General features: G+C 45.2%; 6 protein-coding genes and 2 long non-coding RNA genes across 13 annotated transcripts; 4 read left to right on the top strand and 4 right to left on the bottom strand.

Annotated features, from left to right (window-relative positions):
* Positions 1-292: 292 nt before the first annotated feature.
* On the bottom strand, positions 293-33,176 carry LOC139770809 (homeobox protein Nkx-2.4). Its single transcript, XM_071703029.1, has 4 exons — positions 30,921-33,176; positions 25,362-25,660; positions 14,601-14,687; positions 293-3,637 (listed from the first exon to the last, which is right to left on the bottom strand). The coding sequence occupies exons 1-4, from the start codon at positions 31,681-31,683 to the stop codon at positions 3,290-3,292; spliced, it is 1,497 nt and encodes a 498-aa protein (XP_071559130.1). The 5' UTR covers positions 31,684-33,176; the 3' UTR covers positions 293-3,289.
* Positions 33,177-36,898: 3,722 nt separating this feature from the next.
* Positions 36,899-40,653, top strand: LOC139770811 (luciferin 4-monooxygenase). The gene is made up of 5 exons (XM_071703032.1): positions 36,899-37,269; positions 37,445-38,244; positions 38,780-38,952; positions 39,104-39,511; positions 39,864-40,653. Exons 1-5 carry the CDS (start codon positions 37,153-37,155, stop codon positions 39,983-39,985), a joined length of 1,620 nt encoding a protein of 539 aa, XP_071559133.1. The 5' UTR covers positions 36,899-37,152; the 3' UTR covers positions 39,986-40,653.
* Positions 40,618-44,380, bottom strand: Tbp (TATA binding protein). Its single transcript, XM_071703033.1, has 6 exons — positions 44,144-44,380; positions 43,519-43,931; positions 43,169-43,299; positions 42,856-43,099; positions 42,499-42,697; positions 40,618-42,320 (listed from the first exon to the last, which is right to left on the bottom strand). The coding sequence occupies exons 2-6, from the start codon at positions 43,783-43,785 to the stop codon at positions 42,244-42,246; spliced, it is 918 nt and encodes a 305-aa protein (XP_071559134.1). The 5' UTR covers positions 43,786-43,931; positions 44,144-44,380; the 3' UTR covers positions 40,618-42,243.
* An 88-nt stretch (positions 44,381-44,468) lies between these two features.
* LOC139770810 (tonsoku-like protein) lies at positions 44,469-50,286 on the top strand. 2 transcript variants are annotated; one of them, XM_071703030.1, is made up of 4 exons: positions 44,469-44,560; positions 45,097-45,344; positions 45,473-45,773; positions 45,843-50,286. In XM_071703030.1, exon 4 carries the CDS (start codon positions 45,893-45,895, stop codon positions 49,643-49,645), a length of 3,753 nt encoding a protein of 1,250 aa, XP_071559131.1. In that variant the 5' UTR covers positions 44,469-44,560; positions 45,097-45,344; positions 45,473-45,773; positions 45,843-45,892; the 3' UTR covers positions 49,646-50,286. The 2 variants fall into 2 exon arrangements, with proteins under 2 accessions (XP_071559131.1, XP_071559132.1); XM_071703031.1 differs by having other exon boundaries at positions 45,097-45,340.
* Positions 49,986-51,701, bottom strand: LOC139770814 (U6 snRNA phosphodiesterase 1). 2 transcript variants are annotated; one of them, XM_071703034.1, is made up of 4 exons: positions 51,480-51,701; positions 50,909-51,051; positions 50,446-50,780; positions 49,986-50,255 (listed from the first exon to the last, which is right to left on the bottom strand). In XM_071703034.1, exons 1-4 carry the CDS (start codon positions 51,572-51,574, stop codon positions 50,067-50,069), a joined length of 762 nt encoding a protein of 253 aa, XP_071559135.1. In that variant the 5' UTR covers positions 51,575-51,701; the 3' UTR covers positions 49,986-50,066. The 2 variants fall into 2 exon arrangements, with proteins under 2 accessions (XP_071559135.1, XP_071559136.1); XM_071703035.1 differs by having other exon boundaries at positions 51,488-51,698.
* A 12,083-nt stretch (positions 51,702-63,784) lies between these two features.
* Positions 63,785-80,993, bottom strand: Sidpn (bHLH protein similar to Deadpan). The gene is made up of 3 exons (XM_071703037.1): positions 79,308-80,993; positions 72,533-72,760; positions 63,785-67,102 (listed from the first exon to the last, which is right to left on the bottom strand). The coding sequence occupies exons 1-3, from the start codon at positions 79,470-79,472 to the stop codon at positions 66,086-66,088; spliced, it is 1,410 nt and encodes a 469-aa protein (XP_071559138.1). The 5' UTR covers positions 79,473-80,993; the 3' UTR covers positions 63,785-66,085.
* A 7,604-nt stretch (positions 80,994-88,597) lies between these two features.
* LOC139770816 (uncharacterized) lies at positions 88,598-93,777 on the top strand. Of its 4 annotated transcripts, none has more exons than XR_011717822.1 (4): positions 88,598-90,378; positions 92,359-93,123; positions 93,188-93,309; positions 93,498-93,777. It is a non-coding gene; the product is annotated as an uncharacterized lncRNA (long non-coding RNA). The 4 variants fall into 4 exon arrangements; XR_011717823.1 differs by having other exon boundaries at positions 88,598-90,177; positions 93,030-93,123; XR_011717821.1 differs by lacking the exon at positions 88,598-90,378 and having other exon boundaries at positions 91,794-92,372; positions 93,030-93,123.
* Positions 93,778-137,982: 44,205 nt separating this feature from the next.
* LOC139770817 (uncharacterized) lies at positions 137,983-141,219 on the top strand. The gene is made up of 2 exons (XR_011717824.1): positions 137,983-138,247; positions 139,041-141,219. It is a non-coding gene; the product is annotated as an uncharacterized lncRNA (long non-coding RNA).
* The last annotated feature ends 2,644 nt before the right edge of the window (positions 141,220-143,863 follow it).

Consider the following 143,863-nt stretch of genomic DNA (forward strand, 5'->3'; position numbering starts at 1 on the left):
GGCGTCTTGGCGTAATGCATTTTTTTACGGCACGATAATCGGTAGATAAATGTATGATTTTTGATAAGACAAACATAGAAAAAAAAGGCAATGCTGCTGGAAAATATTTTGATGAGCAAACCAATTATAATTTAATTATAATCCAATATTAATTCTATTCTAAAGGAGAGGGAGGCTACAACAAAAGTATGAAGACAACAAGAGTATAAAGAGTAACGAGAATTTTTGTAATATTAATATAGAAATAGAAATAGCACTTAATGATATCACAAATTATCAAGAACAAAATTCGTTGGTGTTTGAATAAGTATCGTTTTATTAATATCTCTCTTATTATTTACAAAACTTTATAATAATCTCTAGCTGATTTTCTCACCACGACACACTACTCACTATCGTCAATCCTATACTTTTTTTTTGTTTTGCGTAATCGTTATACTGTAATGCTCGATAATGCTCATCCTCTAAATCGTTTATGTATAATGAACGTCGTCGCTCGATTTAGAAATTCGTTGTCGACTTGCGCGCACGACACACCTTTCTTCGCACCGCACAACGTCGCTTATAACAAACGTGTATTTACAATGTAAGTGCCATTTACAATTTGAACGTGCGAAATCGTAAACTTGTTCTAAGATCCTCCCTGGCGAACGCGCGGGACGCTCGTTGAATTTCAAAAGTCACTTCGATTCGTCCCTCGCGTCCGCTCGCATTTTTCACCGTCCCATTTCGTTTCCTTTTCTACGAAAAGAAAAGCTTCGAGAGTTCTCTGTCTCTCTTTTGCGTTACTGATTCGTGGAGGTAAAGTCGTCTCGATGAATCACACGGCATTCGCGAATCTTAACGGAAAAAAGAAAATAGAAAAGAGATTTTACCACTCGTTTAATCCTCTACAAGCGGATTTTCTTGCTTGTGAGAAAAGATTAAATCATTGAGACTTGAAAAATATGAAAAGGTATATAAATACATAACTTCTAAGTCACTTGGAGCCGTAAAGGGTCAACTTATGGTATTGTTGCGCGAATGGAACAAAATTTTGCTCGACGGAAGAGTGAAATCGTTACGCAAGCGTCCAGATTGTCGAGGCTCCGGCATAACTGATAAAAATGTCATATACATATATCACGCGGACGAAATAATACGCGTCGACATGGCGATTTAGATATATATATGAATATATTGTATTTGCGCGCGACAATGCAGCAAAATCTGTCGCGTAAATACGGGACGCGCGCGCGGCGCGCAGGGGATTCCGCCGAACGTTTGACAAACGCGCGCATTGTCTGGAAGCGACTTTTCCGAGCGACATTGTCGCTCGCGAGCTCGTGTGTCTCGGATGTCGCGCTGTCGGTGAAATCGAGTCACAATCACGCGACGCGGTGTACTATTTCGTAATTCGAATCGACGGGTTTCCAATCCATCGAGTGGACACCGGGGGCCAGCGATAATTTCGCGAGCGAACAATCCGTTTCGCTTCCCCGTGCTCGATTGTAGCCCCGGGGCGGCCCGTGTTTTGTTTCCCGGGCGCCGCGGCGCTTTACAATGTCGTTTATTTCGCGCGCGCACAGCGAAGCGCGTACCTCCGCAAATCACCGAAATTCGGATATACGAGCCTCCGCGCCGATCTGCAAAAGCTGCACTTTTTTCCCCCCTCCGCCGAAACATTTTTTTTTTGCATATACGTCCTAAAAATAGGCGTGTACTTTAACGACGGCATTGACGGTAATAATAGTCGATTGCTCTTGCATGAAGAGAGATAGCGTGAATTCGTAACATCTTTAATTCTATTTTCAAACGCTGAAGTTCAAGATGCATAATATTGAAAATTGAAACTAAACAGGACACAAGTCGAGCAAAATTTTGTGGGAAAGAAAGTCGATATCAAACTAGCCAAGCTAATATCGTTGCAATAGCAACAATATTTCTGCATATTTCTTTAATTCTGAAAGTGTTGATTTCGCATGTTCCTTTTTCCGTCAGATAATCTAAAGTTTGCGATTCAGTCTTGCCGTCTGTTCTTTTTAGCTGCGTTTTTGTATTTTCTTTCCATACTGTTTGCTCCTTTTCTTTGATTAAACGTATATATTAATTTCTCTTTGAACGCAAAAACGCAACGCAGTTAAATAGAATAGGTCCAGCGACGACTGTTCGATCGTTACATTTTTTGTCGAGCTCGCCTGTTATCTCTCCGATTTGGCTCTAGCGAGTTGTCACCAGAATACCGTTATTTATTATCGTTCTCTCCTTTTTTTTTACAATCTTCTCTCAGCTCGCGCGTTTGTATATCAATTCGTCGAACGGTAGGAAAATGTATCATCTCGCTCGCAGGCTCGTGTCTGAAATACAGTGATCTCGCACGCGACGGACAAAGTGAGATTATAACGCGTTACTGAGATTCTCGGATGCAGGTGGTTCTTCCTCGAGAGCAACAAACGTCCCAGCACAATGTCCAAAATCGGGACATGAGACGTCTTTGAGACGTCTTGGATTTTTGGGCATTGTGTGCTGTTTGGGATGTCTTTCTCAACTGATTCGTGATTCGGCCGACATGGACTCCGCGCCATTCTGCGTAAAACGGTTCGCCGCGTGAAGCCCGAGGCCGCCGTTCGATCCGACGAGCACTCACGATCGATTTTACGCGATGACAGATGTAAAATCACGGTTACTATAGCACGATGCACGATGATCCCGATTCGAGTGTCCTCATCGTAATATCACCGTCGGTTGGCCCATTTTCAACCACGAGCGCACACTCACTGACCATAGGCGGTCGCTAATTATCACACTAATAGTCCCTGCGGTCACCGAGCGCATACCCGATTGTCGATTGCCGTAACGTCACGTTCCTGGTCGGTCAGCGGTGGTCACCGGTGTGACCATACGGATACGCTCACGAAGCAAAGAAAAAGGAAAGACGTGTCTTTTCTTGGTAGCCATTTGGGCAGCACAGCTCACGGACGTCTTTCCTTAAAGATACATAGAGAGAAAGAGGGAAAAAGCGGTCGCTCGCGCGATACATCTCGAACGAGCCGCGACGGAGACGTGAGGGGCTTCGAGTTCATCCCGAGCCGCCGGCGCCGCCGCCGATCCGTTTCCGCGACGCGGCCCGCGCCCGATTTCGATTCGCGACGCATCGGATCCGCATGTAATTCCCCCCGTTTCTCCTCCCTCCCCTTTAAGGACTGTCGTCGGGTATGGCGTACCAGGCAGCTGGATCCGCGGCGAGGGCCCATGGGCCCGCGACGGAGGGATTGGCGTAGGCCGCGGCCCCCGCCGCGGATGGCGCGCACTACCAGGCACGGCCCTGCAGCGGCAGATACGCGCCGCACTGCGGCTGCTGTTGCTGCTGCATGCCCTGCTGCGCGCCGGACCGCGTGTACGAGCAGTGCTGCAGGCTCTGGCTCGAGCTCATCACGTGGCTGACGCCGGCGACGACCGAGTGATGGGAGACCGAGGAGGTCGCCGCGTGATGGGTGCCGTGGGGACTCGAGGCCGCCGTCATGTGCGGCGCCGGGCTCGCCAGGGCCGCGCTGGGCCCGCCGCGGCTACCCTCGTTCCCGCCGCCGCCGCCGCTCCCGCACGGCTTCCCGTCCTTCACCAGCACCGGCACCGCCACCCGTCGCGGCGAGCTCGCACTCTGGAACAGACGTATCATTTGCCTCTTGATGCGACATGCACAGGGAAACGCGAATTGCGAAAAAAAATACTTGCGGAATATGTCTGATAACTACCGTGCCGTATTATACCTCTCGTTGACAAGTAGAGCTAGTTGAACTGAATAGAAAAGTCCTTTACCGTATTGCGAGTTTCTTAATAATTAGTGAAGAATTAATTAATAAAGTTCCGCGAATCAGCGTGCGTCCGCGCGATTCGGCTAGAAGAGACGCGTCGCTGAATCGCACGAATGCACGCTTATTCTTATTATCTTTATTAATTAATTTCTCATTAATCATTGAGAAACTCGTAAAACAGTATATTATAGAGGACTTTTTCCTATTCGGTTTCCTTAATCCGCTCTACCTGCCCACGAGAGGTGGCACGGTAATTATCACATATCCTGTACATACAACTTACATTTCCATTTGCATATTTTATCTATTTGTATATTTTTAAGATTATAAAGAAGCGTATCGCGTTACCGAACGATTCAAGTAGCGGATATGTCTATGATACATAGGTCATCAATAAGCGTAATTCCAAGATGTTTATTTAACATTTCGCTCATTTGCTACAACGACATAACTGGGAAATTGTTATTTTGGAATTGTTTGCAAAAGAATGACGAGAATTCAAGACACTGAATGAAAGAGCTCTAATATGCAGCTAAGATATTTTTATTTCTCTACAATCAATTATTACGTCAAAATCAGATTTAAAAATGATATTACAAAATTTTTATGATATACAAACATTGAAACTCATATTTTTGGGAAACTTTTTTGAATAAATAGATAATTAACTGAAGAGTACACATGCATACACATACTAGGAACTAATAGGTAATTAACTAAAGAAACTAGTAAATAACAAGGAAAAAATGAGCTTTGAGAGTCAAATAGTTAGCTGTGTGTGAGTTAATGTTATGTACTTGATATTTAATTAACAATTCAATACAAAATCAAAAATTGTACGTTTTGCCTCTACTTTGAACCACCTTTAGCGAACTTCTTTTATTTTTTTAATCATGTCACTGCCGCGAATGAGCAATTTGTTGTACTTTATATTTCTATATTGATCGTATCTTCGGAAGATCGATTGTGTTTCAGAAGATCGATTAGTCGTAACTTGACTCGCGTCGAGTCGCACGATATCAGACTAAAGTTGCTCCTATTTTTGGCGTTTCACGAACGCGGAAACAGATCGAGCCGAGCGACGTCACGATCCCGTTCGATTTGCAAGTATGCAGTCATAATCTGATCCAATATATCTCATAGTTTGTGAAACACGTAGCACGGATTCGTCGCTTTTATACATCGGCGATTTGCTAGAACGCGCATTTCGCGAAATATCGGAACGAAAGACCTCGCGCGACGGTATATAATCGACGAGGCGACGAGATCGCTTTGGGTCATCGCGAATGTACGATACCGCGGATTATTCGTCTTGACTCGTACATTTGCTCGTTTACGACACAGCGCTAGATATCGATTGTCCCAAGACGCCTATATAACACATATTGTTTATTATTTTCCACATGCAAGTGTGCACACGGAAAGTGCAGGGAAGTGCAGCTAGGAGCAACAGGTGTAGCGTCGCCGCGACGGGTAACCGCGTGAAGTTGGCCGCGCGCGCGATTTTCGCGCGTCCCTTCCGCCATTATTAAGGATCTCGCGCATCGCGTTGACGCGTTTAGTTCCGCGAGACGTTGATCGGCGGATATATTCGCGGCTTCGTGCGGATCGTATTTATCCACTGGGATGTAACGAAGCGCGCGTCGCGCGAGATTAACGGTCTCGGGAGTGCTGCGGAAAGTGTCGCGCGATCGTAGATGCCCCGGTGATCGGGGTGCGCGGCCGTAATTAACTTTGCTCTCGCGAGTGCCATGTTGTGCAAGTGCAACGGAAAGAAGGCGCGGGGAAGCTGAGAGGAGGCGGAGGCCTGGGGAGGCGTCGGGCGACGGCGGGACGACCACGGGTAAATAATTTATTCTTTATTTGCTTGCCATTTGCAATATTAATCGTTTATCATTTAGCATCTCGTATATCATTTTGCATAACAATATAAATATTATTAATTTAAATATTACTGTAATAAAATATTATTATTAATTAATATATAAATTATTTGTATTATTTATAATATTATTTACAATAATAATATAAAATGCATGTTAAATATTTCTGACTCTGTGATACTTGAAATATTGAATCTTGAAATAGTGAATCTTGAAATATTCAACAAGATAATATTTTTATTTTAAATATAATATTTTAATATTTTATGTACACACTTACGGTACTTTTGGCATGTTTGAAATTCAGAATTATTCGAGGAAAAAAAATTAGGAAATAAAATTTTGTTTATTGGACTGATAAAAGTTAATATTTAATATTTCGGTAGTCAAGAGGTAATTTCAATATTCAAGAGAAAATCTTTTTCAGAAGTCACGTATAATTATCTTATTAAATATTTATTTAAAACACAAGTAAGATATTCAGAAAATATTCCGCGCAATATAACTCTCTCTTGAGAATCATTAATTATCTCGGACATTGCTCTAATTTGAATATATCCGTTTTCTTTGCAGATTAATGTAAACAACTCCGCTGCTGCGCATCGTGTGCCGGTGAGTACAAATCACTTTACTTCAATTTAAGGTAAATAGGAGGATCCGTAAAAAATTCTATCTCGCAGATCCATCGGCTCGAGAGACGGCTATTTACAGCTATTCGGTTAAAGGTCTTTTTAAATGGACTCATGTGTGTTTGTACATATGTGTGTGTGTACTTGTGCGCGGCTGGCTACCGATTCCCGTGGATTATCGAAACGCCACCGTTTGCCAAAGTTTCTCAGTACAAGTGTACGCACTTTGAGCGCGCGCTCGCACACATGTACCGTGCAATTTCCCGGCTCGACGGACGGCTGCGTGAACAAACGCCGAGATACGTGGGCTGGCGAGGACCTGAGCTAAGCGCTCCTGTGTTCCGAGCAAACATGCGCAGCGCGGTAGGCCCGGTAAGACACTTAACCCGCACAATATCCCGCGATCAGCATTCACTGCTAGACGAAGCGCGGCGGGCACACGATGGACTCTCTCTCGTTACGAATAAACAGTACCGGCTACCGTGGACTCGGCCCGCGTCCTCCCGTAACACGTAAAATCTTCCTAATCTAGAAATATAGAATACCGCCGTATGCGTACAAACTTTTAAAGGCGACGTCCTTTTAAAGACAACTCGTAATTGTGCACGAGCGGCACAACAGTCGGCATAATTAATATACGGAATATTGTGAATATTTAATAGTTGCATAATTAATATGCAGAATATTGTGAATAATTTCCTACACTGAAAACAAAATTTATTAAAATCAAGAAAATAGATTTCCTTGAATTTACTTTCCTTAATTCAAAGAAGTATCAGGTAGATTTGAGAAAATATTTTAAATTCAGAAAAATGTTTTCTTAAATCTACCCAATACTTCTTTTTGAATTAAGGAAACTAAGAAATTTATTTTCTTGATTTTAATTATTTTTTTTCAGTGTACACATAAAAACCCGTGAATTCAATGAATTATATATATGTAGAAATTTTTATATTTGCATCTCTAATTTTATATTGTTTCTTTTTATGAAATTTCATATTTCTTTATATGCGTAAAAAATTTTTCACATTTACATCTCAAATTGGAGACAACTTGTCTCATATTTCTGAAATTTTCATTAATTTGGCAAATTCTTAGATGAATTAATAATCTTTCTTCTATCGATTTACATTTTTCCGCTTCGAACGAGAATATTTCGCGACCATGCGGGGGAATAGGGGAGTTTCAAATCTTTCTGTCGACTGGACTAAAAATTCGAGACCCACGTCCGGTTAATTCGAGGGAGATCACGTTTTCTATTCGCACGAGAGATCCGTGGGCGTAGAGACAGCCCTGTTCTGTACGTCAACCCCACACGGACCTCACGGCATACCAAACAGAAGCCGAAGCAAGCAGACCGAATACCTGCCAGAACGACCACTCAGCTGTATCAACATTCGGTACACGACATTCCTCTTCGATCTCCTCGCCAGTGAGACTTTAATAATACGATCGCGCTGAAAAATAACGTCCTTCGCTCGCCTGACGTTCGTGATTTCTCGGTAATCAGTGTCGTCCGCGCGAGAACTTTTTCGAATTTCACTTATCCAATCATCCCGTTACATCATTCGCCTCTGGTGCGGTCAAATCGAGGCGCAGTCTCTTAGAAATTTACCGATAATCCTAATTTTCTCTCTTTGTCAAAAAGAGAACGCGCTATCAAGCAGAATAGAGTACGATTACAATTTATTTTTTTACAACAAAAAAAAAAGAACAGAATTTATGATATTTCCACGTTTTTTTCCAAAAACTGCCGCGATGAATATACGTGTAGGAGAAAAAAAAAGAGAGACGAGAGAGAGGGAGAGAGATATTAAACCGACCGATGGAACGCGCGGCGAAAAGGTTTATGCGGGCAATGAATTTTTTTTGTCGCGCGGGCAGATACTTTTATGCAAATCCGGGCAGTGTCGAGTGGTCCGGGGAGGTATACGACCGATTTGATTCGAGTGGCCGGTACGAACTTACGTTTCGCGTTGCCGTTTGCGCCCGGCGAGGGCATAAGTGCAGGGCATGCCGTGCACTTCAAGCTGACAAAGTGACGATTACGCTAAACGCATGACGGTCCGCGCGCGCGTCACGCGTCACGCCACTTTAGCCACTTTAACGCGCGTTAAACGATTTCCGGCGAAAATGCCTGCGTTGTTGGGTGCCGAGTGGTATACCTTTACGTAGGCCGGGCCCGGGTTCCGCTTTGCCGGAGTCTGGATGCGGCAAACGATCGTCGGCAACGAGCTCGATTCCCCGCTATATCTTATTGAATGTTTGTATCGATATACCCTGTGGCAGAGATACCCTGCAAATCCAAGTGTATTATTTTGCTAAAACTCTTATTACACATTTCTTGCCGTCATTTAACACGATTGAACGTATTAACTTTTAATTTAATGCGGTTAAACGTGTTAAATGAACGTAACTTAAAACGCCCAAAAATGTGTAAGAAGAACTTCAGTGAAATGTGTCATTTTTATGCGTATAAAACTAACACACTTGGATTTGCAGTGCGCAATCCGTTTTCCCTCACCTCGCGATAATTAATCGTGATAATTCTGAGATAAACAGAGAAACTTATACCTTCGACTCGTCTCGCAGGAAGATAATAACTATCAGCAGGTGTTCCTTTCGATATCGATTTCAATTCGTGTTTAATAGACACATTAACGCGACGCGATTAACAAATCATTAGCAAACAGAGTGGACTAGCCTTCGCTGTCTCGAGTCCACGATGCGACGTGTGATGCAATTACGCGCGCGCAATGACGTAACGGTCGTTATTATATTTAAAAAGCAAGCAGCGCGTTTGCGAGACTCATTGAATTCCATTCCTCGCGGAAACGAGAGGTCCCGACGGAAATCTTTTAATGTCTCGCCTATTGTTCGGCCGGGAGGCCGCCGGGAAGGAAAAGGCGGCGCTATCGCGCAGCGAGAGCGGCTTTCTGGTTAATTACATCGCCTCCCCCTCGCGATACGTTCATCCGCACCCGTCGTCGGCAACGTCCGAATGCCTGACTTCCGATCCTTTCCACCCTTTCTAACGTTAGTCTTGCGAGGCAGGATACACAGGGTGTACGAGGGGAAAAAAAAACGTCAAACTCTCTCCCCGGCGAAAGGCGTGCTTGTTCGGGCGGAGTTTCGCCGCGGATCTTCTTCTTCCGAGAACGGAAACTTACGGCTCGCGGATAACGGCAGGCGATGCCGGGCGATGAAACTGAAAGTTTAAGCAGCAGGTAATCCCGATTTGCGCCCAGGTATTGCGCGTGACTGTACTCACGGCAAGATGGCGACCGGTCCTCGAGAGCCTGTTTCGGTGGCTCCCCTGCAGAATCTCTCACCCTCTCTCCCTTTTCTCTCTCTTTCCTTTCTGCTTTCCTTGTTTTCCTCCCGGTCGCTTTCATCCTTCCGCCTCTCTCTCTCTCTCTCTCTCTCTCTCTCTCTCTCTCCCCTTTCAGCTTCGTATTCTCCTTCGTTCTCCGTTTTTCCCTCTTCGCCCTTCTCGTCCTCCCCTCGCCCGTTCGCTCGCTCACGCCGATACTTGAATTTTTTTTACCTCCACGAAGGGGGGAAATGGAATAAAATGAAAAAAGGGGGAGGGGAAAAATCTGAACGTAGGCTACCCCGGCGCGTCGGAGAAGTCGTCCCTTCGTCGACGTCGTCTTCACGTGCGACGAAGGGACGATTTCTTTCTTTCGGGCGACGATCGAGCTATCCTGGAACATGGTGTTCTGTAGGTATCTCTCAATATTCAATAGATCTGCGTTCTAAACAATTTTGAACCAGACAAATCATATCTACATATTTCTTATATTCCAAGTGTTAGTTTAAAAATCTAAAGGTGTATGTTATTGATTAATTTAATATCATGTCATCCGTGTTTATTTTCAACCGTGCAATGTTTGATCTTTCATGTATATCGACGCAATGAGCTTCTCAGAAGCCAAACTGGTCAACATCATAAAATAAAAAGTATGAAAAATTGATGAGGTTACAAACTAACCATATATTGCTCTGGTACTAAAATTAGAAAAAAAAAATTATAAAAAGTGGAGTTGATCGTTTATTTCTGAGAGACTGACATATATGTTTGCATTGACGCAATTGACAAGGTAACTGCGTTTGAGAAACATCATCCGTGGTATAAATAAACTTTTAGAACGCGTATCATAAAAATTATACGTTAGAAACGCGCGCATATTTCTCGATCTAGAAAAATAATTCAGATAAACGTACCCATTTATGTTTAGAAGTTAATAAATTGTTTCAATTTTTTATTTTGACATCAACATTCATATCTCGTTTATTGGCTTGACTATTTCACGTTGTTTTATACACACGAGCCTGATTCTCTTCTACTTAATAATTCAGATGATTTTACAAACGGAAAGATATACAAATTATAGATTGCTCGCGATTATCTCGTATCGGAGAAACTGAGAGGCGACAGTTCTCAAGTGGCGATCGATCTTCCTCCGAAGTAATGATACTTATAACAAATAAACTGAAATAAAATAGCTAATCGTGTTATTGACGGTAACAACACGGATGGATGGGAAGATCGCGTCGGGGGGAAAAAGAGAGGGTAATGAAAACGTGTCCACGGAAGCAACGGCGAACTAACGAGTAAATTATAGGGCGGCTGATGGCGCGGCTGCCGGGCGGAAGAATCGCTTTGCCTTCGCAGATCGGCCCATCCAGATAACTTTCAGCTTCCATTAATGCTATACGGCTGTTTACCAGGCACCGCGACGCAACGTTGAGTCCATTGTGCCGCAGGACAACCTCGATTTCGACGGCCCCCGCGATACCCATCGATACTTCCGCGGTTCGGCATCGTTCGAATTCAAATCGGCTTTCAGAGAGACACTTTGGTACACTCTTACCTCGACGTCAAGAATTTTTTACACGGGGCAAAAGGGGAACAAAAACATTTCATACTGTGTTATTGTAAAGGAGATAGATTTATCTTGCTTTATCAAAATTGAATTTTCTTTAACGGTACTCTCTAAATCTGAATCAGTGAATAGTCACTGACATCAATGTAAAATACTTTTCATGAATCAGTGGTGACATACTTTACACTGATATCAGTGACTATTAACTGATTCAGATTTAGAGAGATAGTTTTCTTTCTATAACGAATATAAAGTACTGGAGTTACTGAATTTTTCCGTTTCCACCAGTAAAGCAGTTTGGCCGCGATATCGAACGATCGGTCGTGCCGGTGAAATTTTGTCGCATTCACATCGAGTGCACGGCGGTTTCCCCTGCGACAGCAAAATTCCCTTTTTCCCGTTTCCGAATAATCGATAAACGCATGAGGCTCATCGGACGTGCTAATACCGCGAGCGGAAAAAATTGCGCGTATCATTTGGAAGGATGCTTCGTCCTCGCGTAAACTATGTTGTATATTTTCATCGAATTTCAATGAGCGACGTTATACGTGCGTCGTCCGTCGACGTGCAAAAGTGCGCCACGTAAATCCGCTTATGCCGTCGCGCACTGCATCCGTGACACTTGTCCGCGCGATATTTCGCGAAAATATCATCCGCCTAAAGCGATAACGAAGTGGCGAGTTGCATTTTGGCATGTGAAGCGCGCGCGTACGCGCGACACCTTGCCCAAACTCTTACGCCAATTTAATTACATCTTTCCTCTCGTCTGGCGAATTACTCTCGACTTAGGTCTTTGCGATAAATCGACGTTAATTCCTCGCGCAAAGATCGTATTGCAATCTTTTACCCTGACGCTTCTGACGTCATTCCCACAACTTTCGCAGTTTTATTTAGCAGTTTTTTTTTTCTCACACGAATAAATCAGTGTTTGATCGCTCACGTAATGATCCATGACGTAAATACTCTTGAATGAGATGTGAATCGTGTGGTAGAAACTTCAAATTTTTTACAAGGATCCTCTAAATTTAAAAAAAAAGCGAGGATACGGAAGCCTGAATTTAATCGGACTTCTTTCCTTTCTCCTCGATCGTGTTCTCGCGAAGTTTTCATTGCGTGAACGATGTCGTTTAGGAATTATTTTACGCAAATCGCGCGATCGTATTTACCGTCGCGTGGCTGATGGGGAATCGAGCGATCCGTCGCGTTAAAACGTGGTCCCGCGCCTTTCGTGACAGCGCATACGTGTCATCCTAATATATTCGAAAGAATCCGTCGCGTGTATCGCGACGATCGTTCTGACATCTCTTTTGAATAATATCCTTTGAAAGGTACGGGGACACGAGGGGAAGCGGGGAGGAGGGCAGGAGCAATTCGTATTCGGTTATGTGAGTATCTGGTAAAAGATCCGAGAGACACGGCACGTTTCGAAGTAGCAGCTACGATATCTCGGCGATCGCGTCTGTTGCTATTATAAATGCTCGCGATACACTTCAGCGTATTCAAGTACTCGACTACTACCGATGGTAAAGTATCGATTATTTTAATACAGCAACGCAAGCCGGAGTATTCTTTACGGTATGTGTTTGTGTATACAAATGTACCGCTTATTTCAGTGGATAAACTCTACAAATCCGAAGAGCGATGTCGAAAATTATGAAGATTAAAAGAAAACGTTTAACAGATTATTGCAAGCGGATTTTTTTTGATCCGTCGGTGCGTTTATTTTCACGAGAAGGTAACTGCTAACTGCGAAATTCATTGTAATATTGTAAATATAATCGTATAGAATATTGACAAAATGCTATAACAAAAGAATTTATTGTTACACGCATATATTATAATCGATACAGAGACAACTTTTTAACAAAAGTATTAAGATATCAATTGTTTTTTAGTACAAACGATCGAAGGACGACAGGTTTTCCGCGAATTAAACTTCAGAACGATAAAATAAATAATAATATCTTTTATATTTTATTTAATCCCAAATAAATTTTATTTTAATCAAATTTTTCAATGCAAGGTTTATTTATTAGAATATTCGATGTCGAAAAATAGGTTATAAAAAAATGGTGCGCGATTAGATTTTTGCAAATAATTGACAAATTACAGCTAATATATTTTAAATTTTATTTAATAGATAAATCTGGCGTTCAACTTTTGTGAGTTTAAGACTATTCTATAAGTACGTGTTATTCTTCTCACACTGAGTCCACCTCTTCAAAAGTATACTAAAGCATTTCATTTTTATCACGAAGCTGTCCTGATCAATGTTATGTTACCCAACGCATTTTTAACAAATTATAAAAAATTTCAATTTTTCAACACAAATTTCCAATTCCATTTAATGCATAAATCCGCCGTTTAAAAATTTTGCGATTTAAGAATCTCTTATACGAGAACTCATTACGTTCCTCATTAGAGCCTCGCTTCTTTCGAACTGCGGAAGTAATGTATACCAAAGGATTTCATTTCCATCTCCACATGTGAACATTATCCCGATTAGTTATCCCGATCAATGTCCCGCGCTATTTTTAACTCGGATTATAGCGAATATTGAATTTCATCGGGCGCACAAATTCGCTATTTTATCCGACTCTGTAATCTCGCGCTATATTTTTGAGCCACGTGAAACGCCGACGGGCGCGTGATTACGTGCTCAACGCGAGCAATTTTATCGTTCTGTCGAACACGCGCACACGGCGCGATATCCCTCGGAAATCCCAAATGACATAACAAAATAAATGCAAAATCGCTTCGCGCGGTCGAGTGGCACTCTCGAAACGAAATATGATGCGGATGCGAGGATTTATGCGGCTTCCGCGATATTTCTCATTTAAAGCCATTTCATTTCGGATCGGTCGACACTACGTGACGCGACATTTTCGCCGAGTGCGGGGGACTCTGTCATTGTTTTAAAATCGCTGGGAATCGACCCGAAGACGCGACGGCATCTCGATGCCGAATGCAAATAAAATAACACGTTTTGACAACGGATCGCATCGATCGGTGATTATGAGATCCGAATTTTTGGTGTGACTTCTTCTGACCAAAACAGCCCAAACAACTTTTTACTAGATATTATATAATATACTTTATTACCTTCGGTATCACCTATAACAATACATAGCGCATTATTTTTCAACAATTAAATTTCTTCACCGCTTGGGAATCAATTTCTTATTCTATATAATTTCATGACAATAAATAGATTTGAAAATTATATGTATAAACTATGCAATATGCGTGTATCACTTAACGAGTACAAACAAATGGCGTTTATTTAGTTCCTTAGACATAGTAGAAGTCATCGAAATGGTGCGTCTTTGCGAAATTCGTAATATTATATTCAACGAACGTTTCACTTTCGAAGCGGTTCACACAAGACTTCGAAATTTGCGTAATTACCTGATTTTGGGCGTTTTGCTCGGCCATGGCCTTTTCCTTTGCTTGCCTCTTGCATTTATACCGATGATTTTGAAACCATATCTTCACCTGTGAAGCACACATAAAACATATAATTAAGTCTTCATCGAACATAGTGGATATTAATGTTATAATCTATGTTTTTACGTTAAATGTTATTGCATCGGAATTTCGCCAAAAAGAAGGGAAGTTTTCGAATTCTTTTAAATCCACGCACCTTTGATAAAAGTACAGATTAGCAATATGATATATTCGGAGCAGATTATAGCATGATTGGATTAAAATTTTCACTGAAAGAATCAGATTCGGTGTAGAATATAAAATAAAAATGTATATTATCATTCATAGAAATAGAGTGATAAATAAGTCAAAGAATTTCGTTATGTAGAACATATACACGAATCTGTAGGCGTTATACGGTATAGCGGAGAGAAGGGCACGATGTTTGGGGCACTCTACGAACAGTTCTTTGGAGCAAAGCTTAAAATCGACCGCGTTGAGTCGCTCTTTATGTCGGAATAAAACGGACGACATATCTCATACGCGAACTATCGCCAGGTAGGCCCTCGGATGTTTTTTCAGAGAAGGCACGCGCTTTTGTCAGACGCACTTTGAATCGGCCTCTAGCTATTTCCTATCCGATGCTTCTAAGTCCGTAATCCACGGTTAAAGGACTGTGTTATTTCTTCGAGGGGAATTTAACGCCTCGTTCACTTTATGCGGATACTCAATGCCGAGGAGGGAAATAGTACGAATTTTACATATTATTTATTAGAATTATCGGAGAGTCTTGACTCTATTGTGCGCATTTTAGACGAGGATCTCGAAAACAATCTCGTGGAATTACAATATTAACGGCAATAATAGGTGTTTAGAAATTTGTCTTCGAATTCTATCCCAAAATATACCGTGTGTCTTACATTTATCACGCAGTATAGAAAACGTGTCCCGAAATCAACAAATGCTCCTTTAATCATTTTACTCTGTATAATTTTTTTTATGACAAAGTTAATATTCTCTTGGTGAAATAAATAATTATGTGTAAGATCTATTTTCCTACCAACTTTTACTAACGATAACTTATATTTTCGCCTTTTCGGTTATTTAAAAGTGGGAATATTAATGAAATACTACATTTATTATTATTCTTATATTTATATCGATATTATCTGACAGACGTTCCGTGATACCAAGACTCGTTAAAAAGTTCAATCAACCGATAAGATATGTTTTAGACGATAAACGTCGATGCGATTAAGCCGCCTTTGTGAATCACGCATAATGCATACAGCGCGGATTATAACGCGCTTCTATCATAAGCAGATGTCGATCTCGATTCCGTCCAGGCGGCTGCACAACATCCACGATCGCTTAGCTCAATTGCCGTAAAAGCAGTCTCGAGCGATCCTAATCGCACGCGACTGTTCCTACTGAAAACTCAAGCTACGCTTCCTTTCTTTCTCTTTATTCTGGATAGACCAGGCAACAAAATTCACCGACTAACTTTTGTTATATCAATCGAGATTTACAGAATTTTCCTTCGAACTGCGGATTTCTCGGTCAAATCGATTGTCTTACGAAAATGTCGAAACTATTATCATTATTTGTCACAACTTTCCCCTGTTTTCAATATACATTTAGTAAGTAAGCGCCAAATTAACCCTTAAATGCCACCCGGGGTCCAGCGGACCCCAGACTTTTTAGAATGATATATTTTCAAATGTTCCTGCCAAATATGGAGCTCATATTTATTTATTTATTATTTATTATTTTTTTGATTTTGGAGCCAACATTTTAACTGTTGGCGATCTTAATTTTTTATACTATGTTGAAATTGAAATTTTAACAATATAAGCATTTTATTCTCTTTTCTAAGCCTTGAACAACATTGAAAATAATTTTCATAACTAAATATCAAAAAATCAATAAGTAAGGAGACATTTTTCATGCTGGGGTCTTTTAGACCCCATGTGTCATTTACGAGATTCTTGAGAGGTGTGGCATTTAAGGGTTAAGAATCAAGCAAATTGAATATACTTGAAACTAATGGAGAAATATAATTTTATTATATATATTTAATTTTCTATAAAACTTAATTTTAAAGAGCTTTTTGTATTCAAACGGTAAATTGAATCAAAAGAAATAAAAGTCGCCTGCTAAATTAAGTTAAAATTTAAATGAAGAATCTCTCGGATTGTGTTGATTGCTTGAATTCCCCTGTCTTGCGGGGGGTCTCCTAGAAACTAGACTGCCTTTCTGAGACTCATTTTAGCATCCTGAAATTCGTCAGGTGTGTCAGGATCCGTCATCAGTGGAGTGTAAGCTCAACTATTGCGTGTCGTTTTGCAGCAGATGATTTTTATCGTCCCGATCCGTAGAGCGCATATGTTACCGCGTGTAACCTCGTCGAGTGGCTGTTGTACGCTTCAACCTCGTTCCCGAAGCCGATATAACCCCCATTATACATCGGAGTTGCGTTGCGTGTGTCGGGAATGCAACGAAAGCACTTTAAGGGGTCCGTCCAGCCGACCGCGTCTCGAGGACCCGCCACCGTCTGTCTAATTCTTTGAATATTAGCGGGATCGGCCGCCCTCGAAAATTCCTTTCACCCCTCTCGGGTGTCGCCTCGAGCGTGTCCAGAATACCGGTGGTTGTCCCGCGGGTGGTGCACGGACTACTTTTCTCTATTACTCAATTTTTATTTTCCAGGTCGTGTTGCTTTGTACGTCGTTGTCCAACTTTATAAAACGATTACGACGAACGCATTTAGTTATCGGTGACGCAGCGAGGATAGTTTTATATGAAAAAAAAAACACGAAAATTAAAATCACAAATTGACAATTTTTTTATAAGAAGCTTTGTTTTCGAGAAAATCGAACTTAACGATTGGGAAAATATAGTAATATATTTCCTATATTTTAACTTGCATAATTTTCAATGAATTTGTATCATATAAAATCGACTTAACACAGTAGCTTCGTTACGATTGAATAAAAATAAAGCAGTTTATTAAATTAGAAAATACTGAAATGATCTTGATGTTACAAATAGTTATTGACGAACTTTAATTATTCTATATTACTTTTTTAAACAGAACACTAAGTGTGTTTATTCAAACTTTGAATTAATCCTTGACCACCCTTGAAAATGAAACGCAGATCGCACTGTTACACGCGATGTTTGCCTGCTCGAGACAATTTTTCAGGATGGCTCATCATTAAAGTGAGCCGTGTAAATTCATCTTAAGGAGCATTACCGCGAAAGAAAGTAATACTCGCAGCCCTCGCCCGCTGTTCGTTGCGTGAGTTTTTACGTACGCTTTGTGGTGCGCGGCCGGTTTTGCGTAGGGGTGAGAGACCTTATCTAAAAGCCACGAAGAGGCACTAGACGAGGGAAGTACCTCTTTCGCTGCTCCCGTTCGTTAATTCCTTTTCTACCGATAATCCACTCGAAGCTCGTCGAGTTTTCGGCTACGTACGCCGCCGCGCGCGCTGACTTCGAGAGATCTACAAACAGCCATTTACTTCTGCGCGAGCTTACGTAGGATGTATGACGGAACTGTGTGTGTGTGTGTGTGTGTGTGACGTGTGGATCTTCTAGATCCGCGCTCCACGCGGGACTTTAATTCTTCGTTCCAAATAGATCCCTCCGCGATCTCTTTTACTCAACACCCCTAATGTGTCCTACTTCCAAACGAGGGATTTGGAACATCTTTAGAGAATGGCTTTGCTTCTCGGGAAATGACTCCGAACGAAACAGCGAACCGACGCGGTGGCGAAAGATGCAACTTTGCTGAAATCGGAACGACAATTAGTGAATCTTTAGATCGACACGACGTGCGGCGGACGTCCCGTGATCTCGACACCGATTATCGTGTATGTCGTACGATTCGCGCGCGTATACCGTGCTCCGCTGTACCTAAACTCGCCCGAGTAAATCCAGAGGCTGCGCTCTGTGAAAGATCCGACGATGAAAACGGGACGGGCGGCGAGCGGACGCGCGGCGAATTGTTATTTCAAGAGAACTGCCGTCCGTCAGTTCGTTTGTCCATCGCTCCCGCCGCGATGCGATGTGTAAACAGGGAAAGTTAAACAAGATAGGGATATATAACTGGTGTGTACGTAAGAACACGGTGCGCAGGCATGAAATTCAAGGCTAACAATGTCGACCTCGAACGACAAGCGCTTCTGATGTGTGAATTTTGTCCATTGAGTCCTAGCACGTCTTGCTGCATCGAAAAGAGTTTGACGCACTGTTCCCGTGAAATCAATCTTATTTTAAAGCGTGAGACTTCGCAGACTTTTTTTATATGAAATAAAAAATTCGCTTATTTTTACTCCAGCAAATTTGTTAACGAAGAGCTAAATAGAACAAGCTGTGGTACGATTTAATGTATGAAATTCTGATAATTGTCAATGGAAATGTCATCTGCGGAATTTGGTTTTTAATCGTGAGAGAGATTAAATCACGAAGAAGCAGTAACTGCTATCCTCAGGTAACATCTCTCAGGTGAAACGTCGGCCTATATTTATCTTTGAAAGGCATGCCCCTTGCGAAAAGGGCCACAGGGGTCCGGCAAAAATTTACTTTGCCGCGAGAGACTTTAACTTCCGATTAACTTGCAGAGTTTACTCTTGTTCAGACAGGATGAAACGCTTGGCATCCGAACGATTTGGTTTTCTTCGGACCCTGTCAACATTGCCTTTTCAAACTAATTTGTGAAAACAAACCTATATAATCCGCTTAGGATCTTAATTTCCAAGATGCCGCATGTAGAATTACATTGCTTTATTTGTTGATTTTCTTTTGCTGCCAATATTGTGTATTATAACAAACATCATATATAACGATTTTTTAACACGACTTTCCAGTAAGAAAATTAACGTAATAAATTTCACAGTCAGAGAGGTCATCAAGCTTGACTTATATTTCAGTGAAACATTTTAAAATAATTTTGTAGGGTTTTTAATTTAATTTTTGAAGTATATCTCGTTGTGTTTGATCGTTATTGTTACTTTGTTACGAAAACAAAAACAACGTGATGCGTGAACTTTAGACGATACAGCTTGTATGAGTCTCCACCAACTATGCAAAATTTCAAAGTGTTGTTTTCGAACTGTTACATAAAGTAGAACTCGGTATCTCCTTACACGTAGGACAAATGTACGAGAGGGTCAAACGTAATTCGAGCTTCTTTTCGCTCGTTCCACTTTACGAGTCAGACCCCACTCAGCACCATCCTCTCTCTCTCTCTCTCTCTCTCTCTCTCTCTCTCTCTTTCACTCTCACTCACTCGTTGTAACGATCTCTCCTATCCAGGTAACGCGTGTCGCCGTTTGACATTAGTTGGCCCATTAAATGCCGATAAATCTGGTGGGTGGCACGCGAAGTTGAGGGGAGGCGCGATTATATCGCGCGTGTGCTACAAACACGTCGACACGCGTTCGGGAGGCATCGAGTATCTGTTAGCCTCTGCTCGAACAGAGTCAAGCCCGTAGGTAGGTAGGCGGCCAGGACGAGGTCGAGAGAGAGAGAGAGAGAGAGAGAGAGAGAGAGGTAGGGAGAGGAGGCGGATAGAGTGGACGATTGATCAAGTTAGCGTAACGTCATTACGTCGCGAGTACATCGGGGGTTGACGCAAAACGACGGCCACCTCCTGCCCCTCGCTAGGTACAACAGCCTCCTCGGGCAATTTGACTCGACACCAACCTTCGCCCGGATTATCCGGTTGGTGGCCTATACAGCCTCGGGCCGGCGCGGGTGATTCTCTCGGTTGGGGTTCGTTACGGACGTGGCACAAACGAGCCGTACGCTCCCGGCACCCGCCGTACATATACATTTTTCTTTAGACGGACCTTGTGCATTCGCGATAAAACAGCGATATCGATACCGCGCGACGCCGCAAATTCGAACGAAGTCTCGGTGGAATGAGTAACGAAAGAAAAAAAAGCTAGGATAAGGTTTCTCATTCATGAATAAAAATGATACTTTATTGGAATGTAAAGGCGCTCGCTCGCATATATTGTGAATAAATATCGCACAAATGAATAGAATTTTCTTCGGATTAAATCGATTCGGATAACCATCGCGTCATTCAGCTAGTAATATCTGTTTAATGAGAGCGTTATGTCCGTCGATAACAGGGACTCGTGGGTTCGCTTCGATGGAGGATTAAACGCGTGCGAATGTCTGCGTGCAAAAGAGCTCTGCGCCGCACGACGATGAACCTGGCGCGAATACCGGGGATCAACTAACGTCAAATTATGATTAGGGCTGTTAATTGTCCCGTGTTGACCCTGCTGAGTGGTAGCCCGAGGACAAACACGATTCCGCCTCCCTTTTGTTGTTTTAACTCAATACCGTCGGCCGGAGATGACTTACCGATTACCTAGCGTGATGTCTGGAAAACCAGGGGTCTTCCAGCCCCCAAATAGAAATGACTTTCTGGTTACCGCGAAGCGATGCGTGGAGTAATTGCGTGCGGCCGGAAAGGCGCGACGGTATACGTGATTTTATTTTGCTTTATCTTATCCTATCCTATTTTTTATTCGCGAATAAATGGGAAAGTGATCAATTTTATCCTAGTTTGCATAGATCTAAATAGGAACATAAAATTGTAAGATATCTAAGCCTTGAGATCCCTGAAAAAAGCTTAATCCTTAAAAAATCTTTCGATCATCAAGAAATATTTAACTTTAAATTGTCCAAAGATTTCATACGTAAAAAAATATTTTAAGTCACTGTAATTACTCGGAAAAGAACGAAGCGAAGAAACGCTAAAATCTCTATCGACGCATGTAGATCGTGCTTTTTCCTTAGCTTGGGCTTTTAATTTTAGCATCTTTTCAGAATCGGCAGATGAGGGGATTGATGCGATAAACCGGAGAGCATCCCTGTTAAGGGATGTCGATATTTGCAGTCCGAATATATGCACCCTCGGCGCGCGAGTGCCGCGAATGCATTACAAAGAACTGTAGCTCGCGCTACAGGACGGAGCACAAAAAATCGTTTCCGTTCGACTTAACAAATTGACAATCTTGCTTCGTAAACATATTAATATCTACCAATAAATATTTTAACGTTAAACATAATGCCGATTTTGCGAAAAGAAAAACTTGGACTCAAAATTTCAAGTAAAATAATATTTGAATGAAACAGAAATTAGCGTTCTATGTTACATTTCTTTTGGGAAAAACAAACAGTTTAAATGTAAATATAAAAAGATGTAAGTGTAAAAGATAAAAGAAGAAGAATGAAAATGTAATAAATTGTCGAAAGCAGGGCTCAATAACTTTTGCGTTAATCTGTAGATGCGGCGTCGGGGCAACTCGCATGCATCCCTAGGCTGATATCTTCTGCATAAACGACATAGAAGTGCAGAAAGAAGTGTAATTATGACGGCATTCTGTCCGTCTGTAGATATCGCGGCGCAACGCGGACTGCAAAAGCCAGCGACATATTCATGTGTGCGTTATGCGAGGGTGCTGGGAGTGCACTTGAGAGACGCGAGCACGCGTTGCAGGACGTTCGATTAACCGCATTGCATTTGACAACCAAGAAATCGCCAATCTGTGTATAGTTCAAGACGTGTCAAATTCTTGAATTTTCAATTACTCATAAAGTAATTGATGTGCTTAAAAATTTCATTTTCCGTCGGTTATAGAAATCTGCGCGTCGAAGAAATTTCTTATAATGGTGGAATTCTTCGTATAAATCTTTATATCTTTTTGACGAGAATATTTCGTCAATAAAAGAGAAAAAGAAGAGAAAGGAAGGGATATAGATATATATATATAGTGTTTTAATATTAGCGAACTTATCTAAATTAAGTCTCAAAATAAATCCTTAAAGAAAAGTCGACTCGAAAGCTAAAGAATCTGTGGGTGAGATATACACGATAGGATTTCGATGTATTTTAGAAAATTAGAAATGAAGATATATCGAGTATATTCCGAACAGGATTTAAGGGGATTAATGCCAATGTTAAGGGCGAACATCCGTGAGTTAATGGCGCCGTTTCCCCCGTTATCGTGTCAAAGAACCACGCCGGTGCGGTAGCACAGTCGTGCCGTTGCGCTGTCGATCGTTTCGTCTCTCGTCTGTGCCGATAGATCTCGAAAACAGCGGTAGCGACGTGTTTGCACGGCATTGAGCTCGCCCTCTGCTCTACGGGATTCGATCCCTCTCCCGACGCGCACGCCATGGGGTTGCCGACCGCAGTGCAGGGGGATGAGACCGGGGCGAGGAGGCGATGACTCGGTGGTACGCAAACCCATTATTATGATTATTATTCGTGTAGCTGAATCGCGCGCGCAACCGCGATCTTCTTGCCTTCTCTCTCTTTCTCTCTCTCTCTGTCCCTCCTCTCTCGCCGATCTCTCATTCTCTTATCCGACATTATTCTACGATTCAACATTCCTTGCGCTGTTCGTACCTACATTGCCTTCGTAGTCGAAGACACTTCCGGCAATCGCACCTACATATTTTAGTAATACTTCTATAGTTACTTCCACTATTTTTGTAAATAGTTCACGATGCATGTTATTGATGTATCGTGTAGCAACGAAAACGCAATTTTAACAACGATTGTTTCGCGGATAACAAAGATTTGATATCACCGACAGGTTTTCGCGGACGGCCCAATAGATCGAAACTTTTCGGAAAAGCGGAGGGAAAATGAAGAGGTGGGATAAAAGCTACGATAGGCGGATCAAGGGGGAGGGCGGGGAGGGGGGAGAGTGTAATTTGCCTCTAATGCGACACTCGACGTAGCAGCTGGCTCCACTGGCCCTCTGCTTTTCCATTCGCCACTCGGCCGCAACCGGCAACAGTAGCGATAATAATAACAATACTGGTAACAATGCCCAGGAGTGGCTAGGCATTGTAACACCGCACCGCGCGAAGGAGGGGAGGGGGGAGACCGGGTACTTGGAGTAACAATGCGAGCGCAAAATGGAGGGACCCATCTGCGTGTGCCCCGTGCCAAGGGGACAAGGGGGAAGGAGGACGCGCTCCGGAGGGAACGGGACGAGAGAGAGAGAGAGAGAGAGACGCCAGCGAGATAAATGCAATTCGTCGTCACGCGCTCCGATGCCGTCGCCATTTTTTTGCTGGTTGCATCCGCGATAAGAGATTTCCTTTCGAGATGACGAGCAGCCGATTCGTCCGTGATTCCGCGATTTGGCGAGTGCGCTAACATCGCGCGATGAATACGAGCGATTTGAGGCGCGATTGTCGAGAAACGTTGGCGGACAGTAAGGCACGGAGAATAGCTGCTAAATGTGCGGAGCATTGCATTTACATTTTACAAAATATTTATAAGTTATCCGTGTGATCTCTAAAATGTATGCGAAACCACGTAATTTGTATTTTACAAAACGTTACGCGACGCACGACGAAAGATAGAGATATGCACATATGCAGGGAGAAACGTAAATCGTTCGCAATTTCCTTCCCTCCCCTGATCCCGCAATCACTACAATCTACTATGAAACTCGTCGAAACTTATGCACCGATTGTGCCCGTTCGCCCTGGGCGCGCATGAAAATCCCGGCTGATTGCAATCAGGCCTCTTTGCCGACTTCCGTGCTTGACACGGAATCGACTCGTCACCATCGCTCGAAGGGCTTCGCACAGGCGCTCGACTCTTCCGGTTTAAGGAAGCGCTACGTTTCCACTTTGAGAAATCTCTCGCTCGTCATATGCAAAGCTTCTGTTTTAGACCTGACTACCGCTAACTATAGGCATTTTTATTTCGCCTATTCCTTTGCCGTAAACAGTTACGAATGTCCGAACATGACGCGTTCTTTTCGAGGATGCTTATGGAAAAAGCATGTAAACGTTTGCTCTTTTGCAGTCCAAACTATTTCTCGCGAATGAGCGAAGATCAAATATTTTGTTCTCAATTTCCTTTAATTATTTTATTTTATTTCTATGTTGATCTAACACGAATAAAGTAATTTTTATTAAATAATTTATTTATAGAGGAATTTATGGAGGTCCCAAAAATATAATTTGTTAATTATAATCGCGTATGGGTTCATATGCGCTTGAAGAATTATGCGATAAACTATTGCAATGTATATCTTGTCAAGTCCAATTCGACGTAGGACCGCAAAAGATATTTAAGATATTTATGGCGCTTAGCGTAAGTTAAGTTATACATCGATAACTTAACGTCCCCGTGGAGCGTCGCGTTACAAACGTCGCGCGATGACAAACGGTACAATTCGACGCGCTTGTTTTCAAAGGGCTGATAAGTGAATTGAACCAGACGGAGAGACGAACGGTAGACGGAACGATAGACCGAACGAGGGGGAGACCCTGCGCTACGTGCGTGAACGCAGGATGCGGCCAATGAGCCACGTAACAATTATTTATTGTTGCCAGACCGCTGTGCCGCATCTCGAGCCGGCCAGACCTGTCTGCGTCCAATGAAAATGAATACGCTCGTTAAAATCGCGGCGTATGCCGGAACTAGCTATATCTTATCCGCTCGTTAAAGCGACAAACTATACCGTGGATATCTTCGTCAAGATTCATAATAAAAACACTTGCGCGAAGCATCTTACCGGACGAGTTTGCCCTGGCGATTAATTCGGCGGGCCGAATATCGGATAAACGAACCGATTGCTTGGCAGTCCGTTTATACCTTTTGCATAACGTGGGTTGATCCGCGGTTAAAAGGGACATCCAGCGATTCCGCGGGACGCCCGGAATACGAGTAACAAGTAATCAACATACCTGCGTGGGCGTTAGATGAATTAAGGACGCCAGATGCTCCCGTTCGGGCGCGCTGAGGTACTTTTGCTGCTTGAATCGCCTTTCGAGCTCGTAGACCTGGGCCTGGGTGAAGAGCACGCGTCTCTTCCGTCTCTGCGCGAGGGGGAATTGCATCGCGCCGACGCCCATGCCGACGCCGACTCCGACGCCGACGCCCACCCCCATTCCCGACGACTTGGTCATTTCGCCCATCGACTGGCCCACCGAGCAACCGGCCATGTTGGTCCCGCCGGCCGCCGCGGCGCCCATCAGCCGCGAGACTGCAAAACATATTGAAGAAACCGGGAATGATACTTTGCGAGCGTTCTCTTTCCGCATGCAACTTCTTTATGAAAACTTACGGCCTATATAGCTTAGCGACGAGAGATATATCGGTTTCAATGTGGAAACAAGTTTTCCTTGTTTCCACATTCTGATTCTGATATCGTTTCGACTTTTTTTTTTACATTATCCGTTGCGAATAGTTTTAGATTTAATATATTCACGGTCTATATATATAATGTATACGAAGTATTTGTGGTACCCTTTCGTGTTAGACATACACAGTAAAAAATTTTGTGTCAATGGAAGTCCACTCTCAATTTTGTGTTAAAATAACTCATTCATCGTGTTATTTTTGACATTTAGAAATGTTATATCGACATTTATAACATTTCTAAATGTCAAAAATAACACGATGAATGAGTTATTTTAACACAAAATTGAGAGTGGACTTCCATTGACACAAAATTTTTTACTGTGTAGCGACGAGATTTAAATAATTGAGAATTAAGTAAAAAAAATTGTTACCAACGGCTTCGATGTAGTGACAGAGATTATAATAATTATGACATATTCATATTTTCATAAGTATACGTCTAAGGCGTGTATGGTTGAACGATTCCCTCTAAATTTGAGCTACCGAGGGCTACCCAGACGAGCGAGCGAGCGAGCGAGCGAGCGGTCGTCTATCCCTTGTCAGTTGGAGGCTGTCAAAAATGAACGCGCTTGGGCGCGGACAAAGGGAACGATTTAGGCGCTGCGAAGTGCTACGTCACCGCGAGAGCACGGGAGGTCCCGAGATGAAGTCCCGAAATTATTATGCCTCTGAGAACCGTATTCTCGAGCCGTCAGTGAAGTCGAGGGCGAGAAAGAAATACCACTTGAGCGCAGGAACAAACACCGTCAAATTTGTTTACCCCGGCGCGCCCGCGTACGGGAGAAATCGGTGGAGCCCGCAGCTCAAATCCGGAGCGCGCACCGAGCACCGAGCACCGAGCGAGAGAGAGTCGATCGTCGTTATTTTCGCCGCCGGCGGAAGAAGGCGGCGCATATTTTCGTCGGGGGCTCCTCTCATTACGCGGATATCCGGAGCGCTTGTATACTCGATAGCCTATATTTCGATAGCCGATTCGAACACCGGACGAATTCGCGGCTCCGTCTCACCTCCCATCTGGATTGTTGCACTGTGATCACGAGATCACCTGTGTTCGAATTAATCAAACCTAACTCGCGCTTGCCTATTGCGACATGTTCCATCCACAAATTTTCTCAAAACTCACGATCTCTTGAAATCAACTTAACAACTCTTTCTATATAAATTCATAGGAGAGCTCTTTCCGTAATTAATTTACATTGCGCAACTCCGAAAAAAGCCTCTCTCAGGTGTTGATACGCGATTATCTCGCGTTAATATTAATTGGTGCCGCGAGGAATTTCTCGTAAATCACATCAGTGATGTAAATTATTATGTTTCTCGTATACGACGCTATCCCTTTTTTAAGTCGCTCGTCAGCAGTCATCGAGAACAATGCGTACGGGTAGGACTGACGGGACGGGATGTTTCGATGTAACTTCTGCCAATACACGAAGGCAGATCCCGATGATGGGCGAACAACGCGCGTGCAGGAACTCGTTAAGTAAATTGACGTTTTCTTCAACGTCTACCTGACCACCGGCGTTGCACTCTGCCTCACGTCGAACACATCCCCGTATTTCGAAACGTAATTATGCGGCATAGCGACCGACGGGGAGAGAGGAGGGGGAGGGAAACCCTCCTCCGCCTCGGCTCTTCACCTTCCAATTAGGTGACAAAAGCCCAAAGATTTCTCGCTCCGAATCACAGACGCCTTCGCGTACCGCCCACAGTGTGAAAGTCGTCCAATCCAGCGGGATAAAAATATCTCTGTCTGACGGCATGTAGATTTAGGCGTAACATTTAATGTCACGCGTCGATTCTATAATTTTGCTCATTACGTAATTTCGCGCGTCACTTTAATCTTACTTGAATTAGATCTCATTTAGAACGTTAAATCATATGTTACAGGATCTGTGTAACTATTAAATTTGCTACAGAATTCTATTCACCATCTCGTTCCACGTAATGCAGAGGTAAATTATAAATGAAATTGATTGTTGAATAACGCAATGTTTTTCTATTAAATATGTGGTTAGAAAATAACTTGATTAGAATCAATAGAGATTAAAATTCGTAATTAATCTTAAATATTTAATAAGGAAAGATTAGAACGAAAATAATAAGTATTCAGAACAAAATTGATAGTTTATCATCGTCATAATAATAGGGAGTTAACTAAAGCGAATGAGTTAGATATAAAAAAAATATGTATAAAAAGAGAAAGGATACAATAGAACAATACAAAAGAAATAATAAATCTTGCCGAGTTTAGAGTGCAATAAAAACTTAAATTTTTCAAGTGCGAGGAATTTTTAAAATAATTTTGGCACAAAATAACATACAACTTCTGGTTTATAATTTTAGATCAATATATGCATAATTATGCATTTTCCTCAACAATATATTATTTCTATCAAATGATCCATTTTAATCACGCCGCGGTTTGATTATATTACACAAGATTAATAATAAAAGAATGGAGTCTCGCGTTGTCGTTAGTCCACAACACGGTGCTGCATACACGATATATGCAAATATCGTAAAAAGTTACTCGTAAAAAGAAATTCGTTCAAATAACGCTCACGTAGCGATGAGGGCAGACGCTTTTAATAGACCATTATTAAAATGCAAATCACGAACGATAGCACAATCGATGGTGCAATATATCATCAAAAGACGTCAGACTGCGAATAGCGCAGTGATATTAAAATGCTATCGAAGAGCAAGAGATTATAATGAACAGATTCTCCTTGATCTGAAAATTTATTTTTGATAGCACCAGCAAACAGTATGATGTGTATGTAAATTTACAGCTGTCTCTTCATAAAATTATAAAGAAATGCTACGAAAGGATATATCCAATTCAACATTATACATTACTGATTTTTGGCAAAAGTTCTTTCGCGATTTACCCAGCCGTTTCGCGCAACGCGTAATCTACATAATGTTGCCGCATAATCGCCAGTTCCAGAAGACGCGAAACGCATCGAGGAACGACTAGTTTTGCAGGGCTTTCCCTGCGCTCTGTTTATTTTGCAAGGGGCGACGAGATAAGTCCCGCGAAATCGAATTCGTATGGCGCGGACGGGGCATCCGCGCCTCGTCTCGAGGCCTTTAACTCGAGGACCAGTCCCTCTTATTTGTTTAACTAAAATCCTCAGCGCCGTCCACTAGTCGCGCTTTCTCGAATTCTGGATCGATACGAGCGACGAGCGAGATCGGCTCGCTAAAGTGGCGCGTGCGATGGACGAAAATCCACACAGAGGAGGAGACGAGCGCCTTGTTGACACAAGTCGCATGAAAGATGCGCGCATTGTTGGTCGACGGTGGTATGCGCGACGTTCCTTTTGTGGACACTGAAACGCGAAACTTATGCGGCGCCCTGGACATCCAAATGGATCTTCCACCGAAGTGTCAAAGCTCCTACACTTCCCGAAGACGCTTTTACGCCAATCCTTTTAAACTGTTCCACTCGAAGAATATCGCTGACTGCAAATCGCAGACCACTCTACCCGCATTTGTTTACTTCACGGACGATTAAACTTAAAAGTCTTGTTTCAAAATACAAAAATAGATTTAGAATCCCTCTTCTTTGTTGTAGTACCTATCTAGAAAGTCAAACGAGACTTGAGGAAGATCAACTCGAGGAAACCGATTTGTATCCCCATTTTGTACGAAGCTGTATCATTGCAATCCTTTCCAATCCAGCTCCTATCCTGACAATTTGTTAGCTTATTTGTAGAAAGTCCGTACACACGCTTTTGGAGATAAAAATAAAATTCTTCTCTTCCGTAGAACACTTGGAAACGGTTGTAAACTGAGAAATGCCCACGGGTTCTCTTCTTACCAATTAACGATGGCGCATTTTCGTCAACTTTGTAACGCGAGACCGACACTCTCCTCGTCGATCCCTAAATGGAGCTGAGATATCCATGGTCTTGTCGTTACAAGCCCGATAAAAGCCTGACGGACGTGACTCTTGGAAGGCGGAAGGAATAGCTCGTTGTGAGATAGGATTTTTATCCGAGTACAACATACACGTACAACATACAGCGTTCTCTCTTTCCCTTTCTCTCGACCGGCAGTCGCTTCGGTGCCGCGCTTCCGGCATTTATACACAAAACGCGAAACACAAGGATTTTGATGAATATCTGATAACGTTAAACTCTCTCGCGCGCGTGATTCCTCGACGTCCCTACAGATTTCACTCGCTGATTTTTCTATCGGTGATTAAATAACAGGTGTAGATCGTGCGTCCGATGTCGGCATTTTCATGCTAACGATCATCGTCGGCGAGAACACGTCTTTGAAAGTGTGAGCGTCATATTCTATGAGACTACGCCGAGCCTCTCTGATAAATACAGACCCCTCGAAACTCATTTAACAGGCTGACAGAATGACTGTTTGCATTCGATAACTCGGTAACGTTTAGCGGACAGACTAACTGTCCGAGACGTAATTCATCGAACCACAGTCGCTGAATTAATCAATATGTAGACGAAGTCCGCGGAGGCTTTTTGCTCGTCCGACGAGCATGTAAATGTATGTGGATATACCTGACAAAATATTCCCTCCATTAGCGCGAGCGTGAAGTCGTTCCTCTCAAATTTCGATGAAAATGATTTTTATGCTTATCTACCACGACTGACGTAATTGCACTTTTCCACGTCTGTAAAGGCCGCACGGTGGTACTTAACAAGGACTTTGCGAATAAAACCGTGACAAAGCAAAATGGGAAGGAAATAATCCTTTAGAAAATATTTTGTAGGATATAATAGCAGTTCTATAGAAAATTAATCAAATTAACGAAACACGAAAATTTGCTCATTAATTATTATCGACAATTCGTATTAACTCTTTTTTATTCAATACGCGAATACAATATGACATATTTTTCACATCTTCTCTTGCAATCTCTTTCACGAAATTGCTAATATATATATATATATATATATATATATATATATATATATATACATATATATATGTATAATATAATTTACCGCATTGAGAGATACCACAATTTAGCTAAAGTTTCTTTCAGGTTTCGTTTGTTTTCGGCAGAATCGCGCATTCGGGTCTTTCTCATTTGATTTTCTTTGAATAAAAGACAAGCTACTCACTGGCAAATCGCGGATCATTGGTGGCTGGTGGCGCCGGTGCGTACCACGGATGATGGTGCGACGAAACCGCGTGGGACCTCATGGGGTCCGTGGCTGTGGCCGTGGCGCCCACGCCGGGCCCGGCGTGATGGTACGGCGACAATTCCGCGGCGCAATATTGATATTGCGACGTGAGCTGCATAGTCGCGTAAGGATTACCCATGGCACTCATGCCTCCGCCGGCACTACCGCCGCCGCCACCGGGGGCGGCCCCGTTGGCAACGGAAACCGGTCCGGGGGTGCTGCCGCCGGGCGTCGAACCGCCGTGGAGCGGCGGACTGCCGCTGCTCGCGCTCGAGCTACCGGTGTTACCACCCACCCGTGCACCGCATGCGTTCCCGTAAGGCGAACCCTGGGAATGCGTAACGACGCCGACACCAACACCGACGGCGGCGGCAGCGGCGGCGAGCTCGAGCTTCCGGTAGGACTCCTCGATCGGCGACAGAATATCGGTGACGCTGAAGGGCGTAGTGTGGGCACCGCCAGCAGCCTGCACGTGAGACGAGTGCTGCTTGGGCGACAGGCTCATCGCCAGGTCGATGCCATTGAGGTCAGACAGCAGGCCGGCCTGCTCCAGCGATTGCTGATGCTGCTGCTGCTGCTGTTGTTGTTGTTGTTGCTGCTGCTGCTGTTGCTGTTGCTGTTGCTGATGATAAGTCGTGGCGTTGCCATTACCGCCTTGATTGCCGCCGCCGTTTCCGCCGCCGCCGCTGCCACCGCTCATCTCGGCGAGCCCGACGCCGTCGAAGTACTTGAAGCTCGCGCTTCGCGGAATGATGAGGCCGGCGCTAGCCGTAACAACGGCGCATTATGACGTTACCTGCTCCCTTTCTCTCTCTCTCTTGCCCTTTCTCGTCTAGCTCGTGCCGATCGCCGAGATCGCGCCGCCAACGTGTTCCTCGACACGACACCGTCGTACCCCTAAGGGGTCACGAAATCCGAATGTCCCGAATCTTCGCCGTGGAGTTTCGAAAGTACTTGAACCGTCACTTGAACTCGATCGCTCACTCGAGACCGAAAATCAGTACACACGGGTTAGTTAATCTCACAATGCCACAAGTCACTCCCGTACGTCGACGCGCTCACTTATTACTACGATGGATCACGGACGCACAATAAAAAAAAATAATAATTCCGTTTTCACCAACACCGGGGCCGTTTGACCCCGAAATCAATGTAGAGCCCGCAGTCATTCACCGCGAGCCGGTGTTCGTCCCCTTTTCTCTTTCCGTGATCTCGATCACGTTTAAACGCACGCATAGCTCTTGCAATCGCGAGAACAAATTTCCACACCCGCGAGATGCCGCGGACACTGGTCGACTTTCTTCTCGGCGACTATCGAACCCGAGCTGCTTCGTCCTCACTGTATTTTACTTGACGTCGATGATGGACACTTTATCCATTTTCTCTCTCATATATTCGTCGTCCACCGCGTCGTTGCTTTCTGAATAATCTCCTCCGGAAACGGTCTCGCGCCGCAAGATTGACATTAAGGACGAAGGGACGCAGGGTCACGTGGCGCACGGCGAACTGTCACACATAACCGGAAAGAAATCGAGGCCGCGGTCGGCCGGCGGCCGACTCGGATGGCTCTCCCGGAATCGTCGGATCTCTCGACACCGTCGGGCGTGAGCGTACGTAAGCCGTTCGCGTCGTCGTTGCGTCTCGCTCCACGTAAATCCGAAACGGACGAGAAGGATACACGCGGTGACACGGCGACCCTGCACACGTGGTCGAGGATAGTGGCCGGCCAGAGCCGGCCGGCGGCCGACTGAAATCACACGGGGGTCTTCGAGTCCTTGGATTCCGCCGATAGAGAGACGATGGTAGATGTACCACTCTACGCTTCGCCTCCACCTTCGTCGAGGATACACTCTCCGTAGGAGAAGAGCCGCTCTATGGATGGATGGATGGATGGATGGCTGGCTGGGTGGCTGCCTGCCTGCCTGCCTGCCTGGCTGGCTGGCTTGCTGGGCTGGCTTGGCTGGCTGGCTGGATGGATGGATGAATGAATGGAGAGGACTTCTGTCGGGTACTCCTGGAGAGGTCCTCACGGCCGCTTAGACCCACTCGACCAGCGCTCGCCCGCTCGCGCTCGCTCGCTTGCTCGCTCGCCCGCCCGGGCACAGGCCCCACAGCCTCTCGCGGAGAACCCGTACGACGACACGATGAGTGGAGTGCCCACTACGGAGAAGTGCCTGCTACCAAGAGTCGTGATGAGATGTCCCCTTTTGCGTGTGAGAGAAGGGTTTCCATACGCCGCGGAGAGGAGCGGTGAGGTCCGCGACGAGGAGAAGTGGGATGCTGGAGATGCCGCCGTACGGTCATTGGACGAGCGCCGTCGTGCGGGCGGCGCGACCCTTCCGTCTCGTCGTTCATTGGGCCGCGTCGGTCCACGCCGCTACCGTCCCGGGGACGTGCCCACCGCGTCGGCCGACACGCCGTTGGTGCCATGCCCGAGCGTGCCGGAACGCGTCTGCCTATCGCGACGCTCGCGCGAGGCTGCGCCCGACATTGTGGCGGCCGCCACGGCCCCGCCACGCGCAATACCGTGCGATCGCCCGACTCCGGGCGGCCATCCGGCGCCGCCCCCACGGCGACAAAAGGGCGGGGAAAAACCGACGGCGGAAAAATGTTCGCGGGCACACGCGCCGAAATTCACGTCGGGGGCTCAGCGACCGACGGTACTTTTCGATATCTGCGTCGGCTGTCACGCATCGCTTCCAAGCGCATAAATCCGGACTCCCTCGGCGAGAGAAAGCCCCGAATTCCACGTCGCTACTAAGATCTCTCGCACGTTTCTTTCTTTTTTTTTTTTTTTTTTCCCCGGACGGAACGCGCGGTGGTTCCGTCGCCGTGGTCTCCTGTGGCTGCCGGCGCAAGCGTGGAAATCAGGCATTGCGTTCAGTGGTGTTAATCCGATGAATCTCTCTCACGCGGGTGATATATCGGCGAGATTCGCCTCCGTTTTCTTGTGCATCCGATAACGAATCCGATGCGTTAGTGCATGCTGGTGCGAACTACAAAGGCTGTTGTACACAAACTTATATAATTGCATTAAAAAAATATATTAAACGTTTTGATCAAGAAATTTTGACCAAGGAAACGTTTGGCAGATATCCTGCCAAATTACGTGATGTAAACTCGTGCTGAACACTTCTATACATATATCTTTTTGTGTCACTTTGTATATATGACAGCCTTCAGTGAACACACTAATGCGCACTGGTGCATCATATTCGTCATAAAAACGTCATCGGTAGTTTAACTTTCAAAGAAATCGCAGATGTGCAATTATTTTATGTAAAAAGGAAAGGGATATATATTTGGACACTGGGGCATATTTAAATAATTTAAGTATTGTGTGCCGCAATAAAAATATTCTCAAATATTCTTTGCGTTTTTCAAAAGTATAACGAGAGAAGAGTTACTTTTGACAAGTGCAAAAAATACCGGAAGCTTATTTTGACGGATGATATATTTAGATTGTTGAATTTGCTCCTTAAGTTTGAAATGTATTTATTCCCTTTTCCCCTGTAAATATCTGTCGCGAAATGCTTTGTCGGGCATAAAGTTAAATGATTTTAACTTTAATGTTAAAACTAACCAATCGATTATTTTAATCGTTAATTATTTCTTTAACGTCAGCCATCGTGTTATTGACCGCGGCACAATCATAAATTGTTTAATTAATTAAAAAAGAATTCTTGGAATTTAATATTGAAACAACCTATCGCTTACAATGAAAAATTGCGTGGGTGCTTCCATTATTTTTCTTTTACAGAGAAAAGAGAGAAGGAGAACAAATTTCATTGTACAATGGTCAATGAAATAAAATCGATATCGTTGTGTGATTATTCTTATTAAACTTTTTTATAGAATGAAATGAGACATCTAAAAAGGGTGTTCACTTCTCTTTGAAATCCTAAGAATATGTAAATATTTGTTGAAGATGATATTGTAAAGTTTGAAGAGAATGAACTGTATATAGTAACGCAATAAAAGAACATTCGTGTTATCGAGATACCGACATTATTGAAATTTTTTTAAATACTCAAGTGTATCGTTTTAATCACTTCTGAATTTTATGTAGGCACTTATAAAATGTAGGAGGAATCTTTAATTACCTCTTTAATTATTTCTTATATAGAACTTTTTCAAGATAACCAACAAATAAGATAGAAATGTATTATGATTGAGAAAAATTACTGAAACTTATTATTTTATAAGTTTATCATTAATATTTGACAGATATTATAAATTTTATTAAACTTTTAAATATATGTACGTTTTACATATATATTCTATGTATATAAATATATATATACCTATGTATAATATATTTTAATAGATAAAAAAGAAAAAAAAAGAAATAATTTTGATGAAATCATTTACGTATTAAAATACTTTATTTTGTAGATTTTACTTTTAATTGCAATAACGTTTTAAACAGTAATTTAATCAAGATAAAAATTAATGACACCGAGAATGTTGCAAATCCACATAAAAAAAACTATTGTTTAAATGTATAAAAATAAGAAATATTTTTGCAAATAAGAAATACTTTTTAACTTTATTTCAAGCTAAAGATCTTCATCATTTTATTCCAGATCTTCAATGTCTTCAACGTTTTGCAATTGTACCTATTTTTAATTCCTATTCCGTTTTTCTTTACCTTTTTATATTCTATTAATAAAGGGTCTTTTTTTAGAAGGATTTTTTTTTACAATGTACTACTCAAGCGATCTCGTACATCTAAAGAACATAAACACACATAAAAAACACCAAGGATAAAAGTTACTGCCGTCCTTCGAAAATATTCTTTCATCCTTCGAGACTTATTCAAATGGGTTTGCATAAAATTGCGCAGTACGTACCTACGCGCAGAAAAATCAATTAGTCATATGTCAATTAGTCATATGAAAAATGCAGCGACATGGCACTCTTTCCTTATATGTATACATAAGATTTCTCTATCCATATTACGCACGAGGTAAATTCCAGTTTGGAAGGAGAGATTTAAAATGGAGAATAGATTGTATCTCGAGACCTACGTCCATTTATATTTAATTTTTTTATTTATTTATATAAGCTACAAAAAATTATTAGCCTTAGGGTAGGTATAAGGTTTCGATCAAACTCCGATTAACTTATAAATAGCTTATTCTTATTTAAGCGACACTTACACTGTTTTGTTATTATGAATATAATTATTTGCTTTTTTGTTGTTTGATGACATGGAAAGAAAAATTAAATAATTATTATTATCGTCGTCTAATCTATTAGATTAGAGACCAATATAAAAAATTTCCTTTGGACAGTTTAGACAATTCTGCCAGTTGAATTAATCGCCGATCAATTTGTCGCGACACCTATACCGTTTTGTTATTGCGAATAGAATTATTTATTTTTTGTTATTTAGCACGTAGAAAGAAAAATTAAATTGGAGACGACGATAATAGATACGGCCATACAAAAGTTTCTTTAGGCAATTTTGCCGGTTGAATTAATCGTCGATCAACTTACCAAACATCAATCATACTATTTTATTAATGTGAATATATTTATTTATTTTTTATCGTTTGGCACGTCGAAAAAAATATAAAATTGAAAACGACAAATATACATATATAATTATATAAAAATTTTCCTCCAAACAATTCTGTCTTTCGAAACAATTCGATTAAATTAATAGCCGCGATTAAATCGAGCGATGTTTAATCGATTTTTTTTTATTAAAGAAAAAAGAAATACAGCCAGTAGGAGCCTATTTTCGGCGTATTTCGGTCGAACACTCCTTTAGAATCCAACTAGTGTCATCTGGCGAATACCCAGACACAATTATTCGTATTTCGATCGAAAATAGCATGCGTGCTGTCATCTAACGGCGGTCGCGATGAAACTACCGGCTTTTAAAAAAACGCCTGCAATTATCTCGTCTCGGAGTGGCGCCGGGCGCGAGACGCGTGTTTATCGATTAAAGCCCACAATTGAAAGAGATAGAAAATGATAAGAGGCAGAATGTACCAATACTTATCGCGTTTTGCTCCTATCATTACGTAAACACCCCGTTCGAAGTGCACGATATTCGCATTCTCTTTAACGTACCGTTGGAAGAGAACTCTAACGTCCTACGGACCCTACGGTGAGAAAAAGTATAGGTTTCCTCCTCAGTTACCTCCTCGTGTCCAACATGCCGCAACGATCAAATATTTTGCACGGTGAGGGTGAAGTGATTGCCGAACTTGATTTCTCGGTGGGACAATTGTTATTGATGCAACTGGCGACGCACGGTACTCGCGTGGCTCAGGTGAGTTTGATTGATTGACTCAGTAGTTCTTTACAATTAATATACAGTCAGCATAACGCGATAGATTTAGATTAATATACGGTGTAGGGAATAATTAGAATCCCAGATTTGCTACGTAATTTTTACTGTACGTGTATAACTCTCTACTACAGCAATGATAAATTTTTTTCAACAGATAAACCCCCACACCGGCAAGGAGCAAACATTCCAACATATTTTAGACACTAGCCGAAAATTGGCAATTTATCTACAAAGAGAAGGACTGAGGGCAGACGATACTATGGCTGTGTGCAGTGAAAACAATCTGGAATTTTGTATTCCAGTGTGTGCTGGGTTTTACCTGGGCGCTATTGTCTGCCCATTAAATCCATTGTATTCTGAAAGAGAGTTGAAACATGCGCTGGCCATTTCAAAGCCCAAGTTTATTTTTATTTCGCCGGTAGCGCTTAACACCATGAGAAAGGTATTCGAAGAGTTGCATTGGTCGCCGAGAGTGCTGATGCTTACTGAACATGGTAGCAGTAATGTATCATGGGCGAGCATGTACAGAGTGATATCAAACGTTTCCGATGATAATGCAAATGCCCTCCAAGCGGCTCCTGTCGATATAGCTAATCATGTAACAGCAATTTTATGTTCGAGTGGAACTACGGGACTGGCGAAAGGCGTCATGTTAATGGACAAAAATATTACTGCAGTCATACGCATATTTTTGAGCAGCAATACAATTCCCGAAAGCGCTATATCTTTGTCCCTGCTCCCATTCTTTCATGCGTATTCCTTCGTCTTGATGATAATCAATCTGTTACGTGGGAACTGCATTGTTGCGTTGTCACACTTTGAGGAAGAGATGTTCCTACAATATGTGGAAAAATATAAGATTCAATACTTGCCCGTGGTACCGTCGCTTATGACATTCTTGGCTAAACATCCACTTGTGGATAAATATGATTTATCTTCTGTTAAAGCAGTATGGTAAGCTATTACAAGTCAGATATACGAAATATCTGGTAGAAATGTTGGAAGAAAACTGCAGTTTACAAACTCAAAGGTGAAGAGAGTGGACGAAGAAGTCGATGCAAGTTGAGCGTAGATTTTTTTAATCATAAATTCAAAAAAGTGAGATACGAGAGAAGAGATTCTAAAGATTGATAAAAGAAAAGGAACATTAATGGTACTTAATACTTGTGAAATTAATATAATCTATTTCTACGTTATTACAAGTAGTTGTATGAATTGCATAAAAGATCAAAGTAAAAATTTTAAATATTTTTCTGCTTGAATCTTGCAAAATCATCACTTTGATTAAAATCATGACATTTTTATAAATTCAACGAATTTACATAGACACAAAATTTAATAACATGAAACAATTTGTCTTCCCATAGCAGTTTTCTTTTAATATTCCATGCAATGGGCTGTGTTGCTAAAACTTGTAGATACATAAAAAAATTTATATCTATCAGATATCAGGTTTATTTTCCAATTACTAAAGTAATTATTTAATTAGGAGTGGAGCAGCTCCGTTGTCGAAGGAAATTCAGAAGGCTGTCGCTAAGCGATTAAATATTACTGAAGTTAAACAAGGCTACGGATTGACAGAAACTACTTTAGCCGTGCTGCGATCCCCAGATGACAATGTAAAACTAGGCAGCGTTGGCGTGGTAGTTCCAGGCACATCAGGTAGCAATCTCTTGATTACGAAAACGTAGTGTCCATCTTACTTAAAGCGCAATTAATTAATATCTACTATTATACATTTTTGCATTTTTCTATCGATATAGCTAATAGAATGTGCAAATTTTAGCAATATGTAGCTCTGATATTCTTTCAGCGAAGGTAATACCAGTTGGGGAATACGAGACGGATAAAGCTTTAGGGCCAAATTGCACAGGAGAATTATGCTTCAAAGGAGATTTGATAATGAAAGGCTATTATAACGATGAAAAATCCACTAGAGCGACAATTGATAAGGATGGTTGGTTGCATACGGGGGATGTAGGATACTATGACGAAGATGGTTACTTTTACATCGTTGACCGTATAAAGGAACTCATCAAATATAAAGGCTATCAGGTTCCGCCAGCTGAACTCGAAGCGATTTTGTTAACTTATCCTGGTGTACAAGATGCGGCAGTAATTGGCATACCAAATGACAAAACTGGGGAGTTACCAATGGCCTTCGTTGTAAAGGAGGCTAATTCCAACATTTGCGAAAAAGATATAATCCAGTATGTTAATGGTAAGAATGTTCAGTATCATTGTGTATCGTCTATAATAGAACTAATGTAATAACATTATTAGAAGTTAAAATTTTTTGTTTTTTAAAATTCTTGAGACTAAATAAAAAATAAAAATGTCATAGCATTAAATCAGAAAAAATAAACATTAAACTTTAGTTTTTTAAGCTTTCCTTTTGCGATGCTAAATTGAAAGCCCTCTACTTTGTAATTTCTTCACATCGAATGTCTTCATACCTTTTGTATGCAGTATTATAATATCTATTTTGTGTCTGTATTTTTTATATATTCATATGAATATATATTTATATGTATACATATATTACTCTATATGTACTTATATTTTTGTTTCAGACCGTGTATCGAATCCTAAGCGACTTAGAGGCGGTGTAAGATTTATAGATAGCATTCCAAAAACTCCATCTGGTAAAATATTACGTCGATTATTGCGAGATAGATTAAAATCAAAATTATAAACTGTCACTTTTTCGTGATTTGGATCATTTATTACAATCATGTGTGTGTAATTATTTTTGTGGGACTGGTACTTATTATTCTACAATAATTAAGTGTATTGTATATATAAAATAGATAATAATTTACTTATTTATTAGACATATTTTTACATTTTCTATCGAACATTTTATTGTGTCTATCAAAGAACAAAGAATTAGTATTTTTATTGTATATAATTTTATTACAATGAAACATATGCTATGTGCAACAAATTATCTTTAAATATAATACCAAAGATCATACAAATTCTAGCTTATGTATTTGAAAAACTAATTGTGAGTTTTTTTTCTTATATATACATTGGAATCTCATTCAAAATAGATCTACAAAAATATTAAGCCTCTAGTAAGTCAAATATGTTCTGTAAGTATTTAAAAGTAGCAAAAAATGTTACTTTTTTCCAAATATCTTTGTCAAAAATTGAAAGTTTTAATTCGATGAGCCCTTGTATAATTCTACTACACAAGTAAATTATTTATATTTTAATAACTATCCGATAGAACGAAATTTTATGGAAAAATAAATGGATTTTGGTGAGAAAACATTAGAGAGGTATATATTGAGTATAATGCGTTATTTAAAAAAAAGGAAATACTTGTATATTAATTTTAATAAACATTTAACCAGACATTTAAACAGTAGAAAATTATTCGATGGTGTACAATAAATTTTCCAAGTGTACATGTATGATAATAATTAACTCTCACAGGTACTGTACATTTTCTTTAAAGTATCTATTTATAATAATACGCACGATCCTGTGCTATAAAGAAATTCAAATTAAAAGATTTGTTGATTATAAGTTATGAATCATATATCATAATCACATTACGAAATATATAATCAATAAGTCTTTTAACCCTTAAATGCCACACCTCTCAAGAATCTCGTAAATGACACATGGGGTCTAAAAGACCCCAGCATGAAAAATGTCTCCTTACTTATTGATTTTTTGATATTTAGTTATGAAAATTATTTTCAATGTTGTTCAAGGCTTAGAAAAGAGAATAAAATGCTTATATTGTTAAAATTTCAATTTCAACATAGTATAAAAAATTAAGATCGCCAACAGTTAAAATGTTGGCTCCAAAATCAAAAAAATAAAAAATAAATAAATATGAGCTCCATATTTGGCGGGAACATTTGAAAATATATCATTCTAAAGGTCTGGGGTCCGCTGGACCCCGGGTGGCATTTAAGGGTTAATATACATTCCATTTTTCAGATTTTTTTCTATTACATAATTATGGTGATATTTTTAGTGATGTTGTTTAAGAAAATTCATAGTATCTGTTAAGAGTTAAAATTGTGATAAAGCATACACATTGATTACTCACGTAATCTTAATCGAGGCACTGCATCACTAGAAGACACTATTTTATAAATACAGAATTATATGCATTATTATATGCATTATCTTTAAGGAAGGCAAAAAGGGAAGGTTCAGAAACTTCTGGTTACATTTAATTTATATATGTACTTTTAGAATTCCTGTTGTCATCAACTAATCAATTGACTGGTTTAGCAAATGGAAACAAAACCATTGCAAGATTGCACAAGTTGTACCTTCGCACTGTTTGCTTTTTACACATCGAAAAATTTAATAATTTTCTATAAAGAGACGAAAACAGACATTTTATAAATCATATTTAATCTACGAGACAATTGGTTTATGCATTATGTCCTGAAATCACTGGATATTCTTTTAAACACAGTTTCTTTAGTCAATTTGAAGACAATCTCTCTTTAATATTGAAAAATTTATTTCAATATGTATAGTAACCTATATATTCTTAATCTCTAACATTTATTCATATTTGTAACTAAGGTTCATGTAAAAAATATATTTTGAAGTAAAGTCAAGAAAACGTAAATGAAGGACGGAATATTTTTTCATCTATCTTTTCTCTCGAAGTTTGGTTAACAAAAATATCTATTTACGCTCATTACAAAAAAAAAATAATATGCATCAAGTTTCATTGAAAATCGATTTCATGTAGACTGGAACAGATCTGTGGTAGGAATATCCAATCATTGTGAGACATTTTGTACATTGAATAATCAAAGAGACAATCAACAACAACACCATGCAACTCAACGACAGTATTAAACGTAATGGTTTGCTCATCCATGTGATTTTATATTACAAAATATACTCTATTAGAAATAAATTTGGTTGGAAACAAATTATTAAATTATAAAAAAAGACTATGTAGAATCACTGCTTTTTAAAGCTCTTCAGTATTGGATAGATGTTGTCAAAGGCTTCATAAATTTCCTTGCGTACCTTGGCACCTGACGACATATATAAATATGTAATAAGTATTTGAGCACAAACGTGTAATCAAATGTTCAATCTTTTATGCAGATCTGGATTTTTACGTTTGCAAATTGTAAAAAATCAAGACTCTACTATATTCCGGAAATGTTTTGCACACGTACTACTATAAAATTTATAACAGAGCACACTCACCTGTCAATACTACTTTCCCTGAGACGAATATGAGCAGTACAATTCGAGGTTTGACCATCCTATATATTAGACCTGGAAATAGTTCTGGTTCGTACGATGAAAATTGTCCGTGAGAAAGCACTAAACCCTCTAATCTAATTGGAAACTTAACATCACAGCTGCCGACCATATTTTGGATTTTAAAATCTAGGAACTTCGCCTAAATTAAATTAAATCGTAATATCAATAAATAAAGAACAGATTTATATCATTATTAAATATCTTATCGATAAACAGTACTATATTTAAAAGAAAACTGCATTGAGAAAAATAAATTATTTTGTATTTTAATGCGAGAGGCGGATTGACGATACTTACTGGAAAACCCAACTTCTGGATAATCCTTGCGTACTTTCTGGCTGCAAGACGTGAATCTCCTTCACTCTTGGCGCCGGTACAAACCATTTTGCCGCTACTGAATATCAGCGCGGTGGTTCTTGGTTCTCTTATTCGCATGATAACAGCCGCAAACCTTTTTGGATTATACTCAGCGTTTCTGGCATGAAGCGCTATTTTCTTCAGGTCAAGCTTGCAATTTAAATTAACGGTAGACACGATATTCCTGAAATAAAGCAAAAAATATGAATGGGAGACGGACGTGATATTATATCGAATTTCTTTACAAACTTACTGCAACTGTGGCAATATTCCAGGGTCGGCGGAAGCTGGGGTCATTGGTGTCATTGGCCCTGGGGTCGCAGGACCTATCGATGGCGGTGCTATTTGATTATTTTGTGGTACTATCGGAGACATCATATTTTGCTGAAGAATACAAGAAAAAAGTAGTTATTAAAACAATGAAATAAATACGATATAATATATTTAGAACACTATATCTCTTAATTGTATCTTTTTCAGTTACATGTTCCCAAGCTCTCTTTAATGCTCGCCTTTTTTAATTGTGTAAACGACATTCAGAATTTATACTAATAATATTTTGAGTCTCAAATTCTATCGTAAGTAAATTCAACTTTGAATTACCGGCGTTTGTGGCTGCATAAGGCTCTGTGGCGTTGCAAACGCTGGAGTTGGAGCATACGTGTGCATATTCTTTTGCGGCGTTGTTATCATCAGCATACCGCTTTGCATATTGGGACTCATCGAATGCAGTTGCTGCAGCTGGAACTGCTGTGACTGTTGCTGCTGCTGCAGAGCATTCGGCAGGATCTGTTGATCCTCCTCTGGTTGATGCAGAGGTGTACCAATGCTTGGTATGCTGAAGCCAGGACTCGGAAGCATCTGATCCATTTTTAACCCTTAGGAAATATACGCACGACTGACACCGTTTACGACGAATCTTATTTGGAAGTACAAAAGAGACGGAATCCTTGAGGTTATGCTCGCATCTTCATGAAACAATCGCTAATCTATTTTAATCAGCGATGAGTTTCAACCTGAAATCATAATCAATTATTAATTAACAAGAGATTTCTACCTTTCGTACGAGACACAAAATACAATTGTCATAGAAAAAAACCTATTTAAACGAAAAGTTCGACGGATACTCTGATCCTGATATCTGCAGTAACTTTATCCTAAATTTTAAAAAATCTGGCACTGATTGTCCGGTAAGATGTTCGTTTTATTATACTCTGAAAATATTTACCCCTTGCCACGATATCGCCTGGAAGTTTCAACCCGCGAAACTTTGCAAAATCTTGCCCTTCTCCTCGTCGACCCGTGACTTCGCCAAGTTAAGCTAGATACATGGAAATCGATCAAATCGCGAAGAAACGATTCGTTTTCGTGGGAAACTTTGTCTCATAAATCGAACTCAAACTACACGTTAACTAATCTTCATACTCCCGTGCATGCGTGTGCAGTCTTGCAGCGTCTTGTTTACAACCGAGATTTACAACAGACACTTCCCCCATTCCGTTCCCTAAAGCACGAAACTCGCGCACTACAGATGGCTCTATCATCGGCACCGTTTGAAACAATTGAAACGGAGATTGACAGAGATACGATTTGTTTCTTCGAGTTCTTCGTTTCTTCTTCTATACCAGGAAAAACGATATTTGAGGTGAGGCCCCTAAACTGTATAATTACCGAAAATATCTATCTCTAATAAATGGGACAATCCTATGAAGTATATTTTACGGAAAAACACAAGATATAATTCAAAATTATTGCAAAACTTAGGTTAGAATTATCTCTGTTTTTCCGTAAAATATACTGCATTGGGGAACCCAGTCATATAAAAGTGTAACGGAATAAAGGAAATAAAAGAATAGAGGAAAGTACCCTATTACGAGATAGGATCTTAATATGAAATGGCGGGGTTTTTTCATGATGGGATCAACAGATGGGGCCTATATAGGGCCTTTTAGCTTAACATATCTCATATTAGGATCCTGTCTCATAATAGGGGACTTTCCTCTAATATAAATTTAGCAAAAGAAATATTATTTTAGTGTAATTTTGTTGTTTTAATTTTTTGTGAAAATATAAAATTATACTAAATATTTATATGAAAACATGAGATTACACTTTGCATTGTAACATAAATATTTTATTTAGACTAATAAATCTGTTAATAAATATTTTTATTTATTCCAGGAAGTTAACATGAAAAAAATGGAGATGCTATTATGTTTATTAATTTTAAAAGTTAAACAATGGCAAACAACTCCGCAGTTAGGATGGTACAAGGAATTGCGTCGTCGACAATTACTTAAAGCTTTTTTACTTTACACATTATTACAAATGAAAGAGAATGAAAGGAAAGAGAAAAAACTAAGTAAACGAAGATTTCTGGCTCGGCGAAAAATGGTTATTGAAAAGAGAAGACGATAAACGAGGAGCAAGTAATAAATTTAAATCAAAGAAATGTCAAATATTGATCCCGAAAAATAAATCGGGCCGTGTAAACGCAGTCATTTTTAACCGCTGCCGCCAATGCGCAAGTTTATTGGTTTATTCGTCTATGTTCCAGCCTCTCCTAGCACAGAAGTTTCGCCGGTTTCGCGTGGCAAGTCGCTTGTTTTCCGAGAGAGGTCTCGACCAAATCCGATGGGTTTTGGAACGCTCAAAATGGCGCCAAAACATCACGAGGCGATATCGGCATGACAGATCCGGCAGCTTTGTAGAAAACCTCTGAAATATATTTCTTATTCGCAAAAATAGTTTGTTATTCGTAAAAATTTATTATACTCCCTGGAATATCGATAGATTAATTTACTTTTGAGATCTTTCTGCGTACCAAAAGGATAAGTACATCTTCATCGTGGCTACAGGTGACGATATCTCAAATGCTCGTCAGATATTTTTTTTTTCAATGAAATTAACTGTCTTACATTTTGTAGGGCTTTGAGGAAAATAAGACATTTTATATGTACCTAAGAAAATTGTCGAAATGAACATCGATAAGCTCATTAAGAAGAAGCAGCATGCCAAACGCGACAACAATCTTCGTCAGTTGGCCGAGATCACGAATACCCTGGGGGACATGTACTTCGAGAACGAACGGCCGGAGGAAGCTCTGCGGGAGTACAAGGAGCAGCTGAGGGTCTGCGAGGAACTGCGAGACAAGCTGAGATGTGCGATTGCGCACAGAATGATCGGAGAGGTTTACGCGAGTTTGGGAGATTACGAACAGGCCCTGATACACCAGAATCTACACTTGGAAGGCGCCAAGGACATGGGAAACTTGATAGAGGAACAGCGGGCATTCGCTACCCTAGGCAGAACTTACTTCTGTCAGGCCGAAACTTTAATCGGCAAGACGCAGAAGCATAACGAGGCTTTGGCAAACGCGAAGATGGCTTATGTACAGAGTATGGAACTGTGCGACAAATTAACCGCCAGCGAAATCAAGCTGGAAGAGAGAACGTTGATGCGAGCGAGACTGCTGCTTAATTTAGGATTAACGTTGGAAGCGCAGAAAGAGACGCAGGAGGCGATCAATCTGATCGAGCAAGCAACCGCGTTGTGCGTATCCAACAACTTCCAGGAAGATCTGCATCGAACGTGTATCTCTCTAGCGGCTATATACGAGCGGCAGAGCAATTTGGAGCTGGCGTTAAGTTACATCGACACCGCGGCCACCGTAAACGACGCACGTCTGAGAGCCGAAGCGAAAATAATAAAGGCCGAATTGTTCATGCGAACTGGACAGTGGATTGAAACGCGTAAAGTTTTAGTTTCCCTATATACGAGCAGCGGATTGCCGAAAGACATTAATCATCAGGTAGAAAGATATTTAAGGATTATTGTAACTATATGCCGAGCGGAAAACGGTCTTCTTGTCGAGACGGATGTCCAGGCTAAGCAGAAATTGTACGAGACTTTGGGTGATGCGGCGGTTGCCGCGCAATGCTTCCACAAAGGTGTGGAATATTATCGACACATGTTGACCTGCGCGGAGGAAACGGGCGAACAAATAGGTATCTCTTTGATGAGCTTGGCTCAAACGCTCAAAGATGCGGGACATTACGAAGAAGCGTTGCCTTTCGCGCGGAGGGAACTGGAACTCTGCACCAGTCCTCGAGAGAAATGCAGGTCGGCGCTGTTTCTGGCAGATTTATTAACAACGACGAATGCCGCTGACACAGAAGTTCGCGAATGTTACACTACGGCATTGAGCTCGGCGAACGAAAGCGTTAATGTTAAACTACAAAAGTCTGCTATAAGAGAACTCGTCAGTTATCTGGAAAGCGTAGGCCAATTCGATGAGGCAGAGGCTACAAAACGTAAAGCGGGATTAATGTTGGACGTACTGAGCGATACGGAGAGCGAGGTATCGTCCGAGGAAAACGATAGAATTGGCGCGGATATTTGTCTAGAGGATCTGTCCGATTTGGAGCTCGAGGAAAGTGTCAAGAGGCCGGTCGGCACCAGGAGAAGATCGAAGAGAGGAACGTCGTCCGCGATCAAGAGGAACGAGAAGGGTGAAACGCGGCTGCACGTGGCGTGCATCAACGGCGACGTCGATGCCGTCGAGAGGCTCTTGTCGTCCGGTCATCCCACGAACATCCGAGATCACTGCGGTTGGACTCCGCTTCACGAGGCGGCTAATCACGGTTACGTGGACATCGCGGAGCTGCTTCTTAAGCACGGCGCGAGTGTCAACGATCCGGGCGGTACGTCCTGCAAGGGCATAACGCCGCTTCACGACGCCGCGTATTGCGGACACTTCTCGATGATGCAGCTCTTGATGCAACACGGAGCGACCGTAACGCTCAAGACCCACGACGGCGATACGGTGCTGGATTGCCTGGAAGATTGGAGGGATCGCGTGAAAGATTTAAGTCCCAAGGATTTAGTCGAGTACGAAACGATGTATAAAAAGCTTTCGGCTGTTATTCCGGTAAAGAAGAAAAGGAAGAGATCCGACGACGTTCGTATACTGGACAGAAGGTCCGCGTCGTCCGAGACACTCGAGGTTCGAGAAATATCCGCCGGTGAGGATTATAAGAGAACAATAGCGAGCTTGCGATGCTTCAATAAAACCAACACTGGTAGCGCGTTTAAAGGTAGTAACGATGCGGTCGCGCCTTTAGTGAGCGAGGAACAAGTTCTTGTCGACGATTGGCTTGAAGACGATATCGGAGGTACGACGAGAAGAAAGTCTACGCCAAACAATTACACCACCACAATCAAACGGAAGTCTTCTGACGGAAATATGGAGAACGCTCCTAAAAGAATGAAACTGAACGGTTCGTGTCAAAGTAGGGACGATTTTAGTACGAGCGAAGACAGCGACGATGATTCTGTCGTTGATATTTGTCAGTCATTCGAAAAATCTAAAAGAAGCAGGAGGAAACGACAGACGTCCTTGATCTCAAGTGGATTCACCGTGTCGCGCACGCCATCCCCAGTGGCTCATCCGCAATCACCTCCGCATACTGCAACAAGCTCGAAACAGCATGACAAAGAACACGTACATTTACGTATGTCTGTCAAAGAAAGAGTGTTCGATCTAAAAGTAGTGGTTTGCGAGGACGAGACGGAGTTTCTGACATGCATCAAAAGTACTACCGAACGGATGTTCTACGGCGAGACCGGTTGTACAGTTAAATTGCTGTTGCAGCCCACAAATGGGACTGTTGTAACGAAGGAGAGCATTCTGAAAATCGCGAGAGAGAACGGCAAATTGGAATGCGAGATAGCCGAGCTGCAGGTCCCACCCATCGTCGAGCGATACAAGACCATCTGTTCCACTCATAATTCGGCCCCTTGCGAGGTCATGCTGAAGTGCTTGAAATCCTGCGAAAATACGTCGATATTTCGTGTGAAACCTGACGATATCGATAAACAATCACTTGTACCGTTGTTAAAAACCTTAGAGTACGAAAAGAATATCAAGCTGTTACAATTGTCTGGCACTGTGCTACTGACAGCGGGAATACACTTACATCGATGTCTCTCGAATCTGTCGTCTCTGCAGGAGCTCTATTTAAAAGGCTGTGACATCGACTTCGCCTGTTTACGCCAAATAAGCTCGTTGCCTTCTCAGTTAAGAGTTCTAGATCTGAGTTATAATCCGTTGGGCTCCGAGAGCCATGGCATCCTCCGAAAGCTAATTGCGCCCTTGAGATACCTGCAAACCCTTAACTTACGTTACTGTATGCTGGAGGATTTTTATCTTCCGCTCGACAATCCCAATCTGACGAGCTGCGATATCTCGTGGAATAAATTAAATCACGACGCAGCGGCTTCTTTCCTGAGTAGGCAACTGTTTGATTTGAATTTATCTAATATTCTGTCTTCCAATCGCTTTATCCTAAGTTTAGACAACGTAGCTCTGTCGCAGAGCTTAGAATCGCTAGATCTTTCGTTCTGCGATGTAAGAGACTCTGACGTAAAGATCGTCCTAAGACAATTACCTAGACTGTTAAAATTAATACTTAGTGGGAACATAAATGTATCTGTATTATCAATAAACGCGTTGTTGAGTCGTCAGCCCACGTTAAATTACATCGATGTTAGTGGCTGTAAAAATATCGCGAGTAATCCAGAGGCTGGATTGATTATACAAAATCCTGAAGTTTGTACGTTACTGGCTAGCATAGAGCCTAATTTATGTGATTCGTGGATTAAATTGTGGCGAGGTGCAGGTATTGTAACGAAATTGCCTCATAACTTGGCGATTTTTAAACCAATATGATTTTCTATGGAAAATAATATTTTGTATATATGTATAATAGTTATATGCGAGAAATAATTTATTAAAAAAATATATATATATATCTTACAAACGTGTAGATATGCTTCTAAACCAAAATAATTTATCGTCGGTCGAAACGTAGCGTTTTTCGATTAATAAATCTGGCCAGTTGGGTCGATTACAACATCTTTAGTAATTAAAAATAATTTATATTTCGACAATACATACGATATTCATAAGAGCAATACTATTACAATTTGTAAGTTATTAAATAAGTTTCTTTACGATATTTTTAAAGCTCTGTAAAAAATCGATAGGTTCAATTAATTGAGAGGAGCAATTAAGTGACAGTTTTACTTTTTGATAATAAACGCTGTACAATTTCTCAAGATAGATTTTATAGCCTAATTTATACAATTTATTATTTTAGTTCAAAGTTATAACATTTATTTCCAATTTTGCATTGTATCTCATTGACATGCACGTAAGCGTCTTCCATATTTTCTACTAGAAAATCATTTAAACTGCTAGTGAGAGACGGCAGAATTTCTTTTAAATAATCTCGCTTGTCTCCAAGGCACCAGAAGAAACTAATGTGATATGAAGTATCCTGTATATAAGAAATATACATATTATACTTATGTCTCCTGATCTTTCATTGTGATCATATTAAGTCATGATTCATATATTTCATATGTCTGAAGTGATCATGCAACTACTGAAGAATCTTGTACAAATGCAAATTATAAAATCTGTCACCTATTTCATAATACATGTGATGCATTTCATAACGAAAGTACCTTATAAAACGACGGCAACTGATATCCAGCTAATAAATTGTCAAGAGCTTCAGTTAGGCACTTCAACATTCCATTCTCATCCTGACAATAAATTCCGAGGAATGTGCGAGTTTTCTCTTCATTGCAGTATACCCTTACGTCCGTGAGTTGAATGGCGAATTTATTAGATCTACGACACAACAGCTTCATGCCTTCGACGAACGATTCAATCCAATGGAACTTTAAAATCAATGTACGGCTGAGACTAATATGAGGACTAGATATGACATTGCCTTGGACAGGCAGTTTGTCTAACACAGAGTTCATCCAAGTGTGGAGACAATCACTCGGTGTATCTGAAATCAATTTGATCTTTTTATTAATCCTAATATTGATTATTTAATATTAAGCAAAGACTTCTTGATCTGTACCACCTATCACAGGATGCAAATTAATAACTTACGTTTGAAATCAAAATACTTACAGTTTATGTAAATCAGAGTTGCCCAATTACCACGCTCATGTTTAAAGCTTCGTGTCCGTCCGTCGTGATCCAGTGGATCATCGACCACTTCTTCATTATACGTAACTCCTTTCCATGATAAAATACTTTCAGGTAAGACTAGCCTGCAAATTTATCCAAAACATTTAACCAAAAATATATATGTATGCAATATTATTTTTTGTTCTCGCATGTGTATCAATATTTAAAGAAAGCGTAACTTTTACATCATATTCTACATAATCAATTTTGAATTGTCTGTTAATAATTATATCAACAAAGCATATTAGGCCTGTTCTTTTAGCTAAGTTTCTTTGTTGGAAAGAAAAAGAGGAAAGATGAATTGTGCAAGAAGTTCGGCTAGAAGAAAGGTCTGTTATCATTAAATACATGTAAACAAAGTGCTTTAACCTCACCAAACTCAAATTTAAGAATTATAGAACTTTCATGATTATTCCAAGCATTGGTTTTTGTCATGAAAAAAAAGAGCTTTCGGAAAAAAGTAACGATTATTAAATATTGTAATCCAGAATAAGTAATGTAATTCATGTACTTGTTTACAATTTTATGATCATCTTTTCCCTTCTCATCATGCTGGTCTTCGTCTGAGTCGGAAGAGTATGTCTGTATTAAATGCAAACCGGCCATACTTGTTAATAACTTTTATATTCAACATTAAATATCTATTATCACTTCTGTTACAAAATAGAACAGAAATACAATGAAGAAACGGTTTAACGGTTATGCCGAAAGGTTATGTGTACAGTTTACATCGAAGTTTGACAACAAAGGATTGTGTTTTTGTAGATGCGCTACTTCTGCATCAGAAGTCTGGTCATCCTTAGCTTTGTACTGATTGGCTAGCGTCATTAAGACCCAAATATGGCGAAACTACCCGACGTGTTCAAAAAATACAAAATATATTAAGTAGAAATGATTAATTAAACAAGAGATAAGTTTATTATAGATAGATATATATTTTTTAAAGTAATTGGAATATTTTGAATTTCAAAACGTAATTAAAGTATCAATAATTAGCAAAATAAGTATTCAAAACAAAATATATAGTGGGTATCATGATATCTTATTATTTAGATTAGAGAGAATATATTGTAATGTTTTAAAGTTGTTCAAGAGAAATTTTAAAATTGTTAATATCTCTAAAATTATTAGAAGAAATTTTTTTTTAATATGATATCTTCCAGATATCTTCTGTACCAACTTGTGATATTTTTCAAACACTGTTCTATCCTTAAGATGTCTCGCTTGAGATTCCTTTTATGTGCATGTAATTTTGATTGGTAATACAGTTTAGGGAGTTAGGCATTGATACATATATGTAGTACATACAAATATATATTTTTTACATTTTATATATATTTTATATACATATAAAAAAGAGGAACTTAAAATAAATTAATAAAACGATATGTCAATAATTTCATGCACACATAAACTTTGATAATAATAATTTCATATCTGTCTGTCGAAAATTTTATAATTATTGTTAACAGATAAAGGATTTAAACCCGCGTGTTGTCTTAAAGCAAACGGCATACGTATCATCATTATTTAATCGTGGCATAAAAATCTGAGATTTCGTGTCGAAGATCTTTCTATTTTTCTGAAGGTATAATAAATCACCCTGTACACATATAACGAAAACAGTTTATGCTAAATACAAGATTATTATCGCACTAAGCTACGATTATAGGTACAATAATTTTGTATGACGTGTGTGTGTTCCGCTAAATCGCGAAAGATTTTCTCGATGCATTTCATTTCGTAATACAATCTCTGTATTCCGCGTTTCCTCCTGTGTTTTAATGTAGCAATATAATTTCCACGGAGGAGTTAACGTTGAGAAATATAGCGCTTTGCAGAGCGTGTCAGAATTTGTATCTGGTGCAGATATCGGATTGCGCGTCGGACATCGACTTTCGCGATGTCCTTTTGGGTATCGTCAAAGATTCTTCGTCTTCCGGCGTTCTTTTCCGATATTCCTCTCCGCTGGTCGAGTCGCCGTGCACTTTTACGTAACGCTCCTTTCGACTCGCTATTTCTCTCTCTCTCTCTCTCTCTCTCTCTCTCGTGCGCGCGCTCGCTGTCTCTATTTATCTATATATATCTATTTCTTTGCGGGCATCGAGGAACAGTCGTTTCGCCATTTCTGCAACTTCGGCTCTGCCCGCCCGAGGATTTTCAATATCCTCGAAATACGCGGCTCTCTTTGAAATTCAGATATTGCGAGCAGAGGACCCTTTCGACGGTAGTTGCACCTCAAATTTGCACAGGCCAGACCGAACCTGCGAGCAGTCAGTCGACGAAATTATTGCGCCCCGCGACATCCTCGCGACACGGGTGCTATCAATCATGCGTACAAGTTCGACTAACGAGATTGACCTATCCGCGGAAAAGATTCCCATTTAATGAGATCGGCTTTGCGAATTAGTTTTAATTCAGGTTGATTCCGACGTCGATTTAAATAATGCAAGAATTGAGAGGAAGGGAAGCATCGAACTCGGCAGGAATCTCTCTCGTAACGATTAACGATTAACATTATATCGAATTACTATTTACAGCGAATTTTATAGATTTCTCCGTTTTCTGCATGAAACGCGATAATATAGACAACACCGGGGTTTCGTATATCTTTACAATTTTTATAATACCTAATAACACACGAATTTAAGTAAAATTGGGATTGACCCTAAAATATATTTCGGATTTACAAGCGATGCGTTTGTAACAGAAACTATTAATTCCTCCGAGCCTTATTTACTCGCGAAATTTTAGTAATAAACTGGAGAACTAAAGTTGTACGGTGCGCGTGTGTTTCATATTTAGCAAACGCGTTTCTAGCTCCTCGTTGTGCGCCATGTAAAATGTAACTTTGTGGGAAATGTCGAAGAATACATTCCCCGATATGTTTAAGGAAGGGTCAAGAGAGACTCGCGCCCTCGTCGATATAAATACATAATTCGTCACTTTACATTGCGCGAGAAATGTTAACGTATTTCATTTTTGACAAAAGGTATAGGATTCTCTGAAGCCTCGTGAAGCTAAAGACTTTACGAGGGGGATCTCGTTTCGAGCTCGTTCTAAGGGAGCTCAAAGTCCGATACTAATTTTTCGGTATTTCCCACGTCAACGAGCGAGAGCTTTGGTTGACGAGGGTTATCACCGAAGACGTTCCTCGAGCCACGATCAATACTCAATGTACCGCCGGCGCGCTGGCAAAAAGGCGAGGAAGAGACTCGAGGTATTTCTCGAGAATGAAATCCCGTCATCGACAACCCACGGTGGGCGACGGCCGCGGCGGCGGACAGTTCGATGGCGGTGGATCGACAGTAATTGGCGGCTGCCGGAGTCTGCTGCCGTCGGCCGCGAACTTTGAACTTTCGAAAAATAGTTATACGCGACAATCAATAGCGCGACGAGGGACGAGAACACCTGGACACCGCGAAGCGCGGAATCCGGCGCGTTTAACCGCGACATTTCGCGGCGTCGAACCGCGACGAGGGTGCGTCGCGAGAGGGTGATCGCGAGGGGCTCAAATGCTGACGGATTTCACCACGGTGGCGGCGGCGGCGGTGACGACGACGACGACGGTGGGCGAAGGGGGTGGGACAGGCTGATGCTGTGGGTGGTGCTCGCGTGTTTCGCGAAAAAGAAAAGCGCGGAAGTTCAGCGCGAGTCTCTCGGCGTAACAGGTGGTTAAACAGGGGCTGTAAAGCAGCTCGCAAGCGGCGCGAGAAGGGACGGAGGGAACGGGGGGGTGCGCCGGCGGGGGGGAGGCGGGGAGGGGTGGTTGCATCGGGGGAGGAAGTCGAGGGAAGGGTTAAAAAGGTCGGACTTGGCGAGGTGCAGTCGAGAGATCGCGGCCTCTCCGTCCCTCCTCCCCCCCCACCCTTTCCTTACGCTCGCGCAACACGAATTGCGAATTAATTGTCCGGGTTATTTCGCGCTTTCGTAACTTGCGCGCCGTTCGCGGCAAAATCGGACGAGCGAAAAGCGTGTCTCGCCGAAAAGAGAAATAGGATCGTGCGTTATCGGCTAAGTTTGAAATTTATCGCCGTGGAAGATATTTAGGGGATTATCGTGAGCACCGAAACACACATCACCGCAGTTAAAATTAATTAGAGTCGGAACGGGCCGCGCAAAATTGTCCATATTTTTAGGGATTGCCGCGTTAAATCAACGTAATAACGATAACAAATTCCATTCCAAACTATTATAGGTGTCGCATATTCAAGCTAGAGTAAGGAAGGGCTATTTGAGTCAGTTAAAGAAAAAATCGGATAAAAAATGTTCAAGACAAAAAGCTCCTCTCTGTCTTGAAAATTTTTTATCCGACTTTTTTCAACTGACTCAAGTAGCCCCTTTCTTATCCTACGTCAAATTGCTGCACTTAAAGATCGAAATGAGCGTGAAGATCTCGGCATGAAGATTACGATAAAAAGAATTTACAATATTAAGTTGACCCGTTCGTTCCGAAAGGATCCTACTTTCCTCACGTTACCGAGATCTTGCGCGCGCGCGCGCGCGCCTAATTTATCGATCGTCGCGAAACGACGCGACGATCGTAAAAAGCATCTCCAGGAGAGTATCTCGGAGATCCACGAATCTCGCCACGGGCGGGCGCGCAGCGGTCTTAATTAATTCGATCCTGCAGCCCTTCCGTAGCTCGATGCCATTTCCATCGTTGTCGGGAGCACGGTCGCTCGTTCATGGACTACGGGGGAACGAGGGGGGCAGGTTCCGCGCGCCTCGGGCGACGAAAGGAAATTGGCTCGGCTCGGAGACGTCCTGCCTCGGACGGAACATCCTTAATACCGTAAAGTAAGTTTAATGGAGGATGCAGTCGTCCACCGACGCCTACTAGGTGTCTGAGGATATCGCGCGCTCCCTCGGTTCGTATAGTTAAACATTTAAATGGCACAGTAATAAATATCCGTATTAAGTTGCGCTTAAGTGCCCGAATTAGCGCAGACGTTTAAGCAATAACGATCGAGTTGGGATTTAAATGATAAATATTACATTACGCTTTCCTCCAAATATCGAGGAGTCGGGTGCAGGGTCTTATTATTTAATCTTGCTACGTCATTTTTTTAAATACGGAAAATTAATCAGAAATGTAAAAATTATATGTTTTACATACATGTATATAACTAATATATTTAATAATTTTCCGTCGTGATTTGTCAATGTCAATTGCAATTCGGTTATCCAGAACTCTTCGTTAATCTGAACGAAGAGACACGCGAGGCATAGCAAAGCATTCGTCAGCGTTTAACAAATTCGTAATTCGTGCGTAACAATTAAATTCGAAACGATGGAGAGTAAAGGGGACAGACAGAGAGAACGGAGTAACATAGGAAACCGAACAGTGGAGAAGCTGAGGCTCTCGGAACCTGCGAGCAGCAGAAGAGGGATGGCGCACGGAGGGATGGCGCAAAGTGATCGCTGGAGGGTTGAAAGGAAGGTGGTTTAAGTAAGGAAAGAGGGTGAGCAAGAAGCTTGCGGAGAGAGGATGAGAGAAGCTGGATCGGACAGCGGAGGGAGGCGGGGGAGACAGGGAGCTCATCAGACGCGTCAGTTGCCCCTGGCGCCGCGTTTCATCCCCTCGAACTACGCGTTTCCAGTGTCTCCAGAGTCTTTTCCGTCCTCTCTCCTCATCGGCGCCCCGCTTATTTCCCCTTCCCGCGTTTCACCCGACATTTCGTACCGCACTCTGGGGGGATGCGCGCAATTTTGCGTCGTCGCTTAATCCGCGTGCGCTTCCGGTACGCTTTCTAATACTCGGATAAACGTACCTTTAATCGTCTTTGCGAACGAAATATTATACAGAATGAGACTCTCCCAAAACGCGTCATCCTAGCTTAAACGCGGATAAGTGGTTTTTTTTTGCAGCAGCGTTTTGAATTTCAGAGAACAATATGATGTTACATTTGCGTCCCGTGAGACTCGGTTTGTGAAAATTCTCTCCATTACCTGCAACTTAGAAACTTTTAACGTCATTTAGAAGATTAATTCTTATCTTATGCAATCAAATTTAAACGATAGCGTTATTATATGACACTTAATATGTTTTATATTAAGAAATATTATTAGGATATATTCCTTGAGAGCCTTATTTTTCAGAAATTTATTTTTATAACATTTTTATAGCTAGCAGACTAAAACTGTCGCGCCTCCGACACTCTGGAAAATTTCCACACCGAGATGATTTGACTTTGTCGCAGAAATTTCCAATCACAATTAGTAGTTAGTGCTTCAAAGAACATTTTTCTGGTTCTATACTTGACCATCGCGACGAATACCGAAGAGATCGAAGAGACACGACGACAGAATCGACACAAATCTTGTTTTTTCTCGTCGAAGTAGGCGATCCGTAGTTGCTAGGAGATCCGCTTTCCTTCCGAGGAGAGAAAGATCCACTCTCTCGCCATTATCCGCGCCGGAGGATCACCGCGGGCGACGTTGAAACGCGCAGCGCGGCGCAGGATCAAAGTGCAATCTAATCGCATAATGGTCGGAGTATTAGGGCAGCCGCCTGCCGCAGTCGCCTCCCCCTCTCTCCCCCCCCTTCGCCGCCCCGCGCTCATAGACGAGGCGGTAATTAAGGAGCACGGATCGGCCGCGCCGCTCCTTATTACAAGCCGGAACCGACGCGTTCGTGGCGTGAATTGATCTCCCACCGACGTCCTGATGACCTACGGGATGCTAATTACTCTCGGCCACGCGTTCGTTCCTTATTTTCACGCTCCCCTGATTCGACGTTTCTGCCTCTCGTGTGTCAATTGGAGGCCGTAATAAGGGGATACGTAACAAGAGCGTGCCTCTCTTTCTTTTTCCGAGAGGAAAAAGAATATTCCCTTGCCACGAAACGCGAGAACTTCTAATCGCCCCATCAAATCGAGAGATTCCCTTAAATTAAATCCTACCCCGCACGTTTCAGTCAAATAATAAATATAATACAGTAATATAGAATATAATTTAAATCTTGCTTCTCTCGTTGAAGAAAGAATTTTACATTTTTATTACAATATGCAATATACAGAACATGGAGTTCATCGTATTCTTTATATGCAAGAAGATATATCCAAAGATTTCCGGAATGATTTGATAAATATATTATATTTACATGAAACAATTACTGTATTGTGAAATTTCCAGTATCATTGACAACCAATTTGTCAGAATCTCCAAATTCAGGGGAATTTTCGACCCAAGAGGTCGAAACTACTCCTATTCCCCGTAACAAGAACGATCGTGAAGATTGGTCGCCATTGTGCAGACCGCGGTGGAATGATACCCTCGTTTGTTCGGTGAACGATTTCGAAAATTGGGAACCACCGGCCAAGATTCACTAGATCGTTAGATCGTTAGACACGTAGTCAAGCAGGGATAGCTAACTATCGTAATCGCGCCCGGTACCTTTCCACGATCTGGCCGCGCGCGCGCGCCTATTAATTGCGTGTTTCTTTACGATCACACGTACTTCGGAAACCCTTGCCTCTCCCCCGCGCGAGATCACATGCACATGCACCTGCATGCTTGCAGGCCCTCATTATATAAATTTATTACGTGTTTATAGTATCCCAATTTTATTCGACGAGAACCTCCGAAATCCCTTCATCGGAAGGAACACCTATTATTATCATTGTTTCCCAGACAATCTTCCTCATCTGAATTTCATCAAAACAATCGACGATCGTTATATACGGATGATTCGATAAACAACAGACGAAAATACAACTCGGATATAGTAAACCAATCGCGATAAAATTTGAATTAAAACTATTTTTTATTGCGTAACGGCTATCTCGCCCGTTCGTTTCGGAAGAATTTATGAGCGAAATATATTAAAGTCAAGTAGTTGTTGATATTTATTAAGATAAAAATGAGCAAAAGAAAATTGTAAGAGATTACTATTAAGAGAAAAGATTTTTAAGAGAAATAATGTTTCGAAATATTTCCTCAAATTGTAACTTATCTCAAGACAGAGATGGGAAACACACGAACGGACATTATTATATATTTTTAATTTTATTGTTAAATAACTATAAAGATCAAGTTGAAAATGCGATACGGAACGTTGTTACTGCACGTTCCCTTTTAATTGTCCCGTTATTTAACGTTTTCTTAAAAACGTATCTCTTGGCGTCAGTCGCGCGTCGATCTTGCCACGTTGTTCAGGGGAATTCCTCGAATTTTTTCCTTGGACTCTCGTTCTAAACAACTCTCGCGCGATCCACACCTGCTATAATCAATCGAAATTGGCCGTGTGCTACTCACGAGGAGGAGGTGGATAGATAGCTGTTCACAGCGCCCTGTGATCTGGCGTGTTAACCGGCGACGTCAGGACAATGATTAGCTCGGGTGTAGCGCAGGTGCATCCTCCCGTAAACAAGTAGCCCCCTCGTATATCCGATCCCCTCGGGATTTTTTTCGAATTCCCGGACTGCCCTGAGGGAGGGGGCCTCTCTCTCTCTCTCGGTAAGCAGATTCTCGTTATCCGCTCGGAAGTTCTGCACACGCACGTTTCCTCTTCGGAGAACGCGGATGCGACACGCAATTTTCAATTCCACGGTGTAATTAATTTAGCGAAAGCGAGAGGCGGGGGCGAGGGGAGGCGAACCGGGAAGAAGGTGACGGCTTGGTTAATTGCTCGCCAACGTACGTGTCCGAATTTCAACGAAGCCGCCACGCCTCGTATGCGTGTGTGTGTACGTGTGTGTGTGTGTGTGTGTGTGTGTGTGTGTGTGTGTGTGTGTGTGTGTGTGTGTGTGTGTGTGTGTGTGTGTGTGTGTGTGTGTGTGCTTCGTTTCACCATATTGCGTGGTTCCATCCTCCTCCGCTGCTCTTCCGTGAAATTTTCTGCGACCGAGGTCGAAAGACAAAAGCAAGGCAAACTCGTAACTTTCAAGAAAGATTCCAGTTTTGTCCCTAAAATTGTATCGAAATGTATTTAAATATAATCGTAGAAAATGTATTTAAATACACATTAATTGTATCTTAATTGTATTTAAAATGTGTTTGTCTTTCAAATGGACCTCTGAGAATTTATATATTATGTACATGTTCTAGTATTCTCGTACTGAACTTCTCAATTTTAATTAGCTGCGTCTTATGTTCTCGATTTAAACCGTCAAATCTTATGTAACGCTCTCCTTTAATCTCTAAGTCGCAGACGGATTTTTTAAACATATGAGTATCGAACCGCGGTAATAAATCGCGATAGTAGTTGCCGCAGCCGAATGGAACACAAAATAAATAATCGCGCTCGATCAATTGCCGTTTTGCACAGTCAAGATCGTATTTTACATGCGCAACGATCGATTGCTCGAAAGACGCTTGGCGAAAAGCGGATGTCGGTGGCGTAAAGCTACCAAGCCTTACACGTAGGAGCCGCAGGGAGAGAAAGATCCGAAGCAGAGAGACAGGATCAGGGAAAGGGATAAAGAGAGAGGAGAGAAACGGGATAATGTGAGAGTCGCGGTTGTCACGAGAGACGAATCGGTCGGCGGAGAGCTGAAATTACGCGCGCGCCCGCGTAAAACCTCGCAATAATGAGCTTTTAATAGCCGGTCAGATGCCTGACGAGCGGACGGAGAAGCGACAGCGTATGCTAATGATACGGCTCAATTAGTGGCCATACAAAGTCGAGAGAAAGGGGGAAAGAAGGGAAGAGAATAAAACAAAATCGAGAGAGAGAGAGAGAGGGGCAGAGGAAAGCACCCCGCCATGAATCTCGAGACGGATGTGATCTAAAAGCCTCTGATTTAAAAGACTGCCCTCGCCAGTAGTCAACAGCACGCACCTTCTGCTTCGGCTTCCCTTTTTTTTTTCATTCTCCTCGCTGCCCCCTTTAATAAATAGCGTTTCTCGTTCTCTCTTTATGTCTGGCTAATAATAAACCGATGTCTCTCTTTCCGTCTATCCGGCGCGTCTCTCGTCTCCTTCTCCGCATCTGTAAAATTACAACTTTGGACCCGGACCTCCAGGCCCCGAGGTGCTAATAAAATCCAGTCGCTCGATCGTTCATTTACTCGTTCGTTCGATCTTTTTTTCCGGATCTGACTCGCGCGTGTACAAGGTATACATCGACGGCGGTATCGCGCGCTTCTTCGAGAGATGAAGACTCTCTTTGCTGATCGTTGGCCTCGTTGACGCAGATATATTTCAAGTCCGTCTGACTGTTTTATGAACTTGATAATTTTCAACGTCGAATATTTCACGGGATATAAATTCGACAGATCGCCGTCGCGTGACGGCGCGGCGTCTAAACGTGTACCACGCGGATTTCACGCGGCAGATAAGGCGCATCAATAATGCAGAGTATTGCAGTGCCTTCTCCTCGCGGAAGGAGAAGAAGCGCTGCGGCGCTACATATATTATGCATTAGGCAAGGGAAGGAGCCGTGGGCGAATGAGCAAGAAAGAGAGAAAGAGAGAGATTTGCCTTGTTTTCGGATGAAAACCACGCCGACAGTTTCGCTAAATTCCGACGTCGCCGCACGCTTATGAGAACATTGATTTCTCTATTTCCACCGAGAAGCGCTTTTTTTTAAATGTTTCAGAATCTTTTATGCATAACGTTATGTGAGATATAATATCGAACATTGGGGGTGAGACGTCAATAATTAAAAACTATTATCATAAAATAAATTATTATAATATAAATAATTTTAAAAATAATAACATTGATGCGAAATGAAGAAAGATTAGTGGCAGAAAACACCTAAAACTTTTAATTTAAATGAAAAAGATAACGCAAACTGCGTATTAACAAGTATTACTAAAGACCCTAATGAGTTTTCCACGTTCTTTCGTCATGGAAACAATCGAAGCCAAGCGCGGATCGATGTTGCGAATTTCTCTGTCTCTCTCTCTCTCTCTCTTTCCCTCTCACTTCTTTTCTCTCTCTTTACACTTTTTCCATTCGTGCGGGATGATCGCACACGGTATCGATTGATCTCTCGTCCATAATTGCCGTGATTGTTGCGCGATCACGTAACTTGATCTACGCGGCAGGACTGATCCATTATTACGTACATACATACGCGCGCGTGTACGTATATGTATGTGTGTACGAGTATGCACGCGCGCGTACGTGTGCATTAGATTTTATTTGCCAAACGACAAAAAATTGATTGCGTCGCGCTACGCGCCAGTCGGGGATCAGTCGTTGCGTACGTTTGCGGCGCGGCGTCGAGATTGTGCGATAAAGCGCCGATTGTAAGCTCGTCGGATAATGATAATCGCACTTTTCCCAACTTGCACAACGCGGCCTCGATCTGTTCGCTCTAATTTTTCTTTCGATGAGACGGAACATTTTCTACAAACGCACTTTCATGACTTTGAGGAACTAATATAATATGGATTCCATGATTACGTAAAGCGAATTTCCGAAATTAAAAATCGAGGAGAAATCGTGATATTTTTAAACTATCGATATTTTACTCAACATTCTATGTTACATAATGATGCGATGAAAATCGAAAATAAGCGAAAGCGATCTCTCTCAGAAAAATATACGAAATTATTAAGTACAGGCGGGCGTGTCTGTGCGCTCCATTTTTTGTTTTCGATGATGAGGAATATTTTCTACGAACGGTCGGGACACTTTGTGACTTTCTACGAATAAATTTTCAGACGAGGATCTGTGAATCCATGGGTTGTGTTAAAGTGGATAATCCACGAGGTCAAAGATCGAACAGTGAAGATTGAGATATTTTTTAAACTATCGATATCTTACTCAATGTTCGACATTACATTTTACGTAACGTGATGAAAATCGTAGATTCACGGAAGCTCTATTAAAAATATATGAGATTATAAAAAACACGCGGGCGTGTCTACGCTCTAACGCACATTTGCTGCTTAGAGAACGGCGTGACTCTAAATAAGGTGATCCGCGCCACTAAGGTTCTTAGGAAGAGTCTCGCCGAGAACTGCGTCGTCCTTATCCGAAAAAAGCGGCCACTCCGTGAGATGTTCGTTTTATCGTTAATTACGTGTCGGAGGGGCCTCGGCGTTCCGACAAACCGGTTTCCGGTAAACGGGCAGTCGCGGAAACGGATTTGGCTCATTTGCCAAGCGGACTTTACGCCCGTTTTACGTTACGGTTATACGCGCGGCGGGCAGGCAGGAAAGGCGTGCGAACGGTCATTTCGCCGGGCGCAAACAGGCAGACTTTAACGATCGGTAATCGGTTTCTCCGGCAGCGCGCGCCGCCCGGGACGTCCCGGCAAAAAGTTTAATGGCCAGGAAAAAATCGCATTAACGATCCCGCCGCCCGTCGTTGCCGTCGCCTTTTCCTCGCGAAAGGCGCTCGCCGAAGGTCGACCGCGCAAGGCGATGCAAATTATTGACGAAAAAAAAAGAAGGGAACAAGCGAGGGATATGATGATCCCGGCCGATTCGAAACCGATTTCGGGCGGTGCTCCTCGATATTTTAGAACCGCGACAAGAGACAAGAAAAGTATGATGAGAGACTTATACCGCGGAGAATTGAAAAAAAAAACTCCATCTATTTTATTAAAATTTTCGAAGTACGTACATTCACGTATCCTGGGGATACCTTTTTTTTTATTTATATGTTTCACAGATTATTAAAAATTATAATTTAAGTACTTACCTTAGACAATTCTTGATCAATGTCCGACGATCAGCTTCGAAGACTGCTGATACCTATACGTAGACTATAATCGAGATCGAGGAAAGAAAGAATCCTAACTAGGGGGATTAAATCGAAATTCTTGGAAAGCTTAGGAATCGTGGATTGGACAATCGATTTCGTTATTCAATTAGGCAGGGAATAATAATAATAAAAAGACACATGGGCGTAGCGTACAGTTCAATATACATGCCTATATTGACTGCGTGTCTAAGTACATCGAATAAGGAATTCGAATCCCAGGATATTTAGCAATTACAGACGTAAATTAGGTGAGATGGTGACTTCTCGCTACGCTGAGCGCGATTGTTGGTCGCGCCTCCACAAAAGAACGCTCGCTATTCGCGCGATACACGCACACAAACGCATCCTCTTTCTCTCTTTCGCTCTCTCTTTCTCTCTCTCTCTCTCTCTCTCTCTCTCTCTCTCTCGCCGTATACACCTAGATAACATCAAAATAAATCTATATCTCGCAAATAGCAATAATTCCGATCGAGAGGCTATGTACATGAATGGCGGACTAAAACGCACGCATTCTTTCTCTCTCTCTCTCTCTTCCTCATTCTCTCGCATACTCGCTGCCCTTTCTCTCTCTTTCTCTCTCTCTCTCTCTCGCGCGCGCTCTCTTTCTCTCTTAATAATCGTAAACTAATTACTCCATCATTTACATACGTACAATTATCTTGTAGCGCGTTTTCACGCGCAACTACGTCAAAACGATTTCTTTTGTCGCTTTTGCACAATCGCAAACTCGCGGGACCGAGCGGCTCCGCTGTCTCCACAGGGAAAAATCGCAGAAGTTTAGGCGTATAAGTTTTTACAATCCTGGTCTCACACTCGCTCTCTTGTTTTGGCATTCGCAACCGCTCTCCTCGAGACATTCGCGTCGCTGCGCGTCGTCGTCGCCGCTTCTGTTCCTCGCCCCGTCAGTCTTATTCCACGGGGGGAGAAGCACAAATCAATTCGGATCGATCCGATCGATCTCGAGACTGAAGAGGAAATATACGCAAATATTATATAAATCAAAATAAAATAAAGATCGAATACTTTGACTGGCGAGACGTAACGCTTGGAGTGACTTATTTTCGTGTTGAACGTTTTCCGTAACGAAATTAGAATAGGCGTCGGAGATTAATACGTCCTCACCTTTCTGAATGTTTCTAAAAATAGCGCGCGGCAAACCGCGCGGTCTTCGAAATAAAAGGAAGTACACGGCACTCTATCTCTTTTCGAGTCACGCTATAAGATCATTAAATGTTCCGTGTTACGTTATGTCTCGCCTACGGCCTCGCTCGTTACGGTTTCATCCCCTCGGTTGAATCGCCCGTTCCGCAATCGTCTCGCCGATGCGAAAATCTCGGCATTTGCGGGCGACGCAAACGCCGAGGCGTCGAACGCGCTCGTTATTCGAACGGCGCTTCCGCGAGAATAATGCTGGAGCGCTGTGCAGCGGATTTAACGACCGCGGCGCACTTTTGGACGCGATGCAAATTAAAGGCTTCATTAGCGCCGTCGCAAGAAACGCTGACGTCACGCGCGCGCGGAGTTATTAGGCGAGAATGCGCACACGCCTTTTCCGTGTACTCGTTTCCGACAGCCGAGCGCAAGTGGTGCGACGGGAGAGAGGGCGGGGGGAAAAAAGGAAAAAAAAAGTCAGCCGCGGTTTTCCTCGGCTCTCTGCCTCGAGCGCGAAAATCCAAAGATCGGTAGAATAATACGGTATATCATCACTTTCGACGGCGCGGTAAAATTCGTCGACCTTGCGGCTGCGCGAAAGGGGTAATTTCGAGTGCCCCTCCTCTGCCAATTAGCATTCCTCTCGATATTAACGCCAATCGCGTTAATTTCCCGCGCCTGTGAAAACTCGCCGATCGCGCAACCCCGCGATTGCGGATTGCATTATCGCGAAAATTGTGTCATTGCCAATTCTCCCCCTCGTAATAACGTAAATAAATATCGCGCGTTAATTACTTTTGGCTTCGCGTATCGCCACTCTTTTGAGAATCATATTACGCTAATTGAGGAGCACTTTTCGAAATGTACGCGCATTTTCGCCCAGGGACGTATCTCTCGAGCTCGCTACGTGCCGCAATGAATAATTTGCAACGTGCGCCCGAAATAAACGCGACAATTCCTCTCGTATCTTCAATCGCTACTTTGTCAGAAAAATATTAAGTTTCTCGCATCCGGACTTGAAAAATTTCAATGACGCACCTATCTTAAAAGTAATTTTTAAAATCTACGACAATTTTACATCTCCAAAATTATTTCCAATAACGTGCGTCGATTTTACTGACCGAAGAGACCAATCATCCAGATACGTGCTAAGGGTACACGACCTGATCGTAGAGCTATGTAAGGAAGATTTCCGCGGTAGACGACGATCGCAGCTGCGCACCGGCGCGATTTCCGGTTTCGCACACGCGCGCTTCACAAGATACACTTCTATTTACAAAGATAAAGAACATCGGATCTTTACCATGGTCTCCACATGCCCTCCTCATCCTTGACCGGCTGCTGGCCGACTGGCGACGGGGAAGGCATGCCGACGGCGACCTCGCTGTCCGCGTGACTAGACGGTCTATCTTCGTGGACGATGGGACCGCCGGTCTCGGTCGGTAAACGGGCCTGCTGCTGCTGTTGCTGCTGCTGCCGCAGATGATGGTGGTGATCGACGACGCCGGAGTGCGTCGAGTTTCTCGAGCTGGCGGTCTTCATCTTCTTGGACGTGGTGGTGAAGTCGAGCGGCTGCTCCGGCTGTTCCATCCGCGGGCTCTTGCTGGGCTTCAGGCCACCGGTAGGATCCTGCCACTCCTGGCCGATGTCATCGTGCGGTCGCTTCGCCAGCTTATCGGTTGCCTTGAGCAGCGACATGTTGGTCGCCGCCCAGATCGCCGTTGGTGGATTCGGTCCGATGCTGATGCCGTTCGCCGCGGCTGCCGCCGCCAGTTGCACGTAGTGGCTCGGCAGCAGGAAGACCACTTGGCCGTCCGGCAATCGGGAGGGTATCACCTGCACCACGGAGAGCATATTGGGATTCTGCTGCGACGTGGACGCCTGATCGACCGGCAGGCCCGACGGATGATGCGGATGGTGCGGGTCCAACGTCGCCGGGTTCACCTGACTGAAGGCGGAGGTCGGCCGGCTGCTGTTGTTGTTCTCGTCGCCGGCGGTGGTGCTGCTGTCCGGCCGTGCCGCCTCCACCATCTCCGGGATCTCGGACTTGATCAGGCCGGCTGGCGTGAGCGCGGCGCTGCAATGCGGCCCGACCGGCACGTGGTGGTCCAGCGGGCCCGGGCTCGTCGTTCCCGCCACGCGATCCGTCACGCTGCCCGGGCTGCTGCCCAGGCCGCTGTCCGGCCGCGAGCCCAGGTCCAGGTCGAGCTCCGACACGCAGCTGTCGAGGTGGCGAAGCAGCCGCTGCTTCACCGCCGGGTCCATCGGCGTGGTGTTGCCCGTGATGATGTCTGGCGCATCGAGATAGCGACTCACCTGAAACACAACAACGACACCAACGATGTAGATGCCGGTCCATCGGTAAACGCGCGCGCCTCGTGCGGTTGAATAATGCTCGCAATCCCAGAATTTCACGCAAACGCACGCGAGCGGTCGCGAAACCGAGACATTGAGCGGCGCCAGGAACTGACGTCGTTCAGAAGGGAACGATCGAGCTTCTCGCGACAGCCAATCTGCGAACAATACCACGAGTGGTGGAGGGACGATTTTTGCGAGCGGGTAGCGCCAGCGATGAACAAACATTTGCGCGAGTCAACGCCGGGAAAATATATTGTGCGCGCTGGAAATTTCGCTCTCGACCACGGGCGCGGGATCGCGCGCGTCAGTCATTATCGACCGCCAGACGTAATTGAATATTTCGCTCTTTAATCCGCACAGTACGGTCGAGTAACGGGCGCCGCGTGATTATTTGTTGCCCGGTACCCGGTACCCCTCCCAAGCTGCGCGCGACCTGGACAGACCCCCGCGCGCTGGCCCGTAATTTATTTCGTACGTGTCGGCGATAACAACCGGCGCGATAAAACGCTCTTTAACCCCGTTGGTCGGGTGGAGCTGCGACGACGCAACTGCGAACTTTTCGCGGCCAGTTATTATCGCCGCGAATCACTAATTAACGCGCGCTTAGAGCGGTCCGCTGATTAACGTGCTGCGCGCGGAAGATAATCAGGCGGGATTTTATAATAATGCACCGGCGGGGTTCGATATTTCGAGATAATTAAAGAGGAAGATTGAATTGCGCATTAGGCGAAAATTCGCCGCAAGAATTTAAGATAACCCGTGTGCATGCAAGGGCGTATCTTGGACGAATTCGGATAGAGTTTTCTCAACGCCAACGAATATGTCTTCGCATTTTTATTCGAAAGTCGGGAAGAAATTTGAGAAATCGTACGTGGATCTGTGGAATTTCAAAAACTGGGAAATTATATCCGTGAATTATATCGCAATTTAATCGATGTACGGTGCGCGCGAAAAACGATGAATCGTTGAAAAAGTCAGTAGCGCGCGACCGTTACGACACGAGGTCGCGGTAGACCGGAAGAGGGCCGAATTGCGAGTGGAAGCGGCGGCGATTCGGGCGGAAGCGGCGCGATTGATCTCTAATCGCGTAGCGTATCGCGCGCTATATTTCACACGGCGGCGTATCGAGCGCGCGTTGCTTCGCCGGTGAAACTATCGTCGCCGCCGCCGCCGCGCCGCCGCTGGCGGCGGACAATAATTCTGCGGCGAGCCGCGAACGCGCGCGAGAGAGCTTTTATGGGTCGCTGCTTCAAAATAAAGCAACCGAATCCCGCCGCTACCACCACCGCCTCCCGCTGGAAAGAGACGACTTCGGGGAGAAAGATCGCGTATCGAGCAGATATCCGCGAATGTGGGTTAATCGCACACGTCAGCAATTAGGAGAAACGAAATTCGCACTTTCGATCTTGTTATGCATGTGTATGTTTCTAAAGAGTCATAAATTAACCCTCCGTCTGTATACGCGGGTCTACGGCGTCCAAGCCAAAATGACATCTGCTTGTAACTGCAAAACTTGCAAGCCTGCTAGAAAATATTAAATAAATGATGTTTATCAAAATGACTCCAAAATCGTAAACTACAATGTAGACAGACGTACGTTTTGTGATTTTTTTCAGATTTTTTTTGAACACTTTAAAGTAGGGAAAAATAGCGTCAAATGTGAGACCCACACGTGTACACTCCGAGAGTGCAAATAAACTGTATAGGTACAGACGGAGAGTTAAATTAATATCAAAGAAAAGATGATAACGATCGATACTCTTTAATGTACGTAACTATATTTTAAGAATCGGTTTCTTTACAGAATATTTATATGTGTTCCACGTAAAAGAGAAATCATCTCTATGCGTGGGTGGTTTTTGACCTGGTTTTCGCGTATCTCTCCCTCTCAAAGTGCATCGTGTCGTTCTTGTATTTCAGGAATATATACATATATACATACACACACACGCGATCCTCAGACCCTTTGACAAATTCGTAGTCTGTCTCAAAGAAAATTCGACGACAATTCATCGAGCGTGTCTGGGCTAACTTTTAGCTTCAGAATTAAAATTCCGTTAAAGTAAGATCCGCTTCGAAGAAACCGAAGAGTTTATTATATGATTGCATATGCGCTTTAGAATTCCTCGGGGAACCCATTAATTTTCATGCGCATACCGATCTCCCGGACTTTCCGGAAAATGTCGATGTTTCGAGGTTTCGCCGCGCCCGTTTCCCGTTTTACTTTTCGACATTGAGAGGCAGGAACGAACGACGAATAGCGCGTTTCGCGCTCGCAGAGACGAGCAGAAATGTACAATACTTTCGACGGGCGAAACGAGATCCCGAGGGGAGGATGGGAAGGACCGCGGGCAATGGCAGGACATGTCGCCTTGGTCGACCGTCGGTTTTATAAGACCATAAAGTTTGCCCCGCAAGGGACACTCGCTCCTTCGTTCTCACTCTCTTTCTTTCTCTCTTTTCTTCTTTCCTTCCTACCTTCCTCGTATATCACACGCGCCGTGATTTCGCCCGGGCGGCGTTCAACTCGTCACCCGAAATTTTAGACACGCTCTCTCGACTCCCCGAAACACAGGGAGCGTCGCGAAATTCGATCCCCCCCCCCTCCCCTCCCACCCCGGATCTATTCTGCAATTGAAATTAAAAGATTTTACATTCTGAGAGAGGAGTTTCCAAACCCGGGAATCTCCGCACGAAGTTGGCGAATTGACTCCAGGCTTGTTTTTGCATACAGACTATTAATGAACGAAAGCGCGAAAATATAATAAATAGGAGACATAATTTTGAATATATTAAGTTTTGAGTTTCGTGTTACATATGCTCTGTATTAAATAACAATTTTCTTATTAATATACGAGGGCTCGTCGAAAACTTTCGGGGCTATATTATTCTAAACTTGATGCCGTATGGTGACACTGGAACAATACTACCTTCATATATCAATAATCTAATGCATACCAATCCTTTTTACCGCGCTCCAAAACGACTGGAGAACGTGTAACGGCGAATTTTGTGACATCCTCTTTAAGAAACGGCCGCGGCTTCTCCTCTTTATCAATGGGAGACTTCTTTTCACGTAAGTTTCTCGAGATTTGAAAGTGATCAAGAATGATAAGCGACTAAGTGAGAACTGTAAGCAAGTCCGACGTTGCTATTCCGATTTATTCTATTGTCGCAAGAATGGAAAGTACTGCCGCTTTTCCTTAAAGAGGATGTCACAGAATTCGCGTTGTATGTTTTTGAGCTCCCGGAGCTGCTGCCTGTCCAACTGCACAATTGATTCAGCATTTCGAAAGACTCTTAATTACTTTTCTCAAGTTTGACGTGAAATTCCGATAGCGCGCTTTTATCGCGCAGTTAAAGAAATATCTACCCGTGCCGTATCCTAGCTAGAGTACATATGAAATTATAGAGCGTGAGAACGTTTACAGAGAACGCTACTGGTCCATATCGGTGTGTGTACGCAGGAGACCTTGGCCTTGGACGGCTGTCATCGTTGCGTTGCGCAGTTGCGCGCGGAATACACATGTAATGCAATCTCAGAATTCTTCAATCAGCACTCGTATGTGTGTGCCCATGTGTACCATATATATATGAAACGTTTATTTGATAAAATAATTACGCGCGTGTACGGGGTAAATACGATTTTGTAAGAGTTGCGATAAAATTTGAAAAGCAATTTCGTAAGAATTAAACAACAGCTATATTACAGTGATTACTCTTCGACGTAAGACCACAGAAGATTAAAACTCCTCGAGTATACGTCCTGCTCTCACACGTGTGATTTTTCAACGAGAATAACTTTCCAATTTGTGTGTTCTCCCTCTTTGACGCATAGTTACTCCTAGCACGCGCGCCTCGTGTGGGCTGCATCTTTCGAGCGGTGGTATCCTAGCGCCGGGAAGTCGGCGACTTTATCGGTGAGCATTCTGATAAGGCGGTCGCGCGACAGGTACAGCGCGCACGGCCGGGCTTTGTATCGTGACAAGTGCGCTTTGTCGAGGCGAGCGAGCCGACAATCGACTCGACGCGACGCCTCGAGTTCTGCGGCACGCTTGTGCCGCGCCGCGCCGTACCGATGAAGATATACGACGTGCTGCGGCGCGGCGTATCGCGCCGCGTACCGTATAGACGAGGCCAAAGTTGGAAAAAAAAATTTGTTCCGAGTAACAGATTTTTCTAGGGATACCCGTAAGTTGGATTATTGCATAATGCTGTGATTATTTAATGCATTGCATTGCGAAATACATAAGTTATGTAATGGCTCATGAACAATAAAATGCTACGGATTTGATAAATAAATGTTAAATTTATGTGTAACAATAGGTTTTTGCAAAATTGTAATGCTTCTCTCTTTAACCGTACGATATTTTCGGTAAAAATTTTTCCATTCTTGAATTTCTTTAAAATCTAATGCCTTTTTGAATACGTTCTGAAGAGAAACTTGTACATTTAATGATGTACAATAACTTTTAAATTATTATTAAAAGATAAGTAGATCTATATCGTATCAAGTCGGGTTATAATCATCGAAATACGTCAATGTACCATTTGCTATATGCAGAGATTGATTTTGGTCACAATTCCACTATGCGCCCGGGTCTTCGCGCGCAGAAACCGAAAACTAAAGACTCTTTCCCCCTCTTCGCCGATCGGGCGACTACCTGACTCGACCAGAGATCCGACCACAAGGTTTCATCCGGCAAATTCTGGGCGATGGGCACTTACGGGGTGTCCGCTTTCAACGAGTTTCCCCTGATTTCGCGACTGGACGTTCCTTAACGAACGAGCGATTGAGCTTCGCTGGAGTCACGCGAGACTCCCCGGCGACAACCCGATACGTTAGATACCTATCGTCGTGGAGATAGGGCGGGCGGGGAAAGGAGGGGACGGAGGGCAGGGTGGTTTCGGGTGGGTTCTTCTTCCACCGGGTAGAAATCCCTCTCCGCCGTGTAACACGAACCAGTTCCGCCGAGTTCTCCGATTACACGCTCCTCGGTGTACGCCGGGGACGCGTTGGAATTTTTTCACCACCCTCTCCCTCCGCTCCCTCAACCCCGTCCGCGTTCCTTTCTCGTGCTAACCCGTGACGAAACGTGCGGAGTATAATGGTAAACGTGACGCAAAACTCGCGTTTTTCCGCATCGGAGTCGGCCTCGCCGACGTGGTCCTCGTTTTATTTTCTCGAAGGTACGGGCGTATCGATCGGGATTTTCAAACGAGAAAGATATGTTCTTTTGAAGCAGATTTTCTCTTTCACATTAGTAAAACTAAAATTTCAACGGCTGTGATGATTCATAAAAGTTGTAACATTTTCCCCTTCGTGGATTATTAAAAATATAATATCGCGTCGCGCTCTCCTATATAAGGTATAAAAGCGTCCCTTACCTCTCTGGAGCAGTCCTGGTATCCTGCCTTGTACCTGGACAGACCGGGCTGAGCGAGCGATCTCTGCCGCTGCAGATGCCTGACCGTAAGCTCCAAGATATCGGCTTTCTCGAGCTTGCTGTGCTTGGTGTTCTCCAGGCGGGCGCTGTCAAGGATGAGCGCCTTCAGCGCCGCCAAGGACTGGTTGATCCTTGCTCTTCGTCGTTTTTCCATTAGTGGTTTGTTAGCCTGAAAAAGAGAGGGCAAGAAAACGATCTTTCTTTAATACGTCTATCAACAACGTGACCGGTAATACGCGGATTAGAACACACAGCAATTACCCGTCGGACATTCGCATGATCCGAAGTACGCGTCGCTATTCCCGAAACTAGAGATATAAGTATGTTCTTGATGTTCTTTATGTTAAAAAAAAAGTAGTAATAACTTGAAACAGCTTTCGTCCGAGCTCCTAGCGCGCGAACGTTCGCGGTTTAACGACAGTAGGTCAACGTGTTGCCTGGATGGAACACGCTCCTCTATCCTAGCCGGAGCACACTATTTCTTCTTTTTTTTGCGCGCGTGCTTCGCGGAAGAGGTGATTTACGAGGAGCCGCCGGCGATGAGCGTGACGAGCGAGCGGGCGAAACAACGGCGGGAGAATGACACGGAGCATTCGAGAGGGAAGAGAGAGAGAGAGAGAGAGACAGAGAGAGAGAAAGGTGGACGCGTCGAGTGCCGAGGTCCAGACAAAACTATCGAGGAGTATCAACCTATTTCGCGCGCTTCCGCGTCTCTCTTTTTCCCTTAGCTGGGGATCCAGGGTACGCGCGGAGCTCGGGTGGTCGATTTTACGGGGACACTACCGGTTCTGGATCGAGCGTAAGCAGGTTTTAAGTCCGGATAAGGTATACGAGAGCCCGGCTTCTCGTTTTCCTCCTCCGTTTCTTTTAGTCGACTTCCATCCCTTCAGGAACGCGGTACTACCCTTTCGCGCGTTCTCGCCTCGTTTCCCATTTCAGTCTCAGGAAAGTTCAAACGTAGCTGTGGCAGCAACGATGGATGTCACATCATCCGAGCCTGAAATATCGAAGTTCTTGCCGCTGTAGGAAGAAACGGGAGGTACGGCCTCTCTCGCAGGCCGGTTCTTTACGAGCGTCTCAACGTTCCGAATAATCTTCCACTTCTTTTTTGTGGCTCTTTCGAGTCTCTCGACTCGCTGGCGGTGTGCCGACACTGCCGACGTCGGTCGCGTCGCTCAGTGAGCTACGCGGGTCGAGGAGCGAGGGGCAATCTCCGACGACGCGAGATGCGCGACAGCCGCAGATGAGCGGAGATAGAGCCGGATAAAGTGGATCAGACTGAAACGGATGACGGAGGAGGTTGAAGGCGCACACGCACCGGGTGTCTCGGAAGCTCACGTCAGCGGCAAATTTACTTCTCGCGCAGGTGCTACGCGCGATAATTTTGACGGCCGCGCTAATCGTTAATCTATCGAGACGAGGAACGTGGAGGAGAGGCGAGAGCGAGATCGCGAAGCGACGTTTAGAGGAGAAAGAGAGACGGAAAGGGAGACGCAGGAACACAAAAAGCAAAACGCCGACGTTCCACGTGGGAAGAGGATAGCGTGCGAAATGGCGAGGCCGGACCGGCAAAGGCACGTCCGCCGCCGAGGCGGGAGACGACAGATATTCACGGCGTGGAACGAGAGAAGACTGCGTGCCAGAGAGAAGAGAGAGAGAAAGAGAGACGGCGAGGTCGGATGAAAAGGAGACAGCGGGTATCCCCCTGTGAGAGACGAAGGTAGCGAGCTACAGAGCGCCACGCGGAGAGAGAAAGAGAGAGAGGAGAGACACGGCGAGACACGGGGCGGACGAGAGAGCGACGGAGACGGAAGTCGCGAGCAGAAGCGACGCGCGGAACGACGAAGACGGGCAAAGTCGGGCTCTAACGAGAAAGGGGAAGGGGGGGAGAATTGCGACTACCGCGCGCGAGAGAGCGACGGAGGAGAGAGACGGTCGGCGAGAGGGATAAGAGGCGAGGACGCGTGCGGAGCGAGCGGGGCACCGCAGATACGTCGAGGGCGACGAAGAGTAAACCGAGAAGGTGGGATCGGGGGAGGAGGTCTGCGAGGGGGGAGAAGAGGAGGAGGACGACGAGGCGAAGTCGGCGCGGTGCGTTCACACGGGAGCGCCGCGACGGGTAAACAAACGAGCGAGCCGCCGCGCGGTCATGCGTATTCGTGTGCGTGCGTACGTGTGTCCGCGCGCGCGCATGTACGTGTGTGTGTGTTCGTGTGCACGCGCGTGTCATCGCCGCCGACCGGCACGGCACTCTTGCTCTGTCGCGTCCTTCTATTATTACGAGAGGCGCGCATGAAGGGCGGGCGATGGACGCGCGGAGGGAGAAGGGGGGAGACGCGCGTCTGTCGACGGTGGACTCTCGTGCGGGCCTCGTTCGCTCATCTAGAAGTCTAGATGTATCTCTCTCTCTCTCTCTGTGTGTGCACGTGTGCATGCGTGCCTGCGGGTGAAACGGGAGAGGAATTTTGTAATAGAGGCGTTTAAATTACGCCTCGGCGATTCGGAGGCTGAAACTGGGTTAGTCGTGGACCATTTGCTCCCTCTTCCTTTTCCTTTCGCTTCGATTCGCACTCCTTGAACGAAACCTGACGACGCTCGCAATCGGTAGAAGATTTAAAAGGTATCGTTGGCGCTTGAAGAATCTGTTCTTTCGATAAAAAATAATTCTCGCTAATAAAAGACTGTGACAAATATTTTAATCGTTGGAAGAAGCGCGAATTATCAGTAACGTCGAGTTTCGCCCTCTTCGCTCTATCATTGTTTTTTTTTAGAACGTTAATTACTGCTCGTCGCAGACCTTTCTTTCGAAGAAAAGGGATTTTTCCGCTTCAATTCCACCGCTCCTCCGATAGCCACCGAAAAATTGTAACCCCTAAGATAATTCCCGCGCACTATCGTGACGCTCTTTCAGTTGGCGTGACTTAGAAAGATAGGCGCGCGCGGAAAAAGAGAAGGGAGATAAAGGGGGGACAAGCTGTGAGCGCGGCGCGGCGCGGCGTGACGGCGTGACTTTGACGGTGCCGCCGATTAGCGCGTTACGCGCGATAAATCACATTCTCGTTGTTTGCGACTTCGCGTCACGTACGGCGACAGCATTGTGAATCAGCATCGACGTGCGAACCTCGCCGGAATTTTTTTTTTTTTCAACCAGACTGTTTTAACACCAGTCATCGCTAATAGTGGGTCGGTCACGGCCATTTTTTCGGTGCATTGTGCACATCAAAGCTAAGGCCATACGATTCATAGATGCTAACGCTTTTTAAATACAGACTTATCGTAAATTGCTTTCATATGCAACACGTGAGGATTACACAGCGTTATTTTTAACAAGAATAAATCTATGTTAATCGCTAATCGCAACACCGCCAGAAAATATCGAGGCTGACGCTTAATAGTGTTCCTAATTAAAAAAATTTATTCTACAGTTTTATTTTTCTTTTTCATTATTGATGCATAGATGTTTCATAAAGAGCGTTAAAATTATTTCGCTACTTTGGACTAGTTTTTAAAAGATACGGTTAAAGTTAACTTTCAAGGAAATTCGGTAAGTCGCTTCTTTTTGAATTCTGGAGACGTAATCGTCGCATGTCCGTCCATTCCATTGTCATATTCGGGCACGTCGTCGCCTTCGCTTCGCATATGATAAATCGATTAAAATGCGCGAACTAGCGGCAACGAGCGACAGGTAATTAAGCCAGGCATAACGACGATCCGTTAAGTGCCGTCAATTAAGCCGTCGCCCGACGACGACCGGCGTCCACCGCGTGTCCCTCCTTCCTCTTTCGTTCTTTTCCTCCTTTCCCTTCTCCTCTCCCACCAGTTTCGAAATCCTGCGAGGCTTTATTGACCTCGGTAGATCAACAGCGTCCTTTTGAAATTCCTTTAACCGCCGCTCCGATAACGCGATAAAAATTACGAATTTCTTATCACGAGAAGAGAGAGAGAGGAAGTTTTCTGAATGAACCTAGGAAATTCTCTCACGTTTATATAAAAGCCATTGTTCAATCCTCGGACCTCGCACTTCGATCTACTAGGCGCTCCAACTAATGTCTTTAAGTATAGTTCGATTACAAGATTTAAAAGTGTTGGTGGAATCTTTTGTATTTTCATTCATAGCATCGCTATCCGTGAGGTTAATTATTTTGCTTCCTTCCCCGGTTGTTTATCCGGACTACGTGAATGAGCGAAGAAAAATTCCTCAACGCAAGAGAAAAGATAATCGAAAACAAGACGTGACAGAGTAGGAAGTTAACATTTAAATCTTATAATTTATATTATTCACCTTTGTGTGTGTTTGAGATGAAGCGGATTAAGATGTAAAATATATCTTGTAGCCAAAAATTAACAAAGAAATATACAACTACACTACATACAAGAATAATAGCCATAAACATCAATTATTGACATGTAATCTATCATAATTTCTGATTTAATATGCGTACAATTTGTCTCCTTTTAATTTTTTGTCATATTTTCCATTTAAAACGAAAAGACTCCGAGATTTCAGATTGTAAAAAAAAGTTTTGGTTACAAAAAAGATTGTGTTAAAAAGTTTTTCACCTAAAATTCCTGCGTTATTAAGTACGCATTCGCGACGCGCGTGTCTTCCGCCGCGAATCCACTCCGCTAATAAAGACGAGTGCACGAAGTTACGCCCTTTCGTCACCGTGGAAACTTTCCTAATAGGATACCGCCGCTCGCGCTCCAGGCGCGCTCGAGCGAACGTACTCTCACACGCAACGTGAATCGCCTTAAAAGGGCACCTAGCCGCATTTGACGCACGTGTACACCGCGGGATTCACGCGCGAGTACTCTCGGTACTCGGAATTTCGCGAAGCGAGCGCGAAACCGTGAATTCGCGCGTTAATCTCCGATTACTTTTATTGAAGAATTCATGAATATTTCGGTGAATATTTCGCGCAATTTGGGCAAGGAGCGCGGGAGTTAAAGTTATCCAAATGTTACGTCGTAGTTACCGATGAAAAATTCTATACGCGCGGCAAATACAGCGTGGTCTTTAGATGACGCGTGATCCCGCCACATTTCCGAACCGGCGAATTAATTGGATAAACTGAATTACAGCTACTTTTTGAACGGCGCCGACCACGCGGGCGGGGGCGTCCGGACGATCTGTATGATAACCGCTCGTAAATACGTCCAATTACTGCAAATTGGCGTCACAAGGCTCTCCGACACGCATCGTTCGTGCCGCGACGTGCCCTTGCGACCTGCTGCGTTTTGCCGCACGGCAAGGAGAAACAAGGAAATGCATTTGTCACGTGCTCTCCTAGCTACAATTTCGCCATATAATTCGAGAAGGATTGAGGGAACGATTGCTACTTTTAGATTTGTTATCTCGACGTAGACAATGTCAATTATGCAAAGAATTATGCCACCAAGTGCGACGACGATACGATCTGTTTTAACGTGTCGAATTTTATCTCCTCTGACGGTACATTTTAATCTCGCCTGTGTCGGCACGCGTATCTCGCCGCTTAATAGCTCAACGGTTCGTGTATGTAGCGCGTTTCGCTGCGATTTTAACGGCGCGTCCACGTGAAGAGCGATATCAGTTTTATGCCTCGCGCGGCGTATCTATTGCCTCCGCAGCCGCGCGCGCTTTTTTTTTTTTTTACGATCCGGAAACGAGCGAAGGTCGGACCTTCGAAATCCGCGATCCTGCAGATTCTGCCGCGTTGCGAAACTGACACACTTCGCAGAGATTAGAGAGAGGATAACAGAGTTGTTAGAAGTAACGCCGAGCTGGCGCTCCTTTTTGCCGCAAGTTTTTAATCGCCAACTTTTCCTGGAGTCATGCTGAACGCCGCGACTCGCAAGTCGCAACGTTGTCTCTTCCTTTAGATTCTTTATAATTCGACGTATAAAAAGTATAAGAAGTATCTTGGAAACTTGATCTATTTTTGTAATATAAATGCAATATTATATTAAATATAATTTATTAGATATTTTCTTTGCAAAATATCAAGTTTGGAAAATACGGGTAAAAAATAAAACTATTTCAGCTAAAATAAAAATTATTATAATACGTAGATATGCATTTGGTAAATCAAATTAAAGCTAAGAGAAAAAGTGAGAGTTAATTTTCCAGAGAAATAGTCTATCTACTTTTTTTGGAACAATGCATTTCATGTTTATCTAACGCGAATATTGTACTGCCGTGCTTTCCGTATATTTGGAGGCCCAACTGACAAATCAGCGAATTCTCACGTATAGGGTTTGGACGACAAGCGGTTGTGTAAACGACGCACGTGTCCAGGATCGGGTTCGCGTCACAACAGCGAACTCACCATCGCAGATTAAGTGCGCAGGAGGCAGAGATCGGGAGGTAGGGTGAGTTGCGTTCTGGGACGCGTGGTCGCGTGCGCTGCGTTGCAAGGGGTGAGAGTGTCGCACCCCCGCACGCTCGACTTCTCCTTTTTCTTTTATTCTTAAAATCTGTGATTGAATGATCTTTACGTGCTTGCGCTGCAATTTCCATTCTAAATTCTACTCTCGCTCGCGGCCCACCCACACATCTACATACATTTTCCCTAATTAATTTCAGGGACATTAACGCTAATATTTGAGATCCTATGTATGAGGAAATAATATCCTTTCTTGAAAATTTGTTACTCGGTTTCAGAGGTTGAGACAGCTTTTTAAATCAAAATTCATTTTTCGGCGCTCGTTTAAAATACACCGCTACTTATACTCACTCTTCGTCCGTCCGAATGTTTCGGGCTCGGGCTGAGGCTGGGGCTGGGGCTCGGTGCCGGGCTCGGACCCTGATGCACGGCCTGCTGATGCTGGTGGTGCTGTCTGTGGCTGTTGCCGGCTGATTTCTTCTCCTGGTGCCTCAGCGAGTGTAGACGCGCGGTCATCCTTAGCAGGCCGCGACGGCCCTCGGCACAGATCGCAGCACCCTACGTGATTGGCTGGACTGGACGGCCGAGGCTCTCAGCATCTCGCGGCGGCCTGCGACGGCGAGACCAGACTACCACCACCGGACCCCCCGCGCTACCCTTGCGACTCTGCTGTTGGCACCGGCGATGATATACGGCGGGACTAATCACTGTTGCACCATGCCCTCGCGAATGCCTCGAGAGAGACCGACAGGCGCGAGGATCGATCGTTAACGTTAGGATCGTTTGACGAAGCCGCGAAACGTCCGCTCGCTCGTGAGATCAATCACCAACGACTACTGTCACCTCGTGTCCGTCGTGTGCACGCGCGATTCTCCGGCACACGCGCGCCCGGAAGAGGGAAAGAGTCCCGCGAAAGTTCACGCCACCCAGGCGGCCGTACACCGGCGCAACACGCCGCGCCACGTGGTTAACCACGCGTCGCCGACCACTTGTCACTCGCGGAGCGAAACGGCCGTCGTGGCTCGTCCGCTTCCCGCTGGATTCTCGTCGAACTCCTTGTCCGTTTCAGGGACTGTCTCACGAGGTGCAGCAAGTGGTCGATAAACAATCGAAGCGCACACGTTCACAAGTTCTCGCGCGACTGACGAATAACGTTCAGCGTCCCGCTTTCACTGAAAGCTTTGACAACGCGCGCTAAAGGGCGCCTTTGTCAAGTTGAGATCGCGATCGAGTCGGGACCACTCGATCTTCCTCGGGAAAAAAAAGTCCTTTCCGCAATATACGGGATATACCGAATGTTTTGTGTTAATTTCCTGAATTGCGGATTTACGAGCGTCGAATTCGAGCGCAACGTGAGAATCCACCCTCGTGCATGCTATCGCAACACGGGGGTCAAACTCGATCCGTCACTGTGTCAACGGTACGACGACAAAAACACACGCAGTGCGTGCAGCCTGACTGCGGAGACGTCCGCGTGTTGCTCGCACGACGAGCTACGGTGACGGACTGTGAGGCGGCGAGCGCCGAGCGGTAGCTGGCGGCTGTACGCGGCGAACTTGGCGCGCCGAGGCCGCGCGTCGGCTGCGGGGGGTGACGGCGGGGTGACGAGGGGCCCGCGTCGTGGTTGGTCGTGCGTGGGGCGGGGGGATACTGGAGCACGGATGGCTCGCCGCTCCGGCGTGGCGCGGCACGGCGCGGCACGGCACGGCGTGGCAAGGCGAAGCGAGGCGAGACGGGGCGAGGCGAAGCGAGGCGAGGGCGAGGTTTGGCTCGGCACAGCGTGGCGCGGCGCGGCGTAGCGGCGGAGGATCGGTCGGAAGGCTCGCTTGCCTGCTCACGCGCGCCCTTGCCTGCGGCTACGTGCGGTCGTCTCCTATTCCTGTCTTCCTCCTCTCTCGTTCTCTCTCTCACTTGCACGCTCGTTCGTTCGCTCGCGGCCGCGTCCTCGTCGCGCGCCACGTCGTGCCTCCGTCTCTCTCAGGGCCGTTTTATTGCCTAGCCACCGTGAAGCGGCGTCGAAGCAGGAACCGATTTGGATATCAGTGGATCTTTTTCTCCACTCTCTCTCTCTCTCTCTCTCTCTCTCTCTCTCTCTCTCTCTCTCTCTCTCTCTCTCTCTCTCCTCTCTCTCTCTCTCTCTCTCTCTCTCTCTCTCTCTCTCTCTCTCTCTCTCTCTCTCTCTCTGCTTTTTTCTATTTCTCTTTCTATCGCTTCCTTTTTTTTAATCGATGCCTGGTTCGGCTGCACCCCCGCCCCTCTGGTTTCGGGGTAAATGAGAATTAAAACTCGCTGCGCGCGGTGAGCACCAGCTAAATGCGTTTATGCTCACGGAGATGGATGCCGCGCGAAAGACAGAGTCGTCCTCTCTTTTTCTCGTCTACACGAGATTCCGCAGGATATATGCAGTTGATCGCGTAACTTGGCAAAAAAAACTTTCGATATTTGTTCATTAGTTGCCAAAAATACAACATATATACGCATAACGATACAATTTAATGTATATATAAAAATAATTGTAGCGGGAATAGATAGGGACAGAAGTAATCATCAGCTAGATATTTAAAATTTTGAATTGGAAAATTAAATAATTTAAAGTGTCAACTCTCTCTTATATAATTTACGAAAGTTACGTAGTAATAAAAGATGAATGAATTTTTGCTTCAAGCGCGATTCCCGCGTTTTTCCGTTTGCCGAGCGACTATCCGCGGAATATATGTATCGCTGACATTTAACGGATCGCCGATATCGATCTACGTATCAACGTAAATGGTAAGTCGCGTGCGATTCACGTTAGTAACGGCCACCAGGCTATGAGAAAGAAGACGAGTCGCGCGCGCTTCTACGCATCACGCGGCGCGGCACGCGATAAGGATCGTCGAGGTTCCGCGCGCGCGTCGGCCTTTAATCTCCCCCGTCTCGTAACGCGCGCGAAAAGTCAGCGGCGACGGTGACGGCGACGGCGACGGGCGACGGCGGCACGTCGTGTGCGACGAAACGACCGCAAGAGTAGGAGGTGAAGTGGAGGAAGAGGAGCAAAAAGCGCCGAGGCGACGGGCCGTGGTCGGTAGGTAGGCGAAAGGGGGACAAAGAGAGGGAGAGAGAACGGGAGAGGCGGCGTGGCGGTGGGAGCTCAAACCGTGCCGCCGTTCGGCTCGCCGAAGCGATGAGCCCTCGGGACGCGGGCCGCTCCGGCGGGGACCGGGGCACGAGGGAAGCGAACCGAGCGTAGCGAGAGAGACGCGCGCGGGTGGCGACGAGGCATGCGACGGAAAGCCGTGAGGGAGCGAGACGGCCTCGTCGTCGTCGGCACGCGCGCCACGAAGCGCGTTACTCACACGCGCGCGCGGCTGGCTCGCCGAGAGGCGTGCGCGCGAACGAGACTGAACGCGAGGCCGCGCGTACGCTGCTCGCGAAGGTATGGATGAGCGAATGTGCGAGCGAGTGAACGAGCGTGCGTGCATGCACGCGAGGAGAGTGGCGGCGGGCCTCGGTCGAGCCGGCCCTCCGACGCGTGCTCCCGCTAAAATCGCGGAGTTTCGAATGAAACGGTCATTATTTCGACCCGCGTACTTTTTGATTGCGCCGAAGGGTAGGTAAGAGGAGGAAGGGAGAGACAACGCGCGCGTCGCGACGCGCGAGGACGATTAGTGCGGCGCGTTCATGGCAGGTGCTTCGTATAACGTAATGAAGCCGCGCGCCAAATATCGGGTCTCTCCTGCCCTTTCGAAAAATAAAGGGATAATTAAATCGTTTAATTAAATGCTTTTATATTTGCGTCATATTGTACCTACATAGGGAGCCGCGAAATGTGCGGATCCTCTTTGACCGCATTGATTTCGCGTCATTCGGGCTTTCTGTATTTTGAATCTTACTTCTTAATTTGATGGAACAGAATAATTTTATAAACGGATCCTCTTGCTGGTGTATATGTTACGTGACAAAGAGAAGTCTCGATATTTGCCGCTAAAAAATGCAGCAGATATTTATATATGCTGCATACAAAAAGAAGAGTTTAGCATATATAAAATAGTCGTAGCAAAAATTCTGAAAGCGAGACAGAGGAATCTTCCTCATATACATATAGTCTTTATTTAGAATTCCGAATTGAGAGAAGGAAATAATTTAGCGGCAAACTTTTATACAAAAACTTTTAAGTGCCAATCAGGCGCGTTCGCGCATCGATACAACTAACGCACCTACAATTAAAGGAAAAACAGCGCCGTGTCAAACGGAATCATATCCTGAATCACATGTGCGCGTGAATTTTTTCCTCTACATCGGTATATCACAATATGATATATCTCGTGATAGTTTTCCGCGTTCTCGTAGGAAAATGTCAGTTTTTTTCCCCTCGGGTCCCTCTCGCCTATGCGCGGCTAGCCGCGAGTTTCAGCCGGAGCCGGACGCGAAACGGGCGGAATTAGCGAGCGAGTTTTTAATTTAAAAACCCGATTCGCCGTGCGCGCGCGACGTTGTTACCGCCGCCTCGTATCGACCCGGGGCATCGATAAGCAACGGCTCCACCGTGCATCGCGGAGTCACGGCCGAGCGAGGGAGCGAGGTATTTTTCATCGTGCTCTCCGCCGCGCCGTGCGCGCGTCAGGAATAATAGCATCCGCGTAGTACGTAGCCCGTACTCGGGGCTCTCCTAGTTAGGTACGCCTTCGAATAAGGAGGCCGTCTCTTCTTGCTCGTCGAGCGCTCTCCTTCTCTCCCTTCTTCCCTCCTCGACATCCCTTTTTCCCGCCCGGAGTGACCGAGCGAGCCTGCTCGCGTACTGCCCGGCGTGTTCGCACGCGGGAGGAGAGTCGATGGAATCGCGCGAGATTCCATGAACGCGAAAGGTCGCTCTGATGCGTGAGAAGTAGCCGGACGAGAGGAGAAAGATGAGGTTGACGAGGGGGACAGGCGATCCAACTCCTTGCGCGTGCTGGTACTTATCCGCCGATTCGTACGCGCTCGTTGCGGCGACTTTCTCGGCACGGTGCAGCCAGCGAGAGAAGGAAACTTCTTTCCAAGTAATCTCGCCTACGTCCGCTTCAAGTAGCGGTCGGACGACGTCCTTGTCGGAAGACGGTGTCGTCGAGGAAGACGTGGCGTTGCGGAGTGGATTCCGTACTCGTCGGCGGAAAGTCACTTGAATCGCCTCTGTCACGCATCGTTTTGCAGTTATCGTGCGCTTTCCGCGAGGCTCAAGAACAACGTCGCATATTTAAGATATTATTATAAATATACTGTTTAAAATAGATTAGAGCAGGATAGATTAGAAGGATTTTTAAAGCAGTTGGTTTAAAACAGTTAATTTGCTGTCGATTATTAGAATCTGATAATTTAAACTAACGTTTCTATGAAGCTGCGTCAAAAGTGCGTAACGTGAATGAATAACGCAAGTTTCGCGCTTCCGCGAGATGGAAAATTCGTCGGAAACTCGTCGTTAGGTCTTACGTCGACGGAATTTAACGCAAGATTTAATCGCGCGGTACGTTCAGCTAGTTAATCTTTTGTTAATCTTATCTAATTGTCATCTTTCCGTTCGTACCTCCTTCACCTTCATCCTAGCTACGTAACGGCGAACGATAGCTCGCCGGATCGAATCGAAGTCGCAGCGGGCGATCGCGAGCGCGCTGCAAAGCCCGCCGGCGCGCACCGCACCGCGACCGGCTTGATTTACGACGAAAACTTTCGGGACACGCCGTAGGCGGCCGGCGCGGCGGCCGCGCGATGACGCGGAGAGTCCATCCTACTGTGGGAATCCCACACAAGGCAAGGCTCGCACGCCGCTGGGTAGATAGATGGACATATATATATATATATATACCTACATACCGCGCCTCGAGCCGGGCTCGCCGCTGCGAAACGTGCCGTCTGGAACTCGCTTGACCGCACCTACCGGGTGTCGTCGGAAGAACAGAAGGTATACCGTATATTCGGGAGGGAAAAACGCGGCGCCGGCGTTTATCTCGTCCCTCGTGCTCTAATCTCTCTCGATGCAGGCACGTATGAATTTTGAGATTAAGTTTCTCGAGCGTTTTTTTTTCCATGAATGACATCTCGGCAACGATATATATCTCGATAATTCATTCGCTTGCTCGCAAGTTTCCCTCGCAGCTCGGCGTGTTACTCGATTTTAAGTGATATTAATATTGCGGATATGCGTTACACCTACGCGCGCGAATGACGTCAACGTTAATTTTCACCGATCGAGAATTTCCTGCCGTCAACGTCCTAGGCCAGGCTGTACGAATTCCAGGGAGATATATCGAACTAATCCGCAAACATATAAATCTCTTGGAAAAAATATATATTTCCATACGTATCGCGTCGTAATCAAGAGAAATACGTTTTATTCTGCCAGTGATTAGAATTCATGTCGGAGTCTGACATTGTAAATCATAAGCTGAACACCGTAAAGAGATCGATTTTAGAAAATCTCTTTCGATTTAATCCGCGCGGCATCAGTTGATTGACTTATCCGCTTCGCACATTGTTTCATTCCCAATTTTCGTTTTTATTTAAACTTGGAAGTGTTTTGCTTAAAAAAAATGAAAATCGACGTAAAAATCGTTCTAATCTACTCTACTCTAATCTATTTTAAACAGTATTTATAATATTATCTTAAATATACGATATTAATATAAAAAGAAAGAAAATCCGGCGGCTCGTCGCGGGAAAACGCTCGTCCCGTTGTGTGTGCGCGCGTATCCATCCACCTATATATAAACCACCTACGAAGTGCGGGCACACCGCCACATGTAAGCGTACACATATCCGGATCGCCGAGGAACCCACTCACGAACGTCAAGCCCATTATTCTCGCAGACGCCGGGCGGTCGGTTGGCTCATTGGCTGGTCGGTCGGTCGGTCGCTCGGTCGGTCGGTCGCTCGGCCGCTCTCCTCGCTCTCAGAAAGCGCGGAACCGACACCCGAGCGCCGCGACGGCGGCGAGACGTATGAGGAGAAGGAGGATGGAAACACGACGGAGACGCCGCGCCGGAGGAGTTAGCAGCCGCGGGGCAAAAGCGGCCGAGAAAGGCGAGACTATTTTGTCCCACGGCGAAGACCCGCAAGAGCTCTTCGGCGACGAGGCGGACGGAGAAAAAGGAGAAAGAGAAAGAGAAGGAGGAGGAGGAGAGACGGCGAGCGAAGACGGCGGTAGCGGACGCGCCGGAGCGGAGAAAGAGGGAAAGGCGTTCCGAAGCTTTTTGCGTGCGCGTCGCGTCGTACCGCGTCGCCGTCACGCCGAGCCACGCCGAGCCACGCCGAGTCGGGCCACGCCGCGGTTAGATCGACCGCGGTGGCTAGGCCGAGACGCGCCCAGGCGGAACTGCCAAGGCCGCGTGTCGCCTCGCGTGTGCGTGTTTGTTGCGTGCGCGTGTTTGCGCGCGGCTCGGCGCGGCGCGGCGCGACGACACGCTCCCGGGCGTGTCGTTGACGGTGGCGGTGCACGACCTGCGAGGTGACGGAGCGAATTCACGACGGCGCGGCGGCGGCGGCGGCGAGACATTACGCACCGCAACGAGAGACGAGGCTCATTAGTGCCGCGCGCTCTCTACTTCCTCTCCGTCTCCCTTTCCCACCCTTACTACTCTTACTAGGCACGATAACGATAGGGGAATGGGAAATGTAAGTCGTGCAAGTGCGTGACATCGTTTCTTTATATTTAATACGTGAGAATTCGACCGGCGGCGTCTTTTACGTAATTACATCACGACGATGCGTCTCTTGATTACCGATTTTAAGCGGATTTAAGCAGACTTAAGACTAGCAACTACCGCTCCAATAATAAAGCTTACTGTCTTTGTCGCTGTGTATCTGGAAGATTTTTTTTCTCACATCCAATTAATTGAACGTTCGCAATAATTCACATTGCCTTTCCGCCCCATTTATCGTGTCATCGAAAGCTGGGTGTATACGCGCGACCCAGAACCGTGTAGACGTCCGTCCCGTCTATCACGTGCGCATATACGTATACATGTATCGCGCAGCGTATCATCGTCTCGCCGCGCCGCTTTTTCCCCGTCGCGCGCGTCGTGTGTGTGTGTGTGTGTGTGTGTGTGTGTGTGTGTGTGTGTGTGTGTGTGTGTAAGCGATAATCGGCAAACGCGCGCGGCTGGCTGCCGAGCGAGACGAAGCGCGCGTTTGCCGGCGGCGACGGACGCGACGCAGAAAATACAGGCGTGTATTTTTAATGAATCCCGCCTCGTCGCGCGCGTGCGAGTATGCGGACGCGTCGCGTTTCGCACGTACGCCCCGCGCCGCTTTCCGCGCTTTCGCGACGTCAATATCAAGCGCACGCGGCCCTGACTCATATCTCTCTCTCTCTCTTTTTTTATCCTCACGCTCGAGTCGCGCGCGATCCGGGACCCCCTCGGCGAAATAATAAGCAATTGTAACGAGAGAGAGAGCGTACGGGTGTCACCTGCGTTTTCAGAAAGCACTCGGTTTTATTAACTAAAATGTTAATGAAAATTCTCGCTTAGCATCGGACTCGCTCGTTCCGTAATGTATCTTGAAACGAAAGAAATTAATTATAACGAAAAAAAAAAAAAAGATAGAAGCTCGCGAGTTTTCGAGGATCATTCTCCTTAATTGAGAAAGGATAACGTCGGTAACGAGAGATTACGCCTGTCACACAGATAATTATTGAGAAACTTGTTCAAATGTGACGGCGCGTCGATACGGGTTTACGATAAATTCCGGTCGCCGCACGAAGTGTCTGTAAAGTATAATGTGAAACGGACGCGAGATAAGATACGGATAAGATATAGGATAACGCACTTTGAGCGTCTAGCTGTTTCGATCAGGATTCACTCGGTGTCGAGAGCCGCGCGACGCATCTGCAATTTTACGACAACAATTCCGCGATGGCTTTAATTCTACAATTATCTTCCGTATATCCTAGATATCCCTCGGTATTTTTCCGTATACGCTATGTGCTAGATCTACCATTTCTAATGGGTAATACGGATCCGACGAGAGAAAGAGAGGAAGATAGGTAAGGTGCGAGCGAGATAGAGGAGGCTCTGCTCGATGGCTTCGGCATCGATCGTTCTCGGGGGGCGGGGGGAAAGGGGGGCAGAGAGGAGAATAAACGCGCGAGAGAGCGAGAAGCGCGCACGAGAAATTCGAGACGCCCGGTGTCGAAATGCTATCCGGCATGCGAGAAAGGACAATCCTCATTAAGGAGAGCCTGCGGCGCGGCTCGACTCGGCTCAACCTGGTGTCGCGTCGTGGCACAGCCGCGTCCAACGCGCGCGAGCAATTTCCACGCGAGTTCCAGCGTGCCGCGCGATGCGCGGAATGCGCAGCAGACAGGCAGGCAATGCCGATAAGGAGGCTATCGCCGCTCGATCGACTCTTTTGCCATCTCGCGCGTCGCCCGGCTTCCGTTCACCGCGCGTCCTGTTAGTTAACTCACCGACGCGTAGCTCCGCGTAAATTAAAGCGCACAGCTCTCCGCGCGCTCGTGTAAGTCGATTCGATGCGACGACGCGCTCGCGGCGCCGGCGGCCTCGTCGCGCGGTATCTATTCTTATCTCCGGTATGTACTCATCCCGCGCGAGCGTTATCGCGATCGGCGCTGGCAGATGAGTTAAGTAGATGGCTTCTCCTCGGCGTCGCGGCACTCCATCTCGGTCGCAGCCACGTTGCATTTGAGAAGCCGATCCGCGTTCGTCGTTCTCGACGAAGGAAATATCGAAATCTCGAAAAATATCACATCGGGTATCTTTGATGACACACGTGTAACTCCGTCTCTATCATGAAAGATTAAATATCTATCTTCAGCAAACGTCCCTAATTTTTTTTAAAAGCAAAAGACTAAAGGGACAAAGTTCGTCTAAAAAAAACACACATTTACTGCTACCAGAGAGTGCGCGCTCCAACACTCTTGCACAAGGGAAAGGGGCACGGAGCTAAAAATTTCCAATTTTCCTAAAGCTGGGGAAAAATCGGAGAACGCGCGACGCGCGCCAGAAAGACGGCGAGCGCCAGCAACCTCCGAATCTGGCAGCTCGTAAACACGGCTTTATGCGCGCGCTTCCACCTTCTTCCGGAATATTTATTTCAGCGGTCTCACACGGCGGTATCCTTGCGTCGCGCTGCTCTCCGCTCGCCTCCGGCGACGACGGCGGTAACGGCGGCTTCCACAACGCAAAAAGCCATGACGATGGTATAAGAAGGTCGCGCGCCAGCGCTGTAAAGCGGTCCACGATGCGTCGGGGAGAACGAGAGGGGAGAACTCGAAAGTAAGGATAATGACAGAAGAGGAGACGGGCGGGAGCACCATTTACAAACGGTAGCCGAAAAAAATACATATATATATAGTCCGTATGTATGTATGTACATATGCGCGCTTGGCTCGTATAGCCGTTGAACGACGCACCCGTGTTTCAACACGAGCACGCCGAGGCAGCGAGCCAGCCGACCGACCAACCGACCAACCGACCGACCGACCGACCGACCAGGCAGCAGCCAACCGTCCAGTCGACCTGGTCATTATGACTGCCAGGCTAACGCCAACGGGCTATGCATCATTAATGGTCCTCGTGCCACTGCCGGCCGCGGCTCCCACGATACACGGCCGCGTATATATTCGCCGTCGCCGCGGCCGCCGGGTCGTTCCGCGACGCGCATTTTCATAATTTTCCACTGGGTGTTCGCAAAACGCGCACACCGGCGTTGTCCGTTATTCGCTTCGTGGCACAGAAATTTGCATAGCAGAGGCATCCGATCGAATTGCTCAATAGATCGACTTCGATCGCAGCTTCTCCGAATTTGGAATTAATCTTCTCTTTACATTTTCGTTATTTTAACGAAATGTATATTCACGCGTTTTACTGCAACGCAGTGTCCAATTAATCCGTCTGATTAATTTATTTGTCCGAAAGATAAATTAAGGACGCGCGTGCGGCTCCCCGAGGAATCTCTGGCGGCGCCAATGCGCGGGGCGTCGTCACGCGGCGCGTTCCCGACGCGTCCAATATTTATTGCGAGTTATTACGCGCGCTCGCGCTGCGGACACGCACAGCACGTCCGTTCTGGTAGCTCCCGCGTCGCGCATCGACGACGCGTCTCGGCTTTTACGGCCGGGAGATATCGCGGCGAGGCGCGACGCGACGCGCCGAGGGAAACCAATCGTAACCTGGATGTTTACGACGCGTGCGATTGCGATCGTCAGGCACGAACGATCGGGGCCCGCGCGCGGATGCCCAGTTTAATTGTAAGTAACGGTAGTCGGGGCCTCTCCCCGAGTGGCGACAACGTGGAATCCGCGCCCAGGCGAAACGAGAAGACGAAAGAAACGGCGCGCGGTCGCCGGTCACTCGTTTATTTGTCGAACTCAATTTTGTCGCAGCTTTTACTCGTCTCGAACTCGAACGACTTCGCGCTACGCCGAGGACACGTCACGTATCTCTTTGCCGTAAAATTCACTTTTTTTTAAATTTAGTATACATGAGAGATCTGAACTTTTAGGTTTTAGATCCGTGCACGCGCTTTCGTGACCGACAATGAGATCTTCCTTATCACTCGTGTCGTAAATCGCGTAGTCATTGCAGAATTATCACCGATACTCGGCGGCGCGGACGGCTCTGTGTTCCCGATACATAACTGCATGCTTAGCGGAGCGCGCGCGCGCGCGACTATAGTCACTCCCGGCGCATACACAATGAGCATACGTCGGCGGGCGATTATTTTTATCCCAACTAGCCGTGCCGACTACTTAGCGCGACGTGGACGACTAAAGGTGCCATTAATACACGGCGGGAAACAATACGCCTCTCTATAGACGTTGTTAACGGCCAGCGGGGTTAAACGTGTTTCGCACTTGTAACGAGATCGACACTGAATACGCGCTATTTAGCCATCGTTGAATCACTGTGCGTACGCGCTACAAGGTCTAGTGCAGTCTGGCGCAGCCTAATGCAGTCCGACGTATATATGTATACATATATATACATATATATATATATATATATCTCTGTGTGTGTAGCGGCGCGATAGTTACGCAAATTAACTCCTCGATTAAGCATACCGCTGGGAAGCGCGCGACTTCCCAGATCGATCGATCGCCCGCTTGACGTTGCGTAACGACTCTCGCCTCCGTCTCTCCTACCGTCGTCGATCGTCAGGAACGGATCCGTCAGGATCCGACGGATTTACGGGAGAATTCCGTCATCAGCCACGCCGTCGGATCCACGTTGCGGATCATGCCGGTGAGCACCTCGCTACATATCGAGAATGCCGCGCTATCGAGACGCGTTACGGGAATATATCGTTGAAGATAGGGAGAGAGAGAGAGAGGGCAAGCGCGTTCTCTCGGATTTCGATTTTTCCTCGGTCGATCGCGCGGCATCGGATTCCTTTTTTCATTTCGCGCGAGGAAAGCGTCGCAAATGGAATCGTAAGCCATCATCGACTAGGCGCGCGGCGATTCGGTGGGCAATTTCATCCGCAACACGGATTCCACGTCCGGGACGCGTTGTAAGCGCGGGACCATCCCGCGCCGTGTATACACGAGCCGCGTTTTCCCCGCGGCGAACGGCGCGACGATAGAGCCGAGCGTGCTAGATAGAGCGAGACGTTCGCCGACGTCCGTGGTGATAGGCCGCGGTCGGGAGAAGAGCGAGCGAGCGACCCGACCGGGAGAGATTGTACATGCGGGCATTTGCATACAAACGTCACCCAGGGTTTGCGTCCCCATTAATTATACGGCGCGACCAATGAGCCGGTACCTACCTACCTACCTACCTGGTACCTCTTTGTGTGCGTGCGTGCGTGCGTGCGTGCGTGCGTGCACGGCGTTGCGCGCGCGTGTGTGTGTGCGGCGCGCCGTTCGTGGCTCTTGTACTTCTCGCGCGCGCGCGCGCTACCTCGATTATTATTCACGCGAGCGCGCCGCACACATATACCGGGGGAGGCGCGCGAACTTATCTTATCACGTTGGCCGCGGCGGCGGCCAACGAGCACGATCTGTCTCTCCGCTTGTCGGGGACCGACCGCTGCCGGCCGACGACCATGTCTTATCGACGCCCCGTTTCCCTAACGCGCGCACGAGCGCGAACGCTCGTGTCATACGCCGCTTAATATCGCCCGTACGTGCGATATCGGGGTGACCGCTACTCTCGCAGCACGCGCGGCGCATCACCGTGCGCGGGGAGATACTTGGGCTAAATCGACGTCGATTTCTCCTTATCAGTCGTGGACGCTGTTCTCTGATAATCTTTTTGATATCGAGCTCGAGCTCGTAACTCGCGAGAGGCTACCACGTGAAGCTCCGGGACAGAAACGCGTTCTTTGACGTGAATTTGAGATCAGCTCCGCGGAAATTTGATTGGCGAAGTTAAATTGATTAGATTATTACGAAAAGGGAAATCAAATAATCTCGGCAAATTATATCAAGGACAATGACGATAAGTAAGTAACGGGACTTTATTCGTCGATGGATTCGAACTTTGTTCCGCGGCGGAAATGTAATTTATAATTTCGAGGATATACGGGGGGAGGCATATTTAACTTGGAAAACAATGACAGAATAGAAAACAGTGACAAAAATTAAATAGATCAAGCGTTCGCTGGAAATTTTGAAAAACTTTTTGGATCAAATATTAAATTGTTTTCTACTCAAGAGGTAATTCTTGAGTAATTTTAAAATATAAATCTATTCTGAGTGTTTCATTTGATACGCTCTGATTTCTTTTTGCATAAATGGTCACCTGTGGTGATTTTTACACCCCAATTAAAAGTCATTGTTATTAATTATATATTGCATATTTTTGATTGTTCTATAATTTATTAGGATTTGAAGACACACAATATATAAATAGATACTTAACATTTTCTGAAAAAAGTAAGGAGAAACTAAAAAAATATTTGAAATTGAAAGAAGCACATTAAAATTACTGTGACGTGAGCTTCATTTTTTCGATACTGAGGTGTAAAAATTACCCCAGACACCCGTTCCCGGGTTAAGACGAGATCCAAGTGAAATAACTACAAAGTGTGATATCGATATTCTCTATCTGGTTCTGTATACAAATTTAAACATTTCGAATCTGGCGCTCTACCCACTAGACCAGCCGTCTCCCCCTAACAAGAAGCTATAATCGGAGCCTTAAATGCAATGATCAAAATGTCTGCAATAAATAACATGAACTTGCAGCTAAAGGTGAATAATGCACTTCATATTTTTACATTTTGCAGTTATTAATAATCTTGCTATATGTCAACAGAGACAACTTGAAAAAAACATGTTGATAAAATTGAACAGGATGTGCAGCATCTCGAACAAATCTCGAACAAATTTACTACTGTGACGAACGTTAATGCGACACGCTACCAGCAAGAATTAAACGTAAGCATTTCATGAGAATATTCTTTTGTATCGTTAAAAGTATAAATTTCTAGTTTATTTAATAGTATTTTTAGTAAATTTTAGAAATGCCAACATCTATACATGTTAACTAAAATTATTATGCCAACGATCTATTTACAGTAATTAAAGAAAAAGGTCGATTTTTTAATCGAATATTGTATTCGTAGGAATTAAACTTCGAAGAACCAGGCCGAAATTATGAATTTAAAAGCCAAGCACAATGAGTACGTGAAAATATTAAAGGACGAAAACAAAATCTTAGCCGATCGTTTGAACAAACAATCGCCAGATTTGGACAACATTTACGTATTATTCATAATCGCTATTTTTTCTACTTTATCTTTTCATTACCATAAATGTTGTACTCGACTCTGCAGCTATCGTCTTGTCTCATTTTTCATCACGAAGTTAATACCGTCGGACAGTGAATAAATAATGATAAATGAATTTTCTCGCTCCGTAACTTCCACGCTGGGCCTGTTCCTGTCAAATAAAGACTTGACGCTATCTTGAGAATTCGATGAAGGTCGAACTGCCGCGCGCGCTTGGGCACACCTCGTGGGCATAAGTGGGCGTAACGAGACCCGTAAATAGACCCTGCCGCGCGCGATGCCGTGCCGCGGAAATTACTCGGGATTAGAGATTATATCGTAGCCGGACCTCGTGGCCGTCTCCCGGACGCCTCTCTCCCGATTTTGCATGGAGATTTCAGGAAGTCCCGGGCACCGAATATTTTCCTTCAAATCCTATGGCGCGGAAGACTCCTGAATAATTTCGCAGTCCGAGACACCGGCGGAATGCACGCCCCCGGCTCTTAAAGCTTCCGGATTTGCGAGCGCCAGACACATCGGGCGGACGCTCCGACGCGAAAATTTTAATAAATGGAACGACATTTCCACGGTCTTACGTTCGAAATTCGCATTCGACCTCGGAATGCGAATTTCGAACTGTGCCTGTAACATATTCGGCCCGAGAAATATCAAATATTAATATATATCTTCATGACAGTAGGAAATTATTAAGTCGACTCTTTCAGAACGCGAGATTGATTACGGATGTTGAGATAATCTATCGAAACAGAATTGTCTCTCGGCCCATGTATCGTGCGAGAAACGGAGGGTAAGACGCATTACGAGGGCCACGTGTCGGCGTGTTTCGGCGGAGCGTCGAGTATCTTCCGCGAAATTACCGGCAGGAATCTCGATTCTCGCCGGGAACGGCCTTGAGGGTCATTAAGGGCCGGCCGAGAGTGGCCCAGGCTGCAAATCATCAATAGCGTCCTCCTGGTCTTGGCCCGGGCCGAATTAATTTCCTATGACTTCCGCCATTTCGCCGTCCAATCGCGCGGCTTGTCTCCGGCGTATCTCCGGACATCGCGGAATTGAGACATCGGGCAAGAGAGAGAGGAGGCCGGATCGGCATTTATTTGTTGCCTCGATAAAAGCCGGACCTTATGCATATGGATGAGCCGATCGCGGGGAACGACGTCAACGCTGCTGACTCGACGGGATTCAGAGTGTACGGCGGTACTTGGACGACGGGACGCGTCTCTTTGTCCCTTAAATCCGTCCGTGTTGCGACATATTTATGACGCAGATCTTTCCGGAAAAAGAGACCGCCTACAAAAAATGCATGTCTCTCGTCCGTGTTTAATAGTTCCCGATTTTCTAAAGCCCTTAACATTTCAGGAAATGACATTTATTTAATAGAATTTAGATTTTATCTACTATAAGATAAAATGTTAAAAATTCATCTAGGAATTTCGTCTTAGTTATGTACTGCATACAATGTAATCACAGATTACGATACAAAGAAAGTTTTCTTATGTACATTCCATAAATAAATGAAAGATATGCTTAAATCGATGTCAGAAATAAATATATTTTATCTGTACTTTAGAGGTAAAGAATCGTATCTCCAGTTTTTGTCAAAATTAGAGTTAATACTTTTTCCAATATACCAGGAGTTTAAATTACATGTATAAAGGGTTTTATGTTTATTATTACTAATTCCTAAGATACAATGTTCAGAAAAAGTCGTAACGGAAATTTTCATAGAAATAATAAATTTTAAATCTTATTTTCTCTAAATTTCTAATAATGGAGATACGATTCTTTATCATCTAAGACACAGATATATAATACTAGAAAACTGGTATTATTCGACGCAATATCAGCATTAATTTAATTTCGCACTTCCGCCGGTGGAAGAGCGAAATTATTCCGCTCTTCCACCCTCCCTTTTACCGTCGCTCTCGTCTTTGTCTTCGGGGATGCGCGTACATCGCAGGATGTGCCGCGGGCGGTGGAAGGGGGCCGCGGGAGGGAGGATGGAGGACGGAGCGGAGAAAAAAAGTGGGCGACGACGAGAGAGTGAGAACGAGAGATGGATGCTCGCACGCGACCGCTCGGGTCACGTGCGTCAACATCCCTTTCCCTGCTTTTTTCCCCCGTCACCCTGTTCTCTGCCACCCCGCCCCCTCGCCCGTCTCGCCCTCCAACCGCGCGCTGTGGTATCCTTTTTGCCTTCGTCCTCGCTATTTTTCTTGCCTACGACCGCCGCGTTTTCTCGCACGTGACGCGGCTATTCGGCAGCTTTTTTCTGATCACCTGCTCTCTCGGGTCTACTCTAATCGCAAATGGCCTCTTCCTCGGGCACACTTCTAAACAGAAAACTCCTAATAGCTTCCACATAGGCATATTTAAGCTCACGCCTCGAGATGTTGAATGTAATATATTTGAACGCGAATCTCGTTGCATTTGAAATAGTCTATTACATCACTTTTACGTTTATTTTTTTGCATTACTATATAAATACTGAAGTTATCGAAATTTCACTGTTCGAAAGTTCAAATCTTGTTCATTACCGAATGACTGCATGGCTAAGCGTGATGAAAATAGTACGAATTTTCATTGATTGAAATTGAATGACACAAGAGTATTTTTTGAATTATTCCTCGGTGTATTTGTGTTCCAATCAAAGTATTCTTATAATACATCGAATATCACTTATATCGATTCAAAGGATTTAGGACATATATATACAACTCTTCTAAATGTAATTTCATCATCTTTATGCAGTACTAAATTCTTCACGAAAGATATTAAAATATTCTGGAGCAAATTGATGAAAGAAACAAGATTTTTCTACGTTACGTAAAACGTTGGTATATACACACATGTATGTAACGTCAATTTTTTTCACATTTTCCATTCCGTTTTCTATCGAACTCTAATAATATCAATAGCTACCTGCAAACAAAGTTAGCACGCTCTCGCTTCTTATTCACCTTTCTTGTAATACGGAGCATCCTATAGAGTTCTCTCGATATATTATGTTTACGGTCTCGAGAAAAATTCGCGTTTGGTTCTGCGTCTCTCGCGGGGTTATACTCAGAGCGCCAATAAAGGTTCCGCGCGCTCGCTCAAGCATCGCGGAATACACGAGCGGATCGTAATAGCCGGGGCCAGACGACCGTTCCCGCGCGGTGTGAACCAAGTCTTGTACGCGCGCGGTATTCAGCAGCGCGCGCGGCTGCTGAAAACGCGATGTGTGCGCGCGCGCGTCGTCAGCGCTCTATATTACGTCGTTACGGGCGCCTCCATCCGCCTCTGTGTGCGTGCACATCGCGAGCACGCGTGCACGTCCGCGTTTCCAGCGGGCGTGACGGGCGGCGTTTATTGCGAGGGAGGTCTTGCTCCTTTAATGGCCCTCGCGTGCCCGCCGTATTGTCGGTCGGATCTACCTCTCGCTCTGCCTCTCTCTCTCTCTCTCTCTCTCTCTCTCTCTCTCTCTCTCTCTCTCTCTCTCTCTCTCTCTCTCTTTCTCTCTCTCTATCCGCTGCGTTCACCGAAGGCGAAGGAGACTGCTCGTGCACGATCGTCGATAACGAGCAGGCCGCACGCACACACGCGCGTCCGCGCACGCACACGGCTGCCGCGGGGATTACGCTGATGAAAATCCGAGCGTCCCGATCATGCGAGGCGCGTTTACGCGGTAATGAATCATCCGCAGCAGCAGCTCGCTCCGGAGAGGACCGATATTAAATTTTGCTATAAGTTCCACGCGTCTCGCGGAGATATTTTTTATAAATATATAGTAATGCTAGAATTGTTGACGGGGCCTAATAACCTTCGCCATTTCAATGAAACGAATGACGAGATGCCCTCGTTATATATTGTATTGTGTCCATTACCGACGAATAGAATTGCCGTCGTCGGCGCAAATTTACGCATATAAACTGGTATATCTCATTCTTAAATTATAACGAGGTCACTCCCGATATCGTTAGATTAATGAAAGTACAGCGTGCTCGTTTACGTCATCCGACAGTATTCCGAGACTCGGTCTCGTTTCGCCGGGAAGAAATCAATCTCCTTCCCTCTTACCGCTCCGTGGGGCTAACTTCGACAATTATCCTGGAATGCTCGAGGCATTCCCGAGGAGTCAACCGTCGCGCCCCTCCCCCGTCCCGTTCCTATCACAACCCACGGTTGCTTCCGCCCCTCTCTACTTGCCGTGCGGCTCTTTCTCGCGCGGCTCTCGTTCTCCCTTTGCCAGCGCACGTAGCGCGGAATCCCGCGGGGAATACGGAGGGATGTATGCCGTAAAGTCGTATCGGCGATAAATAAAGATGAAGCCGCCGCGATAAAATGCGGGGCACGGTGTTCTCGCTTCGCGTTTCTCCGACAGGATGGGGTGCCGCACGCCATTTTGCCTCGGTCGCCCTCCTCCCCGCTCGATTCGTCGTTTTCCCTCTACCTTTCTCTTCTCAGAGATCTCCCTCTTTATTCTCCACCGTCTCTCCTTAACGTTCCCTCTCTTTCTTTCTTGTCATTATCTCGGCCCTCGCGCTCTCCATCGCTTCATCCTGACACCATCAAACCGCCGTGAAACGAGGCGCACGATCATAAAAGCCGCGCCACCCCCCCCCCCCGTGACCGTACGAATGCCCCCCTTCCGACCCCCTCCGACTCCTCCCGCCAGTCCTCCTCTCTCGTCGTAACGTTTTCTGCGTGAGAATGTCCTCGGGTATAGGCATCTAACTATAATACCTGCGAGGGAGGCGAAGGGCTGGATTAGATGGAGGACGTCAGTATCGCGAGCGCGGCGGCTCTGATGACGCTCTTGAGCGATCAACGGCAGCATTAGGACGGGATATGAGTTCTTCCGCTTTTGCTCTGAATGGAGAGAGGACCAGAGATAGCATAGACTCTCGCAAGAGACACTTTTAACCGGTGAACAAGCAATATAAGTCGTATACATCGGCGCATACTATAGAGCCTGCCCATAAACGCATATACGTGATCAACACGTGGAATTCATGATGGATGGAGTCTTTTATTCTGAATTGAATCTCCATTGCTCAATCTCTAGAGTTAGTTCCTCTTTAGTGAAAGCTTGAGTGGGAGATTTCTCGGTTTTTCCACGACTTCTTCGAAATTCGATATTAAATGTCTTACAGTTAATAATTTAAGCTTGAACTAAAATTCTTTTAATAGGATTGAAGCTAAAGAATGATGAGAAGCTATACATTTTTACCGTCGCTTGTACCGTGAAAGCTATCGACGCTTCAACGTCTTTGCTAAGGGAAAAAATTGATTTCAAAGAATAATTTATTTTTCAAATTGATCGCACATGTTCGTTCTGCGCTTATTAATTAATTAACTACAATAAATGTTTAATGACGTTATAATGACGCGATATCATAAACGTCTAATGTGATCTGGCCCGATTTATATCGTATGTCACGCAAAGTCGCGTAATCGTTCCCGGCGGTACCGACGGTTCTCCGAGGACGGTCCAGGCATAATAAATTATTATTCTATCGTATCCCCGCGCACTAATGAGCGGCGGTGCAGGTGTACATAGGCGCGCACGTATATAGCGCTTCGGACGGGGAATCCGTCCGAGCGCGGAGCTTTGACGCGGATAGCTGCGCTGCAGTGCGGCGTGGGACGACACCGACACGACACGAGGGTGGCTGCGGCGTCGGTGTCGGCGACGGGCAGAAAAGGGGGAGGACAGAGGAGGAGGCCAGGGAGTGCGGAGCGCGGCGGTGGCGGCATCGACGGCGGCGGCGGCGGCGGCGGCGGCGGTTGTCGGGGTCGTGGGTGTCGGGCAACGTGCGATGCCGTGACATCCGCCAACCGCCCCCTACCCACCCTCCCGCGCCATCCTCACCCCGCCACGCTCTCTCTCTCTCTTTCTCTCTCCCTTCGCCCCTTCCGTGCGGCGCACGAACCCCATCCCCGCGACCGAACCCGACCGCCGAACTACGGGCTCGAGTTCGAGCTCGCCGTTAATCCGTTTATCGCGTTACCGCCACCGCCGGCCCGGCAACCTCCCCCGCGCCCGACCGGCTCACCACCACTCCGGGCTCCCCTGCTCCCCGCGCCCCGCGACTCCGCAGCGGGGTTCAGTTCAGCCCCGTTACCTACACCCACCGGACTGCTGTACGTAGGCAGCACGTCGAGCGCTGTGTGGGTGTACAATGCACCGTGTGGCGTGGGCGCTACATGCGCGCGGTGTGCACACCGCTCGCTCTCTCGACCTAAAGCCCGGATTACGCGACACTTCTTTCCCGGGGAGCGGCACGCTGATTCGCCGGCTGGTATAGCGGAAGCTGTACGTTGTGTAGGGAGCAAGTGCTGGGAAATCAACCGTTTTACCCTTGGTCCTTACTCAATTTCTCAACTACCCGGGGAAGCGCGTTGCAAATGACAAAATAAAAGTCGGATTTAATTGTAAAAAAAGAAATCGAATAAATATCGTAAAGGATTAGCGCGGAGATATCACAAAATGTTACTTGTTTTAGCACTAACTTAGACAGGCGAAATTTTTTAGTATTTTCGATTTAAAGATCTGAGATACGAGACACCCCGTATATACACGCGCGAATAAACCCGATATGTGTTAAGTCCTGCCTCGCGAAAGGATCGTTCGATCTGCATTCTATCTACCTTCGGTGTGCCGTCGAGAATGTACGCTAGGGTAAAAATCAACGTCGTGCAAATCAGGCTTAACCCTCAGCGACGCGAAGCCCACCCCACCCCACCCCCTCTCCCTGCCGACTACGTATCCCTTTGTCTTCGTTCTCTTTTCTATTTCCCCCCCCTCTCTCTCTCGCTCTCTCTCTCTCTTCATTTTCTATTTTCCCGCGTGCTTTTCGCGACCGTGTTTGTTTCCTTGAGATCGCATGTTGTCCTCGCGTCGTTTGCGAAGGGGATGGCGATTGCGATGATGGTGGTTGGTGCTGCCGCTGCTACCGGTGGCGAGACCAGCACAGCCGGTCCTCTGTTTGGATATGGACCAATATCCGGACGATAGTTTTCGGTTCTTTATTGCCGGGCTCGATGGGTGGAGGTAAACCTGGATTTTCGCGATAAATCTGCCGCCAGAATCCTCTCTCTTTTTCTTTTCCCCCCTTTCCGTCTCTCTCTTTCTCCCGCAATATTATACATATATATCTGCTTCCCCATGCGCGGCCGCCAATTGTGATTTTATTACGCGCCAGCTTTATGGCGCGATTCGCACGGTAACGAAGGTGTCGCGCGTAATTTTGCGTCTCTGCGATCTGGAGGACCGTGTACGTGATGCTCCGCCCCTTCAGTTTATTTTCATACACGGGGATTCTTTGGTTTATTTGTGATACACTTGTTCTTGATAAAAATATGGAGGAATACCGATAGCCTTTGAAATGTAACGTAATTTTTCTACTTAGGGATATCCGCGTATTAAGTTTATTCTATTTAAATTTATGCAGCTGCTAGAACAAATCCATTATAAATGGTAAAAAAAACGTAAGAAGATGAGATAGTGGGATATAAGATAAAGCGTAGTGAGTTTTAAAAAGTCAAACCATCGAGACGTACAGCGGAAAAATGATGCATATATTAAATATTGCATATATGTGTCTATATGTATAATTAGCTTCATCAGTAACATCTTCATAAAATGCAAGATACAACTTCACAATATAGTTATCATTAATTCAAAAGGCTGTCTGTAATCACATATTTGTCAATTTTTACAACGGTGAGAATCGTGAGATATGTGAAAGATATTTAAGAGATGTAGGAATCGGAGAAAGGAGAATTTCTCCCCATGCGAACTGGGCAAGTGCGCAGACCGGACTTATTTATTCAGAACATGGAAAAAAAAGATTTAGCTACCATAGCAAATCTAGTCGTAAAATATGGATGATTTAGCAATAGTAGCAAAACCTTTTGTTAAAGTTTTGCTACTATTGCTAAATTATAGCCCTCGCTGTAAAAATGTCAGTTATCTATATTTTACGACTAGATTTGCTATAATAGCTAATCTTTTTTTTTTCCGTGAAGGAAGTGTTAGAATGTTACAAATATGGAGCATTTTTTTCGTTCTCGCGGATCTACTGGAAGCTTTACGCATCCGGCCGTTTAATTGAAAGCATTTTATACATATATATATATATATATATATACCGTTGCATTATGCTATGTAACGCGTAAAATGATTCTTTCACGAGGTGATTTTCGAAAGCGCGGCTTTTTCGCGGAAAATACATTGGCGACACGCTTTCGGATGCAAACCGAACATCGGCCTGTCAAGCTATCGGATACCTCCTAAATGAGGTACCGTTGCATTCATTAGCGTCACATGGTTATTTTCCACCGTGGAGAAAAATGTCGTCTCGTGAAAGTTTAATACTCGTGTCATCTCGGATCTGAACCTCGCACCAATCACGCCGTGAACCGCAAACGAAGAAGATAATATATCCGAGATCGGATTTAGCAAATTAATCATTTCCTTTGCGGCACAAATTGACGGATAATGCTTTATATTCTCGCTAGATATTTTCGTTGCAAGAATGACTTTAAATGTTTCGTTCATCTGGGATGACACGGACAGAGTTTAAACTTTCACTTAACACGCTTTCACTCGCACAATAATTATCATAGAGATACGTATTTTAAAAAATCGTAGAAACGACTTGTTGCTGTATAAAATTCGATTCCACGTCAGCGAAGGAGTACGCTTCGTATTTTTTTTTTTTTTTAATTTAACGCGTATTACTCATAAGCCGAACGATGAATGGAGCTTCATCGAATCGCGTTGCGAGGAAACAACTGATATCTTTGTAAACCTTTTTGCTAGAAATTAAATCGTTAAAAATCCACTAAAATTGAATTCGCAAGTAAGCCAAGAAAAGCGCGGGGAAAACTACTGCTGTTAAAAGATCGCGGACCGATTACTATGAGGTGATGGTCGGAAAATGAAGAGTTAGAGAGAAAGAGAGAAAAACAGCGGAGAGAGAGAGAGAGAGAGAGATGCGGTCCTTGAAGTTCGCACCGAACAATGAGTCGCGCGCCGCTTCCGGAGAATGTTTCCGCACCTGTGCGTGCAAAACAACGATGACGCTCGCCCGACCTATGCCACGGGGAGGTGGCGGACGGGAGCGCGAGTGTACAGAGAGCGACGGCGTGCTGTGTGGGGCGATGGTGGTGGCGTGCATTAATCATCCCTCGGCACGCCATAGCCATTCGCGAGCTCCCAAACCAACCCCGTGTGTGGCTCGGGCGTCAGTGGTGCTCGATCATCCGTTTCGCGTGTCGTGCGCCACACACGCAGCCACACACATACACGCATATGCATACACACGTACGTATATGTGTATACACACGTGCCCCGAACCCAAATACGCCGCACAAGCGCACACTCGCGCGCGCAAGCACTCCGTGCTTCAGCCAGAGTAGATCTTGGTACGCTGCAGACGTATATAGGATGTATCGGTAGGTTGCCTCTTCTCTTTAAAGCTAAGAATTCCTTGATGAGATCGGAGTCAGATTTCCTTGGTGGAAATTTGATCGGCCGTTGGCAAGCCTTCAGTCGCAAGCATAAAAAATATGCAAGTTTTATTTAAAAAGACCTAAGTTAAACTCTCTCTCTCTTACATTAATATTTTAAATTATTGCAAAAGAAGTATGAGCGTTCAAGGGGAACATTTACCGTATTAAGCTCCGCGCGTGAATGAGAACTATCACGCTGGATCGTTTTATAATTAAATAACTTCCATAAATCAACTTCGGAATGAAAGACTCATACTCTCGCGGCGTTTCTCGACGTCGATATTCAGGACACTCGGATAAGTCGATACATTTGCACCGGACGTTTATTTTTTATTACAATATTAATGTCCGAAGCGGAACGCGAAAGCGGGTAATCACTTTAACGCAATTCCACTCGTCCTCTCCTGTCATTGCATTGCGCGCAACGCCCGGTTCCCCTTAATCGGGCTTCAAATCGATCGTGGCTCGTATCGGCGGAAAAAAAGGTTAAATAACCGGCGATGAATTTAGCCGGTATAACTCGATGCCAGCTTGTCGAATATTTCATCGCTTCGCACGGCCGCCGAAACTTTTCGAAAATGCGAGCTGCGCCGGCGAGCGTCTTGCATGCGTGAGAAAAATTAACGGAAAATCGCAATATTTAAGGTACACGTATGTCGATATATAATTTTAAGATACAGCAACTTTTTATGTAACAAATTTGTGGAAAAAAGGATATATATACTAACGAACGACTTTTAATTCTGATAATTATTGTCAACACCCCCAATTTTCAGAGCGACTGTATTAAATGTCTTTGCGATTGAATCACGCTTGATCGAACGCTTTCTATTTTCATTTTACCGGAAATCTACCCTAAGAATTCGCAGGAGGGGAGACGGGGAAAGATATTTATCGACAGGACACCCCCCCCCCCTGTATATCCGGCGCATGAAAATTGTAGAAGCCGGGCCGGTACGATAACCAACGAAATTATTTATCGCGATCGCGGCGCTCCAGTCCCTCCTACCCCCCGTCGCCCCCTCGGGCGGGATAAGCGGCCGGGTGCGCGCAACCCGAGGTTATTAACGTACCCGAGGGTCAGGAAAATCGATCTCCTTCGGGAACGGATCCTTATGAAATTAAGATCCTTCCTCCGGCCGCGCGCCCATCCGGCTGCTCGTTTTCTCGGCAATCCTCTCCCTACCTCTCTCTCCCTCTCCCTCCCTCCCTCCCTCCCTCTCTCTCTCTCTCTCTCTCTCTCTCTCTCTCTCTCTCTCTCTCTCTCTCTCTCTCTCTCTCTCTCTCTCTTCCTCCCTTCGTCCCTTTCGCCCTCTGCTCTCTCGTGATGAACTCGCGCAGACGCCGCGTCATCGACGCTGCGACCGCTTCGTTTCGTGTAATTAGGGTAATTGCGAGTTCCCGCGATATCTTCCACACGCTCTCGACGCGATAAGTACTGATCCGGGTTATTCGACACGAACGAAGGGAGCGTATTCGATCATCGGTATATACACGATCGTATCATCTATGACATGTGACTCTGTATGCTATTGGGTGTTATATTTGATGTAACTACCAGAAGTTTAAGAACTATTATTCCAGTCGGTGTATAAAGAATGTAAAACATAATATCTATCTACGGATATACGTGCGCAATAAAGAATTGCTATCTAAATTGATAAATTAACCTTTATCTGGAATTTCATTCATCGTCTCAAAGAAGGTACTTTGATTTTATTTTATTTAAATAATTCTAATGCATATGTACATAGTAGTAACAATAGTAGTGTATTTTAATAGTTTCTTCACTGATACTCTAATTTTCTTGTTGTTTCATTTAATACCATTTAATTAGCTTCGACTTTACACGTTCGCGATGTGCGTTCCTTTCTGTAACTTCTACGGAACATTGCCGCACCTTTTATCAGTTTTTCTTTGCAGGAAATCTTTACGAAGTTAACATCTTTTACTCCAGACAGAATCAGCCAGGTTCTTTTTAGTGTCCTGTTCGAAACTTGTTGACCTCGCGGCTAATGCGTCGAAACGATGAAATTTATTTAGTGGATATCAAGGATCTGTTCTCCTACTCGTAGTCATACTATATGGCAGTCAAAATTAAATGATAAGTCTAAAATCTAATTGCAAGAAGTTGATGATTGCGGATATAAACGAGATTTATAACTGATTTTTAATTTCTTGTTTATCAAACGGACTTCGTTATTCGCCTTTGATTGTTATCCAACAATACTTGTATCAATCTATCTTTCTTCCAGTTCGCGAATAAAGTCCTAACATTCGAAATGAAGATGATACTTCGGATTAATCATTTTCACTAGCATAACTTTTAACACAGTTCGGCGGTATCGATACAACTCGGAACGCGGAATCACGCGCGGGCATATATGAACTATAAAAATGCTGCTGTCCGTCGTAGCCCGGCTGCCGCGGCAATCTACTTTTATTCGCCATCCATATATTTCGCGTGGCGATCCGGTTGTTGCATACCGGGTGATCGTAAAGCGTCGCGATACGACATCGCGACATGCCTGCGACGACACCTCAGACAACACCTGTGTCTAGACGACGTCTCAGATGTTAAAAAAAAAAAACGTTTTTAAAACTTTGCCACGAGACGTTTTAAAAACGTCTTCAAAAGTTTCTAAACGTTATCTTTCATAACTTTCTAAAAGTCATCTTTCATAAAACATTTCTAGAGCATGTAGTTATTTACATTACCGATTGCAATATTCGTCGATTAGGAAATGGCGAATCTAAATGTAACATAGTCTACAAAAATGTTTACGGTCAATTAAAATCTGACGCACCAATGTTTTTTATTATTTCGATATCACACGAAACAATTAAGAAGAAATTTTGCGAGAACAAGAAGACAAAACAGGAACATAGATCCAGATAGTATCATGTCCAAAATCGGAACATATGACGTCTTATAAATGTCATTAAGACGTCCTTTAGACATCATATCATAAGCTGTCTTAAAGATGTCTATAAGACGTCTTATGTCCCGATTTTGGACAAGCGTGCTGTTTGGGGAATTACTTGACTAATTAGTTTGCCCAATGATACTTACATATATCAAGTATCTATATTTATGTCAATTTTCAAAAATTTAAATTTGTACGACTTGAAATCCTGAATTGTAATATTTAGAAATTTGGAAAAGTTTTTAGAATGTTAGATAGTGCCGTCTCTTTGCCGATAATACTTTGCTGACACTTCGTCGATTTTCGAGATTCTTGATCGCGATTTAAGATCTCGAATCCTCGGAGTCGCAGCTCTTGGAAATTTGGAAAAAATCTTAGAATTTCAGCTAGAGCAACTATCAACGATCAAATCGTGTCGTTACGTAAGCGCGATTTTTCCCTCCACAAAACGAGTAGAAAATTCTATCTCAAAATACGCGATAGTCCAGCTCGCGATGACGAGGGAGAGTTGCTAACGTTTCAGCGTGCTGGCTATATTCTCTTGAATTTAGAGTCTAGATGGAAGATAGCTGTTCCTAGGCTAGGGGCCAGCCATAATCGCCACTCGCCGCCCACACCTTCCGGGGGTCGCCGCCGCTGCCGCTTCCACAACCCCGATTCTCTTCCTCATCCTGTCCGTCGTATTCCCTCTTCCCCCCGTCCCCTTCCCCGACCGCCCCCTTGGGGATCCGCAATCCGCCGTCCACGATCTCGTCAGCCATCCCCCGTCCCCCCCACCCTTTTCCTATCCATCCTGCACACGCGGTGATCTCCGTTCTCTGCTTCCTTCTCCCCGGAGAGAGATCCCGCGGATTTTACCTTTGTCCTTTGCGCTCGATTCGGCGAACGGGATAAATCCTCCGGGAGGATCGCGACGTTTTTCCCGTCGCGTCGAACCATGTCGAGCCGAACCGAGCTGAGCCGAGCCAAGCTATGTTACGCCACGCCACGCCGCGCCGCGCCATGCCGGAAAAGTTGGTGGTTAAATTTTCCGACGAAATTTTTGCCACCGTTCTCTCCCGCTGGATTTTTCCCGGCGCACGAGTTTCGCGAGTTAATCGCCCGCGGGCCCGCCCTCCTCCCACCCTCGGAAGGATTTCGCCGGGATGAAAGGATGCGACGCGACGGGATGTAACGTGTGCCGGTGAAATGTACGCCGGGATAGGTCAAGCGAAGGCGCACAAAGAATTCCAGTACCAAAAGGATTTAGCTCGATTTTTTTTCCGGGAGATTAAGTGGAGATACATATATATCTCGAACGTCATCGCTATTTATGAAAAAAAAGAAGGAATTTCGCTAAAAAGTTAACTTCCACGAAGTTAAACATTATTACGCGATCGCGGAAATTCTTTGGGTACCACTTGTCACGAGCGTTGAAATCGCGCGTCAACGAACGAATCGCGTCTCGCTCCTCTTCCGATATTCTCTCTACCTCTCTAACTCGCCGGGTGTTAAAAATGCAAACCGCGCGAGATTTTTCGCGTCGCGCATTTGCGGATTATCGCGTCCCCGATCGTTTTCCTCGTCGGCGAGGATTTGAATTTCGAGGAAGCGGGTGACAAAAATCTCGTCGAATTATGTCGCTGCTGCTGGCGCGCTCGTGCTCGCGCGCGCCGACGAATTCCCGACCGAATTCTCGCCCGACGGTTGCGTTGCTCGCTTTTGTTTCGCCCGAAGGATTTCCTCTCGGAATGGAGGATGGGTGAAATTGCAACGCTATTGGATCGCGCTCGCGCTCGTGCTCGCGTCGGCGTCGGATATCCGGGCGTCTTTTATTTTGCTTGTCGGCCCCGCTGTTATCTGGCCCGCTACGCTGAAATTTTGACGAATCTCTCCCCCGTCCGTCCGGCTTCTCCTCGCGCGCGACTCCGACGTTACGAGATTGCTGTCCGTAACAAAAAGCAGCTAAAATTCGTGCGTTATAGCGTTCCCGATCGTGGCCGCTGTGAAATATTACGAGATGAAATATTACGGGATGTCTTCGGAGACGGGTATGATCGACGTGACACATGGAAAAAAAAGCGTTTCCGTGGCTATGAAAGAAACGCTTTCGTCGCTTTCCTAATTCAACCAATTGCAATCCCAATCAATTGTACAAGTTCTCAATTAATCGTGGGATTAATTTCAACTTTTTTTACGTGTTTGCTATTACAGTTTTACTTGCTTTTATTCGCGGTTTCGTTAGTTCGCGCACCCCGCGAGCGCATTTTGACAAGGAAGCTTCGATAAATTTCAGCACGATCGTATACGTCACGTCAGAGGGTCGAAGGACGGAAAGGGAAAGAAGCGATGTTAATTAAATCCGCAGGGATTTTTTTACATCCCCCATTCTCTTTTTCCCCTTCCGTCACTCCGTGCCCTAACGTCGAAGGACATTGAGTGAGAATTAATCGATGGCCATTAATTTATCAGAAATTCGTGATAATCCTCATCCATTTGTATTATCGTGATATAGCTCCGAAAAATTAGCGATTGACTCGGCAATAACTTCGCCACGAGAATACTGTCAAATCGCAGCTCTTAATTCGAAAGATGTTTTACTTTGAGTTATAGTAAAAAAAAAAATTAATGGCGATTCTCGACATTTTTGTCACGAAAGATTCGACTGCAGATTGATCATAACTGATTGCTATTTCGCAAATCACACAAAATATAGATATTATTAATTTAATCTAGTTTCGTAATATGAAATTTATGGCGAACGTTTCGTCCTCGTGGCGACACAAATTCGCGCGGGAGTTGTCACGTAAAGTGTCGCAAGAAAAATTATCCCGCGGGAGTTGCTTATTAATACCACGGGAGTTTGTAGACGACGCGTGAACGGTTTTATCCGCCTCGTTTGTCAAACCTCCCAATTTGCGGCGGCGAGGGGGAAATATAGGGGAACGGCGAGCCATCCTTCGCGCGGCAAGTGGCGATCCACGTCGGCACCGCCGCGGGCTTTCCTGTTGTGACTGAAAAGTTTGAGCGATCGTGCAACAGTTGACGCACCCTCCCGCCTCGCGCGGGCACCCCTCGCGAGGGAAGCCACCCCTCCGCAGGGGATCGAAGTGCGCCGTAGGGATGGGGGTCGCGAAGCGGGACGGATGGAGAGAAATAGCGGCATCTCTAATCGAGGTATAATTATATGCTAATGAGTACTAATATATGTTTGACAGAGAACAGACAGAGAACAGAAGATATATATAAAATTTCGCGTTAATTTGGATCTCAATTAAATGGAAAATTTAATTAAAATTGATAAAGTTAAATTAAAAATTATATATGTATATATATATATATATATATCAAATTCAATAAATTATTAATATATTGTAAAAGTGAAAAAATTAATAAATAAACGTATGCGAAAGAGACCAAGAGAGAGACGAAAAGATATTAAACATATGTATACCTATAAAATGTCATTGGTATCTATACAAATAATCAGATCCGAGAATTTTCTGGCTCTAGCGTCATAAATCGTTCTTCCACCCTGTTCTATTCTAAATCATACATGCCATCCCTATCGACGCAGGATAGAACGCAAGGGTGGTTTCCACTCTCTCGTGCGAGCGAGGGCGATTCCGAAGAAGGGTAGACGCGCGTGACGACGCATAAATCGGCCACAGGAGCTGTGCGACGGAGCTGGAGCGGACGGCCGATCTTGCGGTCGGCAAGAACCACGGACCGGACTCGGGTCGGCGAAGAGAGAAACTGCGAAAAAAAAAAGGTTGATTTCGCGCTAGACGGATCAAAGTGACCGGCGATTCACGACGGGACGCGTGAATAAATCGCGCGGCCTTATTTAGAGGCGCGCCGCGATTCGATCGCCCGTAGCATCGACTCTACACAACGGACCGTGCACGAATTACGCATCGGGTACGCGCTATATAGTCGGCCATCGATCGCGAAATAATGACAGCCTGTGTCCGCACGATATACCTACATACACACGCTATACACCATCGCCGCGGCTGTTGTGATATATATGGGTCTTACTTCGGTCGGTTTCTCGGTCGATTGATGGCGATCGATCGCTGAGATCTGCCAAAGTCTCGCCGCGATGTTGCGTCGTAGACGATAAGTTTTGCAGACACACACATCGTCGTTCGCGATGAAGGGTGAAATCGGGGTTAGTGTAACTCGCTCTGCAATATTTTCAACGACTGTTTCAAGCCCGCTTATATATCGCGTGGGGTTTCTTTTTTCTCATATCGTTATCAAACGTCAGCGCGAAATCATTTCTCTCTCGGAACAAATAACGTTTTTCCCTTATTTCTCTACGTCGAGCTGTGATCTTTTTTCTCCGCAGATTAACGGGGGCGGCAAAGAATTCCGATGGTCACCGCTGGTCATCGAAATTATGAGACCGACGCCAACTCGAATGTGCCGGCAAAAAGGGCGTCGGCTGGTGGCGACAGCGCCCTGCTAGCCCCGGGTTCGCAATCGCGCCCGTGGGATCCGCCGGGCTCATAGCAACTCTGCCTCTGCCTCTCTCTCTCTCTCTCTCTTTCTCTCGCCCTCTCTTTCGCCCTCACCATCGCTGTCGACCACGCGGTGCGGGCGGCTGCCGGATAATTGCCGCTCGCGTGCGGTCGCGTTCACGTGCGCGACCGCAGTTCCCCGCCTCGGCTGGGCTAGAGACGGTATCGGGGTATCGATACGATATTTCGCTTATCTAACGGAAGCGGGACCGACTCCTTCGGAATTTTGATATTTAATAACAACGTTTAATGTTCCGCGATGAAGGATTTTCAAGTACTCTTATATGTGCGCTGTATTTAGTAATATGTGGTGCAGAAATGATAATACATATCGAAATGTACATAAAAAAGATAAACATTGAACAAATAGAGTGACGTTGAGTACGTATGATACATTCTTCTACGGGTAATTCATAAGGTAATTCTTCATACGAATGTAAAAGTCCATCTCGTATGAAACTATATGTTTTGCCAAACACTTTATACGTATGTACATGCGTGTATATATGCACATTTCAATTGCTTATGACATAATATAATTACTAATTCTCAATATGTATGTTACTATGATGATTCTACGAGATTCTTTAAGAGCTTGAAGCGTTTGAAGGAATACTTTTCATATCCAGTTGTTGTTTGTTCGATCATGTTTTGAAGAGCTCGTCTCGCGAGAGCGATGTACGAGTATGAAAGCTCGCTTTTCGAATTTTCGTCGTGTCGCAAAAATTGTGTTTACGGCGGCAATTCGATGGATACATTTCGTATATTCGGTTTACGGGACTGCGCGCTATAAACTGTTGTTTCCGTAACCGGTTATCGCGATGTTTTTTATAATGCCGCAACGAGTCCGTGATTGCTGACGTTTTTAAAAACGTTTTTAAAACTCTCCTCGCTGAAATATCTCCTATTCCGTTATAATTAAAAAAGAGAAAAATGTAAGAAAAAATCCTTACATTTAACTCCTCTACAATTTGGGATTTTGAGTTGAATTTGTTCGATCTCCCATAAAGATCCCTTGAAGATCGATCGCTATTACGTTTTCTCAGGCTTCGCCCTTCGTGACGTAGTCGCGGAGGAACAATCATATTTGCCGTATTCGGCACGCAATTTCCGCTCGGCAAACTATCGGAAACGGCGGTGGCGGCGGCGACGGCGCGACGGGCAGAACGGGGAGAGGGCGCGATGCAACGAGTGAGCGCGTGCCACCCCTCTCGTTAGGGCTCCAACGGTGGTAGGGACCGTGTTCCTTGGGCGGCGCGTTGCCGACGGCCGTGTCGGCTGTATCCCCAAGGTGCCGGTGGAAGGCCATTAGCCAAATTGCGAGGTGTCTGCTCGTTCCACGGCTCTATTACCTCCACGGACCTCCTCCTCCTCCTCCTCCTCCGTGGCCTCGACTCTATTCTCGTCCGCGTTGATCGCGGAGATCGATCGATCTCGCGCGCTCGATCCGGTCTTGCCTGCTACGGTAAATTAAATTGAAACGAGCGCATCGCACGTTGCGATCCTTTTCTCAGCGCGCGATGGAATAAGAAACTTTTAGCTTGGCGACTCGGGAAAAATCAAGAAATAAATTTATACAGCGAGTAGAAAATCTAAAAAAAAAAAAAAGGGAATACTGCAAAAGAGGCAACAGTTGCAAGTAAAATATCCCTTTTAATCCCTGTAATGATTTTTCATAGAAGTATAGAGAGATAAATCTGAAAGGGATTAGTAATCGTAAATTTAAAGTAAATTAAGAGGAAAATATGTGTATGCGTGTACATTATAATTAATGTCCTCAATTATGAGCGCAATCGATATCGCATTGTTTATACATACTGACGATGACGTTTAAATCTTGATAGAGTTACATGAAATTCTAGACGTCACTGCAATATTAACGCGCTTAATTATACGCCTCGTTTTGAACTATTAGTGACGACAGGACAGTGTAACACGGTAATGATGACAATCCTGTTACAATATCATTCTAATTGTCATAATATTACGCGAGTGGTACACGATACAGCGATGTTTATTCGGCGTGACTAACTGTCGGGATCTTTCCTAACGATTTGATATTTTTCATCTCTCGCGGGTGCCTCCTGCAATTCATTATTTTTATGCATATTTCAACGCGGAGTCGCACAAGTTGCCGGGCTTCTTCTTCGCTGAAAATACTTTTCTAAGTTTAGAATCGATCTCTTTTTTAGCGGGAAACTCGAGCGACGAGGAGACGACGAAAGTCTAACGCGTCGAAAGCGCCTCGCGTCTCTCGCATCTCGAGAGAAGATCGCGTCTCGCCCCGTCTTTCGTCGCGGCGCCCGACGACCTCGAAGCGTCGCGGCGCGGCGCAGGCAGGCATCCGCGTCTCGTAGACTCGCGGAACGTCGTCGCTGGCGCGCGCCGAGTCGCTTATTTATCTCGCCCGTCGCTCCCAGAGCGCGTGTTCCATCTCTCCGGGGATACGTACAGGGTGTCCCGGATGTATCTCGCATTTTCTCCCTGGTATAGATTTATCGTCTTTCCTCTTGGGAAAAAATCTGACTGATCTCTAAATTGAAATTTCGTTTTCCCGTGACTTTATCGTTCTTTTGGAGCAGAGATTTAAGTTTAACTCGCAAGTGCGTGAAAAATAATAAAAATATGCGGGAAATATTTCAATTGATTTTCACGCGTAATTCATTCTCTTGATTCGACTACTTATCGTACGGTCGCGTTCCAACGTGTGCCACCGTCGATTTCGCTACGCGTATTCGTCGGACACCCAGTAGACACGATCCGAGAAGCGAGCGGGAGATAAAGTGAGAAAGGGTTCGGTGGAAGGCGGCGGGGCGGGCGCGGGCGGAGGGCGAAGCCGTGAGTGACGGAGCGAGAGGGTCGAAAGGACGGGACGGGACGGAGGGTCGAAAAGGGTCAGGGAAGAGGGAGTCCGCGAGCGGGCGGCGGACGAAGTACGGAGATGATTAATGCATCCAAGAGAGCCCTCCATTCGCCTCTCCAACCTACCTACCTACCCTACCCGCGCTCCGCCTCTTTCTACCTACCTATCTACCTACCTACCTACCTACCTACGTCGCGACCTCGATCCGCGCGCGCTCTCGAAATTTTCGACCAGCGGGAGCCGGAGAGAGAGAACGCGCCCGCTCGTCCGTATAATGCCACGAACACTCCGCGGCCGAAATTTTCCGTCCGTCCGTTCGTTCGTTCGCTCGTTTCGACGCGTTCGTACCTCCCGCCCGGATAAAAAGAGATTTATATGCGCCGCGCGATAAAATGGAAACGGAGGTGCCGCGTGCGTATTTTATCGACACACGGAGAGCCGGCGGAGAGTCGAGGACGTGACGTAGCGCCGCTTATTAATTAAGAGGAACCTTTGATTTGTAATCTTGGAAACTCTATCGTGCCGTCCATGATATCACGTATCGTACTTGCGTATAAATTTGAACGAGGAAACGTCCGACCTTGATTATTATCTCGAAAATCGAATTTTTGGCGATAGACGCGCGGTTCTTCTTCTCTTTTGTGACACTTACAACTGCGCTCGGAATACATCTTTCGAGGCGTTAAGAAAAGAAATCCTGGCGAGAGAAGCGCTCGCGGGAGGAACTCGTTTATAATTAGGGATCTCTTCATAACCGTTTTTCAGTCGCTTACTTGAGAAATGCGGGCTTATCGCGTAATTGCATCGGGACCTCCGTTTAACGATAGGCGTCAGCTCTAATCGGGACGCACGCAACGTTTCGACGCGTCGACGCGGCGAGATTGCCGGTCGTCGGTCGCGCGAAATGATCCAGGTGTTAATCCTAAGTTTCAGGTAACGATCGAGCGTGGCCGGTTATCCGGGTGCGGTGATAATAATAGTGCAACGCGGCCGGCGCATTTCTGGGCCGGCCGACCGTCGGCGGATACCGCCACGCCGCGCCGCGTCGTCGATGCTTTCAGCGCAATTGGGACGATACCGGTTAATCGCGCGTGCAACGCGTATCGCCCGATTCGAGCCGTCGTTACTCGCATGTCGCGCGAAGCCGCTCACTTTTCTTACGATCGTTTTCTTGCTTCTTACGCCGCCGTCCGTAACGAGATAATTATATGACGCTCCCGCAGTTACGCGTCCTCTTGTTTCTAGAACGCCGATATAACTCTTAATTATATATCGAGACGTAATTTTTTTCGAGCGATGGACGTCGCTTTTCCTATCACACAATATTCCTTTTCCGCGTAAAGCACTTTAGAAGTTGTAAAGTTTTTAGAGTCTTTAGGAAATTTCAGGGAAAATCGGTGGTACTGCGTTTGGCAGTTTACGATACTTGCAACTTACCACCCGTGCTGGAAGTTTTTAAAAATAAAAACTGATAATTTTCTGAAAACGATCTCTCTCTCAGAGATGTTTTAAGGTTCGAAGTATATAGAATAGTGTTACGTCATACTCTACTTATACATCTATTGTATCTATTTAGCCTTAGATTTTTAATAAGTTTGATTAATAAATTATTTTGGGATGGAGAATTGAAAGTTGACTTATAGAACGTTGTCGTTTTGATATTAAGAATTTCGATTGATTTTCTCAGGTAGAACCCCACATAGTTTCAGCGTTTTTATCTCATCGGTTTTCCAGCAAGCTTTCGCAATTACTCTAATCTTGCACTTATTTCGTCCGACGGTGTCACGACGTGCGTGTATGCGCAAAGTATAACAGCCACTTCTCGCGATAGCGTGACACTGGGTTGTTCGGCAGAGATGGTTCGAGCGCGGTTACGAGAACTCTAATCGGTAGATATGTATATACGTATATGCGTGCTCAGAGGGAAACGCGTAATCTTGGACAGGTCAGTTCGCCCTTAAGCCTTGCCGCTGTAATACGGCGTGATATCTCACTTTAACCTGCGAAATATTAAAGGATACGCGGCGCGTATCGTCAAGATCGTTTCGTCGAGGTCTCGTACGTTTCCCTAGGATGAACATACGCTACCGTTAAAAGCACGAAATTAAAAAAACGTTCTATCCGCTCTAATTTGCCCTCTAATGGAATACAATTTGCGGTATCAAGGCCGTAGTTTCAAGCTTCAATTACAAGACGCAGGCCGCTTTTCAAGATGGTGTTACGCGGAGAGAAAAGAGTTATTACGGACGCGGGGCTTCGCGGCGCGCGAACGCTCGCGGTTTTACCGGGAACGATATTTTGGCCTCTCTCTTCTCTCTCTCTCTCTCTCTCTCTCTCTCTCTCTCTCTCTCTCTCTCTCTCTCTCTCTCTCTCGTTTTCGTGCGCGGCGTGTGCGCCGCCGGGCTTAAGCCGAGGGCTGTCGACGGTGTGGCACATAACTCGTGATGCCAGAAGCGGATTACGCGGGCGAACCGGGCGGCGGGCGGGCGGGAGGCGCGACGCTCGACGCCGGGACGCACGGCAGCGGTCCAGGTCAGGCTGCCTATCGCGCGTGCGATAGCTCAGGATCAACCCGCCGCTGCCCACGCCGCCGCCAATACCCGGCGTGTGCGCGTCGAACGTCACAAAAGCTCCGCTCATTAATTAATCCGCGGCTCGCGATTGTGCGTACATGCGCGATTGCGACCCCGATCGCCGCGCAATTGTTAATTGTTGATAACGATATGGTGCGCCGCGCCGCGCCATATTAGAAGTGAGCTGCACAGTCGCCCTGGGCTGCCGCCTTGAGAATATTTGATTCTCCCTGCGGGGACGGGGGAAGTAATCGAATGTATCTATTTAGTGTATGGCTTTAATTTTTGTGTGCACGATTTTAATTCTATTCGTGTCCTGCACTAAGATTTAAATATGCGCTCGAGTTCACGTGGACGCCTATATATTTCAATATTATTTTAATCGAGATTCGTTCATTTGTATTGTCGTTCATTATGAAAAGTTTATAACTTAAAAATAGTTATTTGAAACGAGGACGCGACGAAAAATTTAAAAATATTTGAAGCTATATCTGCAAAGCTATCGTGTTCGTATTTTAAATAGGAATGTCAAAGCGAAGTTTACAAATTGTTCACATCGGTTGGGACACGAGCAACATCTATAATTCTACAATTCATAATAAAGAGACTCGCCGATTCGAGCGTGTGTAAGTAATTACGTTCGAGATCGACCGACTTAGTATTACGTTGCTCTCATTACAATCTCGCGCGCGCGCGCGTTTCATCTCGCCGACGTCGCGCGAAAAAAAGGAATGATAGCCCGCTCGCATGCATATGGATCCGCGTATCTATTTCCGGCCCAGGAATCCTTCCTGCACTTATCATTCCTAATAATATCCTTTACCGAGCACGCGTTCAACCGCATGCCTCACAGTGAAGGATATTACATATTGGAACAGAGACTGTACACAAGGTGTATCAAACGCCACAAACGCTATATTACAATGATAGATGCTAGTGACTTGGTAGAAGAACGAATTAATATCTAAGACGAAAACTCGACGAAAAATTGACGAGTTGAGATGGGGGAAAATTTTTGCTAAAAAATACAGATCAATTTAGATAGTCTTGAATATATAAAATACAAACTGATGTAATTTCAATTCGTAGTTAATTATTCGGACATTTAACGTGAGAGAATTATAAAGAGATGAGATCACGTCAAATCGTTGCCGCTACGTTCGCACGCGCGTTCGGATGAGGCGAGGAGCAGCGGGAGACCGGAATGGCTCTCTTTGCGAGAGCGTGGCAACGAAAGACGAGACCAAAGCGGCGAGAGGAGACGCCGCGGCGTGGGAGGGAGGGACGGGGTTCAGGTTAGCGAGGGTAAAAAGAAAGACGACGACCAAGAAGACGGTGGAGGCGTGCAGCCGCGTTGGCATGAGAACGAAGCTTAAGCTCGGGCGTGTTTGCCGTCTCGTGGCGAGCTGGCAGGCACAGGCGAGGCGAGGCGAGGCGAGGCAAGGCGAGGCGAGGCGAGGCAAAGACGAAGACGAGGAGAGGCGAGGCGAGGCGAGTAGGGCAAGGTAAGGCAAAGGCAGAGAGCTCGAGTCGGGTTCTCTCGCTTCCGTTTTGCTCGTTTTTTGCCCGCCGTCGTCTCCGGTCCCCGAAGAGTCCTCCTTGGCTTCTCGCCGCCTTTCCTCTCCCCTTTCCCCTCTCTCTCTCTCTCTCTTACTCTTTCTTCCCTCGTTCCCTCCTCCTCTTTCTCCTCATGCTCCTCTCTCTCCTACCCGGCGCTTCGGCTTCGTCGTCTTCACAACGTCGAGCCTTCCTCCTCTCTTCTCTCCCGATACCTCTCGTACTTTTTCTTCTTTCTGGTCCTCGTCCTCTTCTCGTCCTTCCCGTGCTTTCCTTTTCTTCTTTTTTTTTTCTTTGCCCCCGCGCTTCGCGGAAGAACTTTGACGTGCTCCCCGCTCGCCGGGCTTCCTCTCCTTCCTTCTCGCCTTTTTCTACTTCTACTTCTTCTTCTCTTTCACAAAGCGCGCGAGCACGCCCCCGCCTTATTACTCTTTAACGTTGCGTCCGGAAGCGCGCGACGCCGCGGCAAAGCGAGCGGCACGGACAGCTAATTATCCTCCCTGCCGCTCTACTTCCTGCTCACCCTCCACCTACCTTTACCTTTACCCTTAATCGAAGCTGCTAATGGAGATCTCCTACACGTTGTCGTGCCCTTTGTCGGTGACTTCCTGCATGACCCGCAGTCACGACGAAAAACTTGTAGGATATAGAATAAGGTGACCATTCAGTTCATTCGGATTTGTAGCTGATGTAGTCGTTTTTGTATCAATATGAGTGACGGATAATTATAGATAATCGTCATAATAAACTCAATTTGTGACGTATTGGATGCAAAACGCTCGTTTTAATTTTACCAATAAATCTTACTTTTGCGTTAGTATTTTTTATTTCAAAATTAAAAAGTAAAATTACAAATTCGACAGAATTTACGATACAAGCGACACAATTTGCTTCGTAAAAAATAGTTCCCTATCCCTAGCTCTTCAAATTTCTAATATTTTTTGAACATAAGTTACGTTTTGAAGTTAGAACGTAAAATATAATATACGACGTCCTTCCTAATTTTCACAGTTTCTGCGGCTTTGTTAATGTTATCTGGCGTGTTATTAATGCACATTAACAATAGTGCATCAGTAATAACGTGTTCGAATTTCAACACGAGCGAGAAAGAAGATCGATCCTTCGTCTTCGCGCGCCAGTACTGCGGCTAATCAGTGCGCTCAAGTGCACCGGAGATCTGAACGCGTTGAAACTTTTCTAGGTTGAAAGGAGGAGGTGGCGGGAGACGGTGGGAGGTGCCGGGTGGCGTTTCCGGCAGTTTCGTTTCCTCCGAGAAACGGCGCGGCGCGAGGGGTATACGGCACGAGGAGGGAAGCCGAAGGATAGTCGAAACAAGAGGTCCGTAGCTCTCGCGAGCTTAATTGCCGTTTCGCCACCTGCATTCGAGCAAGAGAGGACTCATCAGGCTCTCGGGGATCGGGACGCGGGTGGTCGGGAGCAAAGGGTGAGACAGCGGGGGCTAGGAGCGAGAGTGAAGTCGGAGGGTGAAAGGCGGTTAGCTGGTCGGGCGGCCCCTCACGTGCGCGCATATGCGCGCGTATTTATGGGTATACTCCAGGAAAGCCCGAGACCCCGATATACAACTCGCGACCAGACCCGACCGACCGCGCGCGTTTCTTTATAAGTCAAGCTTCCACCCTGCATTTAACGCGCGCGCGCGCGCGCGCCGCGCTGGTATTAGAATTTTATGAAAGACGCGCAAAGCTCATATCGAGGAATTAACCGCACGCTTTTATGCTGTCGACAAACAGTCATCACTGCGAGTATGAGTCACTATCCTTTCCCGCAAATGATAATAATCAAGAACGATCATTTACTACACGAATAGTTACATTACATCTGTCACATAATAATTGAAACACTAAATAGCCACATTTATAATATATAATACATAAATTATTTTTCTCTGAAATTTGTTCTTCTTCTGCTCTGGTAGCGTATTCGCTTGCAAAATGGCGGCTCGTATCGCGATATTTCCTCACGGAGTAGAAAATTGAAGCACCGCGCGCGTGGTATCCTAAATACGGCTCACGCGCGCTTATACATCCGGACTCCCGCGTTAAACATTCATTCGAATTGCGGTTCGCTGTGGCAAAGAGTTGTGGATGGAATTTAAAAAAAAAGGAGAGCCTTTCTCGCGCGCGTCAGTTCGAGGAGATGAAAATGCGGCCGTCCGGGTAGGATCGGGTGTTTCCTTTGGCCGTCCGCCAAATTTACCGCGTTTCGATCTCGCCGCGATCGTCCCTCCCTTCCACCCTTTCGCTATCCCCTCGTGCCTGGCTGCTCAGAAATTCACGTACGATTAGGCCCGGCCGGTGCCAAACGAATAAACGCGTGACGTGAGGCACCACGCTCTTGAGGTAGCCCGAGACGGAAGGGAGATGGGTAAAATCCTTTTCCGCGATCGAGAATTATTAAAAATCTGCGAGAAAAACAAGCGCTATTGCGTTATGATTAGATAACCGAGCTAGCTGTGTCGCGCTTGTAAAAATCTGCCGAGCGGGCGTCGGAAACGCAAGTGCTGTTGCAGATGCAAATCCTTCTCCGCAACGCGATCAAAATTTTACCACGGCATTACGAGACACTTTTTCGTAAAGAGCCTCCCGGCGGCTTGTCGCGCGGCGTTGCATTATTTACGAGCTTTCCTCCGGCCTGGCCGGAGAGAGAGAGAGAGAGAGAGTTCCCCCGTTCTCTCGCACCCGATTAATGCACGATACGCGCGCGTCTCGCGCTCCCGCGTACGCGTCCAAGCACATCCGTCCGTTCGACCAGTTTACCGCCGCCGCCTCTTTTGTTCCCAGTTTAGCTCGCGGTCGTTCGACGACGACCTACTGAAACTCGGAATGAAAACGGTCACGTGCCGCGTGCGCGAACATTCGTCTGTTTGTTCAGCGTAAATCCAAAAGCCGTCGATACCTCACAATAAAGACATATATATCGCGCTCGTGATTAGAACGTTAACATTATCCGTGATACCGTACCGTGGCCTAATCATCGCGAGACATAAATCGATAAATCGCTCGCCGACGTGTCGTTGAGCCCGCTGAAAATTATTATCGAGTTCCCCGCGAACAAATACCATATCGGTACCTACTCTGTGAAATTTAAGTATCCCTAAATCGAACGCGCGCGCCCGTGCCGCCTCACGCCTCCGCATCCCCGTGTAAAAAATTCAAGGCTCTCCTCCGCCAATCGATAATTCAGCCTGCCTCCCTCTCGGAAGCAGATGATCCTCCGAAATAACTTCGCGTCAGCAACCAAACTCCGATGGACCGAATTTCGCGAATTTCCCAAAGAGTGAGCCCGATTGATGTAGGTATCTCCGCGCGATAGGAAATATAATCCGCTACATTTTTAGCGATTATCAATTTTTATATACCAACAGTCTCGAAACAAACCGCATTATTTTTACTCTTTTTTTTTAATTCGTAATTAAGTCTCATGGCAATCCGACGATATCTACGGGCATTGCCTGGTGCCGATACCTTTCAACGATATTCGTCGATTCCGCTCGGAGCGTATTTAAATAAATGGGAATATCGATAGTTTTTTTAAAAAATCGCCATCCCCCAACAACTCCCGCTATTGGCACGTACACACGCGTGCACAACACACCTTCGCGCGCCCGCGCTTACACACACACACACACACACACACACACACACACACGTTCGTGTATCCAACGTCGTTGCGTGCAGCGACGAGATGCACGCCACAATGCACGCGCGTGCTGCGCGCTCGCTTTCGAGGGCGAGACACGCGCGCGGTGCCGAAGCGCGGTGTTATCGTTATCGCGCGCCCGGCTGTCGCGCGCGTTCGTTCCATCGTCGCGGCGTCGGCGCGCTGTGCACACATACGTACACATACGCACGTATGCGGGAATATCCTCGTGTCGGTGTGGGCGGCACCGGTATATTCCCGCGCCCGGCACAAATATTATTGCGTGCCGGGATAAATTTATTGCCGGCGTTCCGCAGCCGCTCGCAAACGTTTCGCGCTAACAGAGGAAAACGGACGCGCGAAAGGGGGCGACGTCGGTACGAGAAGGGCGAGATCAGGAAAGGGGGAGAAAGGGAGGAAGGTAAATCCGAGAGTGGATCTTTGGACGTTTCGAGGAATATATCCGGCGGCCGGTATAACGAGATATACGCGCGCGGTGCCCCCGGGGACAATTCCGCCCGTGTCTCCGCGAACATTATGCACGCGGGACGAGCCGAAATCGCGAAAAATTGTCTCGCGGGAACGCCGCGCGAAAATGCGCACCGCATGCGAATTCGTTCCGTTGAAAGAGGATAATAAGTTAGGCGGTAATTCTTCCTTTCACTATCGCGTGTTGCCTCTGTATCTGTCGCCTCTCGACGATTAAGTATTCGCTCACGAGATAAATCCTTCGGGTTTTTATTCCCGTGGTCAAATCCGCGTCGTCATTTTCGATACGCTGATTTAGTGGGCATTAGAAATTGGCGAAAGTCACAGTTTAGTTCGAACAAACTGGTAATTTATTAAATAGTAATGCTCACGTACACGACGTTTCGACCATAGTTTTTTTATTCTTATAAAGTGTAAGACTTGCTTAAGTTGGGTCAAACTAAACTGTCACTTTTGTTAATTATTATTGGCGAAGAAAGAGAAATTACCTTCTGTTTATTAGGAATTGGAACATCCTGCCTTGATTAAGATATTTCTATCGAAATACGGAGCATACCGAAATTCTGAATTTTAATTTCTATCTTGTATATTGCGCAAACATTAAAATTTTTTAGAGAGAGAGAGAGAGAGATAGGAGGGGGCGATATGGAAAATCCAGATGAAGCGACGCACGATTCAGCAGTTCATCATTAATGGATCGACGTTAATCGTTGAGTATCCTTCGCACGTCACGCGATACGTGACATTCTGGTGTGAAATTTTTATGAGACACCCGTCGGCGGCGTTATCGATTAATACAGCTGACTGCCACCTTCCGTGATTATTCTAATGCCCCGCAGCTAGATTCATCCGGCCACGTTGCCGTAATCCTGTTTGGTTTTTCTCCTCCTCCCTGTCCCGGCGTCGCCCGACTTCATGATGCACGTCGACGTTTCGCCGCAGGCGGCGAACGCTGTTTGTGCGACTAGGTGGCGACCTTAAAAACATCACGTAACCTCCCGAGACACGAGCTATATTTTTCATAAAACAAGTGTAGAAATTGCTAACGCGTATAGAGTTCGTAATTACCATCGCTAAACAGCAGCCGTTATAGTACAACATTGTCTCTTATTATTGTGGGAGAAATAAAATAAAGATTTTTTTCCAATTTTTAAACATTTGCGTCATATTACCGATCTTCACCCGCGAAAGTAAAATAGAAGCAATGAAAGAGATTTGCAAAAGAAATTTATACGTTAATTATTTCGTAAGAGTTTCACTTAGAGATTCAAAGCGTAAATAGTTATACGATCATATAATTCAAACGTTCTTTATAAATTGAAAATTTAAATATGTAAAATTGCAGATTTATAGCAGGCTGATAGGATTAGAAAGGATTGAATGTGAGTTTCTTTATAGCCTTCGTTTATCACCTCGCGAAGCCTTTTTATAGTACGTTTTAAACAGAAGATAAAGATGGACGTTTCCGTCGTGTTATTCGCTCCTCGTTCAATCGCCCGACCTGTCGATAAGAACTCGTTCGGCTTTCCCGGAGCATCGTCTCGCCTTTAATGTAGGCGTCGCGGGATCCAGTTAACTCCTCAGCAAAATTCTCGTCGCAAGCTCGACGTGGCTCCGGGGGTGTCACACCAGTTTGCGGACGCGGGCAAGGGGGTGGCGGTGACGGCATGGGCGACGAGGAGGGTGAGGCGACGCGGCGTTCTGGTCACGAAAGCCCCCGAGGGCACACGCGCCTCCATCCCGGAATCCCCACGGAACCGAGAAACTTCCCTTCCGAGGGGAAAGCGCGCGGGGGGTTCTCTCGAATAAGCCGCACGTGATGCCGGAGCCTCGGATCGCGACTCGACGAACACGGATTGGTGGATCAATTAATCGAGAACTTCCCTTTTGACTAAAAACCACCGAAATTGACAAGGGTGATGAATTACGAAACGACGTTGTTATATGTATCGAGAAGTCTTAAGGGAATCATCTCTTCAGAGATCAGAGAAAGTTATCGTAAAGTTATATTAAGTCGTATTGTTAAATTATTTGAAACTTTTCAACTTATCTCGGAATTACATCGAGTGCGGAGAATTGAGGGGAAAATATATGCGCTGTAGAAAAATTTAAACCTGAGGTAAAAAACGTTGAACATGTGATAATTATGCTGCATAATAATGAAATTGATACTTTCGAGAATAAAATAGTTGAATACTGAATGGTAACATCGTAATATGCACGGCCTGGAACAAGTAGTTACAGATGACGATAAATAAACATTCCCGGCAAGAAAGAGCATGAAGTAAAACAATCGTAGAACAATCTACAACACAAACTAATTGAATCCATAATTAATCCGTATTTTTGTGCGTTAAGATTAAATTCTAGTATATTTCCTAATTAAGCAGCTTCAGATTCGGTATAAGATATAACAACAATGAAAAGAAACGCGCGCGCGAGTAAGAAGGAAAAGCAAACAGGCGTCGATGCGGGAAAGGTTTGTTTGTCAGGAGTTGTCAGCCTCGCATAACTCTCGGGGCTTATGCGGGTATACGTCAATCCTCCGCGCGTGAGTGAGCGAGCGAGCGAAAATCCACACGGGAGTGGGCGTAATGAGGGGGAGGATGACGCGTCCTCGTTTCGGAGCCGAGTCCTCTGTTAAATTATTCGGGGCGCTTTCCGCGCGCGAGCGACGAATGGACCGGCGAGACGTTTTAAAGAGTCCCACGAGAGTCGGCCGCCTATAAATACGTGGGTTAAGGAAACGGTTAAAATTAGCACCTGCCCGGCATCGCGCGCGCGGCACGGCACGGCACGTCGCGACGTCTTAAGAAGCGGTTGGTTTTTCGACGTCCGCTAATGTATTCATCCCCGGAAACGAATCGATGTCAGGTATAATCGTCCGTTCTCCGCACTTTTCAACTACGAATGGATTCAAATACACGTTGATTCTAGGGAAATAACGACGATAATGTACATAACATCTTTGTGATTGTAATTATATAGCATAATGAACGAATAATAATAATTTTGAAAACAAGAAAATAACACATTTCCTTCAAGTTGAACCCTGACAAAATTATTTTACAGCTTTAAGTCGTTTTGATAAAATTTCATATTTATGTAATCGGTTTCTTCTATAAGATTAGAAATAATCGTGAAATTAAACGCTGCCTATTTCGTATATATAAGTATACAGCATATAAATGTTTTCTCTCCCCGTTCTTCCTGTTTGCGTGAAATAAGTACTCCTGATAAAATAAATTGACTCGAAAATGATAAAATTGGTGATGAAACGTGAGCACACATTTGACGCGATACAATTGAAACTTCATAGCGCGCGGTGTCACACGCGCGCGATGGAATGGTTATAATTTTTCATGAAGCTCTGGTAAACGAAATTATTAGCCTGGTGACGATCGCGCTCGCGTTTCGGCCGTCGATGTAATTCTCATCCCGCGGTGGGAAATTGTCGCGGATATTTTTTCATGCGTATGCCGATATAATTGAGTCTATAATTGCTGGCTGGAATCGGAATCCGCGTTTTTTTATGCTTTACCGCGCGGCGTTCATTCAACAACACGCGATATCTAACCAGAGTAGCACCCGATAGTGTTAAGGGAATCAAACAAAAACGCGGACGGAGACAAAAAGCATTCCGCGCGCGTATCATTTTAGAGAGAGAGGCGTGTATTAAAATAGCACATACTAGAAAATGGGACGAGATAAAATGTCGAATAAAAGCACAAGTCTTTTTGCGATACGCCCGTCATTATGCGAGTTGTCGCGCGGTGACATTCATATTTTTAGACAGCATCCGCGTTCGCGATCCGCCGCGTGACTGCACAAAGAATTCAGGAGTAGTCCGGAGCGTCGCGGCAGCTTTTACCCTTTTGCCATCTCAGGGCCGCCAGTTCTCGAGGAAATTTCCTACTCTCCCTCTCGCGCCCTCCCTAACGCTGTCAGTCGAAAACAGGCAGCCAGTCGGATCATTACTCTCGGCGTCTCCGAACTCCTGGACGGGAATACTCTTGTCTGAACGTTCTCTCCTCAGGATTCCATCCCTCGAGAGATTCGGGGCGGGAAGGAGGGGGAGAGGGGGGGGGCGATAAGAGGGCAGGGGGCAGACGGGATCCGCAGGAGCACGCCACCGCTACTTTACGATCAGGAGAGCGTGCAACCAGCCAGCCCGCCAGCCAGCTCGCCAGCCAGCCAGCCAGCCACCCTGCCACGCCATAGAATATTGATATGTAAATATAGCAGCCACGGTAGCGACGGCGGCAACGGCGGTGGCGGCGGCGGCAGCAGCCCTGCAGCAGCGGTTAGAGGGGCGCTAGCAGGTTAACGAGCGGCTCGCAGAGTGGCGCGGTCGAGGGTAGGGGGTAGCGCGCGTGGGTGGCCGGGGTGGTTAGGATGGGGTGGTTAGCTCGGCTGGCTCGAGGGGACGGCAGCGACGCGATGGCGTGGCGGTGGCGGCGCGCGGCGCGGCGGGAACGACGGGCGTGGGCGAGCGGCGAGGCGTGAGGGGACGAGTTTGGGGTGGATGGGTTGAGAGAAAGAGAGAGAGAGTGCGGGGGCGAACGAGGGAGGAGACGGTTGGGTCGCTGCCGGCAGTATAACAGAGACGACCGGGCGTGCCGCGGAGCGTGCCACCAAAGGGGATGAGAATTTTCCGGCAGCGGCGAAAGTACTGTCCGCGCGGCGCCCCCGCGAAAAATCCGCGTAAAATCGACGGCGCTACCTGGACGTATTTGAATTCAGCGTCGCGAATTCTCGGCCGAGGCCGCGTCTTATCAGAGATACGCTTTTTTTTATAGGCGTCGCGATCGCACCGCGAGAACGGATCTAGAGGCGATAGAGCGGACAATTGCATGCCGGCGGTGTATAGGGACATGCCCTGCGGGACACGGCGTGGAACGGGGTGGTTGGAACGGGCCGCGGAAACACGGAGAGGGCGGGAACACGCCGGCCGAGCGAGGGTTGACGAGACGGGGTGGGACGGGCGGGGCCGCGGGCCGCTGGAGGGTGACTACGGCTTTCTGTACGGCGCTTGTATGTGTGAGTACGTGTACGTGCGAGAGTATAGGGACGGGCTGTGGGCGAGAGCGAGCACGTACGAGGGCACGGAGAGTCGAAGGGTATCTTCTATAGATGAGGCGGGGGAAAGGGATGGTGAGCCGTTCGGTCGAGGGCTGAGTTCGACATCGAACTTCTCTCTTTCTCTCTCTCTCTCTTTCCTTCTTTTTTCCTTTCTTTCTCTCCCTCTTCATATTCTTCTTTTTCTTTCTTTCGCTTCCACGATTTTTCCACTACCTCTCACTTTTTTTTTCCTTTCTCCACATCCCATCCTCGTTCCTCGTCACTCCCCGCGGCTTTTCCCGTTGCCACCTTTGTCTTCGCGCGTTGGAACGCGTTGGATTTTTGACGGAAGCCCCGAGAAAGAGGGATGATCACGCGAGGCTCGGGAGACGGTCGAGTTTATGCGAGTTGGTCATGGCGATGCGTCATGAAAAGGCGCTTTGTTACGTCTGTCGCTAATGGAGGAGCAACGTTCGTTCGTAGGCTGCCTCTTGAATGAAAGGTGTTTTTTTTTCTTGTTTCCTGCCGCGCGCCTTTCGTTAGCGGTTTAACATTCGTATCTCGAAAAATCCGCGCTATTCAATTATTCCAATTTATTAACGCGGAAAGAGGAATGAAATATTAGAGAACGCCATTAACCAGCTTAATATCTCCGTGATTGAATCATATGACATTTTCGAGTGATGAAATTTTTTTTACGCGTGACGCGATCGATTTTTTTTTTCTTACACCAAGAGCGCGAAAAGCGCATTTTTTTTCGACGTGTATCCAAAATAAACTAAAATAAAAGATCTAAAAATGTCTTATAATTGATTTAATTAAAACTTATTAAAATATTGAAACTTATCAAAAACCTAATATCAATTTTGGACTATTGCGTAGAAATAGATCTAACTGTATTTTGCTTGTAATGTTACATTGCTTTTATTTTGTAGTTAATATTGGCGCGTGAAACAAATTTTAAACATAAAATTGTCAATATGTAATAGTCATATGTGAGAAAAATCATATTAAGTGTAGAAAATATTTTTAAATTACTAACAAGAATTAATCAAAAGAAGATTGCTTCGAAGTTTCGTCCTGAGACACCTTCGATGTCTCGTTTTATTGTCCTTGCTCCGTGATATTTCTCGCATCCCTCGTCTACTTGCATCTCTTTCGCCCTATTTAGCATCCCACTTTTTATCTTTTTCTTCCTCTCTCTCTTTGTCTCTCTGTCTATCTCGCCTCATGCCACAATTCTCAATCCCCATCGTATCCGCGGTCACAATCATACTTACCGGCAATATTGCCCAATTACTCTTCGCACGTTCGTTCCACACATTTACGCATCACACGCACGCGAATACAATACGCGGTTCCGAACGTTGCGAGAAATATGGTTAAAAAAATATCTCGCTCGACGCGCGCGTACTAAATTCAACGAATTTATTGCATTAATTTAATTCTCGCGGGGCGGAACGCCGTGAGGTCCAACTGACAGGACGTAATAAAAATTAACAATTAGCGAGTTATGGCACGTAATCGTCCCCGAAGTCAGTTACGAAGGTCTTCGTCTAGAAGAATTGTAAGATGCACAATAAGATGCCAAATTTGGTTAAAAATGCATCTATTTCAACAATACTAGTGCGTCGATCGTAATTGATCAAAATTTATAAACTTTCTTCCGCTTTTTAATTATTAAAGTAAAATATGCCGTGTACAAGAAAAATTTGAAAAAATAAAATCCATTTAAAATTAAAAGATTAAAGTGCTTAAAAGGAACTGATTTTAAATTTATAAAGTAACACGACTGAAAAAAATTTGTGACATATTAGAATCGTTCTATGTATCAATCACAAAAAAATTACATTATTCGTGCCAATCTTCCGATGGACACACAATCAGTATCATAATAATTTCCAGTATCTCGACCAATTATGAAAATAATAGATACCTATTTTCAAGTGGTCTATCACTTTATCCTCGAGAATCAGAATGACGAGATAGCGAACTAAGAATATACAAAGAATATCTATACCTGATTTCATCTATACTGGTGACATTTATACTGCATAATATACATATTCTATAAGACATCATTTTTCTAAAGTTTTGCAGAGAGATATTACATATACATACGTACATACATAATTTCCGAAATTATTAAAAAAGTACTGTAATTTCTAGTATTATATATGCTGGAAGAATTGATAAATTATTTTAGCATAAATAAATTACCGATATTTTTCGAACGCTAATACACGGTCGCGGGATCCTTTGTCCTTGTTCATATCAAGAACAAGGCTCGTCCTTCTTCCACCGGTAAGGTTGTCAATGACGAAGACCTTATCTACGCTCTGCAGCGCCAGCGGAGCTTTTTACGATTGGCTCGATCGTTAAGCGTGACCGTACCGCCGCCATAAAGCCTGTCAATCGTCGTGACGAAAAGCTAAAGAAACTAGAACGAGAGAGCGAGAAGCCAAGCAAAAGAGAGTATCGCGCGAATCGATTTGGCTGAATGTAAAAGGTGTTCCTTACATCGCGTTTAAAAAAGTTGGCTTGAAATACTCTTCAAGAGAACTTCGAGAGAACATTCAAAGATGATACTAAAAGAGAGACGATTTTTTTTCGTCGAAAAAAGAATTGTCTCTTTCTCTCTTAAATTTTTAACTTTTAATTGCTATTTTTATATTAATTCGAAGAAACTTATCACAATACTCGCGAACGAAATTTTTTGAATCGATATCGAGAGAGCTGGGTCTCGGATTAAATTCTCCCTAGAAAAAAAAAGGAGAAGATCCGCTGGAGATTCTTTCGGGTATAGAATCTCATTGCTGAGATTACCTCCTTTCTGCTATCCTTGCAGCAGGTATAGTCCAACGATACCTCTAACTTCAAAGGATTGCCTGAGCAAGAGAATTCTTCGGCTGGCTCTTCAGTTGAGAGTCGAAAGCGTTACCGCAGCTCCTTTAACATTTTCGGGGTGCTGCGCATTCGCCGCCCGAGATTGCTGCCGCTTCTCCGGCAGGTGGTTAAAGGGTTGGATATGCATCGCACGACGAAGGAAGGCTGGGTGGGAACTCAGTGGAGGCGGGCGGAAAGGGAGGAGAGAGACAGAGAGAAAGAGAGAGAGAGAGAGTTGGAGTACCGCCGTGGGGTTTCCGTTTACGGGCGTCGCGACGCCGACGACGAACAGAGGGTAGGTCGTAGAGTCCTACGTTGGCTGGTGAGGTAATCATCCCAGCCGGTTACGATGCTGTTAAACGTCGCTCCATGAAGACCCTATCCCCTTCCACCCCCCTCCCACCATTTCCTCCCCCCGCGTACCGATCCTACCACCATCCAGACTGCCGTTCTCTCCGCCAGTTTAACCCTTTCGTCGTCGTCCGTTCGACTTTCCAACGACTGCCGCGCTAATTTTTCCGAGAATTTTTCGTACAGGATATCGATCACTGTCCTTTTTCCAAAGGTAATTTGTAAGCTCGATAATTTATCGTACGCGAGCTTCCTCGAAATTAAGACGTGGAAATTTTCTTGTAGTGTTTTTTTTCCGCCCGCGTCAGAGTGAGTGATCCGTCATTCGCGAATGGTGGCTGGATTTGTACGTATCCCCGTGATCGTAGAAAGCGATATAGTTACGTTTTCCCTCCAGAACAAGAACGTAACTCGATTCCTTATCAGTTCCTTAATCATATATCTTATTAATAACGTTAAGTTTTTAGCTCAGCTGTTAAAATTATGAATTAAAGCGATTATTAACTGAAATTGCTTGATCACTCCCCGTCTGATATATATCTCACTCTCTCTTTCGCTTACGCTCTAAAATTTATACTTCGTGCCTTAGATCTACAGTCTTCTCTATTGTTACGTAAAATCTCCGAAGCTCGTTACGGACCGTTGTGCGTGCAACGTTGACGGCGGCGAAGGGAATGAATAAATTTGAGCGCCGGCGACGTTCTTGCGCGGCACGAGATTTTCCGAGGATCTTGGGAACGGTGTCATCTCGTTAAACTCGCGAAAGAGGACCCTCCAGCGCACAGGGGGGAGAGTTCTCTCTCGGGGAGGGCAAATCCCGTCGCTCGTACGGCGCACCTGCGCTCGTCGCCTCGTCATCGAGGAGGCATTACAACCTCCAGAGACGCTGTTCCCGCCATTATAGAAACAATAACAGCCCACCTGGCAGACGCGAGTCGCTTTTCCGTCTCCGAAAATCTTGGTATCGTTATTTAAATTTTTTATTTTTGCTTTATTATAGTCGCGCGCGAATTTATATGTTTATATTAATAAAATTAATAAAACCGTTATAAGTTTCAATATTTTGAAAATAAAAGAATATATGAATTCCATATGATCATACATATTCTTTCATTTCTAATGCAAAGTGACGTTGAGTATTTTAATTATTTATCCAATAAATTCGCAGGAGAATCTTATTAAAGCGATTTAATATAAATGTCGACTAATTACGGTTAAAAAAATATATAAATAATTTATACAAATATGGATTTGCACATGAATGCTCTCTTTAAAGCGTGCTCTTATATCACATGATGACATCATTTCGAAAATAGTGTCTAATGTTCATTACTTCTTAATGTGTCTTTTTTGACAATTGAAATTTCCTCTTGGATTGTAATATTTTAGCCCGTATGACCCATACTTAAATATATGTATAACAAAAATCATCCATTTATATGAGTGACTTTCAGTTAGTAAATTTCTATACGGCGTACGCGAGTTACAGTTTATATACAGGGAGGATTTATGAACTGATAAATGGTTGCCCCGTTATTAGCCTGGGCGATCGATCGCAGCACGCAGCGCGTGCGACTAATTACTCCGATTCGCGGCCTGTAATTGGGATAATTAGTCAACGAGCCTGCGGATGCGGATGTCCTCGTCCTCGCAGAAATTTATATTTTCAGTACTTTGCAGTGCGACGGTCGTACGTCGCAATAAATCGCGTCGATGACCGCATAAATGAGGATACGAATTGTGAATGGCGCGAGTGAAGTGTACGATCGCGTCTTTCATCCAAATATATGATAAAAATTCAGGTAAATAAATCGTAAGTAAATCTTACAAATCAATTATAATTATATGAACGCTTATATTAATTACGCGTTAAAGGCCGGGAAACGACTCCTCGTGGAAGTGCACTGTGCAACGAGGGATGGCCTGCGCCACCCTTCTTCGAAGACAGGACGAAAGCTCGCCAAGCTCGCGCGGGGAGAACAATGTTCTCGGTCGCGGGATCTTGTCGCTCGCACCCCATCGTCGTGCCGCATGATCGGCCGCCCTCGCCCTACTTGCCGTCTCTCCCCTTATCCCTGACTCTTGCCGCTCCTCGAGCGTATATAATACGCGTGCCCCGAGGCGCGAGTCGAACGTGATATCGCCTACGCGTGATATGCTGCCGCCTGCGTGCCACGCACGCATGAGGGTACGAGAGAGCGGGGGAGCACTCGTGCGAGAAATTCAAGTGTGTCCTTGGCCGCTTGGCTCGCGAGTGGACGGTCGTTGTTTAAATATTCAGAGCCATTCCCGAGAGCTCTTTGTGTGTGCACGCAGAGCTCTACTTCCTTATCGAAGGGGTGGGAGGCGAAATCATTACGATTTAAGTATTCGCGTCATTTCGCGAGACAGCGTAGAACTTTTGCGCTCGCGATTTTTGCAGAGAGACGTTCTCAAGACGAACCCGAGCATTCCCACTTTACGTAAAAATACGAAACGAAGCAAAGGTCGTAATTAATTAAGCACTAAGTACTGCCTCGTCTCATACGCATTTTCATGTGAGATAAAGACGCGTGGCTGCAAAGACGCGTCGCGACTGAAGACGGAGTAACACAGTTAAAAAAAACGAAAGAACGAAAAAAAAGACGCAAGGCTCGGCCGACGCGAGTATCAAAGTTATTTATGTGCGGGGCGTTTACGACGCGCTTTAAAAGCGACGTCGTCGGCAACGTCAGTGTAGGTGGACGTAGCAGCGTGGGGCGCGCGCGACGGCGGTAATAACGTTTATTAATCGCCCGCGGAACGTTAAGCGATACCGCCGCGCCGTTCTCGTAGTTTGTCATCGCCGCGACAGCGCCCGCGCTGTCGATGTCCGTGCGGCTTTTATCGTCGCGAGGCGTCAAAGAAGTTTTACGACGACAACAACGAAACGCGACCGCGACGTCACGAGACATCGATCTCTCCTCTTTAATTCCCCGGGACTTCCCCTCCCTCCCGTTGTTTGCCCGTCCACCGTCCCTCTCGGCATGTCACCTTACTTACAACGCTCTTCGTAAGTTTCCCGAATTGCGTCGTAATCTGTCGACACAGATTTCACGGGGATGCAAATTCAGATTGTTGTTATATTTTTGTAGAGCGTCAGAGGAAGTTTGGAGGTGTTAATTTGTTCCCTTCTTTCCTTTTTAATGTTCAGGCTTGCTACAAGACCAAAGAAGCAGAGTTGTGAACAAAATTCTACTACTCGTTTATAGTTTATATGTATCTATATATGTATACACATATAATTTATTTTTAAATATACGTGAGAATATCGGTGATATTCTGTGTAGTATTACATTTTTTGTGCAATATTAGTTAAAAAATATTTTTTTAAATGAGTAGATAACAATGCTTAATGCCCGATATCACAACGCTATAAAAATTTTCATCAAGCAAACAGAAGATAGGATGTATAATATTTTTATACTTTCGATTTTTGCAACATATGAAATAATTCGTGTCGGCTGACCATTTAAGATAAATGTTACGCGCTGCCATTTCTTTCTGATTCTTTGGCTTTTGAATAACATTTTTAATCCTCCCTAATACTGATACGAAAATAGGTCAGTGTTCGACATTCGCTCGAGCGGCAAATGAGATCGCATCTACGAAACAAATCGTTTTCGCGGCGCGGTGGAAAAAGCCAGTATGTAACGGACGGAGGAAGGACGGATGGACGCGCGGCCGCGGAAAAGCGCCCGCCGGGAGGAAATGAGAAGTAATGAAGTCGCCCCGTTCGGGGAAGTTACTGGCTCGTAAAGCAACTGCGAAGTGACGGACCGAGCGGGAACCAAGGTGCGGAGGCGCAACGGCAGGGGACAGGGAAAAGTTACGTGGATAGAAGAGGGAGAGAAAGGTCGAGCGGAGACGGACGCGATCCGCCGGAAGGGAAAGAGTGGCGTGAACCGTGATAGAAAGAGGGTGAAACGAGAGGAGAGGCACCCTGTCACGCCGACGGTGCCGTGGAGGCGTGCAAAGAGACGGCGCGAGGGGTGAAGGAAGAAGCGAGAAGTCGTCGTCGGCGGCTTACGTCGGATTCCGCGCGCGGTTAGCAGCGACGGTAGCGGTATTGGCGACGGCGACGGCGACGGCGACGGCGGCAGCGGCAGCGGCGGCGTTGATCCGTGTACGGCGATATGAAATAATTAAACTCGGCCTCGACGGTGGCGAAGGCGACAGCATGGCGCGGGAGTACAGTGGGAAGGCGAGGGTGCCGGGAGCGTTGGATGTTGGAGGCGATGAGACGCTGGATGGCGTGGAGACGCGGCCAAGGGGAGGAGGGATAGGGGATAACCGTATTCCGTATACCGGTATATGAAAGGCAGCCACGTCGCCCGCGGTTCGAGACTCGAGCTGCTACCGCTGCCGTCGTCGCTGCGGAAGAGGCTAGGTCGGAGCGGTAGTAAGAGAACGAGACGGAGTGCGAGGCGCGCGCGGTGGTAGCCCGAGAGATGAACGGAGACCGTGAGAGCGACTGAGAGAAAGGACGAGGAGGGAGGAGGAGAAAGGGAGAAAACGGTACGAGAAACCGGCAGAGGACACAGTGAGAAGAGTGGCGGCGGCAAGGGGGCGGCAGGAGACGACGATAGCGGCGCTGCGGCGTAACGACGCTATAACGCGAGCCGCCGGGTGATTACCTACCACCTCCGTACTCGGTTCGCCCTCCCGCGTCGAATGGCGCGCGGCCGTGCCGTGCCGTGTCGCGCCAAGCCGCTGCCACGCCGGATCGAGCCTTCGCGCCACGCCGGCGCGGCGCCGGCGTGGCGCGATACCGCGCGGCTTGGCGCGCGCGAGACGAGCGTGCTCGAGCTCTTTCGGTCTCCCTTGCTTCGGCTACCCGCTCGCTTCTATCCCCCCGACTACTGTTGCGCGCAGCGACCGCGCCATCAAGCCCGCCCGAGTAGTCGTCGTCGTCGTCGTCGTCGTCGTCGTCGTCGTACGGATCGCCTGCCGCCCAACGTCGACGCTCTAAACGCGACGCCCCTCGTAATGACGCCACCAGGGACGCAACCCCCTCAACGTGAGCGTCGTGTCGGTGTGAGACTTTTCCACGAGCACGTATACGCGCGCGAGCGCGCGCCAGCTCGGCTTTCCGGACGGCGATATCGCCGGCGAAAAGAGTCGTATGACGAACGGAGCGGAGGGAGTGAGAACACATCCCGAAGCCGCGCGCTGCACTGACGAACGGTGTGGCGGACCTTTGTTGGCCGCGGCCGGACACGTCTCGGTGGTTCCCGAATCGAACAATTTCGCGTTGCCGGGGGAAATTAGAAAAGGCTGCGATCGAACAGTGACTACGTAAGATACTATTTTCCTTCCCACGCTATTCCGGCTTTACTGAGGAAGTCCATTTTTTGTTCATTCATAATAAGCTACTGCATGGTAATCATGTTAAAAAATCAATGTAATTCACCGTAGTCGTGATTAGCATGGGAAATCAAATATTTGCAATTAATCGGTTATCGATAAAACTGGAAAGATTTGATAATCTTGAAAGATATTCATATCGATATAAGTAATAAACATTTGTAAGAAGAAAAAAGTTGCAAGATATATTGATGGAACTTTTATCTTCCTTTTCTATAGATTATCGTGATACTAAATACCATGAAAGATTAAAGCTTTCGGACATTCTTAATCCGACGTCGTCGGGCAGTTCCTTGCAAAACGATACATATGCGATATGCTTATAAAAAAAAAGACTGTCTGTCACACCGGGAAAGTTACGGTGAGCTGCGGGCGAGAGATCGACGTGGCGGCTAGAGCTACAAATCCTAGAAACTTAGCAAACATATTTTATCAATCAAATAGAATTTTATTATCTATTTTGATTGATTACACATGTCAGTATTATTACTGTATCATTTTCCGTGAGCCGTGCATGCTCATTTATTGCCAACAAACAAGTGAGATAAGGAAAGAGAAAATGGACGAATAGGGATGCACAGCGGGTTAAAGGTAAAGGATAAATTTGAGAAAAAGCACATGGAAACGAGAACTATGCGCGCGGGGACAATGTCATGTATTTGTATTTATACGCACGTTCCGTCAAGTGGACGCGAGCATGTTGCACCTGCACGTGACATCCGTCTGCATACGGGGTGTCCTATCGGGAGAGGAAGTAGAAAGTACGTTCGGAGACAGAAGGTCGGACTCCCTGTGTCGCGCGAGACCCAACATTCGCGCGCATTTTTGGACTTCTATGCCACGAGAGTGGCGCGACGTGACACGAGGCGACGCGACGCTACGCGAGGCGAGGCGAGGCGAGGCGAGGTGAGGCGAGGCGAGGCGATGCGACGCGTCCGTTCGACGTCGAATTAGCGCTGCACAGCGGACGCGATAACGTCGCACGAGTTCACTCACCTTCGCCCTGACTGTCGCGACGCGTCTCGCTTTTCCGAGTACGGATCCGAGACGAAAGAGTCGCGATTCGAGAAACACAAATTGCGCGCGCGACGGTGCCACGAATTTATCCTGAAATAGTAGGGGTTTCCCCTACTATTAATATCTTGGTGTTGCTAATTGGTACAGATAACGGTATTTTTTGCAATTTGTATGATATTTTCTGGACTCTGCTCTGCTGTAATCTCGATATTCGGCTCTAACTTACTGTAGTAAAGCATTACATATGTCTAGAAAAATATAAACATAAAATATTTCAAAAACCCAATGTGAATTTGTTTAACTTCAGCTTTAACTTTAATTTATTAAATCTGCACTACAACGTATTATTAATTTATATATTGTCTAATAATATTGATAAGGTATACCGTATTTAACGATATAGCAAGTTTTTCAATCGACATTCTAAAAACACAGTTTTTATCACTCGAAACTAATGCCTTATTTCACTATTTTACTGAATTTCTAAAATTATTTTAAATAAATTTTAAGTGAGTGCTCGGCTCTAAGTGCATCTCCTTACGTTGTGACGCCCATGGCTACGCGCTGCACGTTTTTCCCGGGGAAACGGTTTCTCGGTTGCGATCTCACGAAGCTTGGCTGCCGGGATATCGGAGAGTAGTCGCCCTTATACGAGAAAGCGGTAACGGAGATTCCGAAACGTTCGAACCGTTCCCAACCCCCATTCTCCTTTCCAGACTCGAGCCGTTCCAGTCTCGAACTTGGAGGCGCGCAGTTAGACGGTCGCTGGACCCTCGATGCAATGCATAACGGGTGAACCGTGAAACAGGATACCATTTTAACGTTCGAACTGTAGATACGGAAAACAATCGAATTTATTGCAGCAAAAGGGTGATAACCATAAAAGAGCTTAGATTCGGCATTCGAAATTCGAGAATTGCTTAACTTACAGATGATAAAGAACTTTGAGAAAAGATTGAAAAAATGCCGACATTTATTTATCTCTATATATTTGTAATTTAGAACTCTTAATGACTTGTTTCTTTTTTCGGTTTTCACATTTAACTAAAGAGAAACCGCGTTTAAGCATAGATCCAAAACTTCCTTTTCACGGTTTACCCGATATATCGTTTCGCCAACAGCAGCGCGAAAGGAAGAGATGGCGAGTGCCGCCCAGCGTGGAAAACGGGGTTGGGGCCATCGAGCAATGTCGTACGGGGTGTCTCAAAAATCACGTATTTTCTCTTAACTACATACATAGATTGAACTAAGAATGATGCATGTATATATATTTTAATGTGGAACCATGGGCAATCGAAATTTAGATAAACTAAATTTCAGAAATAAAAAAATCTTGATAACTTTAAAGTTTAAACAAACCTTATGCGAGATATAAATTCGGGATCCAATTAAATTCTACTTTCAGACAAAATCGCTATCAATTACTATAATTTTCCGCAGGAAAAATATAGCAGAGAAAAAATCCGTGATACTTAGGACACCACGTATACAGGGCGTGAGGAATACGATGCCTCAGTTCGTGCGGTTGCTCACTTCTCTTTCTCTTTCTCTCCTGCCTCTCTCTCTCTCTCTCTTCCTCACCATCTCACCACCGACATCCCTGAAAGGAGATAGCGGGCTTGCGCGAGAGGGAAGGAGAAAAAGAGTGAATCAAGCGGAGTGCGTGCCGGAGCCGGGAGCAAGGGGGCTAAGGGAGAGGACGGAGAGGACGGTGAGTGGAGAACCGCGCTACTGCCGTGACATCCGTATCCATCTGTATGCCGACCTGACGCGGAGACGTGCCGTGTCTGTGTGCGCATATACGTGTGCGTAGGTATGTGAATGTGTGCCTGTGTGTGTGTACACGCGTGCGAGTGTCGATACGCTCACGTGCGCGCGGAGCGGCTGTCTGCCGCTGCTGGAGGCGCCGGCAGTTTGATGGAGGTGGCAGGCAGCGGGACTGCGGTATGACGTGATGCCGTGACAAGTGAGAGGAGAGAGAGAGAGAGAGAGAGAGAGAGAGAGAGAGAGAGAGAGAGAGAGAGGGAGGGAGGGAGAGGGAGAGGGAGAGAGTGGCGGAAAGAGAAGAAAGTGGAACAGGAAATAGACTGAGCCGGGGAAAATTGAGGAAAGAAATTGAGGGGAAAGGAAAGAAGCAAAGTGTAGTAGATCTATTTCACGTTTTAACCCAAGCTTGTATCAAGTGTTATTATTTATTAGACGGTGAGAACTCGTGAGATTCGTTTTTGGTAGCGAAAACTATAGATTGAAAGAAAAACAATTGTAATCATTTTAATATCGAAGCATCGATACTTATATTACCAGTTGATATTGAAAATTCAAAGATTTTAATAAACTTCAAATTCTATCTTCATATTTCTTTAGACGATAGGAACTAGAATAAACGACAGTTGATTAAACAGTTAAATTTGACTACTGCGACTTTATGCCATCGGTATAAAATCAAGCAAAAATCATGTATAGATAACAACAAAATAATATACTACAGCCAAGTATTCTAAGATAGAAAAGATCGCGATGGATAGATTGTTGTTGCGAACAAAATAGACTAACATAAAGAACTCAGAAGAAAAAAAAGAAAAAAATGAATGAATATATGTACGCAGGACCAGGGAACGCGGACAGGTGGAGAATGCAGTGGTCTGGCGCACGTGTGGTTTTGAAGGAGCCTCGATACGAGGATCGCGAAAGTTCGTGCCGAGGACGAGCGAGGAGGCAGAGCTAACGTGGAGTAGACCGAGGTGCACGAGAGGCGACAGTAGCGAGGGATATGAGAGAGGAGAAGGCGGATGAGAGTGCGGCGGACGCCTCAGCGCGGCTCCGTGTCGAGCTCGATAATACTCGAGGACTCGAAAGGCTGGTCCCAACGTAATCCTCGAGTGGCAGGGACCAGGGAACGACGCGGTGTGCGACGACGGGTAGGGGACGGCGAGGGGAAGGGAGAGGCGGCTGATACGCCGGTCTGATATCTGCTTTCGAACCTGGATCGATGATACCGTGCGATGCAGCATCGACGACCATTGGCTACGGCTCGATAAGCCCAGGAAGTCCCGGTCGAAATCCGAGACCGAGGGATAATCAGGAGTTACCGTCGTGGCTTCGACGCGGTACTGCTACAGGCTCGAGATGGCTCGTTCGCCAAGGTGATCCTAGCACGGTCAGAATGCACGCTGCAAATGCGACGTCGCTAACGGAGGAAAAGGGGAATTATTGTTATTTCTCGTTTTTCCTTAGTTCGGGTTGAACTCGAAACTTTCGGGCTCGAATAAGTGATGACGATTTCCTTGGACAGCCATTCAAGTAGTAGATGTCGGTTATAAGCAGACATAATGCCATCTAATAAAGTTGGGCGCTTTTCAGTACTAGGCACTTTTAAAATACTGCAATTATTAGATGAAATTTCATAGACTTGAGTTTCTGGGAAAAGTCCAACATTCCGAATATTTATTGAACATTGGAATATTTGAAAATGCGAAAACTATCGCTGTAGCGTTGTGTGTCGTCGTTAGAATTCGCTATCACGAAAAATAATTATTCATGAAAAAGATTTGTTCTAGTACTCTAGTAATTTTCAAGATATATTCCAACTAATTGAGAGATCTCACTGAAAGTATAAAAAATGAAAATGCGTACTATAATTTTATATGTAATATTATCTTATAAAATTTTATTTATTTAACTGAATTGTTTAAAAAAGAAAAAATTTTGAAAACTGTACTAATAATGTAAACAGTTGTAAAATTTTGTTTTATAGGGTTGTATATTAGATAACTTTATTATTATTAATGCAAATTTAGCCGATTCAAGAATTAATAAAAGTACGTATTGCGAATAATTACGGGCCGTTACTCCATTAACGCTTCAGAAACGTTTTTCAGCCCTCGAAACGTTTCTTCCACCCTCGGCTGATCTTAAAATTCACGTCGCGCGACGAGGGTTGAAAAATGCACGGCCGGCGTGGACACGCCACGAGCCGGATAAGGGTGGACGGTGGCATCGGCTTAAGCAAAGTCTCCGATCCATAACCCTACCTACCCCTCGTAGTCTCAACCCCCTGGTCGCCGATGGCACGACCCATACCGCAGGCACTTTACCACCCTGCCGCGCCACACAGACACGATTGTGTAGCGCGGTGGTAGTGCGAGTGCATGAGGTTACCGGTTACCGACGTCGTCGTCGTCGTCGTCGTCGTCGTTGTGTCGTCGACGACGACGTCGACGTCGGCGAGGGAACGAAAAGTGGGGTTGAACCTATCCCGTGTTACGTGCCAGCCACGCGACGCGCCTGATTAAGGAGCCTGCAGGCAGCCAAGGGGTGGCTCGCCTTTCCTTCTCCCTCCCCTTTCTCTTCATCCTCGGCAAGTTCTTCGTGTCGGTCTCTTCGTGAGGGAAACGAGATGGGAAATCTGCGGATCGCGAGCCTCGTAATGGTCGTCGGTATATGGCAAAGAAATGTCTCTATTAGTATGCCATGCGTCGCGCGAAGCGAGAGACGCTGGTTGGGTCGAACAGTATGAATTTTAAAGGGTTAAGTCGAAGAACAAGAATGGAACCTGTTCTTTTTATGCATGCAAGTATCCTATTTTGTGGAATACGTATATTTAGTTTCGTTTTTACGTGAATTTCTTCATCGGAACATAGTTTAAATTAAAATCGAACGACAAAAGTTACAGCTCAATAAGATTGTAGTTCTTGATAAATTTAGATATCAAAACTAAATATCGTAGACCAAATGCAGTGTTTTCTTTAAATGAAATAATAAAGTTGCAATATATTTTTAACCTAACTCTGGGCCTAACTATGAACATTTTGTTATTTATAATAGAATAGAAGAAGAAAATTACAATGTGTAAGACATCAAGTATTCGAATTTTTCTTATTAGATATAAGGAGACATCTTAAGACATCTTAGAACAGAATCCTGCCCTTCTCATACATTCTCCAAATAATTAATTTTAACATGTGTTTTTGTAGTGCTTCGCTCTCTTCTTCTATCTTTCGTTCTTTTTCTGATTTAGAATTAATTTATCTAAAGTAAATCTATCATAAAATTAAGTCTATATTTTTAACAATAAAATTCGTTCAATTCTTTGTAAAAATATAAACAGTTTCATGAGTTTGTCTCAGCTTCCATTTCATATCAACTTTTTCTTTATTCCTTGTTATAATTATCTAAGGTATTCTAAGGTTCACATTATTATTCATATCAGTACGATCCTTTTTTTTCTTTTTAATTATTTATACATTTATATATTTATAGTTTTTATTCTTTATTTCTAATCTTATTTCTAATCTTTATTCTTTATTTCTAATCTTCTTTCGTCTCGTCGGTAAATGAATAAATAGATAAACGTATGAGAATACAGTTTTTTATATATAATAATCACGGTATTTCGTTTAAATACGTCACTAGCCCGGAGTGATCTTTAATAATCTGGAAGAGAGCCGATTTCGTGATTCGAAGAATTTCGAAGCCGACCGACAGGCGAGATTAGGCTCGTTCGAACGCGGATGGTTAGAAGATAGGAGACGGGGCTGAAGCTTCTATCCCGTATTACGTGCCGGTGAGGCGTCGGGCCTGATTAAGGATCCTGCGGGGGATTTGCCTGCACACGGCGTCAGCTCGTTTCTGCTCCCTCAGCGAGGCGACGACTCCGAGTCGACCTTTGCGAGATTCTGCGACAGAAATTTCCGGGGAACGAGCACGCCTTCCCGCGACGACGGTCCTTCGTTTTCGCACAAGACACCGTTCTGTGTACTCACAGAATTACGTAAACGTGTCAAGAATTTCGCGGCTACGCGGAACTGCATCGATGTCGCGAAGAACAACCGATATTGATCCATCAAATTGGCTTTACTTCCTAATCTAACTTTACTCCTTACTTTTTAAGTGTCTTTCTTTTCGATAGTTCTCACGAGAAAGTGTCGACTTAATTTTTTTAAAAGAATTATTTCGTTAAATTCGATCAGAAAACATTTGCAGAATAATGTTGTTTTCTAATAAAGACAACTAACAAAAATTGTTTTCTAAGCAAAGAATCATCCTTTAAAACAGTTTCCAACGGAGTTTTAATTTGGGCTTCATAAAAATATCTCAAGATCGTTGCCTCTTTTTTAATACAAAATATAAAAGAAATGCGGGGATGAGAAATATTCTCACACGTTTGGTTGCACTGTAGGATCTCGGCTCTCGAGCTTTCTTTCCAGAATGACGAAGACGAATGCCGAGCCGCGCGTAGGATATCGGGAGCTCAGGCTCCGGCCGACCGGACCAAACCTTCCGCTCGTCTCGTCCATTTTTCTCTATCCCCGACCTTTTTTCCTTCGGCAAGTGGTAGCCGGTTAAGTGCCCGGGAGAACGATGAGCAAGTTCCTCTCTGATAACGACCGGAGGAGCGACCCGGCTCATCCGTCCTACCTCGCCGCGATCCTTTTCCAAGAATAATCTTACCTTCCATTTCTCCGTGTCGCCCTCGTCTTCTCGATAGAGCGAATATAGTCCCGTAGGAATTATTGGCTAGCACGACCATAACGTACGGATGGTCTTTCGATTTTTCTCGTTTTTAAAGTCAACTCAAATCTTAGCGGTACCATTGCAGCGATCGTTATAACAGTAGACATTTTTGCGATACCGTGCTTCAAATACATGCAAATAAAGCAAGTTTTCTCGCACGGTGCGAGAGAAAAATATTAAAAAGTGTCTCCCACTGAATAAGACATAAAAGTTTTTTCGAGGACATTTACCCGTAGAAATGTAATTGCATTTAAAAATTTAAGATTAAGGCACGTACGTAAGAGTTCGAATGAAGAGTGAAGAAATATGAAGACGAAAACTTTTGCCAGAACTTCCTTCCCCAAGGACATTGTCGGTCGCAATCGTCTACCAGCAGGTCGGTCGCTTTTCGCGGACCGGCAAATAAAAGCGGAAGAAGAAAGAATGGATTCGTAAGAAAGGGCTAGACGGCGCGCAAGCGAGGGAAGAATGGTCGAATCCTTTAAGCCGGAATATAAAGATGAGGATGAGAGTGCGGGAGCGGGGGAGGATGCAACCGGGGATGATTCGAACGGAAAGATTAAGACAAGACTATGGTTGCAGCATTCTCGCCTGGAAAGAGGCTGTTAGTCTCGTAGAAACAAACGAAGGATCATCAAACTCGACGAGTAGGAGGAGAGAACGTGCAAGGGGAAGGGGAAAGAAGCGAAAAAGTAGGCGGGAAAGGATAAGATAAGAAGCCTTCGGGGGAGACGAATAATCAATACGGTCGCCAAGTCGTTAATTCCAATCGCCAACCATCACGCTTCCGTGCAGCATTAAGCACAGGGCGAGAATTCCACCCCCGACTGCCTGAAGGGCATTCTTTTTTCCTGGATCTTCCGTCGACGAGCGGAGCTTCGATTTTTTTTTCCTTCGGCCTCGCAGCGTGCAGACT

This window comes from Temnothorax nylanderi, unplaced genomic scaffold, assembly GCF_030848795.1.
Source record: "Temnothorax nylanderi isolate EJ_2023f unplaced genomic scaffold, tnyl_v1.0 TNYL_tig0033_pilon, whole genome shotgun sequence".
NCBI lineage: Eukaryota > Metazoa > Arthropoda > Insecta > Hymenoptera > Formicidae > Temnothorax > Temnothorax nylanderi.

What these genes read in the sequence shown, in the direction of transcription:
- Tbp (XM_071703033.1), bottom strand. Translation starts at nt 43,785, where the DNA reads ATGGATCAGATGCTTCCGAGTCCTGGCTTCAGCATACCAAGCATTGGT. An exon ending in TTATGCAGCCACAAACGCCG is followed by an intron (nt 43,300 to 43,518) that starts GTAATTCAAAGT and finishes TGTATTCTTCAG; the next exon opens with CAAAATATGATGTCTCCGAT. An exon ending in AGGGAAAGTAGTATTGACAG is followed by an intron (nt 42,321 to 42,498) that starts GTGAGTGTGCTC and finishes ATATGTCGTCAG; the next exon opens with GTGCCAAGGTACGCAAGGAA.
- LOC139770811 (XM_071703032.1), top strand. Translation starts at nt 37,153, where the DNA reads ATGCCGCAACGATCAAATATTTTGCACGGTGAGGGTGAAGTGATTGCC. An exon ending in TCTTCTGTTAAAGCAGTATG is followed by an intron (nt 38,245 to 38,779) that starts GTAAGCTATTAC and finishes TTATTTAATTAG; the next exon opens with GAGTGGAGCAGCTCCGTTGT. An exon ending in GGTAGTTCCAGGCACATCAG is followed by an intron (nt 38,953 to 39,103) that starts GTAGCAATCTCT and finishes ATATTCTTTCAG; the next exon opens with CGAAGGTAATACCAGTTGGG.
- LOC139770809 (XM_071703029.1), bottom strand. Translation starts at nt 31,683, where the DNA reads ATGAGCGGTGGCAGCGGCGGCGGCGGAAACGGCGGCGGCAATCAAGGC. An exon ending in TTCATCTAACGCCCACGCAG is followed by an intron (nt 14,688 to 25,361) that starts GTATGTTGATTA and finishes TGTGCTTCACAG; the next exon opens with GTGAAGATATGGTTTCAAAA. An exon ending in AGCAAAACGCCCAAAATCAG is followed by an intron (nt 3,638 to 14,600) that starts GTAATTACGCAA and finishes CGTCTGTTCCAG; the next exon opens with AGTGCGAGCTCGCCGCGACG.
- Sidpn (XM_071703037.1), bottom strand. Translation starts at nt 79,472, where the DNA reads ATGACCGCGCGTCTACACTCGCTGAGGCACCAGGAGAAGAAATCAGCC. An exon ending in AACATTCGGACGGACGAAGA is followed by an intron (nt 72,761 to 79,307) that starts GTGAGTATAAGT and finishes TCTCTTTTTCAG; the next exon opens with GCTAACAAACCACTAATGGA. An exon ending in ACCAGGACTGCTCCAGAGAG is followed by an intron (nt 67,103 to 72,532) that starts GTAAGGGACGCT and finishes GTTGTGTTTCAG; the next exon opens with GTGAGTCGCTATCTCGATGC.
- LOC139770814 (XM_071703034.1), bottom strand. Translation starts at nt 51,574, where the DNA reads ATGGCCGGTTTGCATTTAATACAGACATACTCTTCCGACTCAGACGAA. An exon ending in AACTCTGATTTACATAAACT is followed by an intron (nt 50,781 to 50,908) that starts GTAAGTATTTTG and finishes AATTGATTTCAG; the next exon opens with ATACACCGAGTGATTGTCTC. An exon ending in AGTTGCCGTCGTTTTATAAG is followed by an intron (nt 50,256 to 50,445) that starts GTACTTTCGTTA and finishes TCTTATATACAG; the next exon opens with GATACTTCATATCACATTAG.
- LOC139770810 (XM_071703030.1), top strand. Translation starts at nt 45,893, where the DNA reads ATGAACATCGATAAGCTCATTAAGAAGAAGCAGCATGCCAAACGCGAC.